The sequence below is a fragment of the Chelon labrosus genome (genome assembly GCF_963514085.1).
Source record: "Chelon labrosus genome assembly, chromosome: 2".
NCBI classification, from domain to species: domain Eukaryota; kingdom Metazoa; phylum Chordata; class Actinopteri; order Mugiliformes; family Mugilidae; genus Chelon; species Chelon labrosus.
Window position 1 is genome coordinate 516,656 of NC_140338.1, and position 143,063 is coordinate 659,718.

Sequence of the window (143,063 nt, forward strand, 5' to 3'; positions counted from 1 at the left end):
CCTACACTGGGGGAAATAAAGATTTGAGACCATGCTGATTTTGTAGTTTGCTCCACTTACAAAGAAATGAACGGTCTATAAGTTTACGGTGGGTTTATTTTAACTGAGAGAGACAGAATATTAATAACGTTAAAGGTTATAAATGGATTTGCATTTGATCGAGTGATATAAGAATTTGATCCCCAAAGAAAACATGACGTAGAACCTGGTGGAGAACCCTCGTTGACGAGTACAGAGGTCCCTTAGAAGGAATCCTAAAGCATGATGTTGTTACCTCCATGCCTGACAGTGAGGAGGGTGTTCCTGGGCGAGTCGAGTTGATGCCAAAGAGCTCACCGTTAATCTGTTAGTCAGTGGGCAGCATGGGGTCAAATAATGATCAAATAATATGGGTCATATTTAGAAATAAACATGGATGAAAAAACAAAAATCAGTTCCATTAGTTTAAGGTCACTTAACTCGGTCTCTGTTAGATTAACAACCCAAGCCTCACTGAAAGCCATGGCTCCTAACCTCAGACCAAAAAGACATGAAAGCTTGTGGTTTGTTGATAAGTCAAGTGATCATGATGATGTGTGTAGTTAAAGCTACTGGATTTACCTTCATCACAGGAGGTTGGTCCGTCTCTCAGCTGTTCACATGGACTCAAAGCAGCAGTCTGTCAGCCTGAGGGATCAGTCCATTGAAGTTCTGTGAAATGTTTTTCTTCTCTGCAGGATCACCTGAGGTTGTGTCAGTATGAGCAGCAGCAATGCACCAACCCAGGCTGTACCACGGTGCTACAGAGGAAGGACCTGCAGGAACACCTGACCAATACCTGTCCTCACCGCCAGGAGCCCTGTCCACACTGCAGCCAGCTGCTCCAGCTCAGCCTCTTCCAGGTACAGTCCACCCAGACCAGTCTGTTGAAGACATGCTAAGTTCTACCGCCTGATGTTGCAGTCTGAGGAGAGCCTTCCTTCTCCAGATGAACTCTAATATAACAAACTTGTGTATTTAGGTTTTTACGTCATTTACCTATAATCTGTCTTTTCTTTTGGTCCGGCTTTTTGAGGACAGGCTTCTTCAGATTTCAGTCTCTTGTCAATAACTTACAGTTAATCTGCAGTGATCCTGTCCTTTAACGTTTCAACCTGGTGATGATGTGTTTGTGGTGACTCCATCATTAGGATCACATGCAGAGCTTGTGTCTGGAAGTGGAGGTGGACTGTCCTGATGGCTGCTCCCTGAACGTCCCCAGACACAAGGTGAGCCCATCCTCATCCTCATCCTCATCCTCATCAGCTGACTGTGGCTGTGCTCAGGACAGCTATGAGTGATCGGACCCAAACACACAGGAGGAGACCAGCTGCCATGATAAGCTGAACAACCTGTGAAGTGGGCGGGTACCAGGTGGAACTAATATCAACTTTGAGGCAACAACCAATCAAAACAGCCGATGTGTTTGATTGACACATGACACAAAACGTTCACCGTCCATGACTTTGGTTCCTACCACCAAGTTCAGACGGAGCAGCAGCGTAGTTGACAGCAGCTCGCTCTGCTCTTACACCACCAATATTATTATATCGGGCTTCTCTGAAACATTTGGGGTGGGAACCATACAAGAGGGTTACCATGGCAACAGAACCTGGACCCAGCAGGTCAAAACCCAGGCCTCAGTCTGCCCTGAACAGCAGGAGTCGCTGTTAGTCCTGCTGCTGGCTTTGTGCACAAACCTGAGAAGTGGAACGTTTGAGTAAGAAACTAGAAAAATAATTAGTTTCACTTGTTTTTGTTTCCAAAGCCTTGGAGCAGAGAGTCAGCCTCCAGAAACTAACCAATCAGAACAGAGTGCTGGCCTTAAAGAGACAGGAGCAGACATCAACCAGTAGAGCCAGAGGATAAAAACAGAAAACTCATGAAACTGTGGCAGTGGAGACGTTGGAAGTTATTACAGGGACACAAGTGTTAGGAATCAAAAGACAGTTAGCTTGTAGGCCTTTAATTTTATGTCAACATGTTGCTGGAAACAAACAAAGTTTGCGTGTCCTCCACGGTTATCAAACACCGTGTCTGCAGTAAATTCACGTTTACTTTCTACCAGTCGTTTTATTCGCTGCCTTTGTCGTTGCATGATTTAGTTTGTTTGGACGCCACTGCCACCTACAGGTCAGTGAAAGGATCTGAACCGTAGGCTGTATAAAAAAGTAGACACAATGACAGCTACTCTAAAGAGAAGCCAAAGCAAGTAGAGCTCCCCCTGGTGTCTGGCTGCAGCATAGGTCATAAGCTCCACCCCCTCCATGTTAGTGGGCGGGGCTTGGGCCAAACTAAAACACACATCACGTTAATGATCTCTGTGGTTTTAGGTAGTTAATATAATGATGATGAATGTTCAAGAGTTAATTTATCTGAGTTATTTGATGCTATTGAAACAGGATGTGACATCATTATGATTGACAGTTGCCCCTGACAACCACTCAGTGAAGCAGTCCCACAGGAACATGAGAGTAGGAAAAATAACAGGTGGAGGTACTAACCAATCAGCAGTGAGTCTAGAGGAAGAGTGGGCGGGGCATTGATAACTGATCAGACGTGTCGTCCTTATTTATAAACAGTCTCTGGTTTTAAATTTAATCTGAGCAGATTAGAGTTTAACAGCTACTGTGACCATCCATGATTCTCATACAGGTTTTAGAAAGTCAGGCCCAGCTGCCTCGTCTGTAGCGTGATTCAGTAAAACGTTTGTTGTCTTCCAGCTGGCCGAGCACAGAGAGTCGTGTCCTGAGGTTCATACTGACTGCTCCTATAAGAGGTTTGGCTGCTCGGTACAGGTGAGTGTAGTACGACACCTGACGCAGACATTTATGATCAGCTGGGTTCTGTGTTGATCACCTGACACCAAGTGTCCCGCAGGGTAAAAGAGGGAAAGTGAAGCTGCACGAGGACACCGCTGTCAATCATCACATGCTGCTGGTGCTGAGGAGCAACACACACCTGGAACAACAGGTACGTCTGAAAACAGCTGAGGGCGTTAATGAAGAAGTGTCTGAAATCTAATCTGAATAGATGCAGCTGTACAGGATATACTAGAGCTAGAGTCACCAGGATTACATGTCTATTTATTGTTCTCATGTCATAGTAAAAGCTCTAGTGCAGTACCATGACATGAAACACTCTGCTCAGTTTCTCCTTAGAATAAGAAATAATTCTTAGGATTTCTGTCTAATCTAATATTCCAGTTTAACAAAGAGCCTTGAGTTTACTGGAGAAAGAAACATGAAGCAAACTAAAGTAAATATTCTGTTAGTTGTGTTACTGGAAGGACGAACTGAACACACAACATCAGTCAAGATGTGAAGACACACAGAGACACTTCAGTCTTTGAGTTAGTTAGTCATTAGTTAGATGGTTTAGTTATTAGTCTGTCAACTTCACACCAATGACTCACTAATGACACCATGATAAGACACAGGAGACCATTATGTCCTCTCATGGTTAGGTGGTAATCCTGCAGCATCCTTATTTTCTGTTGCTCAGTAGATCAGGCTCAGTTTCTTTACTCCCAGGTGAATGCAGCACTCTTCTGTTCCATCACAGAAGTAAAGTCTTAGCAGATACTTGTGAGGATGCACCACGTTAGCTGTGCTGTCTCCTCTGTCAGGTGGAGGTTCTCCAGGAGGAGGTGCTGCTGAGGCAGAGGGAGGTCCAGACAGGGAGTCTACTCCTTCCTGGTCTGGAGAAACAAATCCGCCCGCTGCTGCAGCAGAGCGGCAACAATGAACACGTCGTGTCCACGGCTCAGGTTAATGCACTTTAAATGTCTTTGTCTTGAATCACCTCGTCTCCACGTCTCCGTCTCCCTGGATCACAGAGACACCTCGGAGCATCAGGGTCAGGGTTACATGTAGGTCAGTCCTGTGTCTTACCTCCACGTCTCTCTCTGTCTGACTGTGTGTGATCAGAGGTCTCTGAGCAGGCAAGAGGACGTCCTGTCCTCCGTCCAGCTGGACGTCCGGCAGGTGTCTCGGGGACTGGGTCCTACTCTGGAGGAGCTGGATCAGCTGAGACAGTCTCTGGATGCTGTGATGCAGGAAGTGTCAACAGCCGAGGCCCTCAGAGAACATCTGGGTAACAAGCGTTCATCACTAATGAACATCCTGGTCTGTCCTCTAGGGGGCGCTCTGTCCGTCAGAGGCATGGGACACAACTAAACAGCTGATCATATTTATATCTGATTGTGTTACTGGCCCCATGAGATCATAGATTTAGGGGCGGCTGTGGCTCCGTAGGTAGAGCGGGTTGTCCACGAACCAGAGGGTTAGCGGTTCGATCCCCAGAATGTGCCACATGCCGAAGTGTCCTTGAGCAAGACACTGAACCCCCAGTTGCTCCCAGTGCGTGGCACTGGTGTGTGAATGTGTGTGTGCTTGTGTGAACGAATGGGTAGATGCGTCCATGACTGTAAAGCGCTTTGAGAACCAATAGGTAGAAAAGCGCTATATAAAAGCAAGGCCATAAAAGCAAGGCCATTTACCATTTACCCCCCCCCCCCCCACCACCACCACCCCCAGCTCTGAGCTCTCAGCAGGTTTTCGGTTTTATCGTAGGTGCAGTTGAATCAAATTAATTTTCCGCTGCTTTATTTCTGCTCAGACGTCCTTCCTGTTACGGAAGAGATGACTCAGATCTAAACAGGAAACCATGCGTATGTTTTATTAACCTGCTAAGAGTCAGTCACCCTGGAGCAGCTCCTTCAACTTCAAACATCAATGCTGCAGCAGCAGTGTTTCATTATGACAGGTCCTCCATTAGTTATCATAGCTTGTACCACTCTCATCTTCATAAATATAAAACATATCAATGATTTATTCCATTTCCTGATGTCCAGGCATGTCCTGTGATGACCCGCAGTGAAAAGACCAAGACTCTGAGGTTACATTTAAACTGTTCAGATGTTCATGTTGTTCACAAAGATTTAAATGATTATAATTAATGATTCTCAGACTTTAGAGGTGGTGTCTAGGAGGCTGTATAGTAGGTCACTGTAGACTGTAGAGTGTTTTCCTCCAGATTAGATTAGATTAGATTCAACTTTATTGTCATTACACATGTACATGTTCCGAGCAACGTAACACAGTTTAGCATCTAAGCAGAAGTAAGTACATGTAGAATAAATAGTATGATACAATATGATGTATAAGTAGTCAGGTACAGGTTGTTTTTATGGTATATGGACAATATTTACAGATACCATATACACAGGTGAGACCATATACACAGGTGAGTGAGCAGCATACACACAGATTGATTGAGGATATTATACAGATGTGACATGTGAGTAGACTATAAACAGGAACTACAACATAATTTACAATAAAGGAGAAGGGCAGATGATAAATTAGACGCTACAAATACAGATGACGTGAGCATTAATAATTAGCAGTAGCTTCCTGATGTGGTACAGATTGTTTAAAGTGTGTGTGCAGAGCGGTCCAGTAGTGGTGATGGTGTAACAGAAATAACTAGAACAACACTTCTGTTGATGCTGTTTTCGTTGAGAGGTATTTTCTTCCTCCAGGATCCTTGGAGGAGAATCTGAAGCGCCACTCGGGTCTCCTGGACCTCCACGCCGCTCAGCTCAGTCTCAACAAGCAGCACCTGCAGGAGCTGGAGGCCACGTCCTACGACGGCAGACTCATCTGGAAAATCGATGACTTCAAGAAGAAGAGGGAAGCCGAGGTCAAAGGTCAGCCGCCGTGCCTGAGCAGCGTGCCGTTCCACATCGGACGCTGCGGCTACAAGATGGCCATGAAGGCCTATCTGAACGGAGACGGGGAGGGGAGGGGCTCTCACCTGTCGCTGTACGTGGTCCTGATGCCGGGAGACTTTGACGCTCTGCTCCAGTGGCCGTTCAGACAGACCGTGTCCCTGTCTGTCCTGGACCAGAGCGGCGCCTGTAACCACCGCAGCCTGAGCTTCAGACCCGACCCGACGACCAAATGCTTCCAACAACCAGCCGCCGAGTCTGCAAGCAACGTGGCCGTGGGCTTCCCGTGTTTCATTCCCCTCAACGCGCTGGAAAACACCCAGAACGCTGCGTACGTCAAAGACGACACGCTGTTCGTCAAGGCCAAGGTGGACATGACGGGTTTAGAGCAGCTCTGAGGGTCCTGGTCTGGTAGGATCCTGGTCTGGTGGTCGGCTCAGGGAAGACACCGGGGTTTAAAGGATCATCTCAGGGATTGTTTGAAACTAAAGACTACATGTGTCAAAGAACTGAGTTAATTATTAGGTTTTATAATCTTGGTTATTTGAAGGTTAGGGTTAGAGTCCCATACTCTCCGGGCCGTAGCAGGTTTATTGATCACACTCTCTGCCTCAAAGAATATTCCTTACTTCTGCTCATCTGGAGGCCGTTATCACGTTGCTTTTAATTTATTTATTTATAGTTTTATGAATTCATGCTCATTGTGTTGGGAGGCTGCTCTGCTGATCCCAGGTCTGCTGACCCTGCTGCAGCCCTTCAGGACTCAAGGCTGAAGAAAAGCTGGAGCTGGGAGACTCTGAAAACAGCGCTAGCAGCTGTTAGCAACAAACCACAGCGCTAGCGAGGTTTGCAAGTTGAGAACTGAAAAAAAAAAAAAAAAAAAAAAAAAAAAAAAAAGTATTTGATGTTTTAATTTACAGTAACCTACAGTAACTAACCAGCCGTGGATCAACTCATCATCAACTGGTGTCCTGAAAACTAAAATCACTGCTTTTCTTAATGGAGTCTGGTGGAACGTGGAACATGTCAACCACTATCTGCTGTAGTTAATATACTAGAGGCTGAATGAGTTCAGATTCATTAAAGTGGATGCTGACTAGTCTCTGACGAGGTCACAGTAGAAAGTAATAAATCTCTATTGTTGACCTGAATCATCTGCTGAGAACAGACAGCTCATGTGCTACATACTGTGAACTGCAGATATGTATAGCCTGTATAAAAACAGGCAGCACCTCAGCACCATCAGTAGCATTTAATAGTCCTCCACAGCGTGTTGTTAGATGGGATAGTGTAGCAGCTAATTCTGGGCTCCTCACCTGTCTTCTAGGAGGCGTCCATGTTGTTATGGTCACATGATCAGAGACTGGTCCACTAGTCTGTGCGACCCCCTACTACTGACTGTATGTGGGACCTCATACAACCCCACCCCAAAGAAATCAACCTGCACCTTTAACTCTGGGATCAGGATTTAATGATCATGTCTTATACAGATGTTACAGCAGTGAACTGAGAGAGTCCAGCTTCTCAGAATCCTTTTCATCGTCATGTCTAATGAGGAGGGATAAAAACAGAAGGCCTAACATACATACTACATACTGATACCAGGTTAATGCAAGATCTCAAGATAATTATTGGGTCTTTATAGAAAGGAAATGGAGCCACAATACAGTCTAGTGACTCTACAGGAGTCGTTCACAGCCACAATAAATCAGGGCAACCAGGGTCAAAAATAATGAATAAGTGGTCCATGAAGGTGAGTTACAGGAAATCCTACTTTCTGATTGGCTGCCAGGTCCAATCCTTCATGTTGTCAGCTACACATCCAGAGTTCAGGTCAGTTCAGAATAAGTTCCCAGATGTCCCTGTTGTGGGACCAGGCAGTAGAAGAATCAAACCATGAGGCTGTAGCTGCTGAATGTGTCGACATTCAACTTATAAATCATCTAGAAACACTGAGTTTACAACTTTTAGTGTTGGTCAGAGATCCTTGTGACAACTGTCTAAACTGTAATAAAATTATTACTGAGGAAAAAACCTGTTGAGTTCTGGAGGTTTTATTTCTGACTAGGGTTCGGGTTACATGAGTACATCTATCGATCTGTCAACTAAACATAAATGAATACCTGTGTCGGCCAGTTCAGAGTCTCTCACCAGTCTGAGGCGTGATCACTCCGACACCGTCAGTTTCAGATTGTGAAGTTCTTTCTTCTGTAAATCAGACAGGAGCTCCAGACCTGATTCACCTGCGCTACTCTTGCTCAGGTGCAGCTCTCTCAGGTGTGAAGGGTTGGACCTTAGAGCTGAGGCCAGAGACTCACAGCTTCTCTCTGTGCACCAGGACAGTCTGAGGACGAAACGCATTTTAACATGTAACTCTGGCCACGTTCACACCTCACAGTCACACCTGTCCTGGGGAATCTGATCTCTAGTGACCAGCATACAGGTGTGAACACTGATCTGGGCTCTAGAGTCCAGGTGTGAACACTGATCTGGTCTCTAGTCCAGGTGTGAACACTGATCTGGTCTCTAGAGTCCAGGTTAAACAGGTCCAGGTGTGAACACTGATCTGGTCTCTAGAGTCCAGGTGTGAACACTGATCTGGTCTCTAGAGTCCAGGTTAAACAGGTCCAGGTGTGAACACTGATCTGGTCTCTAGAGTCCAGGTGTGAACACTGATCTGGTCTCTAGAGTCCAGGTTAAACAGGTCCAGGTGTGAACACTGATCTGGTGTCAGTCCACATGTGGAGGTGGTCTGGGACACATGTGACCTCCTTCCTTTGGTAGTGTGAACACACAATGAGTCCTGGGTCACATTAAAGACCACCTACTCAACAGGGCTGATCTGAGGAAGAGGAGTTTAACTCCTTCATTCAACCACTAGTAGAAATGATCACATGAATAAGTGATGTCTGTTTTAGTTTGGCCCAAGCCCCGCCCACTAACATGGAGGGGGTGGAGTTTATGACATATACTGCAGCCAGCCACCAGGGGGAGCTCTACGTTCTTTGGCTTCACTGTAGAGGAGCTGTCACGGCGTCCATCTTTATTTTACAGTGCAGTTTAGGAGCTTCTGAATTTTCTTGATTAAATATAAGTTTATAAAGTATAATATTGCCGTTTCCTTTTGTGATTGGGTCCTCTTTGTGTTGTACTTCCAGGGTTATTTTCGAGTCATTTTTACGCAGAAATGGGCTCAAAAACATTTAAGTAGCTCTGAACACACACGGATAAAACAACTGGTCCATAAATTTAAGATCATTAGACAGACAATGTCATGCTACAGTCATCTAGGTCGTCATCAGAACTTTCAAAACATTTATTATCTTCATTTATGAAAGACTTTTTTCATGACCATCAAGGACCACTAAGTGAATGATGTTGGCAATAATCACAGATCTATAATTCAGATCCATTTGTCCAACAGAAAGTATTTAACTTCTAACCCTGTTTACAAAAAAACGTCTCACCTCAGTATCTCCAGTTTACATTGAGGTTTTCTTAGCCAATCACAGAGCAGCTCTATCCCCTGGTCCATCAGCTGGTTGAAGCTCAGGTCGAGCTCTTTGAGAGCAGAGGAGCAGCTAAGAGCCAAGGTCAAAGGTCGGCAGCAGGCTTGTGTTAATGTGCAACACTTCAGGCTGTGAGGGGACATGTAGTTATCAGATGGGACCAACTGTTGTGTTGAGGTGTATCTGAATGATGTTGTGTTGGTGACTCAGGTAATGACAGATGTCTATATATAAAAAAAATCTGTTCAGAGTATAGCAACTACTGTCCAGGTGTCTGTTAAATGTACAAAATAGTGATTCACCCAGAGAACAAACCATTTATCTGATTAATAATTATTCACTATAATAATTAATAGACACACGTGTACACATACATGTACTATATTGACTTTCAGTGATCAGTTTTAGTTTCAAAGTGGCCTCAGATACCTGAAAACTATCTGACCTGACAACGTGGCAGATGATGGCTGTGATACTCACTTCAGTGTCTCCAGTTTGCAAAGTGGCTCTGTTAAGAAAACCTCAGAAAGTTTTTCAACTCCTTGGTCTTGGAGGTGATTTCTGGACACATCCAGGATTCTGAGGTAGGAGGGGTTAGACTTCAGACTGGAGGCCAGTGCAACACAGCCCGTCTTTGTAAACCGACAGCCAGATAATCTGTTAGGAAAAACCTTCTTAATGAAAAGGTGACACACAATAGAAACTCCACACCCTGACCTCTGACCTCTGACCTTTCAAACATATGTGTCAGAGATGGAAGCATTCAGGTTTCTGATGTAGTGTTCTACATTCAAACCTTCAGAATGTTTTGAGGCATAAAGATTACTCAGCTGCCCTGAAAGTAGACAAAGAGAACCCAGTCAAACCAATGCAACAGAAATATTACACTTCAGCTCTTATTAATTCAAGATAGTGAGCCAATATTACATATCATGTCCTCCTTGTTTCCAGTATCTGCTGTGACCTCCTTGTAACTAAATGTTTCTGGTAACTGCTGATCAGTGGTCTACAGCAGCTTGGAGGAATTTTAGCCCATTCCTCAGAACAGAACCACTTCAGTTCTGAGATGTTGGTGGGTTTCCTCACATCAACTGCTGGCTTCAGGTCCTTCCACAACATTTCTATTGGATTAAGGTCAGGACTTTGACTTGGCCGTTCCTAAACATTCATCTTGTTCTTCTTGGAGAGCAGTGTCTTTGTCCATCACACCATGGTTGTTCAGTGGATTCATCAACATTAACATTAGCCAATGAGAGAGAGACCTTTAGCTGCTTAGAAGTTCCTAACCCTAACCCTAAACCAGGAACTGAACCACACCTGAGTCTCATTACATTGATGGAAACACTTCTGAACACATGGACTCTGATTGGATCCTAGAGGAGCTCCTCTCTGATATGTAATATTGGTTCATTTTAGTCTAATATTTCTGTTTTTATTTGTTTGACTGGGTTCTCTTTGTCTACTTTCAGGATATAAAATTGTGAATCTGGAGGCCAGGTCAACACCTTGTGCTGTTCTTCATGTGTTTTTTTTTTAGTTGTTCCTAAAGTGTTTTTGTGTGTGTGTCTGTGTCAGGCTGCATCCTGCTGGGGATGGCTGCTGCCATCAAGGAGTGTCATTGCTATGGGGTGGGGGTGCCTGGTCTGGTCTAGGTGGGTGCTACATGTCTAAGTAACATCCACACCAATGAATGCCAGGTCCAGAAGTTTCCCAGCAGAACACTGAACTGTCACAAGATGGTTGATGTCAGTGGTCATAATGTTGTGGCTGATCGGTGTATGAGAAAGTTGTAGCAAAGGTACTCAAAATGTCATCGTCCATGTTGTCCATTAAATCACCGTGCTTGAATGTACACCCTAAAAGTCTGAACTGGTAGAATCAGCTGCAGTGTTTTTTTCTGGACTTCTCCAAATATTAAAAATAATTCTAAAACAAAATTTCATGACTCAGATTCAAAAACTGTGTAAGGTTTTAGTCTTGTCAGTGTCTCACCTCAGTGTCTCCATCCTGCAGCTCGGATGCTTCAGCAGAGCAGCAACTTCCATCACTCCAGCATCACCAAGGTCATTAGCTCCCAGATCCAGTTCCTTCAGATGGGAAGGGTTGGAAACCAACGCTGAGACCAGAACTTTAGCACTTTCACTTTGGATGCCTGTCTTAAAAAGCCTTTACAGAAAAGTAGACATGTTTTATTTTAAATCCCTGTGGTGTCTCATTCTAAAAGCAAACAGTTGAAAATGATTCTTTCATACTCGGTCAGTCTGAAGGCTGGTGGGAGTCTTACCATAATCTCTGCAGCTGGCAGTCAGGACTCTTCAGGAGGTCAGAGAGACGAGCAACTGCCTTGCCTCCCAAATGGTTCCTACTTAGATCCAGGTTTTTTAGATGGGCTGGATTTGAGCAAAAACCAGAGACCAGCAGACTGCATCCAAACTCGTTGATGCCACAGTCAGATAATCTGCAGGCAGTACAAGGAACTGGGTTTAAAGCAGTTTGCTCCTTCCTGACAATGAATCCTTCGTATCTGAATCGTCACTAGACTCTTTCACTACAAGTCAAACTTTAAATTTTAGCGTACAAATAAATGTCAGTGCTTACCTCAGTGTTTCCAAGCAGCATTTTACGGCAATGACCGGAAATAGCTCCAGTCCACTGAATTTATTTTCGCTGAGATCCATCTCTCTCAGGTGGGAAGGGTTCTCAGCTAGAGCCTTGGCTAAATGTTCGCATCCAGTTTCGGTAACGCTGCACCGTCTCAAGCTACACCACAGGAAACAAACAAAAGAGTCAAAAGAGGTATAGCTCACACTGCAAATACAAAGTGTATCAGCTAAAAACTCAGTCAGGCCTGAACCTTCTTCAGTCTGCAGAACAGTATTTGATGGTCAAACGGTAAAGCACCCTGAACCTCTGGGAGGTGCTACAGACTTTTATTATGAAAACCTTACGCTTCCCTCCCACCCACTTTTCCAGCTACACCAAAGCCCAAACATGATTCCATGGGATGTATTACACATAGAAATGCTGCTGTGGAATAGACGAGTCTGATCCTCGTCACACATCATCAAGAATATATAAACTACTGGACACAACCTGAGGCGCTCGGAGGATTTTACCTGAGTCTCTGAAGTTTGCAGTTGGGAGTTTTCAGGCCATCACCGAGCTGCTCCATTCCAGGGTCCTGCAGTCTATTTCCACTCAGGTCTAACTCCTCCAGACCAGAAGATTTGAAGCTGAGAACTGAAGAAATAGCCCTAGAGCATCTGACAGTGAGGTTACAGTCACTTAACCTGAAGTGAAAAAGAAAATGAGTGTTAACGTCTCACGTCTAACACTGAATTTAAACTGAAGCACAGAGCATCAGAGGTGTTTCCTGAAGCCAAATACTTACGAAGCAGTCTTTGAGACTTTGAGCACTGGCAGCAGCCTCTCCAGAACTTCATCTGAGCCATAGTACTTCTTCAGATCAAAGACAGACAGGTCTTCTTTGGAAACAAGCAGCACAAAGGCCAGCGCTGACCAATGTGGAGGCGAGATTTTGTTAACATCTCCTGAGCTCTGGTACTTCTGGACTTGCTCTACTAGAGACCGGTCACCCAACTCATTCAGACACTGGAATAGATTGATGCTCTTGTCAGTATAAGACAGTTTCTTGATCTTCTCATGAATGTAGGCGATGGTCTCCTGGTGGCTCTGTGGACTCCCTTCTTTAAGTCCCAGTTCCCTCTGAAGAAGTCTCTGATTTCCTTCCTGTGAGAGACCAAGCAGGAAGCGCAGGAACAAGTCCCATTCTCCACAGTCACTCTTCAGTGCCTTATCCACTGCGCTCTTGTGGAGGAAGATGATGGGGATTTCTCCTTTCTCTGACATCACCATCACTCTGCGGCTGAGGAGATCTTTTCCCCCTATGAAGGTCTGTAGAACATACAGAGCTGCAAGAAACTCCTGAACACTTAAATGTATAAAGGAGTAAAACTCTTGTTTGTGAAGACCACATTCTTTTCTGATGATCTGGGTACAAATTCCTGAATACACGGCAGCTTGTTTCAGATCAATTTCACAAACTTTCAGATCTTCTTCTTTGAAGATCATGTTGCCTTCTTGTAACTGTTCGAATGCCAACTTTCCCAACTTCATGATCAGATGTTTGTCTGTTTCACCTTCCTGGTAATCCTTCTTCTGTTTGCTTTTTGTCTGGATGATCAGGAAGTGTGTATACATCTCCGTCACAGTCTTGGGCAGCTCGGTATGGTGCTGATCAGTGAGGAGACTCTGGAGAGCTGTGGCTGAGATCCAGCAGAACATCGGGATGTGACACATTATGTACAGACTTCTTAGCGGCTTTGACTGAAGATGACTGTAGATTTTCTGAGCAATAACCTTGTCACTGATTTTCTTCTGAAAGTACTCATGCTTTTGCTCGTCAGTGAAGCCTCGTACCTCGGTCACTCTGTTGATGAACTCGAGAGGAATCTTACTGGCTGCAGCCGGTCTGCTCGTTATCCAGATGGAGGCTTTGTGCAGCAGTCTCCCTTTGATTAAGTTGGTCAGTAGGACGTCCACTGTTGTAGGCGTTGTCACACTGCGGCACATTTGATTTTTACTGAAGTCCAGAGGAAACTTGCTTTCGTCCAGGCCGTCAAAAATGAACAAAACGCTACAATTCCTGTAGTCTGATGTTTCCAAATCATTAACTTCTTCAAAATATTGGCACATTAAATCCTTGAGACTCAAACGCTCGTCTTTTATTAAGTTCAGCTCTCTGAACGTGAAGGGAAATATGAACTGGATCCTTTGGTTGGCTGTTCCTGTTGCCCAGTCATGAGTGAACTTCTGCACAGCGACAGTTTTTCCAATGCCAGCAATGCCCTTTGTCAAAACCTTCCGAGGAGGAACGTCTTCACTTGACAAAGGTTCAAAAAGGTTGTTGAGATCTATTTTCCTCTCCTCACTCGTACTCCTTGAGCTCTCTAATTCAGTTATTTCGTGTTCTCCATTAACCTCCCCACTCTCTCCCTCTGTGATGTAGAGCTCTGTGTAGATCTTGTCTAATAGACTTGACGACGCATCTTCCTTTAATCCTTCACAGATTTTCTCTGTTTCATCTTTGAGGAATGATTTCAGGTCATCTTGGCACCTTTTGACGTTTCCTGAAAGACCCACATATTGTTAAATAAGTGTCAAGTAATCTCTCGTTGTTCCAAGTTAACAAAAGGTTTTCAGGTTTCCAGACCATTAGGCTTCAAGATGTCCACATGCTGGTAGACTAACAAGGTTCAGGTTAGTATTTACTCAGAAAGCAGAGCATCATGTTCATCAAGACAAACAGGTGACGTCACTAACTTTACTGGATGGGATCGTTTTTAGCTTCTGTTATTCATTCCCACTAGATATGTTTAAAGTGAGTATGTGAGTAAAAGCTCAGTACCTTTGGGTTGGGAAGGAACAGCATTAGTCTCATCAGCCCTGGTGGAAGATTCAACTGAAACAGAAATAAATGATTCTAGCACATTTACAGTTAAACATAAATAAAGTATTTATTTGGTTATTTTTGATTGATTGATTGATTGATTGATTGATTGAGGGGATTCATTTACCATACGTGAAGATATTCACATCACCACATGTAACGTTGGTGAGATGAGGCTGGTTGACAACACTTCTGTCGTTGGCATTGATTCCTCCTACTTCCCTCTGGCTGCTAGCTAAACGAGAACAGACAAGTGTTAGTTCATTAGATCATATTTATGTATTCATTTGAGATTTCACTTCAACCAGCTTGACTTCATTCTGAAAAACACACTATTATTATGAGTATGAGTAAAGAGTGTCAAGGCTTTCCAACTTTGTCTTATGATTAAAATATGATTTAATGAAGATGTAATGTCCCTTAATGCTGTTAAACCTCAAAGTGAATCTCCACTTAGTAAGAAGAGTGCGTTAAAGAGGATTCAGTCTGTGCAGACTTTAAGATTGAAATATATACTAACTGTACTAAAATGATTATTTGATTCAGTCCCTTATATAGTCCAATAGGCCCACTGAGGCTGTTCATTAGCAAAGCTCATAACAGTCACCTGAGATCCAGTTCCTGTTTATAGTCTGAATCAGTGTTTACTTTCTGCTTCACACACCCGCTTGTGTCTTTTATACAGAAACGAAAATGAAAGAAAAACCTCACTATGGCAGTTTCTTTAGGTATTTTGAGAGCCCTTAGAAATAAATCACTATCTTACCAAACTGTGACTGTGATGCTGCTGCTGGAACCACAGGTTTACTGTTTTCCATTCTTCCACCGCCTGACTTCAGAAGAACAAACAAAAATGGTTGATTAAATTAAAAAATAGTTTTCTATCCACAAGTCTCTTCCTGTACTCCCATACATTCTTCCAGTAGGAAGTCGGGTTGATGTTACCGTCAGGACATCGTTGGGTAGTTCAGCAGAAATGAAAGTCAGTGCAGTAGTTTTCCTTTAGTCTTTTCCGTCTGTGATCACGTGATACAACAGGAAACACACCCATCTACCTATATGACTCATCAGGCTTCACGTCTGCATCTCTTTACCCATCTGAAAAGAAAATAAACAAAACAACACCATATATGGAATGTTCTCCACGGTCCTGTCTATGACCTGTGAGGTCTGAGCCTTGAACACCGGTCCAGGATGAACACATGATCAGCAGATGATCATTTCCTCTTTACTGTTTGTCTGGAGACATTTGCAACTCAAATTTCACTGGACCTGGTTTTAATGTGCTGGATGAATAAATCAGAATAATAGCACACACCAAGGGTTACCAACAATAATGAAGTAAACAGAACAACAAACTGAACCAGCACCCAGTACATCACAACTAAACCCTAAACAACAATAAGACCCATCAAACCATTAGAAGCCTCCACAGAAACCACAGCTAGCGTTCCACAGCTTGTTTAGCTTCAGCTGAGGGACAGAACACGAGACACCAGGAGTCATAATGAACCCACAGCTCTGCTCTTTACAAGGGAACAGCTGTTAGTGCTGGAGAAGACGGTACAAACCACGTCTGCCCTCTGTTGTCATGGGAAATGTCTTGTCCTAACAAGTTAAGAGGAGCTAACAGTGCTAGCCAGGCTACACAGAGAGTCCCAGGACTGTGGCATTATGTTCTTCACTGCCACCTACAGACTGGACGGCAGGAGTCGTGCAAGGATTCATGGGTGAAGTTGAAGTTGTGTCTGGGATCTTAGTCAGCTGAAAACTGATTATGCTCTGGGTCACTCACAGGGAACCTGGTCCAGCGGCGAAGGGGGCGAGTCCTCCTCTTGGAGGGGCGGGTCCAGGCTTGTCTGGTGCCGTGGGTGAACCAGTGCTGAGCCTGAGAGAGCTCCTGTGTGTCGCTGGATGAGTTTCTGACTGAAAGATAACATCTTCTTCCTCCATTTATTCATTCACTGCAATATGTCAGATTCATGTTAATGTGGATTTAAAGGCCATTACATTTGTGGAGGAACAAAATATGAAAAAATGACCAAAACGACCCCCTGCAGTACCCCTGTGGAGCCCCTGTTGAAGACCTCTGCTCTAAAACATATTTAAAGTGATGTATAAGTGCATCCATACGCTACGTGTATCGTTTGTCCATCAAAATAAATAAATGAACATTGCAGGACTACAAAGTGTTCCCAGTAACGTGATGAACAAAGTCAGAAGTCATCTGTTTGAAGACAAAAGCATGATGTCATACATTCACAGCAGTGGTGGTTATAAAAAGGACCGGCGCTGGTTGGACTGTAACTGGACTCCAGCAGGCTGCAGGCTGCAGGATGAGCTGCTCACGACCAACGCCACTATTCTTAGAGCCTTTGTTGTGCTGACGGGCGTCTGACACCAAGCTGACGACATGTGGAAGGTCAAACGTGAGTGTGCCATCGTTTTCACTGCATGCCTCTGCTTTTCATCGTAGACGGTTACCTGTGACAGATTAGAGGTTCCTCAGACTCACTGAGACATTAACATGGACATGTGTCCATGTTAATATCTCCTTTGTTTCCAGACGTTGAACTAAAGAACAACTCGGGTTGAGGTGAATTTAATATAGACAGCTAAAATAAATGTGTCATACATGTTTATGTGATGTGAACAGAAAACACTGTAGACTGAATAATGTTAAAGCTTTTCTCCCTTCTAGATATATTTATAGTTTTTTAGATATAACTCTCTGATATATCCAGCTTGTAATCATGTTCTTTATGTAAAACACAGAGGTGAAAAGCAAAGTTGAGGGTTTAAATATGACCCCAGTGGGTGTTGCTCATCAGAAGCTCACATGACTCGTGTCTGTCGACCAGATACTGAGCTGTAACTGGAGGTTTAGTTCCTGTTGTCCTTCCTCAATCAGTGCTACTAATGATTCATCCAGTTTGTGATGAGCAACACCTACAGATGTGCCACTCTGTAAAGAACTGTAAGGTAGAAAGGTGCAATATATAAATTTACGATTTACAAGACCAAAAGAAGCACTACATCCTTATTTTCAGACTTTTAAATCTTTCCTATTAAAATGTTTTCACTGACTGTTCTTATGTTTTCATGTAGCTCCAGTCGTGTTTCCTATGGAGACAAGGTACCGGCCGATTTTGGAGGTAATTGTTCTGATCCTACAGTTTTATTCAGTAATAATGTTTTTATTTTTCATTTATAACTAGAACCACCCTGAGCTAGAGTTAATCAGGTGTGATATAAATACTGTGGTGACCAGTGGGTGGAAACTCACTTAGAACAATTCATCAAGTCTCCTCTCACTCACTGCAGCCACCAGCGCCACATACGTCAAATCCAGCAGAAGCATCAATGTCGACCCAATAAAATGACAGAAATATACATAACAGATGTAAATATAATTCATTTTATCACCAGAACTTTAGAAACTATTTAGAGTTCTCCTCAGAGCCTGTCAACCAAGGGTAGCGCTCATAGTTGCTGACCTGGGTCAGGCTAGCTAGCTCCAGGGTTGGGCGGCCTTTCCTCACAATATCCAGCTTTTCCTTCAAAGTCCGCCGTGAAAATGTCTTTCTAAGAAGATCTGCAACCAGATGGATAGCCTCTCCTCTTTCCTCCATGGTGGCTTCAACAAACAGCTATCAGAACGTTAATGTTGTGCAGCTAGCAACAGATGAACATCAACAGCGTCATTACAGTGTGTTTCAGGTTTAATTGTGAAGGCCCAGCAACATGATGATGAAATATGATTGGATAAAAGCTCTGATGCTAAGCTACACTGACAGAAGCACCACAGCTGAGAGACAGACAAGACAGAACATGAAAAGAATAAACTACTGGAATAATTTAATAGATTAATGGAAAATATTAAAATGGAAGTCAATGATTTTATAAAGGCCAGCAGAGAAGGCTTTGCTGGTCCTGATGACCCACCACTGGTGGTAATGTTAAAATACTTTTTACATTATTAAGAATGTTTTGAATGAGAGCAGAGCTCAGTGGTTCTGGTTTGTGTCACACACTGATTATAATGAACAGCACATGCTAGCATGATGCTATATGTGGTAGATTATTAGCTGGACATATGCAGCAGTAAAATAATAATAATAATAATAAATTTTATTTAGAAAAGCGCCTTTCAAGGTACCCAAGGACACTGTACAAATTAGGTATAGGCAAGGAAGGACATAACATAAGGTGGACATGGATACAAGGATACACGGTACATAGAATGGAAAACCATCTCCTCTGTGACACCGTCCCGTGTACACCAGAGTTTGGTTCCCCCTGACCCCATGGCCCAGTTCCACCTGAGGAGAGGTTCCCCTGAGGAGGAGTTCCCTGACCTGTGCAGGAACTTTACCTTGATGGGACGGATCCTGACTCCGGCCATGTACCGCCGACAGTTCAACCGCTGCACACACAGTGGGGTCATCTTTGATGATATCATCCGTCCGGGTCTTGAGGAACCAGGTGATGTACCTGTTACACCGATCAGCCACAACATTATGACCACTGACAGGAGAAGTGAATAACATTTAAACCATCCTGTGACAGTTCAATGTTCTGCTGGGAAACTTCTGGACCTGGCATTCATTGGTGTGGATGTTCCTCAGACATGTAGCACCCACCTAGACCAGACCAGGCACCCCCACCCCATAGCAATGACACTCCTTGATGGCAGCAGCCATCCCCAGCAGGATGCAGCCTGACACAGACACACACACAAAAACACTTTAGGAACAACTAAAAAAAAAACATGAAGAACAGCACAAGGTGTTGACCTGGCCTCCAAATTCACTAGATCCCAAACTGATCAAGTATCTGTGGGATGATCCACAGAGGCCCCTCCTCTCAAAGGCCCCCCCACTAACAGGACACCCTCAGAAGGCCCATGTCAATTCTCTGATGAGTCCTACACAATATGAGGAAGGTGGTCATAATGTTATGGCTGATTGCTGTGTGAGGATCAGTAAAGTCATCCTGTTCAGTAACATTGGCTGAATGTTTGTTGATAAAGGTGAGTGGTCGGGTCCCGTGTCCGTCGGATGTGTCGCGGGTGACGCTGAGTCCTACATCCTGTTCTGTGACTTCTTGGACCGAGTCATTGAAGCGTATCACGGACACAAGGTCACCAAACAAACCCCAGAGAGCGACTTCAACTACGCCAACTTGAAGGTAGCTTTGCATTAATGTTTAAATGATAATAAACCAGAGAAACGTTTCCTGCAGCAACAAGTCTCAATAATCAACCAGGTTTAACTTATGTCTTCATTTCAACACGGCTATAACAGTTAACAATCAGAAACAGGGTAAAACATTATCAGCTCATATTTCTGTTATGAATCCAGCTGCTTTTCAACAAGGCCATGAGATATTTGCCATGTTCCACCATCCATGTGCAGCCTCCTCACTACTCAACTGTCCCTGAAGGAAACTCCATGCTCCAGCATCCTGCCGGGGCATCAGTCATTAATCAGATATTTATGAATATTTATGAGGAGACTGGTTTTAATGTCATTCTAACAAACCAGGACGTGTGTGCAGGGGGGTGACGACCTGGACGGGTCGTACGCTGTACACTGTGAGGTCAGCGTCGTTCGAGGCGTTGAAGACTTCTGCTTTCCAACTCACTGCAGCCGAGGAGAGCGCAGACAGCTCCTCTCACTGGCCAGAAGAGGTACTGCATGTCTGTATCTGAAGAGTGCTGTTGCAGAGTTACGTTGAAATGGGCGGAGCTAGGCTGCAGATTCACAGAGGAACATTTGGGACCTAGAGTAGTGTTAACCCTAGAACACTAACGTTATAACTAGTAACACCATCACTGATGTCAGGTATATTTCACCTGATTAAATATACTCAATAAGAAATACTCTTTCTTGGAAACAATCCTACCTTCAATGATGTCAGGGAGCAGCCTGAAGGAACCCAAGGACCCAGGCAGCTCAGACAGCAGCAACTCAGACAGCAACTCAGACAACAGCAACTCAACCAAAATCACCCTACGTTAGTGTTCTAGGGTTAAGAGGCGGCTGTATTCAGTCAGAGCTGCTTGGCTCTAGAAAGTCAGATACCAAGCAATGTCTGATGTCCCCTGGGTTACCACTAATGATCCTCAGTGGGAAAATGTTTTGTGAGCATCTCGTAGAGTTTCTTGAAGACATTTCTGTTATGGTGGTGAGGTAGGACACAAAAACCACTTTAATAAAGACCTAAATGGGGGGGCAGGTGAAATCCAGAAAAGTAAATCAAGACTAAAACTCAGAAACCAGGAATCACTAGTAGAACAGAAACAAGAGTGAAAGTGACTATATACACACCTGGGCACACACAGGTGGAACTAATGAGGGAGAAACCAATCAAACAATCTGTTGGGTGGGGGGCAGGAAATAAAGCAGGACAAGAAACACCAAGGATGAACTTTACAAAATGAAAACAGGAAACACAAAGAAAGCAAAGAGGTCCACTCCTAAATATGAACATGTGTGGGTGTTACTCATCAGAAACCTGATACCAACAGAGACTGTTCCCCAGTCAATGGTAATGATGTTAAAACTCCCCCAAAATGTCTTCAACAAACTCTCCAAGTCCAGCTCCTTTTCTTTCAGCTTGTCTTTTGGGTATAACATGACCACGTGTTCCTCCTGAATCAGACACTTAGAACCTTTTAGCTGAACAGTGTTCTGTCAGTACAGACCCGGGTTCTAAACCAGCATCTCCTCCTCAGCTCTGCAGCGGCTGGAGGAGGAGCTGCCGGGTCGACTCCTCTCACTGAAGGAGCTGAACCAGGAGCAGCAGAAGGAGCTGACCCTCAAGCCTCCGTCTTCCTCTCAGCTCCGCATCGGTGTGGCCCGGGACTGGCCCGACGCCAGGGCGGTCTGGTCAGTCTGGGTTCATATATGGACAGAGGAGGGCTCAGATAGAGAAGCAGGTCTGCTGTCGGTTATAAGATCAGACCTGGAATCACATTCATCTGAACTGTAGACGAGGCACAAACAACACAAGCATCTCAAGACCATAATAACATCACCATGACTACAGAGACTCAAACTCTTCCTCAACATGTCTAATATTTCATGCAGGCTGAGTAAAGACGGCAGCCTGGTGGTCTGGGTCAACATGGAGGACCACCTCAGGCTGGTGTCCACACGAGACGACGCCAACGTGGCCGAAGCTTTCAGATGGATCTGCATCAACCTGCAGAAGGTCAGGGATGGGTCGGATTCTTACAGACGCCACTTTCATTAATGCTAATTAATTGTTGCTAATGCTAATGAGTTGTTGATAATTAAAGTTAAAGACTGACTGGTAGTTACAGATGGTCATAAACAGTATAAACATGGACGCCATGACTGCTCCTCTAAAGTGAAGCCAAATCAAGTAGAGCTCCCCCTGGTGGCTGGCTGCAGTATAGGTCATGAGCTCCACCCCCTCCATGTCAGTGGGCGGGGCTTGGGCCAAACTAAAACACTAAAGTACACTTCAGTGATTGTTTTCCAAAGATGGTTTCTGTCATTTTATGTAGTTCATATAATGTTGATGAATGTTCAAGAGTCAATTTGTTGGATAAGTTTTGTTTTAGTTATTTGACGCTATAGAAACAGGATGTGACATCATGGCGACCACCAGTTGCCATGCCAACCACTCTGTAAAGCGGTCCCGTTGGAGAGGCGTAACACTGCCTGTTGCTTGTGTCCAGCTGGAGGAGTACTACAGGGAGCTCAAACACCCGTTCATCTGGAAGCAGCAGCTGGGATGGGTGACGAGCTCGCCGGCCGACGTGGGAACGGGTCTGAGGGTCAACGTCCACCTCAAACTGCAACACCTCCCCAAACACAGACGGCTCCAGGACATCCTGAAGAGACTGAGGATCCGCATGGACAGGACAGGTACCAAGAGAATAACCGTTACTAATATTTAAATATATCTGTCCGTTGGTACATGTGTTCATTCATAGAGACTAAGGGCAGAGAGGTTCTCCTCAGTCCCAGCATCACTTACCCCTCCTACTGTCTACCTGTCCACCATGCAACCTTTGTCGTGACCCGGTCTCTTTCACCATTTATAAAATTAAAATGCATGACCTAAGTCTGTGTTACACATGTTTAGCCAACTTCCTCTGAGCTAATTCATTTATATGTGACATAGAAACCTGGAGGAGGATAGGAAGGTCCATCTTAAATACAGATTAACTTTTCATCTGTAATTAATTCATGGCGGCTCTTTCTGTGAACTGTCTGAGGAATCAACAAATCCTAATCCTTGAAAAAGAAAGAACTGAAATATTTAGACTTTTTTTCTAAAAGAAAAACAGGATATTAGAGCCCTGGCTTCTCATTTCCCAGAATCCCCGGCGCTGCACTGTGTGAGCAACGCGGCGACCTTCAGCCAGAGCGAGGTGGCGCTGACCCAGCTGGTGGTGGACGGGGTCAAGCTGCTCGTCGCCATGGAGAAGAGGCTGGAGCGCAACCAAGACATCGATGAGCTCATTCCCACGCAGAAATAGATCTGAATGGTGACTGACGGACGGACGGACCAATCACAAGCAAGCGTGTCTCGTGGTCCATCACATCAGAGACAATATGTTCAATTAGGACCTAAACCTTCTGGTTGGTGTCCACCATCTGTATTTGTTCTCCAGGAGAAGGACTGGAAATAAAACTAGGATTATATTCTGACTGTAGGATCACATCATGTCATTTCACATAATCAACTCAAAAAAGTCACTAGATCCCAAACTGATCAAGTATCTGTGAGATGATCCACAGAGGCCCCTCCACTCTAACCCTCTTTACCAGGATCTACTCTGAGAAAACATCATGATTCTAAGAATGTTCTTAGAGTTTGTCCACTAGGAGCAACTCTTTGAGATAAGAGTCTTTAGGAATATGGCCCCTGGTTTCTCCCAGTAGTACTGGAGGCCAAGGTGATAACATCTAGAGAATCCAAATACAATGACTTGTGTTTAGTCTGAGTTTAAGATCAAGAAGTTCCAGGTGAAGGCAGGAAGCTGGAAACAGCAGGACAGGAGAACGTGGAGAGGTTCTGATCTGTGCTGAAGGTCCATCAATAGAGAGACAGGACATCTGATAAAAATAAAATGTAAAGACTTACAGGATCAGCAAGTTTCCACGATGAACTGACCAGGACGGGTGGTGGATGAGAGACCAGAGCAGAGGTAGAACAGATGTAGAGCAGATGTAGAGCAGATGTAGAGCAGAGCTTGATAGCCATCAGGTATGCAGACTGATTGGAGACAAGGAGCTGATTGGATCAAAGAGACATGAGGGAGGGAACAGGAGAGAGAACTCACCTGTAAACTCATGTAGCTTAGACTGACTCCTCCTCTCACGGCTACAAGACAAAGTTAATCCCAGGAAACCGTCTGATTACTACAGATAGATTAGGTCTATTAATAATAAATCTCAGGCAGCATGGGCTCATCTTTTACTCTCATTCATAGTGAGGTAGCTTCAGTAGATCACTAACTCACAGCCCCTCAGCCCTCCAAGGAAAAATGTCAAGAATGTTTCAGTGTTAATTACTTGACAATAAATAAATTCATTAACGTGTTGCAGGTAGATTTTGAGACAGGGTTCCTTCTCTAGACCTGGTCCTCTAGACTGAAGCAGACGGACTCATCATTGTGTGATCCATCAAATGATGTAAAGACAGTAAAGTAATAATGTCATTAACAGTCTGTTACTGAGTTTCATTTAGAAAGGTCTCCTCCTTCCTCTCCATAACATGAAGCTGATATTATCTGGACCTGAGGAAAGCTGTTGTCCAGAGTTTCAGAGGTCCCCCCCAGAGACCTGGTCTGGATTGGTCTGGTTGTGTTGGACTGATTCAAAAAGACCCCGTTGTCATGTTTAACAGCAGTAATCACAAAATGACTGGTGCTGGCTGTAAATGTTTTTTATTTGAAATGAGTCCATCACGGCTACACCGGACCTCCACCACCCTCCTGAGACCTGGACCTGGTCGCCAGTCTCAGTCCAGAAGCAGAGGTGAAGGCTATTTTCAAGTAAGAGGCTCAGATTTACAGTCTTTCCCACGTGACATGAAGGCAGCATCATATTCAGACTGCCCCCCACCCCCCCACCCCTCCTCTAATCCTTGTCAGACAAGGAGGTAACATCAGTTTGTTTCTAAGTGCTGTCAAGTTTCAGTAGAGATGGAGAACCATTGCACATTGAACCCGCAGGAAGAGCCAGAGATTAACAGGACATGATAAAGAATATATGAAAAGAAAGAAAGAATCACAAAACATCCAGAAGGCAGAACCTGCTCTGAACTCCAAGCAAACATCAGAAACCTCAACTAAGCCCAAGAAAAGACCCAAACCTGCCGCCCTCAGCATCCTCCATCCAAGATCTTCAAGATCCAGATCCAGTTTTTACAAACGACTTATTAAATCTCACTGATGTCAGTAAACACCTGCAGAATGAAACCTGTTCAGGATGACAGGACGTCTCCTAAAATAAATGAAAACCATCCCAGGCTAGGTATCAGCCGCTGGACAACACAAGCCTTCAACTGAATTAATGACAAGGAGATAGAGAGTGAATAGAACGTTTCTGGAGACTCTTTATCCACCAGGACAACCGTTAGCACCGTGAACTAACTAACATGAGCTTTTAAGGATCAAACCACCTCCAGACTCTCTGCTGTCTCCATGTTCATTAGTGTTGACACTAGACTGAAACCCAGAAACCATCCCGACAGCGTCACAGCTACATTAATCTGAATCTGTTTATTATGGGGTGTTTTTATGGAACTCAGAAAGTAGTAAAAGAATTAACGAATAGAAGAGTTTGGATCTTCCCTTGGGATTTGATGATGATGATGATGATGATGATGACATTATAGAATAACACCAGCCTCTCAGGGGACGTGTGAATATAAAACACAATGGACAAGATTAAATTCAAGTGCAGTAAATGTTTCAGTGGTGTGGATGTAGGCAGCATAAAGACGTACACCCCATGGAAGCAGTTGATCAACCTGTGTCTGTGGATTAGATTAGACTGAGGAGCTTCAGATTAGCTGACGTATGATGAACAGCTTCTAACATCTGACATCAGGAGTCTGGTAACAGGTTTAAACCAGAAGCTACTTGGATGAGTGGACAAACGTCCTCAAGAAACGTCTTTGGATACAGCATGACCTGAATGACTGAGAACCTTCACACATACTGGAAATAAATCCTTCAACCTTAAGGAAAAGGTGTAAAGTAATAGAACTGACAAATGGAGTGAAGTCAGTCTCTGAGGCGAGAAGCCAAGGTTCACGTCAGGATGAATGTGTTTGAGCTGCATGGATGGAGCGTGTTGAGGCTCCAAACAACAACAGCCTCCAGTCATTGACTCAGTCAGGAATACTGCATCCTGTCAGAAAGTAAACCCACCAAGAGACTGCTGAGAAGTAAGAGGAAATGGAACCAAAGGTCAAGATATATTTAACAAGTCAGAGACTGGTGGACAGAAGCCTCTCCAAGTGGGTTATGTTTAAAACATAGTCTGTATATAAACATGGACACCACGTCTCCTCTTCCTCTCATTGGTCAAACTGACTCTATGTTCCCGGGGATACGGGCGGCGCCATCTTGTGAGTTTGGATCCAGAGTGTGATCAGTAGAGGTCTGAGGGCGGAGCCACGTGGAGCCGTGATATTGATGCCCCGCCCACACTTCCTCCAGACTCACTCATGTTTTAGTTTCATTAATACTACGCTCTGCTCTACCTCCACCTGTTACAAGGAGACGTCTACTTTAGTGTTTTAGTTTGTCCCAAGTCCCGCCCACTAACATTGAAGGGGTGGAGCTTATGACCTATACTGCAGCTAGTCACCAGGGGGAGCTCTACTTGACTTTGGTGCAGTCATGGCGTCCACCTTTATAAACAGTCTATAGTTTAAACAGACAGCTGAGGCTTCTGAGACCAGGTCAACTATTTCCATGGAGTGTACTTATTTGTTAACAGGACTATATAATAAAAATAAAACCATTAAAGTGTGGACCAATAGAAACAGACAACACACCGTCACTGAGACACATTCTGTTCTGTCAGCTGTACAGTTAGAGTTTAAACCAGCTGATCACTGGTCACCAGCAGCTGGGATTTTATTGCGATAGGATTCCTGTCAGCCAGCGGCAGGGTCAAAGGGCAGAGGTCACAGGCTCTGCATTTCCTCTGTGATTCAGCCATCAGTGTGAACTACCTCTGCTGCAGACTGTGCAACTCACAAAGCCAGAGAGTCAACAGGCCACTGAGGTGATATGATCCAGCGTCTAGTTCACAGTTACACCAACATGTTCATAGATGTAGAGTTAGTGGACAGAGATGTTAGGATGGTTTCAGATCACTAGACTTAAACTCATTCTCTGGTTCTTTCTGGTTTATGTTTTAGTCCCTCTTCTTTCTTTTTTGAATGTATCTTTACACCGATCAGCCACAACATTATGACCAGTGACAGGAGAAGTGAATAACATCGACCAACTTCTGGACCTGGCATTCACTGGTGTGGATGTTACTTAGACATGTAGCACCCACCTAGACCAGACCAGGCACCCCCACCCCATAGCAATGACACTCCTTGATGGCAGCAGCCAGTGTTGTGCCTGAACGCGTTCATTGAACGATAGTTCATGAACTCGTTCATATTTTGGGCGAACATGAACTGAACGTACTGTATTACTGCCTGATGAACGTTACTGTGAACTCGTTCATTCTGGTGTCTGTGAACGGCACGCTCTCTCAGTTATAGGGTGCCAGATTTCTATAGAGCCTTCCAGGCGAAACCCCGGCTAAAACACACCGTAAACAGGCCTTAATATATAGCGGAATAAACACCCAATCTGGCAACACCAGCCACCAGTGTCGTAGCCTAGCGCCGCATGCGTCATCAAAACAAAATGCAGCGTGGAAGCCACAGCAGCATGGAGGCGACAAAGTATGATCACTTAAGTCAGTTTTATGACAAGGTGGTCGGTTAGGATGATGGGAGCAATCTTACATTTATGTGCAAACTGTGCCCGCCGGCTTTCAGAAAGAAAATCCGCACGTCAGTAACATCCACTGCAAATCTAAAACGGCATATTGAACTAAAGCACACAGCTAGCCTCTCAAGGTATGTGCAAGCAACTAAAAAAACAGTCAGGACAAATCCTCATCCTCGACCCAAATTCCAGTAACAGCGTACAGTAGTGGGTCCATTGTCATCTCCCAGCCGCAGCTGGACAACCTGCCAGATTCCAGTATTCCTTTTTACTGTACTGAGTAAAGGATTCCAGTATTCCTTTTTACTGTAGGCTACTGAAATGGAATTTGAAATGGAAATTTATTAAAATAAAAAAAAAACATTTGTCTGTGGTTCTATATGGGCTATGGCAATAATTGAGCAATATATGGAAAAAAAGAACTGAACTAGTTCATTTTTTGGAACTGTGAACTTAGTTCAAAATTTTGAATTATGAACTATAAAATGAACTAGTTCATTTTAAAATTTGTGAACTGAGGTTTGAACTAGTTCACGTAGAAAGTGAACTTTCCCAACACTGGCAGCAGCCATCCCCAGCAGGATGCAGCCTGACACAGACACACACACAAAAACACTTTAGGAACAACTAAAAAAAAAACATGAAGAACAGCACAAGGTGTTGACCTGGCCTCCAGATTCACTAGATCCCAAACTGATCAAGTATCTGTGGGATGATCCACAGAGGCCCCTCCCCTCAAAGCCCCACCCCCCATTAACAACAGGACACCCTCAGAAGGTCCATGTACATTCTCTGATGAGTCACAACAAGGGAGACCTGCACAATATTAGGTCATAATGATGTGGCAGATTGATGTATATGTATATATTTGAGTCCATAACATGTTAGGGTGCAGGTTCTGTCAATCACAATCAGTCTAAACTCATCTTTAGTTAGCCAGCGTTAGCTACTGCAGCCACAGCGACCGGTGCATAAACTGATGGATATTATAAATAGTAAGAACTGCACACGCATCCACTTTATTGCAAATGCCAGAAAGTTGCAGAGGCAGAGCAGCAGTGATCTTTCAGTGACTGTTTACCTGCACTCTAGAAACCTGATGATGACTGTTTGCAGTCAGGTTAAGCCAAGAAATTGACATGCACTGAAATAAGAATCCAGATCACATGCAGTTTGGTCAGCTACGTTCCTGTCCAGGCTGTCTGACATGCAAAGCTCTAACAAACGTCTGGGCTCATCAGGTTCCTCCAACAGAAATCTGGCAGCAGCTGTAACACTCCTGATCTCCTCGGAGCAGCAGGTCTCCACCTACATGATGTTTCAGAGCTCAGTTTTTAAGGTTTTTAGACAAAGTAAAGATTTCTTAAGTGCATGTAAACAGTGATTGACCCACAGAAAGGCTTGCTCCTCTAGGTAGTTAACAGATTTCCATGCTTGCAGATGAACTGAGTTACAGCTCTTGGTTGTCATCTCATCAGTTTGCAGGAGTTGAAGCACTGAGGGATAAACCACAACCTCCTAAACATCTGTACCATCAGCTGTTTTAATATTTGGTTTGACTTGCATCAACATCTAGTGGCAACATTAAATAGTAAATGTGTTAGGTATAATAAGGTGTAGTATCTCTGAGTCATACAGCAGTTAGCCACGGATAGTGCTGTACACAAGATGGCCGCCATCACTTGGTGGGGGGGCATCCTGTAACGAGGATTTGATAAGAACTGGGGATCCTTCAGAGCCGCAGCTCGTTGGCCACTTTTGAGGCGATGTTTTTGAAGGCTATGGACGTTCCCGAGATCCTTTTAAAGCGTACGCCGTTGAGCGAGAGGCGGGGCAGTTTGCACACCTCCATCTCCCACTGGACCAGACTGTCGTGGCGGGCGTCGCCGTGGACGCAGAACAGCAAATAGCGCTCACGCTGCTCGTAGTCACAGTTGTTGGCGTCCAGAACCCTCCGGATCTCCTTCATCATGTCCCCCGGCTCCATGGAGGACGTGGTCTTCATGCTCCAGGTGAAGCGCAGGGAACGAGGCTTGGACTCCCGGCCCTCCTCTTTGGGCTCGCCGGACAAACTCCTGGAGGAGGAAAGAGCATGATGAGGTCATTAATGAGAACCCAGTAGAAAGTAATAAATCTCTATTGTTGACCTGAATCATCTGCTGAGAACAGACAGCTCATGTGCTACATACTGTGAGCTGCAGATATGTATAGCCTGTATAAAAACAGGCAGCACCTCAGCACCATCAGTAGCATTTAATAGTCCTCCACAGCGTGTTGTTAGATGGGATAGTGTAGCAGCTAAAGGTCTAATAACTTTATCAGATAGTTGATGTGCAGCCTCCTTCTCTCTGTTACCACAGGACGTTTGGTCAAGTTGTTAACTGACTGCTGTCCAGAGGATTTGGACCGTTCCTCTGCTAGCGTTAGCCTTAGCATGTCTTTTCAGATGAGTGTACATTCCAGTAGGACTTGATGGTTAAAGCATCAACTAGTCTGTTCAACCTCTAACATTCACCAGAGACACAGAGCTGCACTAAGTTTTGAGGCCACATGTTCCACAGCTGTTCCTGACCTGCGTACAAACTTGGAGGTGATCTTGCCGATGAGGGAGGTGGAGGTGCCGCGATGGGGCGTGGCCTGCGGCGTCAGGTTGGGCGAGGCTGGCGGGCCGTTGTAAGTGGCGGGACGTCGATCTCGAAGCTGAGGTCCGTGGAAGGTGGAGCGGCTGGAGGTTCCCCGGGGGAAGCGGGTCCGGTCTGGCGTGGCGGTGCTGCTGCTGCTGGTGACGCTGAAGGCTGAGGGTGACGACGGGGGCTGGTGGGGTGAGCTGAGAGTGGGGGGGGGGGGGGGGGGGGGGGTGAGCACAGTGACGTAAAACGGGACAGTTGAAATGACAGAAAAGTGTTCACCTTTGATACTCTGCGTTGTCATCGATGGGGGGCAGGCAGGACTTCATGGGATGTCCTGACGCGGACATGGACTTGACGTGACGGGGGCGTGTGGAGGAGACGGTCACCCCCAGCGATGGGGAGGGGGAGGCGGCAGGTACCTCAGGAAGACTGGAACACACACTCATCAGATATTGGTTTGGAGTGTTACAGCAAGACATCAACTCCCAGAATGCATCTCACCTGCAGTCCTTCCCATTTGGGACAGCAACCGAGTGGCGTTCAGTGCTGGTCCTCTCATAAACACACGTGTTCCTCCGAGTCATGCTCTGTAACACACGCACGCACGCACGCACGCACACGCACACACACACACACACAGGCACAATAAGAGGGAGTGGGGACACGTTGTCCATATTTATATACAGTCTATACATCCAACACACAGTATGATCCAAACAGAGAGACAGTATCATTTAAACCTTTTCTCTTCAGCGTGACAGTAAATCTGAGTAGTCCTACTCTTGAGTTGGTTCTGTTAACTTTAGCATAAAATTACAGTGTGATGATCCAGCGTCGATCTCCTCTGAGCAGAATTAAATCCACTGGAATCAGTTTTATGACGGCGTTACTGAAATATTTCAGCAGCAGGTGGCGACTCACCAGCTCACACACCTGGTGAACGATGCAGCTCCACCGTCTGTTGTGAAGCGTTGGGGTGACATGGAAGTATAGATTTGAAGATTTGAAACCAACTCACCCCTGAGGCGGTGGCTGACTTCCTGCGGTCTGGAGCTCCCATGGGTGACACCGGCTCCTCCTTCCTGCCGCTCTCTACGCTGTTGGCATGAGAGCGCTTGGTGTAGGAGACGGGTGGAGGGATAGAGGGCGCCACTGAGACACAAAACACAGATAACATAAAGACTAAAGACCTAAAGGTTCACGTTCAGTTCAGTTCAGTCTTATTTCTATAGCGCCTGGGCCTACAGCAGCAGAGGACAGGTGCTGAGCAGCCTGGGCCTGTAGCAGCTGAGCAGCCTGGGCCTGTAGCAGCATCACTTGTCTGAAGACACCAACAACCAGAGATAATCTAGATATTTGTCCCAGAGGGATTGAATAGAGCGGTCTTCAGTAAACTCACCGTGGTCGCTGAAGCGGCGCTGCTTCTGCGTGGCCGTCACGCTGCGTGAGTGGGCGGGGGACTGGCTGGAGCCGTTGAGGTCACTGATGGGTCGAGACCTGTGGACCAGGATCCCACTGGAGAACGACTCGGTGGAAGCGTCACACTGGGGGAGGATGTTTGGTAGAGAGTGTTTACAGACATGGTGGTCCAGGTTTCAGTAGTTCATGTAGAGGATGAAACTAACCTCAGCAGTTTTCCTCCCCAGCAGAAGATACGTCGCCGTCACCTCGTTGTATTTCTGACCGTCCAGCGCCTTCCTGACTTCATCCTGAGGGAAGCCCATCGTTCCCATCAGCTCTGATTGGTCGGAAAACACACAGGACACTCATCTTATAATCCTTAAAATAAGATAATCCTTAAATTTATCCCACATTTATATTTCCATCCTGTTCCTCCTCCTCTCCTCTAACCCGGCCGGCCTCAGACCCATATGATCTGGGTTCTCAAGGTTTCCTCTTGTTCAATGGGAGTTATTCTCACCACCATCACAACCTGAGCAGAGGGGGGTGGGGGGGTCAACCTATTTTATGTCAGGGGCCACATGCAGCCCCAGACTGATCTAATAATATAATAACCAATAAACAACAACAGCTCCAGATGTTTCCTTTTGTTTTAGAGCAATGAAGAACATTATGATTTGAGAACTTTAAATAAGTTCAGGTTCATTCATTGCTGCATCTGCTGTTTAGTTCTGGTCTCAGTGTCATGACTCTGACTAAAACAGAGCGACCCCTAGAGGACAGGTTGGGTATAGAAGCTAATTTCACTGACAAATTGCAGGTCTTCTAAGTAACTAACTAACTAACTAACTAACCAACCTGTGGGCCACAACCAGCGTGTGTTGGACCCCTCAGCCTTAGAGCTCTATCTGGTGGTCATTAGACATTCAGGCTAAACCAAGAATATCTGGAGCAGGAGACACTTTGCTGTTCAGATGAATCCAGCATGTAGCTCAGGTACAACATTAATTGATTATAAAGCCTTGACATTATCATTCCTTGATGAATTATGGGATGTCTTACCGATGCGTTTGAGATCATTGAGGTCTTGTTCTGGTTCAGGGAACGGTTTCAGCTCCTCTTCCTCGTAACCGATGTTCATCCACCGATCCTTCATGATTTGCTGAGGAACAACAGGAGCAGCTTCAACCAGTGAGAATATTATCAGCACAGACACTGATCTGGTGTCGTCTACATCTACAGCTTCAGGCAGAGTTTGTCACAGCTCGGGGTCAACGTTCAGCGGCTGCAGAGTTGTGCTTTTACCTGCAGGCTGCCTCGTTTCCCCGGGTTCAGGACCAGCAGCTTCTTCAGCAGGTTCTCACAGTCCGTTGACATGTAGAAGGGAATCCGATACTTTCCTCTGAGAACCCGCTCCCTCAGCTCCTGCACACAAACAAACGAACATGCTGTTGTGTAAAACAAGCCACTAAAGAGCTTCTCCTGGTTCTGGGACTGGAAAATAAAGTTGAATACTGTTGCATAGGTTCATCTTCTCAGTGCTTGAACCCTTGAAACCCTCTACAGTCAGCTGTTTGCTGTTGAGTTTTAATTTTCTATATTCTATATTTCTATGTTCAGTCTTATCTATGTAGCGTCAAGAACAGTTCAGACTGGTTTACAGATGCTTAACAGAACCCAGAGACTGAAACTCCTGGACCAAGAACTAACTCCTTTTAACAGGAAGAAACCAGAACCAGAACCAGTTCATCTGCTTGAGGCCGCAGCCTCCTGGCCAATGTATAATTTAGATCATATCACATACATTTATTTTATTACTATTTTAAAATTGTTTTTATTACCTATACTACCTCTGCAATAACATATAAATATATAATCCCTGTAGTTCCTGTTTACATTTGCTCTTTATTGACTTTTCTCTTCCAGTCATGTTCACATCCTCCATGGACAGTTTGTGATTTATAGATTATTTTTGCATATACTTTGTATTGTTCTATCTTTTGTTGTCTTGTTCTTACACGTCATGCTGTTCACTCTCCCCCAGGGATAAATAAAGTTTTCTGAATCTGAATCTGAATCTACCAGGCTGTCACATAGTTTATATGAAACTGAAATATTTAAAGTTGACCAACAACAAACCAAAGATAAATGACCGTAACATTTAATACAGTGGAATATTTCTGAGGAAACAAGCAGCTCGTGTACATTACCCAGGGGGTCAGGGTTAACCCTAACCCTAACCCTCATTTTAGTTTGTGATCTCCTACCAAGCTTAGGTTTTGTTTATCAGTGTTTATTTCTTGGTGTTTCTATCAGTTTATCTGCTCTGGTCCAACCTTGAGGTTCTGTCCATCGAAGGGCAGCGAACCGCTGACCAGCGTGTAGAGAATCACTCCCAGACTCCAGACGTCCACCTCTGGCCCATCGTACTTCTTCCCCTACAACGACACAGAACTACATCAACCTGCTGCTGCAGCTTCACTCTGGAAATAAAATCCTTCCTAAACACGTCTCTATATTATTTATGTTCGTCCCTTCTTTCCTAAAATACTGGACATGTTGCTGAGCGACAGGACCTGACCAGAGACATGTGGACATGTTTGTATTCACCTGGAAGAGTTCAGGAGCAGCGTAAGGAGGAGAACCACAGAACGTGTCCAGCTTACTGCCGACCGTGAACTCGTTACTGAAACCAAAGTCGGCTATTTTAATGTTCATGTCGGCGTCCAGCAGCAGGTTCTCTGCCTGAGACACAGAAAACATTCAATGACCCAGTGAATCATTAATTCATTAACTGTTAACTGCAACACACAGCTCAGTAATTTAGAGCATTTCTGATTAAAATGAAGGAAAAGAAGAAAAAAGGTCAAACAGTGTCTGTAACAAATGTCCTGAATAAAGACTGAGCTCAGCATTAACATGTAATATGAAATACTCCAGCATCTGCTTTACACTTTATACAGTGAGCTGTAAACTGAGCCATTTTTATTCTTTATTTTTAGCCAGTATCACTCTACATGTTGGAAAATGCACCAGATCATCTGCAGTCCAATCAGAGGACTCCGTGGTTCAGACACGACCTTCCCGCTCCATTAGTCTATTGTACATTAGATTTATAATTAGATGAGAAGATTTAAACGTCTGTATGTTTAAACAGGAAGGAGACGTCTGGCAAGTCAGGACTGGATAATGAATAACACCTGGTCTCTTAGAGGGAGATAATAATAATAATAATAATGTTGTTATTCAGCTCTAACATCCTCCATCAATACTCCACAACAACAACAGTTAATGCAATGACAGATGGCTAATCATGCTAATGCTACACAAATCTGCTGGATCAGAGACAGACAGAGACAGAGACAGAGAGAGACAGAGACAGAGACAGAGATAGAGACAGACAGAGACAGAGAGAGAGACAGAGAGAGACGGAGACAGAGACGGACAGAGTCAGAGACAGAGACAGAGACAGACAGAGACAGAGACAGACAGAGACAGAGAGATGATTAACTGAGATGCTGATGTTTCTTCTTCTCTACCTTCAGGTCTCGGTGAACGATCCTCTTCTGGTGACAGTACTCCACAGCTGACACTATCTGTCAGAGACACAGAGGAATATCATGTCTTTTAAAGTTGTCATACATATAATGCATGCTTAGAGACATTTAAAGTTTGTCCTCAGGGTGGCGCTATTCAGCACGAGAGACATCCGGCCTATGATCTGAACTCTGACGGGTCTCATGACTGAACTAGGAAGCTGATGTTTTTATTTTAAGGAGCAGGAGAAGATCTGACCTGGAGCCGTCATCATGTTCTACATGTCCATCATGTTCATCATGTTCATCATAGTCATCATGTTCATCATGTTCATCATGTTCATCATAGTCATAATAGTCATCATGTTCATCATGTTCATCATGTTCATCATAGTCATAATAGTCATCATAGTCATAATAGTCATCATGTTCATAATAGTCATCATGTTCATCATGTTCATCATGTTCATAATAGTCATCATGTTCATCATGTTCATCATAGTCATCATGTTCATCATGTTCATAATAGTCATCATGTTCATCATGTTCATCATGTTCATAATAGTCATCATGTTCATCATGTTCATCATAGTCATCATGTTCATCATAGTCATCATGTTCATAATAGTCATCATGTTCATCATTGTCATCATAGTCATAATAGTCCATCATGTTCATCATAGTCATAATAGTCATCATGTTCATCATAGTCATCATGTTCATCATAGTCATCATAGTCATCATGTTCATCATAGTCATCATGTTCATAATAGTCATCATGTTCATAATAGTCATCATGTTCATCACAGTCATCATAGTCGTCATAGCCATAATAGTCATAATAGTCATCATGTTCATAATAGTCATCATGTTCATCACAGTCATCATAGTCATCATGTTCATCATGTTCATCATAGTCATCATAGTCATCACGTTCATCACGTTCATCATAGTCATAATAGTCATCATGTTCATCATAGTCATCATGTTCATCATGTTCATCATAGTCATCATAGTCATCATGTTCATTATAGTCATCATAGTCATCATGTTCATCATAGTCATCATAGTCATCATGTTCATCATGATCATCATAGTCATCATAGTCATCACGTTCATCGCGTTCATCATAGTCATCATGTTCATCATAGTCATAATAGTCATCATGTTCATCATAGTCATCATGTTCATCATAGTCATCATAGTCATCATAGTCATAATAGTCATCATGTTCCTCATAGTCATCATAGTCATAATAGTCATAATAGTCATCATGTTCATCATAGTCATAATAGTCATCATGTTCATCATAGTCATCATGTTCATCATAGTCATCATGTTCATCATAGTCATAATAGTCATAATAGTCATCATGTTCATCATTGTCATCATGTTCATCATAGTCGTCATAGTCGTCATAGTCATCATGTTCATCATAGTCATAATAGTCATCATGTTCATCATAGTTATAATAGTCATCATGTTCATCATAGTCATCATGTTCATCATGTTCATCATAGTCATAATAGTCATCATGTTCATCATTGTCATCATGTTCATCATAGTCGTCATAGTCATCATGTTCATCATACAGAGTCTGGATGCTGCTGACACTACACCCTGTCACTGTTTCACCCTGTCACCGTGTCACTGTTTCACCCTGTCAACGTTTCACTGCGTCACTGTGACATCACCATAGAAACATGAAGCTCTGTATCTGAAGTATCAGACTGGTCCAGTTAGAGGTTTATGTTGAGACTCCTCAGAGATCTATGTTCACTATGTTCACTATGTTCAGAGAAGTTTAATGTGGAGCAGGTTCCACCATCACAGACATCAGACCTGGACCTGTCATTATTAACCAGTCATTTTAATAATTAGTAACGTTAACATGGTTAGCTGGGTGATGCTTAAGTCAAAGACGTGTTCAGTTTATTGGTGTAAATGTAGACGAGGGACGTTCATGATGAGGAAATGAATGAATGAATGAATGAATGAGAGAAGCCTGGAGAGTTTAGAAGATAACTCATCTATGAAAGGAGACTAGAGAACAGGATTATTTCCACCAGGATTCTTCTTCTTTTATTTAAATAAGTCATTAAGTATTGTTATTCTTCCCTTGTTCTCCTCCACACTGATTTTCTTTTTACCTTCATCATATTATGACGCCATGGTTAATGTTTATTTTCATCAAAACTTAACAGAAGAATAAATGCATTAAAAGTAAACTGATGAGTTAGCCTTGGCTGGAGCTAACTAAAAACTTCTGGTATTTTTTAAAATCTATTTTGACAGAGACACAGCGGCTGATTGTAACCCTGAGATAAAATAGTGGTGCTAAACGCTGGCAGCTAAATGCTAGCAGCTAAACGCTAGCAGCTAAACACTGGCAGCATTAACGGCCACCTCCAGCTCTGTGTGAGGTTATAAGATTTTATTCAAATAAAATGTTGTATGTAAATATATTTACATCATGAACACATGACTGATCACGTGATACTGATCAGACCTGATCCTGATCTCACCTGGCGGAACTTGGCCCGGGCCTCCTTCTCCTTCATCCGTCCATGAGCCACCAGGTAGTCAAAGACCTCACCTGAGACACAGACAGCCAGGTGAACACATGAACACATGAGACACAGACAGCCAGATGAACACATGAACAGACGAGCCACAGACAGTCAGGTGAACCCGGTCTCACCTCCACTGGCGTACTCCATCACCAGGTACAGAGTCTTCTCCGTCTGTATGACCTCGAACAGCTTCACTGGAACAAAACACAGCAGAGACATTAACATGCTGCCAAATACTGAGCCCTGCTGCTGCCATATACTGAGCAAACATGCTGCAGAATACTGAGCCCTGCTGCTGCCATATACTGAGCACACATGCTGCAGAATACTGAGCCCTGCTTCTGCCATATACTGAGCACATGCTGCAGAATACTGAGCTCTGCTGCTGCCACATACTGAGCACACATGCTGCAGAATACTGAGTACCACTGCTGTTAAATACTTAATGCTACTGCTCTAATACTTCATACTCTGGCCTCCAATTACTGAACTCTAGTCGATGCTGTAAAACTCTACTGCTGCTGCTAAAAGTGAAGTACCACTCCTGCCAAATACTGCACCGTGGCTCTACCGTTCTACGAAGCACTTTGGTAAAATGACGACTTTATTGACAGAAGACAAGAGAGAGCAGGAACAGTAAGATGCAACCTCGACTGGAGGGAGGAGGAGGAGGAGGAAGAGGAGGAGGAGGAGGAGGAAGAGGAAGAGGAGGGAGGAGGAAGAGGAAGAGGAGGGAGGAGGAGGAAGAGGAGGAGGAGGCTCACCGATGTTTGGATGGTTGAGGATCTTCATCACGCTAACTTCTCTGAAGAGCTGAGGAGACAATCTGAATCAGATCAGGAGAACATTTAACACAGTTCTCGTCTACTTCTATTCTCTGTGCTAAGCTAGACAAGACAACAAGCTAGGCTAAACACTGAGCTAGGCTAAACACTAGGCTAGGTTAAACACTAAGCTAGGCTAGACTAGACACTAAGCTAGGCTAGACACTAGGCTATACTAAACACTAGGCTAGGCTAGACACTAAGCTAGGTTAAACACTAGGCTAGGCTAGACACTACGCTAGGCTAAACATTAAGCTAGGCTAAACACTTAGCTAGTTTAAACACTAGGCTAGGCTAAACACTAAGCTAGGCTAGACACTAGGCTTGGCTAGACACTAAGCTAGGTTAAACACTAGGCTAGGCTAGACACTAAGCTAGGCTAAACACTAAGCTAGGCTAGACACTAGGCTTGGCTAGACACTAAGCTAGGTTAAACACTAGGCTAGGCTAGACACTAAGCTAGGCTAAACACTAAGCTAGGCTAGACACTAGGCTAGGCTAAACACTAAGGTAGGCTAGACACTAGGCTAGACTAAACACTAAGCTAGGTTAAACACTAGGCTAGGCTAGACACTAGGCTAGGCTAAACACTAAGCTAGGCTAAACACTAAGATAGGTTAGACACTAGGCTAGGCTAGACACTAAGCTAGGCTAAACACTTAGCTAGTTTAAACACTAGGCTAGGCTAGACACTAGGCTAAGCTAAACACTAAGCTAGGTTAAACACTAAGCTAGGCTAGACACTAAGCTAGGCTAAACACTAAGCTAGGCTAGACACTAAGCTAGGCTAGACACACTAGTAAACTAATTATTTGTCTAAAACATCGGATAGAGAAGTCAGAGGAGGGAGAACGTACCTTCTGCAGGCTGGTGGGATTCAGCTGAGTTTTGTCGATGATCTTGATGGCGACCTGCACAGAGGAGGAGGAGGAATCAGTCTGTAGCTCAACAACAACAACTGACAACAGTCATTGACTCCTTAGAAAACAAACTCCATCTCAATAATAACTGTCATCAATCTATGGAGAGACGGACTCACTGTGATAATCACATGTTTTATTACTATAACGTCTCTCTGTCCGTCTGTTGATTAGATTTATATTTAGTTTTAGGTTGCTATCTTTGCATTGCTGTTACTGTCGTCTCCAGTTATAATCTGTCTTTGACTGATTAGAGTAATAAAGGATTTTTGCTAAATGCAGAGAGGAGGACGTTACACTGATGATAACTGACTGTAGAGAGGTTTTACAGGAACATGGAGTCAGGAGGAGTCTGGAGGAGGAGGCGTCAGGAAGAGTCAGGAGGAGTCAGGAGGCGTCAGGACGAGGAGGCGTCAGGAGGAGGAGGAGTCAGGAGGCGTCAGGAGCTCAGAGCTGAATCCAAAAACCACTTTAAAGATGATCAATGAGAATCAAAGTGTCTGAGACTGAAGCAGAGGAAACCTCCTCAGGAGGACATTCTGTTATTTGTTCTCCTCCTCCTCCTCCTCCTCCTCTTCTCAGACCATCCATAGCCTGATGTCTCTAGAGAGATGGAGCATCTCATTGGACGCGTCTGACGTCTCATCTTAAAATAAAGCTCTCTCTCCGTTTGATCTCCAGAACCAATGGGCTCTGAGCTGCTGACGTCTGCAGCATCAATAATTCATCTCCAAACCGTCACCGCCGCCTACAGCTGATGGTGTCACAGTTTCAATGTTCAATCCTCTCTGTGAATCTGAGCGAGGACATGAAAGTCCAGTGAAGGGACGGTTACACTGCCTGGTCCCAAACAAAGGTCCCCCTCTAATATCTGGTTGGACCTCCTTTATCTCTGATTCCAGCTCATTCTCTGTATCATTGTTTCTATAATCTTCTCCAATGTCTCCAGATTTATTTCCATCCAGTGTTGCATTCATTTTTCACCAAGATCTTGTATTGATGATGGAGAGTCTGACCACTGCACAAAGCCTTCTCCAGCACATCCCAAAGATTCTCAATGGGGTTCAGGTCTGGACTCTGTGGTGGCCAATCCATGTGTGAACATGATGTCTCATGCTCCCTGAACCACTCTTTCACAATCTGAGCCCCGTGAATCCTGGCATTGTCATCTTGGAATATGATCCATTGATGGAATAACCTGGTCATTCAGTATATTCAGGTAGTCAGCTGACCTCATAATGTTGCTGAACCTAGACCTGAGCAACTGCAGCAACCCCAGATCATAGCACTGCCCCCACAGGCTTGTACAGTAGACACTAGGCATGATGGGTGCATCACTTCATCTGCCTCTCTTCTTACCCTGATGCTTCTCCACTATCCTTCCAGTTTTTAATAATGCCTTGGACAGTTCTTAACCCAGTTTTAGTAGTTTCTACAATCTCCTTAGATGTTTTCTCTGCTTGATGCATGCCAATGATTTGACCCTTCTCAAACAGACGACCACAGGATGTGTCTTTAGACATGGTTGTTGAAGAAATGAGAAGCTACTCATTGCATCAGTTGGGCTTAAATAACTTGTTGTCAGCTGAAAGATAATCACCCATGCAGTAATTATCCAATAGGAGGCTCCTACCTGTTTGATTAGTTAGATCCAGGTGGAGACTTTTATTTTGGTCAGGCTGTGTATAAGAACCTCTCGATGAGGAAGAGTTTATTCTGGATTATATTCACTTATATTATTTAGTAGTTTACAGTCAGAAGGAGAACGGACACAGCTGTTCTCAGCGTAAACACTAGCTCCTCTGAAGGTACGTGGAATCAGCTGCTACTGTCGACAGCAGTGAAGATAATCATGGGAGGACTTGGAGGAAGGAAACTTTAAAATCTGATCCTTCTGAGCTTCTGCAGGATCAGACTTCCCAGTTCTGTAGAAATCCTTGATTAATCATAAGTCAGTACAAAAACTTTTAATTAAGGAACCAGATCATTTTAAATGTGACGTTGGAGACGTCCTCCAGAGTTGGTGAACCACTGAACCCTCAGACATCTTTACAATAAGCAGATCTTCTCAGTGGTCTCAGGGGGTCTGTCCCATGTGGAGGAGGACCAGCTGAGCCCCGTGTCGTGTTCTCACCTCTCGTCCCGTCAGCGTGTGTCGGGCCAGTTTGACTTTGGCGAAGTTTCCCTTTCCGATGGTCTTGAGCAGCCGGTAGTGGCCGACGTGCGGCTGATCGTCTGCGGCGGCCGAGCTGCGACATGGAGGCAGACTGTGGTGGCCGGACGGTTTGGGGGGCGGGGCCGGGGGCTCGGGGAGGCCGTCTGAAGACTTTACCTGAAGGAGGCAGAGACGTAAGAAGATCATTTATTATTATATGAGAACGAGTCAAAGCAGCAGCATCTGATTATCCTGAAACCAGATCTGAACCATCTCCACACAGAGGAGGAGGAAACCTCTCAACCACAGACCCAGAAAAACCTCTGCAGCCCCAATCAAGACCAGACCAGAGCTGAAAGCATCAGTTCATCAACATACACCGATCAGCCACAACATTATGACCACTGACAGGAGAAGTGAATAACACTGACCATCTTCTGGGTGTGGATGTTACTTAGACATGTAGCACCCACCTAGACCAGACCAGGCACCCCCACCCCATAGCAATGACACTCCTTGATGGCAGCAGCCATCCCCAGCAGGATGCAGCCTGACACAGACACACACACTATCACAGCGTGGTACACCAGCTCACACAGAACCACAGGTAATCATCAGGAGAACACAGAGGAACACTGACCGCCCTCCACCTTCACCCCACCACATCAGAGACAACCGCTTCCTCTCAGAGAACAAAGACCATCATGAAGGACTCCTCTCACCCCGCCTGCCTCCACCCTGTCTGACCCCCCCAGCCTCCACCCTGTCTGACCCCCCTGTCCTCTGGGAGATGATACTGGTCCATAGAAACTCACACCACCTCACTAGAGGACAGTCTCTTCCCCAGAGACGTCCAGTCCCTCAGTAAACAGTAAAACCTTCTTGAGAACATATTTCATATTTATGCTGGTCTGACTCTGTAGATGGTGTGAGACTGAATGTAGAGTGTTTGTTTTAAATCCGTCTGTATTTGATTGTCTCTGTCGTTCTGACATTAGTGGTGAAAGGATCATGAATGAATCATGACCCAGCAACAACATGTTTGTGTCTATGAGGGACAGAAATACTCACATATATTGTGTTTCTAAATGAGATGTCTGGGAGACAACCCCCCCCCCCCCCCCCTCCTCCTCCCCCAGGCAGAGAAAGTCCCTCCATAAACTTGAGCTAGACTCAGTCCAGGACAACAATCCAGTGTTATGTGCTGCTGTCAGAGGAACTGGAGCTGATAGAAACCAGTCTGACAACATGTGAACACGCTGGAGGAGACAAACACTGGAGGACTGAAGGACTGGAGGACTGGAGGACAGAAAGACTGAGGACTGGAGGACTGGAGGACAGAAAGACTGAGGACTGGAGGACTGGAGGACTGGAGGACAGAAAGACTGAGGACTGAAAGACGGAGGACTGGAGGACTGGAGGACTGAAAGACGGAGGACTGGAGGACTGAGGACTGGAGGACTGGAGGACAGTCAGTCAGAGACAAACAGCTGAGACTGAACAGATTCAGATGGAAACAGATGGATCAGGTGTTAGAGGTCCTGGTGACTTTAGCTACTGAACTGAAAGGAGAAGAAGAAGAAGAAAAAAAAGAAGAAGAAGAAGAAGAAGACATCTGTCTGTTATTGCTGTGACAGTGCCTCCTAGTAGCCATGGTAACTGAGACAGAAACAGAGTTCTTCAGGTACGTGTTGAGGTGAGTGTGGTTCTATAATGATCCACCTTACATACATTAAATACATTAAATACTCTCACTACACATCCAGAGGTTGTTTGTGTCTAAATGTGACGACTTCCTCCAGGAGAAGAAGAAGAAGAAGGAGAAGAAGAAGAAGAAGAGGAACCTGATTTATTTATGGCTGTTTACAGATCACAGGTCTGGAGAGTCTGCCTCTGGTTTACTGGAGAGAGGAAGCAGAGATAAAAACATGAGGAACACCAGACAGACTGAAATAAAACAACAACGTGTTCCTGAACTGAACCAGAACAAACTGGTTCTGCAGCAGATGTTCCATCATCTAGAAGAACCTGCAAGAATGTTACACAACAGACCCTGAGACATTCACAGAGTCAGGTATCAGACAGGGGAGTGTGGGGGGGGGGGGCTTAGATTTCACCTTTCACATAAGAAAAGATGAAATAAGATCATCCTGTACAGTAGACAGTTTAAAGACACACACTCAGCCACAACATTATGACCACTGACATCGACCATCTTGTGACAGTTCAATGTTCTGCTGGGAAACTTCTGGACCTGGCATTCATTGGTGTGGATGTTCCTTAGACATGTAGCACCCACCTAGACCAGACCAGGCCCCCCCACCTAGACCAGACCAGGCACCCCCACCTAGACAAGACCACTGCTAGTTTTATGCAACATGGCTGAATATTTGTCCGATTCTGAGGTTGTGGATGAACCATAGCAGCAGTGAATAACAGGTAAACAAGCACTCAGAGATGACATCATCCAGGTCAGAGGACATCATCCAGGGTCTGTAGGTCAATCTACAGACCCTGGATGATGATAACAGGCAACTCTGGACTCAACAGCGAGCAGCACCAGAGCATCATAACTAAATATCGGTGAAATGAAAGAGTTTCACGGCAGATAATGTTATTTAGAGGCTGAGTCTCTGTGCCCCGTCACTCCCACTACATGGATATACGCTGATGTAATTATCTCCTGAACAAGTGCAAATGACACCAAAGTTATATGGGTGAGTAAACAGCCATATTTTATGCCAATAAGGTCCAGGTTGTAAAAAACAGTAGTTCCCCTTTAAGTGACGCTCTCATCTGATCCCAACACTTGTCTTTGTGTCCTGTCTCCTCTGTGTCAAAGGTCAACAGACTGAGGTCAGTCTGAGGTCAGGGTCTGGACAAAGAGGACGGCCAAGAATAAAACTCCTCTGTTAGTGCACTAATGTAATCTAAACTTTCAGTGGCAAATAGATTTAAAGTGTTATTGCTCTCGGCTGTAGAGGCACGCTTATCAGTAGGGACGTCCTGATTTAGTAGTTATTTATTGTAGGTCTGACATAAACCACAACCATGTCCCTGTAGAGTCAGAACTACTTCTGTTTAAATGGTGGTTGGTTAGTGGCAAAGCTGCCAAAAATCAGAGAAGAAGAAGAACCAGAACCCAGGTTCTACCATGAAGGTCGTCCTCTGTTAGTCAGTAACTAGTGTACTGTGGATGTGTGGTGAGGTGGTAGTAGTTGATCATCTAAACAGAATCCATGGAGTCCACTCAGTCAAAGGCTGCACCCAAACAACAACAACAAACACTGAACGTTTAAAAGAAGAGAAAAGTTTCCTGGAGACAGCGTCAAGGAGAAACATCTTCCAGAGAGGGTTAGGGAGTTTATGGCAGCGTTGGATGACCAGAACATTTCTGGAGTAGAGAACACAAGGTACCAGCTACCCTCTCCACACTACATTAACTTTGACTGAAAGATTTATTGGACTGAATCCAGTCCACTCTAGGAGAAGACAAGGAAGACAAGGACAGACTTTAGGACGCTACAGGAGACCAACTCTAGGAGAAGACAAGGAGGACAAGGACAGACTTTAGGAAGCTACAGGAGACCAACTCTAGGAGAAGACAAGGAAGACAAGGACAGACTTTAGGAAGCTACAGGAGACCAACTCTAGGAGAAGACAAGGAAGACAAGGACAGACTTTAGGAAGACACAGGAGACCAACTCTAGGAGAAGACAAGGAAGACAAGGACAGACTTTAGGAAGCTACAGGAGACCAACTCTAGGAGAAGACAAGGAAGACAAGGACAGACTTCAGGAAGCTACAGGAGACCAACTCTAGGAGAAGACAAGGAAGACAAGGACAGACTTTAGGAAGCTACAGGAGACCAACTCTAGGAGAAGACAAGGACAGACTTTAGGAAGCTACAGGAGACCAACTCTAGGAGAAGACAAGGAAGACAAGGACAGACTTTAGGAAGACACAGGAGACCAACTCTAGGAGAAGACAAGGAAGACAAGGACAGACTTTAGGAAGACACAGGAGACCAACTCTAGGAGAAGACAAGGAAGACAAGGACAGACTTTAGGAAGCTACAGGAGACCAACTCTAGGAGAAGACAAGGAAGACAAGGACAGACTTTAGGAAGACACAGGAGACCAACTCTAGGAGAAGACAAGGAAGACAAGGACAGACTTTAGGAAGCTACAGGAGACCAACTCTAGGACATTTAGGACCAGATCAACTGAATCCACTCTCTGTATGATTCATAGACTGATAACCAGGTGGACTGTTACCCCCACCCCCAACCATAGGGAGGTCAGAGGTCAGGGTTCAGGGTCCTGCTTCAGTTCCTACTGGAGTGGGTGGAGGAGCTGGATGGACCCACTCCCACTGGGTGAATCCCATAGTAGACCTATATGTTGCCATGGTGACAGAGAAAGCCTCCAGCTGCTGATTTCACAGTTCAACAAAAAAAAAAAAACTTCAAGTGATTCATCACTGAGGAGAAAGAGTGTCTGCTTTACAGGGGGCGGAGCTTCATCCTCTGAGACGCACATGGGACAGAGATGGGGGACAGAGATGGGGGACAGTGAGAGACAACAGACCTCTGGGACCAGGAGACATAAAACAGGCACAGAGGTTAGATCTTTAGTGTCTCGTCTGTGTTCAGACCAACCAGGAGAATGAAGCCTGACAGAAGAGTTCTACACCGCTGCAGCAGAAAGAGACAAGACGACCTGATTACAATGTCTTTGGTCAAACGTCCCCTTAGCTCTGATGGTCTCACTCATGGAGGGAAGGTTCTAGTTCAGCTCATCATTCATCCTTTCATTGGTTTATCAGCTCGTCCACGTCCACTGAGCTTAAAGCCTTTCACCAGCTGCTGGTGTCCTTCAGCGTCCTGCAGACGTCTTGAGGTCATCCAGTCGTCGTCCTGCAGACGTCTTGAGGACATCCAGTCGTCGTCCTGCAGACGTCTTGAGGTCATCCAGTCGTCGTCCTGCAGCGTCTGCTCAGCATCTCTGGTGAGTCTCTGCAGCGCTTCAGGGTTCCTTCTCTTTGGACATGTTTGATCAAGTATCACAGTCCAGTCTGTGGTCGTCTTCACTAATCCATCTGGTCCCTCAACAGACTGGTTCAACATATTTAATATTTATTATTAATTATGTTCTGACTCTGTGAGTTTTATTCTTCTTGAAGCAGCTGTGATGAGAACCTTATCATGGCTGCTCCATGTCAACACTGATCCATCCTGCAGAGTGTTTCTGGAGGAATCAATAGTAAAGAGGCTGTAGGAGCCGGAGGACGCTGCTGTAGGAGCCAGAGGATGCCGCTGTAGGACGCTGCTGTAGGACGCTGCTGTAGGAGCCAGAGGATGCCGCTGTAGGACGCTGCTGTAGGACGCTGCTGTAGGAGCCAGAGGATGCCGCTGTAGGACGCTGCTGTAGGACGCTGCTGTAGGAGCCAGAGGACGCTGCTGTAGGAGCCAGAGGACGCCACTGTAGGAGCCGGAGGACGCTGCTGTAGGACGCTGCTGTAGGAGTCAGAGGACGCTGCTGTAGGACGCTGCTGTAGGAGCCAGAGGACGCTGCTGTAGGAGCCAGAGGACGCTGCTGTAGGACGCTGCTGTAGGAGCCAGAGGACGCTGCTGTAGGAGCCGGAGGACGCCGCTGTAGGAGCCGGAGGACGCCGCTGTAGGAGCCAGAGGACGCTGCTGTAGGACGCTGCTGTAGGACGCTGCTGTAGGAGCCAGAGGACGCCGCTGTAGGAGCCAGAGGACGCCGCTGTAGGACGCTGCTGTAGGAGCCAGAGGACGCCGCTGTAGGAGCCAGAGGACGCCGCTGTAGGACGCTGCTGTAGGAGCCAGAGGACGCCGCTGTAGGAGCCAGAGGACGCCGCTGTAGGACGCCGCTGTAGGAGCCGGAGGACGCCGCTGTAGGAGCCAGAGGACGCTGCTGTGTCTCTGAGGTTATCAAACGTCTCAGAGACAGGGACACGACCCAGCGCCTGGACTCATCAATCAGCTGCAGCTCTGCCTCAGAGCGCTGACGTCTCCTGGAGGCTGAGCTGAGAGCAGAGCCTGAGAACAGCCAGCGTGCTGCTAGCATTCCTGCATTAGCATTCCTGCATTAGCATTCCTGCATTAGCATTCCTGCATTAGCATTCCTGCATTAGCATGACAACAGAGAGGCTGCCTATTACCCAGCATTCCTCTGAAAGCTCCAGCAGCCTTCATCATCTTCATCTTCATCACGTCTAAAGACCCAGAGACAGAGACAGAGACAGAGACAGACCCTCCAGTCCACAGGAGCTTTCCTGGGTTTGAATTAAACTTCTTCTTCTTCTAACTCTGAGCTTTGGTCTGATGGATCCACAGCAGCAGATGTTACGACACTGAGCCTCACCCATCCTCACCCAGCCTCACCCATCCTCACCCAGCCTCACCCAGCCTCACCTCACCCAGCCTCACCCATCCTCACCCAGCCTCACCCCAGCCTCACCCCATCCTCACCCAGCCTCACCCAGCCTCACCCAGTCTCACCCAGCCTCACCTCACCCATCCTCACCCAGCCTCACCCAGTCTCACCCAGCCTCACCTCACCCATCCTCACCCAGCCTCACCCAGCCTCACCTCACCCATCCTCACCCATCCTCACCCAGCCTCACCCCAGCCTCACCTCACCCAGCCTCACCCCAGCCTCACCCATCCTCACCCAGCCTCACCTCACCCAGCCTCACCTCACCCAGCCTCACCCAGCCTCACCCAGCCTCACCTCACCCATCCTCACCCAGCCTCACCTCACCCAGCCTCACCCAGCCTCACCCCATCCTCACCCAGCCTCACCCAGCCTCACCTCACCCAGCCTCACCTCACCCAGCCTCACCCATCCTCACCTCACCCATCCTCACCCATCCTCACCCAGCCTCACCCATCCTCACCTCACCCATCCTCACCTCACCCATCCTCACCTCACCCAGCCCCATCCTCACCCAGCCTCACCCAGCCCCAGCCTCACCCATCCTCACCCATCCTCACCCAGCCTCACCTCACCCATCCTCACCCAGCCTCACCTCACCCATCCTCACCCATCCTCACCCATCCTCACCCAGCCTCACCTCACCCATCCTCACCCAGCCTCACCTCACCCATCCTCACCCATCCTCACCTCATCCTCACCCAGCCTCACCCAGCCTCACCCAGCCTCACCCATCCTCACCCAGCCTCACCTCACCCATCCTCACCCAGCCTCACCTCACCCATCCTCACCCATCCTCACCCCATCCTCACCCAGCCTCACCCCACCCAGCCCCAGCCTCACCTCACCCAGCCTCACCCATCCTCACCCATCCTCACCCAGCCTCACCCAGCCTCACCCATCCTCACCCATCCTCACCCAGCCTCACCCAGCCTCACCCATCCTCACCCAGCCTCACCTCACCCATCCTCACCCAGCCTCACCTCACCCATCCTCACCCATCCTCACCCCATCCTCACCCAGCCTCACCCCACCCAGCCCCAGCCTCACCTCACCCAGCCTCACCCATCCTCACCCATCCTCACCCAGCCTCACCTCACCCATCCTCACCCAGCCTCACCCATCCTCACCTCACCCATCCTCACCCAGCCTCACCCAGCCCCAGCCTCACCCAGCCTCACCCAGCCTCACCCAGCCCCAGCCTCACCCATCCTCACCCAGCCTCACCTCACCCAGCCTCACCTCACCCATCCTCACCCAGCCTCACCCATCCTCACCCATCCTCACCTCACCCATCCTCACCCAGCCTCACCTCACCCATCCTCACCTCACCCATCCTCACCCAGCCTCACCCAGCCCCAGCCTCACCCAGCCTCACCCATCCTCACCCATCCTCACCATCTACCATCAGAGCAGCTGTTAACTCTGGTGAGGAGGTTATGTCCAGCGTCCGTGTCCATCTCCTCCGTCCTCATGTCTCAGGTCAGACTCAGGTAACCCTAACAACCTTTAGCCCGTGTGTAGTTCAGGGGCCCTGGGAGATCACAGGACTCCAGTCAGAAGTGCACCGTCACCAGGTTAAATCATGTGTAGAGGCCTCTGGTTCCTCACATCCACCTTTACATCTGGTTCCTCCACGTGAACCTTCATCAGATTATAATCTGGAATAGAATCTACCCTCCAGAATAAAAGGACCCTAACGACCCTCAACAACAAGACTAAATAAATAACAAGTAAAGAAGGTTGAAACTACGAGGACAGTGAAGTGAACAGTGAAGGTTCAGCCTGTTTAAAGTAAATTAAACCAATAAAAGTGAACTAACAGTAAAACAAACCCATAAACAGAAGGAACCGGAACCGGAGGACGGACCGGGGCGGACTCACCTGCTCGGACTCGCTGACCGGGGTCAGGGGCTTGGTCCCGGACATGTTCCTGCGGCTCTCCGCTCTCCTCACACCGCAAGCATCCTCTCACCGGCGGCGGCGGCGGCGGCTCTACAGCATCTCTCCCCGGGAAGCAGGCACCTCACCGCGGCCGGGCGCAGCTGGGACGGCCCGCCGGCTGGAGGGAGAGGGAGGCCGGGGCGGCGGCTACGGAGAGGCCCGGGGTTTGTGTCGGTGCGGGAGGGAGGGAGAGAAAGAGAGGGAGAGGAGGAGGAGGAGGAGGAAGAGCGAGAAGAGGAAGAAGAGAGGAGAAGTATTTAAGTTTAAATCCTCGCTGCAGCTGCAGGGTTCCTGGTTCCCTGGTTCTCCGGTTCTCTGGTTCTCAAACAGCACTACTGCGGAGCTCGGCCATGACGTCAGAGCTCCTCCTCCTCGTCATCCTCATCTTCATCTTCATCGTCACCGTCATCCTAAAAATATCCCAGCATCCTCAGCTCACTCCCACGAAACCGGTCTGCACACACGGAAGGCTTTTATTTTGAAAGGTCTTTAATGTTTCCGGGTGTTCGTGGCGTCTCTGAACCAGACTCTGGTCTCTACTGGTCCTGGTCTGACAGTAAAGACAATAGAGTAGATCAAATAGAAAACAGTGATGAACAGATACACTGATGACGTCATCAATAAATAAACGTCATCATTTATTTGGTTTGTCCACGTCACAGGTTCTGATGACAGTCAGCGTGAGGTTTTAATATTATTTCACATTATTTTAATAAGTTGAGGGTCACACGTTGTGTTCTGCTGCCATCTTGTGGTTCCACTGTTCCACTGCCTCGTGCTGAGCTGCTGTCTGGACGGGTTCCTCTGAAGGACTCATGTGGAGAACAGACTCGTCCTGAGGCTCTAGTCCCATCAGGTCCAGTTCTGTCTGAAGGGACACCGTTCATGAAACATAGACCCTAAGACACGAGGGACAGTTATGAATGATGTGAATCCATTAATGACTCTTCTCAGTCTGGTTCTGGTTCTGATCGTCCTAGATGTTTGAGACCAGGGTGAGACGAGTCCTTCAGTCCATTTGTCCTGAGGCATGGTGAGCTGGACAGGTCTAGAGACAGGACCCCCCCCCCAGCAGGACCTCCTTCACCAGCTCCACAGAGTCCCCCCCCCCCCCCCAGGTCAATAAGAGCTGAATGTCCTCCTCCTGTCGTCCACAGCCATCTCCTCAGTCTTTGGGTTGTTGTCTCTGCTCCACCCCGTCCCTCTAGGAGGACTCGTCCCCTCCAGTGGGGGGTGCTGTACTCTTGTAATTTATTTTTATTTGTGGTTCTGTTGTGTTTTATGTTCTACTGAGCTACTGTGAACACGTCAGGTGGTCATAATGTTATGTCTGATCAGTGTAGTAGTTCATTGATCCAGTGGATTATTACCTTAACTCATTCATGGCCTTCTGTAGACCTGGTCCTGTGTAGACCACGGGTCCAGACTGACTGAAAGAAGAGAGCAGGACGATGCCGTGTGTTGTAGGAGTTTGGTTTAATATTATATTGAAAAATAAATTAACGAAAATAACTTTAAATGCAACAGAAAGACAAAAAGAAAAGATCCAGATTAGAAACATTCTTGGCCAGCGAGGGGGGGGGGGGGGGGGTCACGGTGCTCATGGAAGATTAAATTTACAAATATAGATATAAAAAAAGGAATTTATTAGACATATCCACAAATCACAAAAGCATTCCTACATCCAGTGAGCTGAACACGGCCTGCCACCCTGACGCTGAACCTCAGCTACAAAAAAGGTCTAGAAAAGTTCTATTTATATATGTATAGAGTTCATACACATGCCCTGTGAGAGGAGAACTACACGACTGTACAACAGCAAAGAGCACTGAGTGGTGACGCTGTGGATGGAATGATGATGGGGTGACCTTTGACCTCCAGGACAACGTGAGGAATGAACCGTTCGTCCAAGTCAGACAGAGACATGGAGACAGGACTCGTCTCTTTAGTGTTTGACTCAACAGCTTCTGGTGCTTTAAAGAGGAAGAGGAGGAGGAGGAGGAAGAGGAGGAGGAATAACACTGGAGTTAAAACAGAATTAAGATGATGTACTGGTCTCAGCTGATCTGGGCTGGAGGAGACGGTGGCAGTAAAGATTAAACATTGATCAACATTTTATTCCTTCAGCCTTTAAAAGTTAAATCTAAAATCACTAAACTAAAAGGAAACACTGAACGTCCTGATCCGTTCTAAACCGACGACCTTAAATTAACCATGATGTGATCTGAAGACAGACCCGGTCATCTGAGTCGGTCCAGACTGGATTCAGATTCTGCTGCTTCCTGGAGTCAGACTCCTGGAAGCTCAGTGTTCAGACATGGTCACGACTACACAGCATCAGATTTATATTTAAAACATCTAAACCTAATCTATGTCCATGAGGAGGACACAGGAGGACACAGGAGGACACAGGAGGACTGTTAGAGTCTGCAGACCCTGATTTAAACGATGCTTTAGTCTGGTTCTGGTTCTGGTTCTGGTTGTGGGTCAGTAGGAGGTGAGGTCCTGCCAGTCCGCTCAGTCTGAGCCTCTACGAGTAAAGCTGTAAACTTTGGTTGAACGAGGCCGCCCAGCGACACAAACCTGACGAAGATGAGGAGGAGGAGGAGGAGGAGGAGGAGCAGCAGCTGTGGTCATGCTCTTCATCCATACATTCACATAAACGGGAATCACTAAGGTGGAGTGGTTACTCCTGTGATGACGGGATAATGGCCCCTCCCACCAATAAATACTGTAACCCCGCCCACTTACAAAGAATTAAATACATCAAAGCGCTTCGTCCAGATCCAGGTCTACAGCGAGTCCTGCGGCCTACAGCCGCAACTACAACCGTCCTTCCAGACGCCACCGCAGAGACGCCAGAGCAGAGACGCCAGAGCAGAGACGCCAGAGCAGAGACGCCAGAGCAGAGACGCCACCGCAGAGACGCCAGAGCGGCGGCCGCTAGTTCTTCTTCTTGACGTTGTTGTTGGACGCCAGTCTGGGACGCGGCACCGGGATCAGGCCCCCCAGCGGGACTCGACTCCGAGCCACCTCGAAGAGTTTGGATAAAATCTGGAGGAAGAGGAAGAGGAAGAGGAGCAGTGGGTCAGTTACTGACACATGACTCTGATCCATTCCTTTATGTAGACCAGAACCCAGACGGGTCGTCACGACCTGGGGTCACGACCTGGGGTCAGCTGTTACCACATCATAATACTAATAATACTAAGTCCTCTTCTAGTAAACCAACACATGTACTACTCCACCAGTACTTTAAGGTGCTCACCTTTCGTGGAGTCCTCTGGAAGCAGTGAGGGACACAATACACAGGGTTTAGTAGTAGTAGTAGTAGTAGCAGTAGTAGCAGTAGTTGAAGCAGAAGAAGTAGTAGCAGTAGTAGTAGTAGTAGCAGTAGCAGTAGTAGTAGCAGTAGCAGTAGTTGAAGCAGAAGAAGTAGTAGCAGTAGTAGTAGTAGTAGTAGTAGCAGCAGTAGAAGCAGTAGTAGCAGTAGTAGCAGTAGTTGAAGCAGAAGAAGTAGTAGCAGTAGTAGTAGCAGTAGTAGTAGTAGTAGCAGTAGCAGTAGTAGTAGTTGAAGCAGAAGAAGTAGTAGCAGTAATAGTAGCAGTAGCAGTTGAAGCAGAAGAAGTAGTAGTAGTAGTAGTAGTAGTAGTAGAAGAAGTAGTACTAGTAGTAGTGGTAGTAGCAGAAGAAGTAGTACTAGTAGTAGTAGTGGTAGTAGCAGAAGAAGTAGTAGTAGTAGTAGTAGTAGTTGTTGAAGCAGAAGTAGTAGTAGTAGTAGTAGTAGTAGTAGTAGTAGTAGAAGTAGTTGAAGCAGAAGTAGTAGTAGTAGTAGTGGTAGTAGCAGAAGAAGTAGCAGTAGTAGTAGTAGTAGAAGAAGTAGAAAAGGAAGTAGTAGTAGTAGAAATAGTAGTAAAGTAGTAGAAGCAGTACTAGTAGCAGAAGAAGTAGTAGTAGTAGTTGTTGAAGCAGAAGTAGTAGTAGTAGTAGCAGTAGCAGAAGAAGTAGTAGTAGAAGTAGTAGTAGTAGTAGTAGTAGTAATGGTAGTAGCAGAAGAAGTAGTAGTAGTAGAAGTAGAACAGGAAGTAGTAGTAGCAGAAGAAGTAGTAGTAGTAGCAGTAGTAGAAGTAGAAAAGGAAGTAGTAGTAGTAGAAATAGTAGTAAAGTAGTAGAAGCAGTAGTAGCAGAAGAAGTAGTAGTAGAAGTAGTTGAAGCAGAAGTAGTTGTAGTAGTAGTAGTAGTAGTAGTAGTTGAAGCAGAAGTAGTAGTAGTTGAAGCAGAAGTAGTAGTAGTAGTAGCAGTAGTAGCAGTTTTAAAATGAACGATGTGACATTAAAGTGAATTTAACATATTATCTGTCGTCAGAGGATCAGACGCCAGATTTAATCAAAGCTCCAGCTGTTAACAGATCATTAACAGACTGTTGTACATTTATCTATCTATAAATCAAGAAGCGTCTGTGTGTGTGTGTGTGTGTGTGTGTGTGTGTGTGTGTGTGTGTGTCTGTGGCACGCATATCTAGCGAACCGTTGGCCCGATTGATTTGAAACTGGGCAGGTGTCTCGCTACGGGCACGAAGATGTGCACTGCTAAGTTTGACGTTGTTTGGATAAGAAATGTAAAATATATCGGTAAAATAGGTTTTCTCCGCTCTAATATTTCCACTACTCCTCATACACAGCACCTGTAGGCTCCCACTATAGGAATACATACTTCCCACGGGCACTGCACTAGTAAGAATAAATTAATTAAATAAAGATGCTGTTTGAACTGATTCTCTAATAATAATAATAATAATAATGCTAATGATTTCCCTCTCACCTGTTCCCACAGGGTTTCAGCCACCTTATCGATGGCTCCTCCCACTTCACGAAACTCTCCAGAGTATTTGACGTAGGCCCAGATGCAGAGCGCCGTCAGAGCCACGCCCATCACCAGGTTACACAGCGTGGCCACCGAGCTGATGCCCACGAAGCCGGTGACCAGCGACGCCACGTACATGACGAACATGACGACGAAGAGCGTGGCGGGCGTCCGCGCGGCGTAGAAGATGTTCTTGCCGTCGTTGTGCTTGCTGAAGTTGGCGTAGGCCTCGTCCAGCTCCACCTCCAGCTGCTCCTGGTAGCGCCGGCAGAAATCCTCGCCGCCCATCTTCTTGACGGAGCGGAAGTGTCGCACGGACGCCTGACGGAGCTCCAGGTGGCGGCGCTCCAGCTCGGCGGGGGAGATGTAGGGTTTGTCTCCGCCGCAGACCTGAGACCAGGACACGGGTTCAGATTAATAAACCGTCCTGTCCTCTGACGTCAGACCAGGTCATCCAGACCGTCACCGCCGCGTCTTACCTGCTCCATGCTCTTGTTGTACACGTCTTTGGCTCCAGCTACAGCCGCAAGGTTATTAGCTTCAGCTGTTGCCTAGGTAACGGAGGACAAGACATTCAGTGAGGCAGTCTGTAGAGGTCTGCTGCTGACAGGAGGACTACATGATGTATTAACTCAGGTTAACACGAAGAATCTGAAGCAGCGAAGAAGAAGAAGATGATGAAGGTGATGATGAACACATTAATGAGCTGAGGAGCTCCTCTATGAGCTGAACTCACCTGCAGCATTGACTTGGGGTGAGGAAGCTCCTCCCCCTGGTAGATCTTCATGTAGGCCTGTAAACACAACGTGTTCAGTCTAGAATCATTTCACATCATTTTCCTCAGACGTCAACGTTTTTAACTCCTCTCACTTTGAAGTAGTGCAGCAGGTCTCTGCAGGTGATTTTAACTCCTCCGATCTCTTTCTCCACCAGGTTTTCTGGAGCCAGCAGCACAGGGACCAGGTTCACCAGCTCCTTCTTAAAGTCATCGTCGATATCTGAGACAAACACAGACACACAGCTCCTCTAAATGAATGAAGCAGGTCTGCAGACGTAGATGGAGACCATCAGCTTAAAGCTCGTTGCTTCAGTGGATCCGTTCTTGTTGACCGGCTGACCACCTGCAGGTCCTGTGTTCACGTCTCACCTCTGAGCCGACCATCAAAGTGAGGGTTGGTGGCCACCTTGAGGCCGGGGTGGGGCAGCAGGAAGCAGCCGATGTTGGAGAAGCAGGAGTGGATGTGTTTCCTGACGTTCTGCAGCTCCTCGTGTTGGTTCTGCTTCACCTGAACACAGAACAAATAAAACAGGTCAACTCCATGCAGCTTTGACTCAGAGCTATGCTAGCAGTCCAAGCTGCTGCACAGCTCATGATCTCTGCTCTGAGGTGTGACGTTTAATCAGAGAGAGATGAAACTCACCTGCAGTCGTTTCTCCAAGAAGCTCAGTCCTCCCTCCAGACCATAAGGATGTTCGTAGGGGTAACTCCAGTCTCGGATCAGGAACATCAGCGTCTAAAAAGAAGGACACATTTAAAGTCAACAGTGAGGAAACTCATCAAGCAGAGCGGTTAATACTTTAGCCCAGTAGGGGGCAGCAGATGATGTGGTTGCTCATAAAACTGAACCTGGTCTGACTGGAGCTGAGCCGCTGAATATCTGGATCATTACAGTGACGTTAGTCTGGTTGTTGTGTCAGAAAAGAAAGAAACTCTGGAGCAGATGCTAACCACAATGCTAATCACTAGCATGTCAGCGCTGGTTTCCAGTGCATCACTAGCAGATTGTTTCTGCACATACAGACCTAAAGGAGGTCAGCATCACAGCATGGAGGGCGTGGGTTCTAACCAGCTGAAGGTTGTTAGCTTAATGTGTGAACGGTGACAGAACAGGCAAAGACGAGGTTTATTGAGATAGTTCAGTTAGAAGCCTCGTTTATCCTCCTACGACCGACTCTCACCTCACAAGTCAAACGTTTTCTATGAAAATCAAAGAGAATAAAAGAATAAACATGAACCTGGAAGGGCTTCTCATAGACCTCCTCCAGGGCGAGTCGTCCATACTCAGTGAAGAGCTGCAGAGAGGGAGAACACAAACATTCAGTTAACGCTGCTTAGAGAAACAAGCTGATGTTCACTGTTACATGTCATCTACATCAAGAATCACAGAGAAGTCCAGCGGCACTGTGTGGGCATTAAACGCCTCATTCAGACCGGACCATATAAAACCTAATCAGCTGATGTGCAGTTAGGACCAAAGATGGAAGAGATCTGTCTGATATCAGTCTGAGCTGCTTCCTGCTGGGTTCAGTCCAGGAGTTAATCCTCAGCTCTGAAGCTGCTGTAAATATGTTGGGTTCAAATGTAAACCTGAAGCTACTGGGCCAAGAGGGACAGTGAGACCAGGTAGGTCTGACTGAGGACTGACCTGGAGGTGCTGGAGGTCGTCCTCCTGGACGTTCTGAGACAGATTGTACACCTGAAACACAAACCAAGACCTGTGAGTGTTTATCACAGGAGCTTCATCGTTCACCTCAACAAACATCTACGTTTTACTTCATCTACATAAAGAGACGTTCAGTGGACATTCACACGAGTCCTGAAAGTAGAGAACCCAACCAAACACAGGAAACATTTAACTCTTTGTTATGCATGAATATTAATCATCTGTGTTAAAGTCAGTGAAGCCTCGTTTCCAGTATCTGCTGATCTGTCGTCCTCCCACAAACATGTGAAGATCAGACTGAGACAAATCCCTGATTGACTGGAACTGAACCAGGAACTGAACCAGGAACTAAACCAGGAACTGAAGCAGGAACTGAAGCAGGAACTGAAGCAGGAACTGAACCAGGAACTAAACCTGGAACTGAACCAGGAACTGAACCAGGAACTGAACCAGGAACTGAACCACACCCGAGTCTCATTACGTTGATGGAAACACTTCTGAACACATGGACTCTGATTGGATCCTAGAGGAGCTCCTCTCTGATATGTAATATTGGCTCATTTTACAGATGGAGATAAACAAACACATAAGTATAAAGTTTGTGTTTCTTTGGGTTCTCTTCTTCTTCTTCCTTCATGACTGTGTTGAATCATTTTTATGTAGAGAAGATGTGAATACATTGAAGCAGCTCTGACTGAATGAGCTCTTCATGTTACAGGCTGATTAATAAAAGCCGTCAGTTATTCCTGGGGACCTGAGCACACATCAGACCTGGACAGAGCTGGTCATGGTGCTGAGGGCAAACAGTGTGGCGCAGTCTTTGATGGTCGACTGGCTGTCAAACGCCCCCTGTGTGTCGATGAGTAGAACTGCAACCTGCAATAACAAACACAATCCTTTCAGTCCAGGAGCTCCTGATGCCGTTAGATTATTACGTCTGGGGGACGACGTGAGCGCAGCCTCACTGTCCTATGAGCTGACCTGGCTGCCATCTGGTTTCTCCACCACAAACACCTCGCTCCAGGCCAGGATGCCCGTGGTCTCCCTCTCACAGCCGCCCCGCCAGGTGAAGCCGGTCAGAGGTTCTTCCTCGCCACCGATCCACGAACGGGACGACTGAAAATAACAAGAGGAAAGATTACTTCACCATCTACACCGTCTCTGTTCAATATCGTCTAGAGTCAAAGCCAGAATGAAAGGACCGGGAGGTTCTACAGGACCGGGAGGTTCTACAGGCCTGGGAGGTTCTACAGGACCGGGAGGTTCTACAGGCCTCAGGTCAGCTCCATGGATTCTCTCTGCTACGACTTTACAATGAGTTAAAGGAACTGAACCCCAGTACTGACAGGAGAACAGCACAGGTAGGAAGTTTCAGATGGATCCAGTATGTCCATAAATCAATCCTGACTGATAAACGTGATGACAGAGCTTCAGCGTGGTCCATGAAAACTAAAAGATGTAATTCTCTAAACCTGTTCAGACCAGAGTAGGAGCTGTGTGGACAGGAACCCCAGCATGACCTGACCTGGGGCTTACGCTATGTATAAAGATGCCTTTATGTGGAATAAGCAGCAGAGGCCCAGCCACAGAGCTGGCATTGTGTTGGCTTAAAATCCTCTTTACAGCACCATGAAACCCTCCAGAACGTTCCTCTGTGCTCGCTGTAGATTAACACACACACAGGTCGATTCAGAGAACACACACGCACACACACGCACTCACGCACAGGTAACAATCACCTACACCTGAGCTCATCAGCTGACGGTCACCTGATGGACAGAGACAAAGAAAAACAAGGACAAAAGAGCATCGCAACAGAAACAAAGTACAGCACGAGGGCCGAACCAACAGTGATGACTGACTCCATAGCACCATGCTCTGTCAGGTTACATCTACAGGAGCCTTCAGGTGAGAACACACCTGCTTGTACATGTAGCGCAGCATGAAGTCCAGCAGGAAGGACTTGCCCTTGCGGAACGCTCCGGCGACGGAGACGACGACCACGTGGAGGTCCTGCACGTCTTCCTGCAGCAGCAGCCGCTCCAGCGCCGCCTCCTGCAGAGAAAACGAGTGCTCCTCTTCATCCGCCACCACGATTTGCACCGGGCGGGCCACACCCACCTCCTCCTCCTCTTCCTCCTCCAGCAGGTTGTCCTCCTCCTCTTTACGACTCATTTGAGAGGTGTCAGATTTAATCCTGTGGCCACCTGACGGAAAAGAAATGAGGTTAAATCAGTGTTTTGATACCAGACCTTCTCTGATGCTGATGTACATGTATCAGTCAGGGAGGTCCTGGTCGGTGTCAGGGCGGATCCAGACTGGATCAGGCTTCAGCGACGTCAAATCTTCTATAGTTCATTATTATCATCGTTATTTGCCATAAACCAAACTCTGTCTCTGCAGCAGAACATGATGGAGTCCAGTCAACAAACTGCTGCACTCGGCTCCATGGCAGTGAGACGTACAAGACCCAGCAGTGAATGATGAAGGCTCTCTAGATCATAGAAGTAAACTCTCATTACAACCATTCAGTCTCTATATAAAGACGTCTATCACCACTGTGTTATAACTAGACTGATCAACACATGACGACATGCACATTAAAACATTCAATCCTCTCTAGAGATGACACCGTGTCGTCTGACCTCGTCCAGTTACTGGAGCTTCACAGGAGTTCAGCCGAGAGGAAAGATAAGGGGACCCGTTGCTATTATGGGATGGCAGTCCTGGCTGGCTGGAGGTTTACAGTAAATAGACCGAGCCATCGGTCAGTGTGGACTTGTGTCTGTCAGCTCTCCTTGTACGGCAGCAGCTACACTGATGTGTCAGGAGGACCAACGGGTGCTTTCATCCAACGGCTAACAGATGGTCGAGCTACTTATTAAATGGATCTATAAACTGACATGACTATGTTTGATGAAATGATTCTTTAAAATGGGCTGAATCTTCCCAACGAGAAACAGAAGTAGTAACGGATGCAGAGGAGAACTACTGGTTTAAAAAGAAAACATCAGTGAACAGGATCCAGATCAGAGCTACATGAAAGAAGTTCAACTAAACTTTGGCCATGACAAAGACAAACTGACCCGTTTGTTTCTAGGTCTCATAATAAGCTCATTAACACGTGTTGGTTAAAACGAGTCTTTATGTTAAAACGATTGAATTAGCAGAAGGAACCAACAAAGGCCTCTGTGACCAACACCATCAACAATCTGATCTAGTTCAAAGCTTTAAAGGTGTTGAACGTTAGAGAATCCATCACTTTATTATTTATGGTTTATCATGTGGTTCAGTTAGAGATATTAAACACAAGCACATTTTTAAAAAGCCAACACATGAATCTTGTGTTAATAATTAAATTATAGTGAAGTTATTTAATATTAAATATTGATCTATTCTACATGTTAGCAGGACTTCATCTATCTGTTCCTCCTAACGGTCCCTAGTCAGACGCAGTAATACGAGTTACTGTTTGAGAATGAGAGCGTGGGTCCGGTTCAGGGATTTAACCTTTGACCTGGAGGTAACGAGCCAGTGTTCACTCAGAGGCCGCTGCCATGTGACTCCACAGCCAACCCATTGAGCCAACCAAGCAGGAAGCCTGAGGCCTCATGGGAGGAAACACAACGTCTTCATTCAGGTCAGTGATCAGTGTGGTCGGGCCATGTGAGCTCTCTGCAGACAGCAACACAAACTGATTCACATTCAGCGCATCAACGAGGCTCAGACGTACAGTTACATCCAGACAGAGTCATTAAAGGTGTGTGCTGAAACACGTTGATCATCTCTTCATCAGTAAAGCAGGTAGTTGATGCCTTTAATGTGGAACCAGTTTGTATGAGCCAGCGTCGTGTGGAGGAGTGAAGCAGGACATCCCTGGGCTGTAGATCAAGTCTCGTACCACGGGAACCTCAGAGGAGGCAGAACATACATGATGTACTGAAGCTGTGGACAGATTAAACTACTGAGTAACCGCTGACACTTTAAATGACTCAGGATCTGATCAGTTTCACGCTTCAGTTTTATTTAGGAAGCAGCTGCTGAGGCTAATGGATGGACCACCGCTGTATCGGAACCACAGACAGGACTGGTTGTTGTTTGTCACCACGTGAAGACTTGGGCTGATGACACGTCCTGGACCAAGCTGGGACATGTCACTGAAAACACACACTAAGACCCTGTCTATACGTTAACCACATGTTGGTGTGTTTTTATGATGAACAGTCCGTGTAGTCATCCTGAATAACTTCCTCTGTTAATTCTTACTTAGACATTATTATTCAGCTGAATTAAGCTACAAGGACAAACGCTAATACGTCCTGCTGAGTAGGCGGCTCTTACTATGGACCAGGATGCATTGTGTGTTCATCTCCCACAGGGTCGGCCTAGGATCAACCTGTACCAGAACCACGGGATGTAAAGAGGATGGAGAACAGCTGCTCACAGTAGAAGGAATGTGTTGGCATGGCCATGACTATGGCTATCAACCCCACGGAGCATGTATTTAACTGGCTGGAGACAAAACTGGAGTCAAACCCACAAACACAGCTGCAATGAAGGACGGGCAAAGAATCACAAAGCCTGGTGTTGGCTAGCATCATAGCTGATAAAACGTAGAACCAGAACCCTGGTTCTACCATGAAGGTCATCCTCTGTTAGTCAGTAACTAGTGTAATGTGGATGTGTGGTGAGGTGGTAGTAGTTGATCATCTAAACAGAATCCATGGAGTCCACTCAGTCAAAGGCTGCACCCAAACAACAACAACAAACACTGAACGTTTAAAAGAAGAGAAAAGTTTCCTGGAGACAGCGTCAAGGAGAAACATCTTCCAGAGAGGGTTAGGGAGTTTATGGCAGCGTTGGATGACCAGAACATTTCTGGAGTAGAGAACACAAGGTACCAGCTACCCTCTCCACACTACATTAACTTTGACTGAAAGATTTATTGGACTGAATCCAGTCCACTCTAGGAGAAGACAAGGAAGACAAGGACAGACTTTAGGACGCTACAGCGATCTTCAGATAACACCCGAAGATTGTTTAATCTAATTAGTGTTTATAGGAGTAGCCTCACCAAATCTAATTTGCCATTTATCATAGCCACCCTCGACGCTGAAAAAGCGTTCGACAGAGTAGAATGGACCTTCCTTTTTGCAACATTACAAAAATTTGGTTTCCCCTATTATTTTATCAATTGGATAGAAATTCTCTATAACTCACCACAGGCCTCAGTAATAACCAATGGAGTAATCTCCCAACCATTTCAGTTACAAAGGGGTACCCGACAAGGATGCCCCCTATCCCCAATTTTATTTGCTTTATTTATGGAACCCCTAGCAGCTGCCATTAGACAATGTGGAGGGATATCAGGAATAAGATCTGAGTCTTATCACCACAAAATAAGTCTTTATGCAGATGATATCTTATTATATATTACTAACCCCTCATCATCACTCCCACTGATTCACAAGTTGATAAAAGACTATGGCAATGTGTCAGGATATTCTATTAATTGGTCAAAATCCGAAATATTGTCGATATCAGACACAGCAGACTGGGTTTGGAAGGCTGAGGAGTGGAATCTCCCTTTTAAAGAACCTTCCAAAATAATCAAGTACCTCGGTATTCAAGTACCTACTAACCTAAATGATCTATTTAAGATCAACTATAATCCCCTTCTGCAGGATATTAAAGATAGCCTTGAAAGGTGGATTAAGTTGCCATTATCCCTACTCGGACGAGTTTCCATCATCAAAATGAATATCCTTCCGAGAGTAAATTATCTTTTTTCCATGATCCCTGTTACCCCTCCCCCTAAATGGTTCTCCTCCCTTAATAGCGCCATTACCAGATTTTACTGGAAAGGGGGTAAAGCACGAATCAGTTTAAGCTCACTTCAGAGGCCAAAACACAGTGGAGGACTTGGAGCCCCAAACTTTCATTATTATTTTTTATCACATCAGATCTTACAGGTATGCCATTGGATTAAGATTGACAATCCTCCTTGGATAGATATTGAAAATACATTAACTCAAGGGTTGAGATTGCAGAACCTTTTATTTATGGATAAAACCATTAAAAAATCTATAGGTTATGGTAGTTGCACAATCAACACATCATTACGAGCATGGTGGAAGACAAATGAAATCCTTAAGTCTAATTTCTCAGTTTCCACACACACTCCACTGTGGAACAACCACATGTTTCTTGTGAATAATAAACCCCTTCTAATGCCAATATGGAAGAGGGAAGGGGTAACAGAATTGGGGCATTTATTTAATAATGGATTCTTTATGTCCTTTAAGCAGATCCAAGAGAAATTTAACATCCCGAACCAGTGCTTCTTTGGATATATACAGTTACGGGAAGTGTTTAAGAAATATTTAAACATTAAGAGTTTCAACAATCTCAATTCCCCTTTATATGACAAACTGCGCAACCTAAAGCCAAAGAAAAAACTTTCACAAATTTACAAATTGTTAATATCTAACGAAGAAGCCCTGTCAATCCCCATACACAAATGGTCCAAGGACATAAAGAATCTGCCCAGAGACTTGAACTGGCAAAAAATATGTAACAACACATTCTCTATGTCGTGTAATTCTAAAGTTCAGTTGATCCAATATAAAGTCCTACATAGAGCTCATATAACTACAAAGCAACTCTATCAGATGGGCTTTAGTCCAGATAGTAAATGTCCACACTGTCCAGATTCTATTGATGATTATTTTCATGCTCTCTGGGACTGTATATGTATCAACTCCTTTTGGACAGAAGTGATAAAAATTTTATCTGAAATACTGAACTTTGACATCCCCTTATGTCCCATTATTGTACTCCTCGGCGATTTGTCTAATTTAGATGTCAATAAGACAGTTAAGCCTTTTATTTTGATTGCTTTTACCATTGCAAAAAAAACAATTTTATTAAACTGGAAAAACAGAGCTAAAATTTCTATAAATCAATGGCTCAATCTTTTAACCAATCACTCAAATCTAGAAAAGCTTACTGCATCTTTGAAAAACAATATGACAGCTTACGAAGGCTCATGGTCCCCCTTTTTGCAATATTTGCAACGCTGATTCCTCAGCTGATGAATGTTGAAACTACTATGTCTGCTTGTAATAATTGTGTACATGTTGCTGCTCAATACAGCTTGTTAAGCATAAGTAGTTCTGTGAACAGGTGAACTTTGTCTTGTCTATGTGTATGTTAATTGTTGTCACTGTATACCTGTGTGTCATTTAAATAAAAAAAAAAAAAAAAAAAAAAAAAAAAAAAAAAAAAAAAAAAAGGACGCTACAGGAGACCAACTCTAGGAGAAGACAAGGAAGACAAGGACAGACTTTAGGAAGCTACAGGAGACCAACTCTAGGAGAAGACAAGGAAGACAAGGACAGACTTTAGGAAGCTACAGGAGACCAACTCTAGGAGAAGACAAGGAAGACAAGGACAGACTTTAGGAAGCTACAGGAGACCAACTCTAGGAGAAGACAAGGAAGACAAGGACAGACTTTAGGAAGCTACAGGAGACCAACTCTAGGAGAAGACAAGGAAGACAAGGACAGACTTTAGGAAGCTACAGGAGACCAACTCTAGGAGAAGACAAGGAAGACAAGGACAGACTTTAGGACGCTACAGGAGACCAACTCTAGGAGAAGACAAGGAAGACAAGGACAGACTTTAGGACGCTACAGGAGACCAACTCTAGGAGAAGACAAGGTACCAGCTACCCTCTCCACACTACATTAACTTTGACTGAAAGATTTATTGGACTGAATCCCGACTATGAAAAGCTTGATCTCAGATCAGCTGATGTAAATGGACTGTTTAAGTTCTGTTGCCAGTAACACATTAATAACAGAGACCCAGTAGACTGGTCCCCTCTGTAGGACAGACCTGTACCTCCACAGAGAGGATCTGTCAGCCTTCTGACCTTAAAACAACGAACGGGACATGCCAGTGTTTGGACAGTTAAAGTGACTTGGGAGCTGGGAGTCTCTGTCGGGACCTCGTCTGCTGTTCACCAACAAGAACTCAACAAAACCTTTGAATGCCTTCGGGATCATGATCTGTGCTTTAACCAGTGATCCGGTTAATTCAATGTCCCAGTGTTCCCCAGTGTTCCCCAGTGTTCCCCAGTGTTCCCCAGTGTTCCCCAGTGTTCCCCAGTGTTCTCTGTGCAGCACATGAACAGCCTCCAGCTAAAAGGTTTCTCCTGCAGTTACAGTTCAAACCTCAAACCATTAGTCAACCAACAAGAACATTAAATAACATAACGGACTAAACCAAGTCAATCACAGACAGGACTCATCACCTGACCAGGTAGGAAGAACGAGGATTTAAAAGAGTGGGACTAACAAAAGTCTGTCAGTTGTGAAAGAGTTAAACATAATTAGTGGATATTTATTGTGCATTTAATAAAAACTAGACCTGAACCTGTTTGACTGGTTCTGTGCTTCAAGCTGAATATTCCTCTGAATGTTTATCATGAACATTAGTGGATCATTTGATATTTGTTCTCCTGCCTAGTACAGTGATGCCTTGGTATTGATGTTAGGTCTCTAATACTACAGTACTGGTACTATAACGTGTTCCTGCTGCCCAAGCAGGTTAGACGACAGTAGATCATTACACCTGTAGGCAGATCACATCAACTTGTTCAAATGTTTTAGAGTTGAACAGGATTGTGGGCAGATTACAATCTGGTCTGACTGCATCACAACAGACAGGATTAGTGAGCAGACCTCTGGCCTGAGGACACGTCTGATCGACGTCAGGGAGCCGCCACATGTAGGACGTAAACATTTAATCATAGTTAGTCCAGTAGACAGCTTCTCCTCGTCTGGTGGCAGCAGCCAACACTGTTCACTAGGGAGGCCATGATCAACCCTCACCCTGTACCTCCCAGCTGATCTTACATTAACAGACTTTCATCCCCTGGAGCCTCATAAAGGCTTTTATTATCTTACTTATTCTCCTGGATCACATGTTCACTGTGTGACTGGATTCAGTCCAGTGATTAGCGCAGCCAGAGCTAATGTAGCTCATAACTTAACAGGAAACATTTCTTTGTTGGAGTGTATTTTGTTTTTGGCAGCTGTGACTCTAGCCAACGAAAAAGAAGAAGACGTTCTGACGCTAGCAGGGACGTGATTTGGTTTATCACAGATCTGAAATTAATAACCAATAAAGATCAGCCTTGAAGCCAAAGTCTGGACCGGCACCGATACTGATCGGGACGTCCCTAGCAGTCTGGACCGGCACGGATACTGATCGGGACGTCCCTAGCAGTCTGGACCGGCACCGACACTGATCGGGACGTCCCTAGCAGTCTGGACCGGCACGGATACTGATCGGGACGTCCCTAGCAGTCTGGACCGGCACGGATACTGATCGGGACGTCCCTAGCAGTCTGGACCGGCACCGACACTGATCGGGACGTCCCTAGCAGTCTGGACCGGCACCGACACTGATCGGGACGTCCCTAGTAGTCTGGACCGGCACCGACACTGATCGGGACGTCCCTAGCAGTCTGGACCGGCACCGACACTGATCGGGACGTCCCTAGTAGTCTGGACCGGCACCGACACTGATCGGGACGTCCCTAGTAGTCACAGTTCAAGCCTTAAACTGGACATGTACGGTTGTAGTGACTCAGGAAGGAACCAGCAGGTCTCTGAGCACCAGTGAAGCAGCAGAGCAGTCAGAAGGAGAAGACGATCAGTTTACCAGTACTATTACATACAAGTCACATGACTACTGGTGTCTCAGCTTTTATAGTCTGCTCTATAATGTGTAGGCGGAGCTTCAGCAGCTGCAACAATAAAAACAGCAGCCAGACGCTCAGGTTAACTATTCACCCCGGAGGAACTTCATTACCTCCCGTCAGTTCTGGGGCAGACGTCAAACAACAACTGACAAAGAACTGATAAGACGGGAGGTTTCATCATCATCAGCTATGTTCACAGTGAATGACCCGACCCTGACCAGTCTGTGTCTGAACAAAACTAAGTCATACTGTGAGAGATAAATATACAGCTGCATCTGAATCAAGTGTGTAAACAGACACCAGAGTGTCGTAATGTTTGTGTTGATCCTAAATTATAGACCCAACACCAGCCTCAGTATTTGAGCTCTGGTCCCTGGTTGGTGGAGAGCGGATGGTTTCATAGCAGCGCTGCTTTCCCTCACATACCACAGACGACGGGTGGATGATACAGCTGCATGTCTCAACTAGAGTCAGAACAAACCACTGAAGTTAAAACATTCTCAACAACGTCTCTGAGTTAAGGACAGAACACATGAGGGACGTCCTGAACGGGATCAGAACCGATCAAAGGGTAAAACAACTTGACCAGGACATCCCTAAAATATAATGAACACGTTTCTGACTTAGGTCAACACTCAGTAAATAAGAACCTTTGTTGAACAAAGGAAAATATGTCATAAATCATGTTTAATTAAACGTTGATATATTAATAGAAAGAAATGGTTTAATTGCAGCTCTAGAATAATAAGTTAAACGTTAATAAGCTTCACCTCCCTGACACAGTACCTGACGCAGTACCTGACGCAGTACCTGACGCAGTACCTGACGCAGTACCTGACGCAGTACCTGACGCAGTACCAGCCTGGTATACTCGTGTATGAGGAAATACTACAGCCACTAAAAGGTTCATATTTAATCAGATAACGTCCACAGCTCTACCAGATTCCTTAGAAACAGTTTTTCTACTTCACAGAGCAGCTCAGTATGAACCACTACATATAACCAGTGGACCAGGAACCACAGCAGACGACCTTTTTCTTTTTACTTCTCTACCATCAAAGCTTTGATTTAAAACACAGCCACAGAGACTAAGGAGCCTTTAAAGCTATCAACTCACTTTAGCTCAAATAAAATGTGACAATGATGCAGAAGATGAATCAGGATTAAGTTCTAACAGAGGAACCTTTACCTGGAGAACCGTCTCAGAGAACAGAGGACACATCTGGTGAATAATAATAATTATTATTATAATAATTATTATTATTAGTGTTTAAAGGTTTGACAGGTATAAATGCACACTCATGGCTGATGCAGGATTTATTTCTACTGTGTTTTTTCAAATGCTGCTTTTTAAAATTGAATTAATTTTGAATCATTATTAATATATTTTATACTTTATATTGTTCAGCATTCATTGTGGCGAGTAAAGAAGGATTCTATTATACAAGCTAACATGTTTCCTTACAGAGCATATGACAATAAACATTTAAACGTTAAAAGCTGTTACTGTAAATCATCCCGTTACATATTTATTTATATATTTATATATTTATATATATCTGTATTAGTCTAGATGGATGTGTGCAGCATTTAAAGGAGCCTGCTGGTACACAGACCAGTCATTTAACAGCTTTAACCGATGCTACAACACAGTGTTAGCTCAGAGATGCTATTAGCTTCGTTAGCAGCTCGGCTAACAACAAACCCTGAGCGGCAGGTGAGGGCAGTGTGGCGGCTCAACAGACGCTCTGCCCGCCGCTGCTTCGTGACAACAGCCCGCGGGGGTAATACCCAGACCCGTCCACGGACCCCTCTCACACAGGGCCGTGTTTACAGTGGTGTGTTACCGGCCGGAGCCAGCGGGACGCTCGGAGTCGCGGGAGGATGCGAACCAACCGGGGGATGCGATAACTCGACGGAGCTGCGGTGTCACATCACAGCGTTTTATTGTCTATAAAAATAACAGCAACACAATAAACCACAGCGCGGCGGGAACAACAGGACCTTAAACACACCCCGCTGTTAGGTCCAGCCGGTCCCATCCCCCCAGCCCTGTGTCCTCTGTCCTCTGTCCTCTGTCCTCTGTCCTTACCTTCCCTGAAGATGCTGTTCTTGTGATTCCGCTGCTTCACCCTGCTCTCCTCCGCCGCCATCTTTCTTGACCTGCTGATAGCGGTGAGCCGCTCTGACGTCACAGAGCGCAGCGGGCTCCGCGCGGTCCTAAAATACGGGCGAGAAGCCCCGCCCCTGGCCACGCCCCCGCGTCTGCTAGCTGGCTAGTTCCTGGTTCCTGCCTGTGGTTCCTGGGCTTCTGAACAGATCAGCAACACCTGGCTGTTTTACCTTTGACCAGTGTAGCGAGAGCAAAGCCTCATGGGAACTGTAGTTAGTCTAGTAATCAGCCCACAGACTCTCCTCCGCCACACAGCTTTTAAAATAGTTTTTCTTGTCCCCAAGCAGCTTATATTTATTTTATTGTTATTTCAACATGTAAATATATAATCTCTGTAGTTCCTGTTTACGTTTGGACTTTATTGACTTTACTCTTCCAGTCGTGTTCACGTCCTCCATGGACAGTCTGGATGTTAAAACATTTATGGCACAGATTATTTATTATAACACATCTGACAGACAGACAGACAGACATTGTTTATGGGTGTTGACTCTGAGGAGGTTGACTGGACATTGTTTGCTGAGCAAATAACTGGATGACAGTTATCACAGTAGCGTACGTATAACTGTATATTCCATAGACCTAACCCTAACCCTAGTCTTCTATTGCACATTCATATTTATATTGTTATTCATATTTATATTGTTATTCATATTTATATAACAGTCAGTTCAGTTCCGTTCCATTTCGACTCAGATTTAAATAGTTTTTCCTTCCACTCCTGTTTATTTTTCTGTTAATATCTTGCAGAGCTGTAAACAAAATCTTGTTGCACTGTACAGCCTGTGTTCTGCAATGACAATAAAGCATATTCTACTCTACTGATGGAAACCTGCTGCTGCTGCTGCTAGAAATACTGAGAATGAACCAAACAGAAAAACCACAGCTAAGAGCTAAATCAGGCCAAAAGGCTCGAGGGCTGCGGCTCCATCAGCTGACACTGTTCACGTTACATATATAGTCATAGAGGTCCAGTCTTAATGAAAGACCACTGACTACAGCAGCGTCACACAGACCGTCTGTTGAGGCTTCATTGTTCGACATTAGAAAACGTTCAAGTCTTGTTTCTTGTTTGAGAAAATGGATCAAAGATTGTAACACGTTTCTTTTGGGTTTCATTCATTTCTCATCTTTTAAAATCATTCCCAGGAATATAAATGAAATACAATGAAAACCAGATCTAATTCAGCCTGAATGTCAAAACCTGTTTTTCTTAAACTTGTGACTTGTGTGTAAAATGGATTTGATGATCAGCTGATTGCCTCTCAGCGAATGTTACACGTGAATGAATCTATCCTCACTGGGCTCTGAAACACAAGAGGCCTGGAGGAGGAGGAGGAGGAGGAGGAGGAGGAGGAGGAGGAGGAGGAGGAGGAGGAGGCTGAAGGCTCAAGCTTTGACCCCGTTTCCCCCGTGGGTGGCGGGTCACATGGCGCCCCCTACAGCTGGTTAGGTCAGATTAGAATCTGTCCTCACACCTGGATGGTGGCTTCGTTCATCTGAAGCTCGTCTGTGCAAACAGCTGAGAGGAACCACTAAACCATCAACTGTCATTACTGCTATTTCTACTTCTATTCCTGTTCCTGTTCTATTCTGCAGCACAACATGGATGAACATCTTTGTATGAACCATTATGAGTCGGATCCTAAATGTTATTGATGAAAACATTAAACCAGCAGCATCCTCCATCTCTGACAACATTCACCACTTTAGATCTGGTTAACTCTTCAACATGGACGGAGCAGTCTGAGGTCAGAGCAGTCTGAGGTCAGAGCAGTCTGAGGTCAGAGGCCTGACACTTGTCCTGTAGGACAGTAGAGCGTTCAGTAGAGCGTTCAGTAGAGCGTTCAGTAGAGCGTTCAGTAGAGCGTTCAGTAGAGCGTTCAGTGGTGTCAGACATCAAACCACAGATACACCACCTTCACATCCAGACGGTTTATATCCTGAATGCTTCTATGGATTCAACACTATGACAGATGCCTCAGACTACGGCAGAGTTTAGACGGACAGCTACAACCTGTAACGTGATGATCATGAGGACCACTAGATAAATCCAGCATGTGTTTGTACCAAGTGTCACCAAATAAACCAAGAATAAAATGTGACCAATGGAGTCAGGAAACTGTTAACTCTACAAACACACTGAAAACTCATGTATTAATGGAAGAGAAGGGGGGGCAGAGTGGGGGGGTTGTTCACTAGTTTTCATAACCAGAGTCATCTGTACCACAGACCTATCAGCTACCAGAGTTACTGCAGAGCTGAGTTTAAGGTCGTTACTTTAAAAGACTGCAGAGAGCATATTATACATTTCATTTTTTATTTTTAATATCTTGATTTGTTCATTTGGTTTACGGTTCTTGGCTACGGTGGGACTCGTGACACTGATAGATAAACTGTACAGAGCACAGAGAATATAACGACTAGTGGCACCAGCTCCAGATGTTTAATACAAGCTGACTCATCAGAGGTTAAAGGTTAATAATGTTTGTGTCTCTGCTGCACCCAGCCGCCCAGACAGAGCCATTCATGGACACAACAGAAGGTTCAACCCAACGTCTCTACCCTGTTTTTTATTTTTTATTTATTGCTGTTTGACATTTGAAATATAACTACGTCAGAATCAGCTAAAGACCCAAACAGAAAGTATTTATTGCTACTTAAAACATCACAGTTCAAAGTATCACAGGTTTTACTCAAACACGAATTCATCCTGTAAACATGGCTCCAGCAGCGGCCATTTTGTGCTTTTCTATCCAGTCGCATCTGAAACAACAGCTGTAAACCAACGTTTAACCCCTCCAGTAAAGTCCAGTAAAGACTAAAGTAAAGACTGAAGTCTTTACTGATGATTTAAAAATACTAAAAATAAAAGTTAAGATCCACTAATCAAATAAAACCACTAAGCTTTGAGCTTATTTAGAGATACAGCTCACTCTGATTCATCATATTATTATAACTGATATAATAACGACTTATAGAATTTAAAATAAAATCTATAAAAACTGTTCTTAAAAAAGAATAAAAGATATTTTAGAGGAGCTTCTCTCGGTCTGATCCTCCCTGAGCTTTGTTCTTCACATTTAAAGTTACCTTCAGCTTCTTATTCATGTCATTAGTCATGTCTGTCTAAGTTTGATTCATTTGGATAAAAACTGATTTCTGTCCAGTCAGCTGACATCAGTCTGGAGACGGCTCTAAACAATAAAACTATTTAAAACCACTCAGAGGACAGATGTTAAGTCTTTCTGTAGAGGTTCAGTGAAGGAGACTAATGAGGAACGAGGGTCTACGGGACTAAAATCCTCATATGGGAATTTAGTGCCTCTGTAATCTAATGACTAATTATTGATAAATAAATATTATCCAGATGTTCAGACCTGAAGAAGTTCAATACATAAATGAATCAGTTTGAGTTAAATGTAGAGGACGAATCTAAAAATGAATACAAATCTATTTCAACCAAACTAAGTTTAAATATTACACCATATTTAATCTGGAGAACATTTAGTGGGAACAACTTTCTTTTCTTTGACTGAGTCGACTGAGCCTTTGAACTGATACCTGTCACGTTTTAATGATTTAAACAGCTGCAGCTACACAGTGATGATACGGTGGGCTGGAGTATCCTGAATGAAAACAAGGTTCTTATCAAATTTTATTTCACTCTGAAGCTGGTATTTATAAAATATTTAGTATAATTTAGCTCCTCTTTGGTTCCACTCTTGTTCTCCATCAGATTTCTTCTAGAACCAAACAATGAACTTAAGTTTTAAACCATAGGTTGATTATAAAACATCCAGCGACCACTCATTTAGTTTCCTGCACATTCTCATCTTCAACCTGCCTCATCAGGAAACACTACAACCATCCATCCATCCACCTCACTGAAATTAAACTCAATGCTCTTGTTGTAATGAACAAACTCCCTCTCTGGTTTGTCCTGGAGAACCCAGGTCTCTGTGGCGGCGGCGGCGGTGGCAGCGGCGGCGGCCATCTTGTTTGAGGGTCACAGGTGGGAGGAGGTGGAGAAGCAGAGTTTCAGAGTGTAGGGGTTGGAGCTGTCTGCAGATCAGAGGAGACAAGATCACGTTCTTCTCTGAAGGCCTGATCCTTGAGCAGAGCTTTGGTGGTGGTACTTACTGGGTATTCTGATCTGGTAGTGGTTGAGAACCGTCAAAGACTCAACGGCTTCAGTTTTACTGTCAAACTCCAACAGGCCCGACAGAGTCTTTGAGTTGGCTGCAGACAGGAAGAGGAGAAGAGGATGAGGAACGATCTGAGGGGCGTCTGAATCAAACATGTTCTGGATCTGCTGCTCTGACTCAGAATCAACTCACGTTTAGCATCAAACACCTTGAACTTGGTGAAGGCAGGAACGTTGTGTTCAGCACAGAGCTGCAAGGAACGAGAAGAGAGAAAACAGAACATCGTTCTCCAGGTTTCTTTTACTAATATGAACAGAACAGAAGTTATAGCATTCGCTCTGGTTTCAGGAAAGTACACTGTAAAACATTACAGAACTTCTGAACTAAAGTAATTCATTGTCTGTGTGGTCAACGTTCATTTAACTCATGTCTTTAAGTTGTGAGATGAAAAAAGTGATGATGGAGGAGGAGGAGGAGGAGGAAGAGGAGGAGGAGGAAGGGTGATATGATTTGAATACTGGGGAATATAGAGGCTGTCATTATTTTCTTCTTTTTTAATTAAACAGAACTATTACTATAAAATGTTGATACCTCTGAAACAAGTCTGTCCAGAGAGGATTAAACCACAGCACTGACTGGCACCATAACTGTAATAGATGGATGGATTTTAGAAGCTGTTTCTCTACCAGGAATGATTTCATGTTTTGGTGGATTAAATTTAAATTACCTACATAAAATAAATGTTAAATTTCTGTTCTGTTTGAGTTGACGTAGACGGAAGGATAAATAAATACTAAATACACACACTACTATATAAAATATACACACTCTGTAAAACTATAATAAATACACAGTTGGTTATTGCACTAAAATGATTGTGGTGTAGAAAAGAACAGCTCTCTGAGAAACAGAGAAATTAAACTGAGCACAGTAAAATGAAATTTGATGAACTTTTGGTGTTTTTATGGCGTTTACTGGAAGAAAGATGGTGACATGCAGGAAACACCACAGCATCGAGGACTGAAGCCTGAGGTCTGATTGAAGTAAAATATTATTTTAAACTGTGACATTATGTGAAGATGTGTTTCAGAGGGAAAATCTGAATGTTGCACCTGATGCATACAACATTTAAAGATGGTTTTACTAATGGTGTCCCACAGGGCTCCATGCTTGGACCACATCCTCTCTGGTTATACCTCAGTCACCTGCAACCCAACTAAAATATGTCTCCACTAAAACAGATCAACAAAACTACATCTCCTGCAGGTGAGTACCTCACCTTGTGCAGCTGGTGTTGGCTGAGGGTGGGCGGGGCGTTGTAGAAGTGCAGCACGGTGGCAGGTGGCTGGATGATGTTCCTGCCGCTGTGGGAGCTGCTGAAGCGGTTGTTTCTGGTCAGGCTGAAGTCCTGGTAGCTGCTGCTGCCGTCGGCCAGCTCAAACACCTGACTGGGAATCACGGCCTGCTGCTTGGACACGCTGGGGGGGGGGGGGGGGGGGGGGGGGGGGGTTAATTACACTCAGCGTGTGACAATAATCCAGATGAAGCAGCCCAAATGATTTGATGACAGGTGGTAAAGTCCAGGCTTTGATTTTATATAATATACAGCAGCAGATTCATTTTATTGTTCTTTCCAGGAATTTGGCTAAAAGACGTAACCGGACAAACTTTATCTCCTGGAAAAGTTCTTAGATGATGTAACCCCCCCCCCCACTCCGCTGAGTGCTCACCAGACGTTGAGTTTCTTGCCAAACACCTTGATGCTGTTGAGGTGCGTCACGGCTCTGTCCACGGCGTATTCGTCACCCATCTCCACCAGAGCTGTACCAGGAACACTTTTCATAAACTTCACCTGCAACACAACCAATGAAGTCATAAATAAAACAGCCATAAATACTGTGACTCCTGTCTATCCTCATAGAGAGTGACTCCTCGTTACTGCAGTAAAACAAGGCGTCTGGTGTTTGGGGCACGTTCTCCTACATATTTAGAAACAGAGGCTATTTACAGCCTCATCTGTAGATACCAGGAAACACTGGACCTTTAAGATGCTTCCCCAAAAACATTCTGACTGAAAATGCTCTAAGAAATAAGTGGAGCTAAAGAGGCGAGGAGGCCAGGAGGCCAGGAGACCAGGAGGCCAAGAGGCCAGGAGACCAGGAGCATCTCAGTCAGGGATGTCCCACCGAAGGGTCTGATCTAAATTTCCATAGCTTCAATGAAAGTAACTCCATTCCTAATTAGTGAGGTGATTCAGTCAGAGTAGACAGAACACCGAACCCAGAACTAAACAGCTGATGATGACTGATGGTTCATTAACTGTAAACAGTACCATAACCTACGTGTTCTTCTTTGCTCTAAAACAAAGGGACACACCAGGAGTTATCTTTACTTATAGTTTATTGTGCTCTAGTGTTTCTGGTCTGGACCCTTCAGATCATACTGGGCTGAGTGTGGCCCCTGAACTAGGATGAGTTTGACCCCTCCCCCCCATTGGAGGCTATGATGATTATTCAGCAGCAGTGTCCCGGGACCACGCACCTTCTCCACGTTGCCGTAGAGACAGAAGAGGTTGAAGATGCGGCCGCAGTTCATCTTGGTGGGATGGAGGCCGCTCACCATGGCAACAGAGCTGGGGACAGCGTGGCCCAGGAAGGAGGAAGGAGAAGACGTGGAGGAGGAGGAGGAGGTGGAGGTCTTAGGGTGGAGCAGAGGGTAAGCTATCATGTCCTGCACCTCCTCACTGCTCCTCCTGTACCTGCTGTTAGACGGTAGAGACAGCAGAGGGCAGTGTGGGCCTGCACAGATAGACAGAGCGCTGATCAGATAGATAGATAGATAGATAGATAGATAGATGGATAGATAGATAGATAGATAGATAGATAGATGGATAGATAGATAGATAGATAGATAGATAGATGGATAGATAGATGGATAGATAGATAGATAGATAGATAGATAGATAGATGGATAGATAGATGGATAGATAAATAGATAGATAGATAGATAGATAGATAGATAGATAGATAGATGGATAGATAGATAGATAGATAGATAGATAGATAGATGGATAGATGGATAGATAGATAGATAGATAGATAGATAGATAGATGGATAGATGGATAGATAGATAGATAGATAGATAGATAGATAGATAGATAGATGGATAGATAGATAGATAGATAGATAGATAGATAGATAGATAGATAGATGGATAGATAGATAGATAGATAGATAGATAGATGGATAGATGGATAGATAGATAGATAGATAGATAGATAGATAGATAGATAGATGGATAGATAGATAGATAGATAGATAGATAGATGGATAGATAGATAGATAGATAGATAGATAGATGGATAGATGGATAGATAGATAGATAGATAGATAGATAGATAGATAGATAGATAGATAGATAGATAGATGGATAGATGGATAGATGGATAGATAGATAGATAGATAGATAGATAGATGGATGGATAGATAGATAGATAGATAGATAGATGGATAGATGGATAGATAGATAGATGGATAGATGGATAGATGGATAGATAGATAGATAGATAGATAGATAGATAGATAGATAGATAGATGGATAGATGGATAGATAGATAGATAGATAGATAGATAGATAGATAGATGGATAGATGGATAGATAGATAGATAGATAGATAGATAGATAGATAGATAGATAGATAGATAGATGGATAGATGGATAGATAGATAGATAGATAGATAGATAGATAGATAGATGGATAGATGGATAGATAGATAGATAGATAGATAGATAGATAGATAGATAGATGGATAGATGGATAGATAGATAGATAGATAGATAGATAGATGGATAGATGGATAGATAGATAGATAGATAGACAGTCTGTCAGTCAGACAGTCAGTCAGTCAGTCAGTCAGGTCGTACCGTAGCCATTGGATGGATGCTCTCCCAGGATGGCCTGGCGCTGCCTCCCCCTCCCTCTTTCTGTAACACACATTAACAGAGACGTTTTAGTCCAGTAACAGTTGACAGGAGGACTCACAGTTCAGAGGTAAGTCTGTCTCAGCTACATGTTGGACATCAGAATATCACAAAGAGACTTTCTGTGAGAAGAGGAGAATTCTTTCTTAGGTCTTCATTTTTATTCTATCACGGTTAGATGTCCTGTCTGTGCAGTTATACGGTTGACGAGAGTAGACAGGTAGATAAAAAATAATGAATATATCTGGATTTCATTGGTTATGATTTCTGAAGAGACACACTGCTGTTGAGTGTTTCTACTCCATTTATTATGTGTAGTTCCATCACATCTGTGAGAAGGCTGACATCTCTACAGCTAAGGTTCCTTTGCTCACACCAGAACTATCTAAATGGATAAAAAGTACGATAGGTCAAAAACATCTGTCACTTTAACCCTAGCCTTGACCTGATGTAAGCACAGACTGTATATAAATATGGACACCACGTCTCCACTTCCTCTCATTGGTCAAACTGACTCTATTTTCCCAGATATACGGGCAGCGCCATGTTGTGAGTTTGGATCCAGAGTCTATAAGGAGATGTTGGATTATACCCTGGACATATTACTGTTTTATTTTTACAACTCTCATGGTCCCACAGCACCGCTTTATGGAGCAGTTGGCATGGCAACTGGTAGTCACCATTATGTCACATCCTGTTTCTATAGCATCAAATAACTAAAACGAAACTCATCCAAAAAACTGACACTTGAACATCCATCAACATTTTATTAACTACCTAAAATGACAGAAACCATCCTTGAAAAAAATTATTTGACGTGTATTCTAGTGTTTTAGTTTGGCCCAAGTCCCGCCCACTAACATGGAGGGGGTGGAGCTTCTGAACTATACTGCAGCCAGACACCAGGGGGAGCTCTACTTGCTTTGGCTTCACATCTTTATACAGTCTGTGGTTCTAAACTTTAACTAATGCTACGTCTTCACAGTAAATGTAATGTTTGCTCCAACAATGTGAAAGTGTAACGATGCCTCCACCAGATCAGCTACACTCTCTCATCAGTGGAGCGTGGCAGTCTGGTCCAAATAAGGTCAAATCAGCCAGAGATGGAAGTGAGAACACTGACTCTGAAAAGTATTTCTATTTTCAGCTCCAGTCAGAGAATCACTGAGCTCTAAACCAGGAGCCTCCTGGTACCCGGGGTCACATCGCTGTTTTTCCTCCTGAATGGACTAAATATGTCTCTGTCTCTGTAACCTCCCTCCACAACAACAACACATCACAGCATCACAGATGAAACCGTGTGAGAAACTAGAGACAAACAGAAACCAAAATGTTCCGCTACGGCAACATTAACTCAGTCCTTCATGTTAGCATTCAGTGTTTTGTTGACCCAACCAGTGACCCGACCTCCTCCCTTTGTCATTGTTGTCACTTTCAAACTGCGTCACCTTTTTGTCACATTGCTTGAATGAATGCTTTGTGTTTTTCTTATTGTTCTCTTAATGAACAGAGATCTGGGTTCTTAAATGTTGTCTCCACTAGACTCTGACTAATAAGTGGATTTGTCCTGTGTTGTTTACAGGTTTGTTACATATACAGTAGATTAGAGTTCTAGTTTTTATTATATTGATAGAAGATTCATGGTTTTCATGTTTGACCACATCCTGGGCACATAAACTGCTGCAGCCTTTGCACTTCTGTTGCTGTCATGTGCATTTGTGGAGCGTTCTTCACAGGATTCACATAACGATCATTTAGCATTAAATCCGTCTGATCATGAACGATGTTCCTGATGAAGACAGAGACAGATAAACTGGTGCCAAATAAAACATCATCAAAACTCAAAACCATGACTTCAGGGACAGTTTCTCTAACTCATCCAATGAAGTAATTCAGAAACATTTTAAAGTATAGCACATACTTCCCAGAATGCATTGCATTCATTTACCACGGCACTGTGGTTTCCAATAAGAGAACGCATTGCAGCTATGACATGAGTCTGTAACTTGAGACCGAGGCTCATGGGTATAAATCATATCCTATGATGTAACCTCTCTGTTCACATGTATCCCCACCACAGAAGCCTCTAAAGTAGAACAGGAAAGACTACGACATGACGACACCCTGGCCGGTAGAACCACCCTCACCCCACACCAGGTCTGCGTGTTACTACCACCCATTTCCAGTTTAATGGAGGATTCTACAGGCAGAAACACGGCTGTGCAATGGGGTCACCAGTGTCACTGATCGTGGCCAATCTCTACCTGGAGGAGGTCGAGACCAGAGCCCTGAACTCCTTCACAGGAAACACCCCCACCCTCTGGTTCAGGTATGTGGACGACACCTGGGTCAAAATCAAGACACAGGAAGTGGAATCTTTCACACAGCACATCAATGTAGTGGACAGCAACATCAGGTTCAGTCAGGAGGACATCAGTAGAGGTAGTCTGGCCTTCCTGGACTGTCTGGTGCATGTGGAAGAAGACTGAAGCCTCAACACTGGAGCGTATAAGAAACCAACTCACACTGATCAGCACTTATTATTTGACTCCCACCACCCCCTGGAACACAAACTAGGGGTCATCAAAACGCTCCAGCACCGAGCACAGACTGTACCCACAAGACTGGATGGCAAGGAGAAGGAACAGAAACACATCAAACATGTGGATATCCCAACTGGGCCTTTGTCAAAGGCTCAAAAAGGTATCCCAAAAAGGACATAACTATACACACACTGCCTGGCCCCAAAGAAAAAAGTCACCACCAGAAAGGTCCCCCCTCTACTATCTGGTTGGACCTCCTTTATCTCTGATTCCAGCTCATTCTCTGTATCATTGTTTCTATAATCTTCTCCAATGTCTCCAGATTTATTTCCATCCAGTGTTTCATTCATTTTCCACCAAGATCTTGTATTGATGATGGGAGAGTCTGACCACTGCACAAAGCCTTCTCCAGCACATCCCAAAGATTCTCAATGGGGTTCAGGTCTGGACTCTGTGGTGGCCAATCCATGTGTGAACATGATGTCTCATGCTCCCTGAACCACTCTTTCACAATCTGAGCCCCATGAATCCTGGCATTGTCCAACAGGAGGCTCCTATCTATTTAATTAGTTAAATGAAGTGGAGACTTTTTTTTTTTTGGCCAGGCAGTGTAATATATAATATATAATATATAATAGCAGCTCATTGTAAGGTGAGGGAGTGTATCTGTGTGAGAGCAGAGCTTCCAGGGGTGGTCCTACCTCGGTGCAGGAGGAAGGGTTTGGTGTAATCCCAGCTGGTGTTGTCGTTGCGGACGACGTTCAGTCTGTTGGGCTGCAGGGGGCGAGAGAGCACAGCACCTCTGGGTGGGTGTGTGTGCGTGGGGGGGGCATGAGAGTGAGGGTGTGTATGTGTGCGTGCGCCTGAGTGTGTGTTTGTTAAGACCACTGTGTGTATGTGTGTGTATGTGTGTGTCTGTGTGTGTCTGTGTGTGTCTGTGTGTGTGTGTGGGTGTGTGTGTGTGTGTTTACCCGAGCGTATTCGATCTTGAGCGTGCAGCAGCCGGCGTAGATGTCGGCTCCGTTCAGGGACAGTTTGGCTTTCTGAGCATCCTCCACTGACTCAAACGTTAACCAGTTAAAGATGACTCAACAGGAAGAGAAGCAACCGACCAATCAGAGGACACGAACACCACGACCACCTCGGCCCTCGGGGGTCTACTGTCAGCAAGACTGAATCTAAATTTGGTCTGACATCGACAAAATAACTCCACTTAGCTTTAACCTTCCTCTGCTATCATCATCATCATCATCATCATCATCTTGTGTCTACATGAGGACATTAAGCTCTAAACAGTTTATTTAATTAAAGTGAATTTAAACGAGTCTCTTGTTTTCAGTCAGGATATTCCACCATGGCCTGGATGCCGTTGCGTTTGAAGATGACGATTCGGAGGACGTTACCGACGGGGTTACAGACGGTGTACAACACATCCTGGAAGAGAGAGAGAATAAGACAACACGCTGTAAAACCACTACTAACCATGTACTGGTATATGTTATAAGGTTATAAAGAACATTTCTGTATAAAAATCAGCTGATTTTCACTGAGAGTCATAAAAGTTGACAAACAGAACCCAGTCAGACTAATGAAACAGAATTCAGCTCATGGACAGATGTCCTGACATTTTCTTTTAGAGTTCACTGGTAGAATTCAGAATTCATTGGTCCATCAATGATGACAAGCCGTCCTGGTCCAGATGCAGCAGAACAGGCCCAAACCAGAACATTAGCACCCCCATGTTTGATGGAGGGATGAAGTTCTGATGCTGGAATGATGCAGTGTTGGTTCATCTCATTTAAACCAAACTATTCTACTTTGGTCTCATCTGTCCACTAAACATTGTCCCAATAGTCTTCTGTCTTGTCCACATGATGTTTAGAAATGTTCTTCTTGGAGAGCAGTGTCTTTGTCCATCACACCATGGTTGTTCAGTGGATTCATCAACATTAACATTAGCCAATGAGAGAGAGGCCTTTGGCTGCTTAGAAGTTCCCCTGGGTTCCTTTGGGACCTCTCAGACTATTATGGAGTGATCTTTGTTGGTGGACCACTCATGTGGAGGGGAACAGTCGTCTTCAATCTGTCTGACTGTGGATTATTTGTGGGTTCCAAACTCTTTAGAGATGGTTCTGGAACCTTTTCCAGCCTGATGAGCAACAACAACTCTTTCTCTGAGCTCCTCAGAAAGCTCCTTTGTCCACAAACATGTGTTGTGAAGATCAGACTGAGACAAATCCCTGATTTATTGAAACTAAACCAGGAACTGAACCACACCTGAGTCTCATTACATTGATGGAAACACTTCTGAACACATGGACTCTGGTTGGATCCTAGAGGAGCACCTCTCTGATATGTAATATTGGCTCATTTTAGACTCTAATGTTTCTGTTTTTATTTGTTTGGGTTCTCTTTGTCTACTGTCAGGTGTTGTGGAGGAGGTTCTGATGGACTCACGGTGGTGATGGGGTACAGTGGGTTCTGGATGGACAGCAGTAAGACCTTGTTCCCACTGGTGGGGTCGTCTGTGTTGGTGGGTCTGGTGATTCTCTGGCTGGTGGAGAAGTTGAAGAAAGCCTGCTGCTCTGCGATGTAGACGGCCTCACGGGTTCCACAGGACACGCAGCGTTCAGCGCTCTCAACGCTGTCGAACTCCACCAGAGCCTGACGCTTGAACGGCATCATCATCACGTAGCTACCGACGGAACAGACAGGTGTGGAGGTTAGAGGAGGCTGAGCCCAGGTAGTTAGTTAGCCAACGGGATTTAGTGGATTTGGTATTAAGAGTGTGTGAGTGGAGTTTGAAGTATTATTACAACCTAGATGGTCTGATAAGAATCCTGCTGGAGTCATAAATGGATGATCAAACCCAGAAGTGTCAGAAGCAGGACAGAGTGGATAAACGATCCAAAGACCAGAGGGTCACTGCAGCTCATCATTAGACTTTTCTTTAGAACAAATCTATCCATTAACCTTTAATTGTAAAACTAACGGATCAAAAACGTAATCTGGACATCCCTTATCATCCCTCAGCAGCTGTAGGCTGGAGGGTTGAAGGCGTCTGTCCACCAGCATCCAGCTACTTTACACTTCACTTCATCTTTATTTACTAGAGACGAGGCTCAGGACGGTGGAGGCCTGTGTCTAAACCTCTGTGCTGTGTGAAAGTTCATTAACCAGAGAATAACTGAAGAGTTTTTTTTATAAGTCTTCTAATTAATAATTCAAATGTTAGTTGGGTCAGTGTAAAACAAAGAGAACATTAAGGCAGTCCTGTACTGAGCATCTTCTATGTTCATGTAGATGAAAACATGAATGTAAATTTTTATAGATATTTATTGGTGTTTGTCCAAACCTGTAAACCTGTTTAATATAAATAAATTAAACTTTACTCACGACGTTGACCTACGACCTAACAGAAGGTTTTACAGCAACACATCTGAAAACAAAGTAGAGCTACATGGTTGACTGAGAGGTATTGTTAGAGCAGCTGATCATCAGTTATAGACAACGACCACAACAAAGACATGAGATAAGATCCTCTACGTCAGAGAGCTGACTTTAAATAGCGCTCCTGCTTTAATCTACCAGTTATATTTGACTTAGAACACGTACTGATGGAGGGGAAGCACATTAACAGGGTTCAAAGGGTGAAGTTGTACCAGATTTTGCCAAACTTTTCCAGCGCCTCCACCAGGTCGGCCTCCACCACCACATCACACAGTCCTCGGACGTGGACGACTGGGGACGGGGGGATGCGGTGACTGTCCTCCACGCTGTCCTGCAGAGACACAAGAAGAGACTTTAGGAGACTTGGTTGTTTGTTTGTTTTCTCCATGATCTGACCAGTAACGGGCTAAAACCAAGTAGTTCACACCCGACATTTCTACACGTGTCTCCAAATGATTCTGATCACAGTTTAAATAAACACCGACGTGGTTCAGAGCGCTGGTGTGTTCAGTGTTCACACCTGGACCTGTTTAACCTGGACTCTAGAGACCAGATCAGTGTTCACACCTGGACCTGTTTAACCTGGACTCTAGAGGCCAGATCAGTGTTCACACCTGGACCTGTTTAACCTGGACTCTAGAGACCAGATCAGTGTTCACACCTGGACCTGTTGAACCTGGACTCTAGAGACCAGATCAGTGTTCACACCTGGACCTGTTTAACCTGGACACTAGAGACCAGATCAGTGTTCACACCTGGACCTGTTTAACCTGGACACTAGAGACCAGATCAGTGTTCACACCTGGATTAGCCTTGACACTAGAGTTTAAATCACTTAAACCAGGTGTGAACAGGGTCTGACACTATGAGTGAGCTCCATCCGATGCATGTTGAAGACATGTCCACCTTCACACAGACCTCAGAACAACATACACATCTTTCTGAAATGATGAGATGATAAATGGAACGCTGGTAGTTTCAGGGGGGTGGGGCTAAAGCTGCTGCCTCACAGAACAGATTCTGTTTCAGGAGTCTGCATGATCTCCCTGAGTTTCCTCGTGGTCCTCCGTCTTCTTCACATAATCCAGACCTTAAAACTCTTTCTCTACAGAATAGTCTGTCGACATACTCGACTCCACTAGTCAGCAAGGCTAACGGGTGGGGTGGGGGGGGGGGGTATTGATGAGCAAACGTTTCATTATTAAGGCATGTGTCCGTCCTGATGTGGAGCATAAAGGAGGTTCGTACATACGAGCCACCATCAGTGACTTTATTCATCAGAACCCCTCTATGCAGCCTCTGACCCAAAACCTTAACCATCACAACACAGAACACAACTGTGACTTCTAGAATAACATGCCCTGACTGCGCCGGTCTATAGCTCAGACTGGTTCTCATCACACACAACCACACACACCTCCGCTCTGAAACACCAACATGATCAAAGGAGCCAGGACAGGAAGCCAGAGAGTCATCAAGCAGCCATGAGAAAGAAAGACCTCGCTCTGTCTCAGCAGTTATCACCGTCTCATCGCTGTGCAGCAACCGGTCGACAAACACAAAGCAAACCAAGCCACAGCAACAAACACCTGCAACACCTCCCACAGCACAAATCGTGTCCTGGCTCAGGTCTGTGGTGGCAAACACAAGAATCTTTTCTTTCTCAGCTCTGCTGCTGCTCTGCATTATATAATCAGTCAATCAGTGTTATACGCTCAGATTCTAGTCATGTATCAGGATGGTCCAAGGACTGCACCGCCTGGTTCAGTAGCTCTATGAGTTAACAGCAGTTCAACCAAATGCACATTTACCCTCCAGTAACTATTAAGATTTAAAAGAAGACAAAAATACCTGAAAATAAATTATGATTCACTGGAGACACTAAACCTTAATCTGTGTTACCAACCTGAGCCTTTTTATACTGAGATTCAATTCAATTCAATTTTATTTATATAGCGTCAATAACAACACAAATCGTCTCAAGACGCTTTACAAAAACCCGGCCTGAAACCCCCAGAGCAGCCTGAAGGTGACGGTGGCAGGAAAAACTCCCTTTTAACAGGAAGAAACCTTGAGCAGAACCAGAACCAGAACCAGAACCAGAACCCAGCTCATATGGAGGAACCCATCTGCCTAAGGCCAGCCGGGTACAGACAGAAGAAAGAGAGAAGAGAACAGCAAAAAGGGAAGAGAAGAGAACAGCGTAACATAAATGCAGATGTTCCTAAACACTGACTCCTCTCCTATCACCAGTACATGAGTATAGTACATATATCATCACAGCACTCAGCCCAGCAGTCTGCTGATCAGAACCCGACCTGAGGAATAGTTCTGACTGCTGCAGAGACGAAACAGAAAACACAACGAAAACAGATTCTTCTTTCTCACACAAAACAAAAGTCAGAGTCAGAGGTGGTAGGTTTGTTGTCCAATGTGGCACAAGGAGGTTTAAGCTCAAAGGTCAAAGGTCAAAGAGGTTTTTTATTGTCATTTTAACCACATATATACCAGATGCAGTGAGAAGAGAGGACGTTTCCTCCAGGACCATGGAGACACATGAACACATGCATATCATAGGACGATACAAGAGACTGAGCATGAAGCATGAAGGACATGTGTGCAAGATTATGTCTTCATGGTGCAACACCTGGGAGACAATGCACAAAAAGACCCTACACATCAACAGAGAGCAGAGTAACGGAGGGTGAGTTATGGAGATTGTTAAGAATGAGAACGAGAGTTATTTCAGTCTTCAAGTGACCCTGAGAAGAAACTTAAGAAGCAAGGCGTTCTCGATGTTTGCAGTTGCTCTGCCAGTGCAGAGGTGATCAGAGTCAATAGAGTGTGAGAAAAAAAAAAAAAAAAAGGTTTCAGTTGGAAAATCTTCTCACAGCGACAGCGACAATAAAAACTTGTTAACTGTCTTTCTCAGGAAGAGGTTTAGCAAAGCACAGTTTTTGCAGCCTGACCTTTTCTTCCTCTGCAGCAGGTTGCAGGTGCAGCGTCTTTTACAACAGCGCCTGAAGGAAACATGATGCGATCTGATAGACGCTGGCAGGACGATGACCCAGAGAAGATCTGAGTTCTATGCTGGTCTCACAGCACTTGTCTTCATTATTATTATTATTCTAACCTTTATTTAACCAGATACCAGAAACCCATTGAGATCAAGACCTCTTTCACAAGGGGGACCTGGCCAAGAAAGGCAGCAGCACACATCATGGTGATCAAGACAGACAAACAACAACAACAAACAACCAGTAAAAAATAAAACATAAAAAATATGGACAATATTCATGGACATTAGACATTTAGGTGAAGTGTTTAACGCAACATCTGTGATCTGTTACACACGATCAACATGTCAAACAACACTTAGAGTCTGCAGCTGTGAAAACGTGCTGAGTCACAGCAGCGCTTCAGTTCTGACAGAAATCGAGTCTTAAACAGAAGAACTGAACAATTTGGTAATTTTATAAATATCATTTTAATAAGTGGGCTACATGAACGGTCAGAAGATCATCAAAGGTCTGACTGTTCATCTGGAGGAGAACAAGAATCTGAACTCAAGACAACATTCCTTCCTCAATAGGGTCCATCCACTGGGGACCAGGAATGTCTCTGAGAAGCTCTCCTTCATATAGATGATGACAGACGGTCCTGGTACCAGATGAACATACAGGGGCATCTACATAGTCATTCAGATTAATCTTCTGGGAACCATGAGCGTCTCTACCAAGCATGGACCAATCATCTGACAATATCATCCTTAGAGTCACAACGCTGGCATCGCTAAGAACGAAACCCCCAGACAGCAGCGGGGTGGTGGGGAATGGTTAACGACTCTGTGACATGTGGGTTTCATTATCCGATGACAAAAGCGGCTAACGCCCGTAGAGAGACATCAGCAAAACAATCGAGTCAGAACGAAGGTTTCCTGAGATGATGCTGTTTGCATCAGAGAAGGCGGTCAACGCCACCACATCTGGAAACTTAGATTAGTCAATCATTGTCAATCATAGTCACAGTCAGCCAGCGGAGCCTGGTCCTGACGTGAGAGGTTCACTTTAAAACTCAGTTTATATACAGAGGACAGACTTTATGTTCCAGTATGAAGCACATGAGCTGTCTGTTCTCAGCAGATGATTCAGATTTATTAGTTTCTACTGTGACCTCATCAGAGACTAGTCAGTGTTCACTTTAACACTTTATCAGCCTCTGGCGTCTGATGCATGTTTGCTCCAGATTGATTTATCTGTGCCCCAAGGCCCCTCGATGACCCCCCCCCCCCCCACCCCCCATCAGTGAGGGGCTTCAACCTCATCATCATCATTTTATTTTTACACGCTGAGCTCGGTGACTGAGCGCTCACACTTCACCGCACTTAACCTACGCCTCAGTTACCGTAGCAACGGCGAGCAGTGAGACGGCGGTGGCTGAAACACGGATGATCTTTGTGAGGTTTAGTTTGTGCTGGTAAGTGATGGAATGTGGTTACCGTGGTTACCTCCCAGGGATAGTTCTGACACCAACTACCTCTGTCTCTAGTCCTTCCAGTGTGGGATGGCACACACACACACACACACACACACAGTCCGGTTACCATGGTGACTGAGCATCAGCTTTTTTTGGGCGGTGTGTGTGTGTGTGTGTGTGTGTGTGTGTGTGTGTGTGTGTGTGCCCTTGGCTGAACATTCAGTGACATGTTGCTTCCTTCCTGACAGGCTGCTGTATCATTACAGCTCAGTCTGACTCTGTGGCGTCAGCTCATGCTCCTCCTCTCGCTGCATTATTCCTGCTGCCTTTTATGTCTTTTATTTCCTCAACTCTTCTTCTTCTTCTTCTTCTTCTTCTTCTTCTTCCTGGCTGACGCTGCGCTGGAAGCATCAGCTGAGTCAGCCGATGGGCTCGCGAGTTTTTAACGAGGCTAATGAGGCAGGGTTATACGTGTCCACTAGACTGCATGAGGAGGAACCACTGTTTACTTCTGTGGGCAGTGCTGCAGTCAGTCTGTTTAGATGCTGCAGTCAGTCTGTTTAGATGCTGCAGTCAGTCTGTTTAGATGCAGTCAGTCTGTCAGTCTGTTTAGATGCTGCAGTCTGTTTAGACGCTGCAGTCAGTCTGTCTGTTTAGATGCTGCAGTCTGTTTAGACGCTGCAGTCAGTCTGTTTAGATGCTGCAGTCAGTCTGTTTAGACGCTGCAGTCAGTCTGTTTAGATGCTTCAGTCAGTCTGTTTAGATGCTGCAGTCAGTCTGTTTAGACGCTGCAGTCAGTCTGTTTAGATGCTGCAGTCAGTCTGTTTAGATGCTGCAGTCAGTCAGTCTGTTTAGATGCTGCAGTCAGTCTGTTTAGATGCTGCAGTCAGTCTGTTTAGATGCTGCAGTCAGTCAGTCTGTTTAGATGCTGCAGTCAGTCTGTTTAGATGCTGCAGTCAGTCTGTTTAGATGCTGCAGTCAGTCTGTTTAGACGCTGCAGTCAGTCTGTTTAGACGCTGCGGTCTGTCTGTTTAGACGCTGCAGTCAGTCAGTCTGTTTAGCTGATGCAGTCAGTCTGTTTAGATGCTGCAGTCAGTCAGTCTGTTTAGATGCTGCAGTCAGTCTGTTTAGATGCTGCAGTCAGTCTGTTTAGATGCTGCAGTCAGTCTGTTTAGATGCTGCAGTCAGTCAGTCTGTTTAGATGCTGCAGTCAGTCAGTCTGTTTAGGCGCTGCAGTCAGTCAGTCTGTTTAGATGCTGCAGTCAGTCTGTTTAGATGCTGCAGTCAGTCTGTTTAGATGCTGCAGTCAGTCTGTTAAGATGCTGCATTCAGTCTGTTTAGATGCTGCAGTCAGTCAGTCTGTTTAGATGCTGCAGTCTGTCAGTCTGTTTAGATGCTGCAGTCTGTCTGTTTAGATGCTGCAGTCAGTCTGTTTAGACGCTGCAGTCAGTCAGTCTGTTTAGACGCTGCAGTCAGTCAGTCTGTTTAGACGCTGCAGTCAGTCTGTTTAGATGCTGCAGTCAGTCAGTCTGTTTAGGCGCTGCAGTCAGTCAGTCTGTTTAGACGCTGCAGTCAGTCTGTTTAGATGCTGCAGTCAGTCAGTCTGTTTAGACGCTGCAGTCAGTCAGTCTGTTTAGATGCTGCAGTCAGTCAGTCTGTTTAGACGCTGCAGTCAGTCTGTTTAGATGCTGCAGTCAGTCAGTCTGTTTAGGCGCTGCAGTCAGTCAGTCTGTTTAGACGCTGCAGTCAGTCTGTTTAGATGCTGCAGTCAGTCAGTCTGTTTAGACGCTGCAGTCAGTCTGTTTAGATGCTGCAGTCAGTCAGTCTGTTTAGGCGCTGCAGTCAGTCTGTTTAGATGCTGCAGTCTGTCTGTTTAGATGCTTCAGTCAGTCTGTTTAGATGCTTCAGTCAGTCTGTTTAGATGCTGCAGTCTGTCAGTCTGTTTAGATGCTGCAGTCTGTCTGTTTAGATGCTGCAGTCAGTCTGTTTAGATGCTGCAGTCAGTCAGTCTGTTTAGGCGCTGCAGTCAGTCTGTTTAGATGCTGCAGTCTGTCTGTTTAGACGCTGCAGTCAGTCTGTTTAGATGCTGCAGTCAGTCTGTTTAGATGCTTCAGTCAGTCTGTTTAGATGCTTCAGTCTGTCTGTTTAGACGCTGCAGTCAGTCTGTTTAGATGCTGCAGTCAGTCAGTCTGTTTAGGCGCTGCAGTCAGTCTGTTTAGATGCTGCAGTCTGTCTGTTTAGACGCTGCAGTCAGTCTGTTTAGATGCTGCAGTCAGTCAGTCTGTTTAGGCGCTGCAGTCAGTCTGTTTAGATGCTGCAGTCTGTCTGTTTAGACGCTGCAGTCAGTCTGTTTAGATGCTGCAGTCAGTCTGTTTAGATGCTTCAGTCAGTCTGTTTAGATGCTTCAGTCTGTCTGTTTAGACGCTGCAGTCAGTCTGTTTAGATGCTGCAGTCTGTCTGTTTAGATGCTTCAGTCAGTCTGTTTAGATGCTTCAGTCAGTCTGTTTAGATGCTTCAGTCAGTCTGTTTAGATGCTGCAGTCTGTCAGTCTGTTTAGATGCTGCAGTCTGTCTGTTTAGATGCTGCAGTCAGTCAGTCTGTTTAGATGCTGCTGCAGTCAGTCTGTTTAGACGCTGCAGGGACCTGATGTCCTTCAAATCTCCATAAAGGAATTCATGAATTTTATTTAAGACCTGGTTCAGACATAGGGGTGGTGGTGATGGCTACGGGACGTGATGATGTGACAGTTTGTCCCCGTAGAGCTGTGTGATGCAGAGCAGTGGTTCCCAACCTTTTCACAGCCCCGTACCCCTTCAGACATTTGACCTCCAGCCATGTACCCCCCACTCTCACGCACTTGTAGCAGCTAGAAAAAGAAACGTCTGTGAACCTGACTGGTGTTAGCAGTTGAGGTCTCTGGAAGAGCAATCTATTCGTTTTAGCCATTTATCCATTTTTGGCGGTTAGCCGGGCGACCAAGTTTACCTCAGACTGATGACTTGACAGCTCAAATGACAGAAAGTTATCAGAATTGTTGACGACATAATTTAAAGACCCAATCAAGAACAAGATTTGCTTGTTTCTGGGGGGGTATAGCTATATCATCAGGAGATTTGCACCTGCCCACCAATCACAGACATTTCAGGGAATCGGTGTCTTTCTTATTTAGGTGACCTAGCGCTAGCTACATTAGCAGCAAACTGATACATAGCTTCAAAGCCAGTTGTCCTACAATCTAGCTATTGACATACTTGACTCACATGAAAAACAGTCTTTTGATTTTTCATTTAGGTGGAGAATCAGAAAATGAGAAAATAGGGTAAAAATCATAATCACGATTATTAAAGATGATTATTCATTGATTTGAGAACAAGCATTTATTGAACTTTTAACTCTGGGATTTCTTTTAATAAGAACTGAAACAATACAAATAAATAAGAGAAAAATATATTAATAAAGTTAATTAAATAATATGTAAAAATAAAAAATAAACACTATCCCAGACTTTGGCAGGGCCAGCGTGGAGAATTTTTTTTCCAACAAATTAATTATTAATACAAGATTCGCAAGCAACAGTACCTCGACCAATGAGGTGAGCGGGATTTCCGCTGTCAGCTTATTGGTCACAGAGCAGGAGACGGCCTGGGAATAAATTTACCGTACATGTTCATATAAATCGCCTGGTTATTCCTTAAATCCATTGTCTTTTTACACAGTATTTTTTATTTTCACAGTAATACGGGACAAAGTGCGTCCCGTGACAGCTCAATACGGGACACGTACTTTTGTTTGTAAATACTGGACGATTCCGTTTTTCAAGGGACGGTTGGCAGCCTTAGTAGCGTGACATATCTTGCACAATATCTTCGTTTGTTCCGAGTTAGACTCTTTGAAACCGAAGTGTTTCCACGCCACAAAATTGGCTTTACCTTTCTTCCCGACCAAAGGCTGCCTGTCTGCCATCTTCTATGATTCATCTTCTTCTACACTTTTTTTTTTCCCGACGGGGGCGGAGCGGAGCGAACAGGTGGAGATGGAAGGGTTCGCTGTATTTACCAAGACACAGCATGCGGCAGAAAGATCGTTTTATTACGAATATCAAATTTTCATGATCGAGGGAAGCCAAAATCGAAATCAAAATCGAAGTTCAATTAATCGCCCAGCCCTATGAGAAAACAACCCGTTATCCTTTTTTGTCAGTTTCAAAATGTAATCAGGCTGAGTTCAGAATCAACTCTTTCGCGTAGGCTACCCCCTACGTCACTCTGCGTACCCCTGGGGGTACGCGTACCACAGGTTGGGAACCACTGATGTAGAGCATGAACAGACTTAAATAACAAGTCGCTCAGCTCAGACTGAACAAACTAAAAGTTGTGTTCTGACATGAGGCAGAACAGTTCCTGTTCAGACTGGATACACGTGTTTTAATTGCTGAACATCTCACCCTTTCATCTGTGAGGTGCATGGGTTCAGAATTCAGAAGTTGAGGATGAACAGTAGTCACTACTCACTGAACTTATTCTCTCCATCTCCACAAACACGCGCTATGAGATTATCTTCTTCTCTGGTTAATTCTGGCGCACACGGATCTAACTCGTCACCGCATTTCCAACCCGTGAACATTCTTCAGAGAGGACTGCAGAACTTGCAGAACATTCATCTGCAAAATGCAAATGAATGTTTTTGTGAGACAGGAAGCTGGCATCATCTGATAAACATGCTCCTGCTACGTTAACTAAGTCGAAGCCAACCTGTGAACACATTATGATCAGAAACCTGGATGAGAAGATGCTGCCGTGTCACAGATGTCTGATTTCTATCTGAATAGGAGTCAGGTTTCTCTAAACTAGGATTATTATTCTCTGAAAGCAGGATGCTGGACATGGTACATACACAGTATAAACACACGGATGGTCGGACTGATGTCTGGCTGGTATAGATTAATTTAAGGAGGGACTGATGAATGGTTAGTATGACTGATGGTACACGGATGGAAAAACTCAGGACATTTACATTTTAAATTGTAAACAGAAGAATACATGGATGCACAGATGGATAAATGTAAGGATGAATGGATGATGGATTTACAGATGAAGGTATTGGATGAGTAGATGGATGAATGAACCAATGAATGGATGCATAGTTAGTGATAGATGCAATCATTCACACGTTTTCAGTCAGACTCAGTTTTAATGATAAAAGGTTTAAATGTGAAGTCTAGAGAGCTTGACCTTAACTCACTGGTGAGTCGCTGCTTAAAGAACATGCAGCTCACCTGGAGGAAGTGTTGGCTGTATTATAACACTGAATCAGATGAGTGGTGAAAGGTGAATCTCAGACTGACTGTCCTGTTTCAAAGAGGAGACTAATTCAAGAAGCAACAGCAGCTGCAGGATGGTGGAAACGTGGACTAGAGCTCTGCTGTGTCTGTTGGCAGGAAGTGGTCTGTTCACCCTGACGTCTGCCTCTACCTGCCAGTCAGACCAACAATAGCTCTGTTGTTTCACAATCTGCTTGTCCAAATAACTGCACAGACACCAGGTCGACTCCTCTACATGTACTATACGACACATGCAGTATATATTCTGGATACGTCTGTTCCACTGATGTGAACTAAAGACGCTCCTCATTTTAACTGGAGAAAACAAACAGCAGCAGGATTTACACAAGAAGTCGCCTCCATGGTTTAAACCAGGGATGTCCAGATCAGTACGAGGAGGTCAGGCTCCAGCCAAGACTGATCTTTAGTACGTATTTATTTTAGGTCTGACATGAACCACAACCACGTCTCTGTAGCATCAAAACGTCTTCTTCTTCTGTATTAATGGTGGTTGGATAGCGTCAAAGCTGCCAAAAACCAAAGAAGAAGAACCAGAACCAGTGTGTAACCATGAAGGAAGTCCTCTATCAGTCAGTAACTAGTGTAATGTGGATGTGTGGTGAGGTGGTAGTAGTTGATCATCTAAACAGAATCCATGGAGTCCACTCAGTCAAAGGCTGCACCCAAACAACAACAACAAACACTGAACGTTTAAAAGAAGAGAAAAGTTTCCTGGAGACAGCGTCAAGGAGAAACATCTTCCAGAGAGGGTTAGGGAGTTTATGGCAGCGTTGGATGACCAGAACATTTCTGGAGTAGAGAACACAAGGTACCAGCTACCCTCTCCACACTACATTAACTTTGACTGAAAGATTTATTGGACTGAATCCAGTCCACTCTAGGAGAAGACAAGGAAGACAAGGACAGACTTTAGGAAGCTACAGGAGACCAACTCTAGGAGAAGACAAGGAGGACAAGGACAGACTTTAGGAAGCTACAGGAGACCAACTCTAGGAGAAGACAAGGAAGACAAGGACAGACTTTAGGAAGCTACAGGAGACCAACTCTAGGAGAAGACAAGGACAGACTTTAGGAAGCTACAGGAGACCAACTCTAGGAGAAGACAAGGAAGACAAGGACAGACTTTAGGAAGCTACAGGAGACCAACTCTAGGAGAAGACAAGGAAGACAAGGACAGACTTTAGGAAGCTACAGGAGACCAACTCTAGGAGAAGACAAGGACAGACTTTAGGAAGCTACAGGAGACCAACTCTAGGAGAAGACAAGGAAGACAAGGACAGACTTTAGGAAGCTACAGGAGACCAACTCTAGGAGAAGACAAGGAAGACAAGGACAGACTTTAGGAAGACACAGGAGACCAACTCTAGGAGAAGACAAGGAAGACAAGGACAGACTTTAGGAAGCTACAGGAGACCAACTCTAGGAGAAGACAAGGAAGACAAGGACAGACTTTAGGAAGCTACAGGAGACCAACTCTAGGAGAAGACAAGGACAGACTTTAGGAAGCTACAGGAGACCAACTCTAGGAGAAGACAAGGAAGACAAGGACAGACTTTAGGAAGCTACAGGAGACCAACTCTAGGAGAAGACAAGGAAGACAAGGAAAGACTTTAGGAAGCTACAGGAGACCAACTCTAGGAGAAGACAAGGAAGACAAGGAAAGACTTTAGGAAGCTACAGGAGACCAACTCTAGGAGAAGACAAGGAAGACAAGGACAGACTTTAGGAAGCTACAGGAGACCAACTCTAGGAGAAGACAAGGAAGACAAGGACAGACTTTAGGAAGCTACAGGAGACCAACTCTAGGAGAAGACAAGGAAGACAAGGAAAGACTTTAGGAAGCTACAGGAGACCAACTCTAGGAGAAGACAAGGAAGACAAGGACAGACTTTAGGAAGACACAGGAGACCAACTCTAGGAGAAGACAAGGAAGACAAGGACAGACCCTAGGAAGACACAGGAGACCAACTCTAGGACATTTAGGATCAGATCAGGATTCAACCCTGATCAGGACGTCCCTTTAGAAAACATCCAGAGTATCAGAGCTGCCAGATCAGGAGGTTTCTCACCTAATTTGGCGGCTGAACAGAATGAACCTGGTTTGGGATTTAGCAGCTGGACGTCAGTAGTTGTGGTGGTTTTCTGCTGCAGCTGGTAGCTGGATGGTTTCTCTGCTTCAACTGCTAATATTTGAGCAGCTTTAGGGCTGGGCTGAGTTTAGGGTTCAGCTCTTTTTATTCTTTGTTTCTCTGCCTCCATGCTCGATGATGACCCTCCATCCCCTCTGATCAGACACAGATTTCAGTCTGATCTAACACCGACACTAACTGGCGACAGGCTGATGGAGTTCCTGTCCAATCATCAAGGTAAACAGATGGCTTCACTTCCTGCTGAGTGCAGGCACTTCCTGTCACTGCCTCAACCTGCTGCCTTACACCGAGCAGAGACAGAGAGGCATGAACAGACGTCACAAAGCACAGACATGAAAGATGAAGATGATGATGATAATCAGAAAAGCTCAGAAAAGAACAAATAAGAATCTAAGCGTGTGCATTCACAGTGATTTCACAATACAGCTTTTTTCAAGAGGCGCCTCTGAATGTATTGAGTAACTTTTCACACTAGACCACAGTGACATTTAAAACTAGAATACAGGAGATGTTGAACGAGTTCCGATTTATTAAAGTGAACACGGACTAGTCTCTGATGAGGTCACAGTAGAAAGTAATAAATCTCTATTGTTGACCTGAATCATCTGCTGAGAACAGACAGCTCATGTGCTACATACTGTGAGCTGCAGATATGTATAGCCTGTATAAAAACAGGCAGCAACTCAGCACCATCAGTAGCATTTAATAGTCCTCCACAGCGTGTTGCTAGATGGGATAGTGTAGCAGCTAAAGGTCTAACAACTTTATCAAATAGTTGATGTGCAGCCTCCTTCTCTCTGTTACCACAGGACGTTTGGTCAAGTTGTTAACTGACTGCTGTCCAGAGGATTTGGACCGTTCCTCTGCTAGCGTTAGCCTTAGCATGTCTTGTTTGCAGTAGTACTTTAGTTGTATTTCAGGACTGACATGTCACGGTAGTATGGGCTTCATCTTTAGTGAAGTATTTCTACACATTTGATGAACCAATGACCCACTGGGCTCCTCACCTGTCTTCTAGGAGGCGTCCATGTTGTTATGGTCATGTGATCAGTGACTAGTCCACTAGTCTGTACAACCTCTAACATTTTTCTTCATTAATTTCTCAACATGTTAAATAAAACACTTTCTATTTCTACTTAAAGTGTTTTACAGTCACAGCAACACATCCACCCACTCGTTCACACCAGTATCAGGCCCTAGAAGCTAATCTGGGTTCATTGTCTTGCTCAAGGTTCACTCCAACATGTGTCTCATACACCAGGAATCAAACCGCTAACTCTCCTATTCATGGACAACACACTCTACCCACTGATCCACAGCTGCACATCTTGTTTGTGATGACAGGTATTTAAAACTATGAACACTAACAGACAGGAAGTGCATCGCTATCCTTCCTCCACAGAACACAACTTTTAGGAATACAGAGGGTTAGCATGCAAATGCTAACGAGCGCTACGCCCTGAGTGACCCAAGATGAACCGAGCTAACAGATCTGACCATAAAAAGATTATCACTCCCATCACAATGTGTCACAGAGATCTCAGTGAAGTGAAGCTTGACACTCTACTGCTCTCTGGATGGGACCACCAGACGGGCCTTCAGTTATTGGTTTCATCAGTTTGTTCCTCTGGTTCCTCTGGTTCCTCTACCTCTCTTTGACCAGAGTGTTGTCTCAGGCAGACTACGCCAGGATTTTATGAGTCTATAGAAACCTGATGACACTCAGTGACAATCATCAAACTGGTATAAGGACGCATGGCTACGCTGGGAGAAGCACATGTAGTCCCTCACCCGTCATAAAATAAATGAATCATAGCAGCACACATCAAATACTACACAAACACCAGATTAAATCATTTGTTTAACCAGAACTCAGTCATTCACACGCGTAGGCCCCTGAACCTCCTAAACGAAGGACGGTTTCATTTCCTTGTTGACTGAAATGTCATGAATACGCTGATGTGCGTCACCAGGAGGAACGCTGGACTCACTCCTTCAGATAAACTAAAGGATTTAACTCTTAAAGAAGACGTCAAGGTCTCTAAGTGGACTTAAGAACAAACTAAAAGCTGCAGCAGCAGAGCAGGAGGACACTGACCTCCTCATGAGCTCTGAAAACCTTCATGTGTTCATCCAGAGAGTCTTTGTGCTGCAGATCTGTCAGAGCAGAACTGGTGCATGAAGTTAATGATGCTGATAGGTTTCTGTGTGTAACCTCAGCTCTGCTCCACAGCTGATAATAAACAGACTGAGAGGAACTGAGAACACATCAACTTCATCCATCATCACTTTATTCTCCGTGTTCAGGCCCTAGAGGCCCCTTAATTAACCTCTACTGCATCATTTCAATCAGACCCATCAGACCCCCACCCGTCCTCCGTCACCTCCCCTCCTCCTCCTCCTCACCTTCTCTGCGCTCCTCCGGCTCCTGCTGTCGCTACCTCCGTTCCCCGCTGCCTCCTCACCGCCGGAGTCCTCCTCTTCCTCGCCGTCCTCCAGCTCCTTCACGCCGGTCTCCTCTTCTGTTCGGAGCCGCTTAGCCGCCCGGTGGTATCCTCCTCCTCCTCCTCCTCCTCCATCTCTGTCTTCTCTCTCCTCCATCACAGGAGACTCGGTGAATTCACAGATGTTTGATAAAAATGAGGAAGAGACTGAGACACCTGCCAGATCTCTCTCTCTCTCTCTCTCTCTCTCTCTCTCTCTCTCTCTCTGCAGGCTGTCTGCTCCAAAGATAGGGACAAAGACAGACGTCTCACTCTGCCTCGGTTTCAGTCTTGAGTCAGGTTGATGTGAGAGGTGAGAGCAGAGACAGGAAACCAAAGGGACTGACAGGTGTCTCCTCTAGGTTAACTGGGACAGAGCCGTGGCCTCTTCAGCTGTCACTCTAGATGGAGGTCAGGTTACCACGGAAACAGCACACATCTGAACAGCATCTGAAGAGGTGCACCAAATCTAGAGCACCGACACAGAGGTAGACCTCATTCAGTTAGACCTTTAACTGAATCTGTCCTGAAGCTTCATTCATTCATTCATCCTTCTATCATCTATGCATTATTATTGTTGTTCATGTAAATAGATCTTTACCTGCTTCACCAGTCAGGATGTGTTTTGTAGTTGTCATGGTAACACAGCTGGAGCCGTATTCTGTACCAAGTGCAGCATCCTGTTAATAAACTATCTTTGGTTCAGTCTGCTCGTCGTTGATCGTGTCAGACTGTCGGCTCTGATGGAGACACGTTCAGATGAAATGACTCTTTAAGATGAATTCATTAAGAATAGAACAACAATAAATCTATAGTAAATGTCATTAAATGTCAGTAGTTGTTTCAACTTTTTGGAAATTGATTTAAGAGGAACCATGAAGACTCCAGCTCCATCTAGTGGTGGCTCACTGAGCTTCAATGAGTTTTTATTTATTGTTAATTAGATTTTACTTTAGTTGGTCTCTGTCCAGAGAACAGAGGCTGTGTGTGAACTGGGAACTTTTCTTTTTCTGTTTCTGTTTTTTTGTAAAGATGTCCTGACAGTCTATCCCAGCTGTCATTGGTCCGGGGGGGGGGGGGGGGGGGGGGGGGGGGGGTCCACCCTGGACAGGTCCCCAGTCTATCCCAGCTGTCATTGGTCTAGAGGGGGGTCCACCCTGGACAGGTCTCCAGTCTATCACAGGGCTAACACAGAGAGACACTCACACCTACGGCCAATTTAGAATCACCAATGAACCTAACCAGCATGTCTTTGGACGGTGGGAACCCACGCAGACACAGGGAGAACATGCAGACTACACACAGAAAGGAACCAGTCGGCCTGGATTAGAACCCAGAACCTTCTGGCTGGGAGGCATCAGTGTCACCCCAACTCACAACTTGTTTGTCCTTTTAAGCTCAGGACATGACACACCAGGTTAGAGAGGAACAAAAAGAAAAGAAAAACAGTATACAGAGAATAAAGACAAGATAAGATTAATTAAGATAAAAGTCCACTATTACTGGTAAACTGTGCAGATACTGTGGAAGGAACGTCTACATACAAACATGTGGAACCTTTCTACAGCGTGAAAAGACCCAGAAGAAGAAAACAGTGTTTATATGTGAAGGGGGTTATATGGGGTTACATGGGGTTAGTCTGATGAGGCCACTAATCACACTGTTCACACTCAGATGGGTCTGACAGCACAGTTTAAAATCAATCATTCATATATTTAGTCATACAAATCAAACTACTTGATAACAGAGAGAGAGAAAGAGAGAGAGAGAGAGAGAGAGAGAGAGTTTATTTGCTGGAGAATGTACTACTTGCCCCCCCCCCCAGAGGTTTAGCAGTTCAGTAACAAGACTGAAGTATGCATCATGGTGAGGTCAGCTGACTCCTTCTTCCTCCAGTCATGTGGTTCTAAAGATAATCCTCATCCAGATCCACAGCATCACAAAGAGAAGGTTACAGGATGTTCATAGTCAGAGTCAAGTGGTCTGATCGTGGTCTCATGTGGTCCTTAGGGTTTACTCTAACATTTAGAAGACTGTGGACAGAGCTGGATTAAAGTTCATGTTGAATGTTGAATATTTGGGATCTAGTGAATTTGGAGGCCAGGTCAACACCTTGTGCTGTTCTTCATGTTTTTTTTTTAGTTGTTCCTAAAGTGTTTTTGTGTGTGTGTGTCTGTGTCAGGCTGCATCCTGCTGGGGATGGCTGCTGCCATCAAGGAGTGTCATTGCTATGGGGTGGGGGTGCCTGGTCTGGTCTAGGTGGGGGTGCCTGGTCTGGTCTAGGTGGGTGCTACATGTCTAAGTAACATCCACACCAATGAATGCCAGGTCCAGAAGTTTCCCAGCAGAACATTGAACTGTCACAAGATGGTTGATGTCAGTGGTCATAATGTTGTGGCTTAACCTGGACAGCGTGTTCATCTCTAACTTGTCCTTTCGTCTGTAAACGAGGTTCATGACTTGGATCCAGTTTAGTTTCCATCTCACTGTCTCAGGCCAGGAGAAACGGATTGTTCACAGTCAGTCTGAGCGCTATCACTCCATCAGTCGTAGGAAGCTCCCGTGACGCTGACTGTTTGTCAGCTGACTCCAACATCCTGTGTCCTGGTTTCTTCTTCTTCATCTTCTCTGAACTAAACCTCTTCCTGTTCCTCCTCAAACGGAGCAGCTAACAATCACTGTGAATGAAGGAACATTAAAGAAAGACTCAACATGTAAACTTAAATCAGTGATTAGTAGTTATTGTCATTGTTTAGTGTCACTGTTCTAATGATTCCAACTATTTTATTAAATCTCTCTCTTTATATATAATTGAATATCTTTTATCAGCATTATTCTTTATTTTAAATGTTTGTCTTGCTTGTTTAAACAATGAGATGAAAGCTGATCTTGAACGTTTGTTGGCTCCTTTAAGGTGAAGAGTCTGAGCGCTCGTCATCAGAGGAGATGACTGGATCTGCCTCAAGGCTTTTATTGTGAAAGGTTTTGTCTTTTATGAGCAGAATGTAAAGATGATAAGAGTGTACAGAAATAAACCACTGATCACATGAAATAATAATATAATGAAAGTCTTAAGTCTTGATGAATGATTGTGTGGCTCTGGTCCTGGTCCTGGTGATAAGAGCTGTTTTTAGGGTGTAATTTCCTGATCCACCAGAACTGTGTCCAAATGAACCAAAGAGGAAAAACAGATGCAGAGTGATGAATGATGTCCTCATGACCGACGTAATCTCACCGTCATCGTCATCTCTGACCTTCATCGTAGTGACCTCGGTCCAACACAGCACATGACTTCTACGAACTTGTTCCTCTTTGATATTATCACCTCTCTTTAGTTCTGTAGCTCGTGTCTGGGTGAAGAGACCGAGGCTGTGACCATAATCACAAGCACCAACAGTCACGGTGCATTTTAGTTTTGACATTTAATTATCTCTTCTCTTTTCAAACATGAGCATCACTGGAAGATTCAAGTTTCTTTATTGTCAAACCTTCTGTAGTGATGAAATGAACTCCTCTGTACATGGAGGCCACAGAACTACAATCAAATAAAGTACAGAGTCAGTCTGACTCTCTGTGACTCGCGTGATTCTGTTTCTAACATACGTTCTGTTTTAGAAGACGTGCAGACACTGGATATAAAAACTAAAGCTGCAGGATTATCACACTCCTTCTTCTCTCTGGTGAATTCTATGTAAAGATGGTGGAGAACCAGGTTAAAACCAGGTGTTTGAACAAATACAGGTTCCATCCAGGATCTGAGGAGGAACCGTGGAGGATCTGAGGAGGAACCGTGGAGGATCTGAGGAGGAACCGTGGAGGATCTAAGGAGGATCTGAGGAGGATCTGAGGAGGACCTGAGGAGAATATGAGGAGGACCTGAGGAGGACCTGAGGAGGATTTGAGGAGGATCTGAGGAGGAGCCGTGGAGGATCTGAGGAGGATCTGAGGAGGACCTGAGGAGAATATGAGGAGGACCTGAGGAGGACCTGAGGAGGATTTGAGGAGGATCTGAGGAGGAGCCGTGGAGGATCTGAGGAGGATCTGAGGAAGATCTGAGGAGGACCTGAGGAGAATATGAGGAGGACCTGAGGAGGACCTGAGGAGGATCTGAGGAGGAGCCGTGGAGGATCTGAGGAGGATCTGAGGAGGAGCTGTGGAGGATCTGAGGAGAATCTGAGGAAGATCTGAGGATGACCTGAGGAGGAGCCGTGGAGGATCTGAGGAGGTTTCTAACCCAGTATATTTGTTGTGGTACCTGGGGTAAGACCTGTGTGGGGGTTGGTCCATGTTATTTCCTTCACCTGTTTGTGGTTTTAATGTTGTGGCTGATCTGTGTATGTCTGTGTGTTACATGCAGGACCACCTGGTTCTCCACAGGTAACAGAACTAGGCTCATCTCTGTCAATGAGCTGACCAGTCACTATCCAGGGACCCTCTCCCTCTCTCTGTCAGGACGTCCAGAACAGCGTCTTGTTTTACCGTCCGCCTGCTGCTGGGTTTTGTGGGTTTCAGTTTTATTTCTAGAAGATAACTGAGTGGTTAAGGCACTGAACCTAAGATCCACTGAACACATGTTGTGGGTTCAACGCTGTTTAACATTAGATCATTTATCTTGTGAATCCCTTTGAGGAGCCACTGCCTCCAGTCAGTACGTACGGCCTGGGTCGTGAAGGTTAAGAGACACATGTTCATCTTCAATGGGACACATCCCATCACATCACACCTCCTGTGTCTTTGTCTTCATGCTGCTTTAGGATGAACCAGCTCTGAGTTCACAGGGTCACCATGTTCATCAGTCTGTGCACCATGTGATCAAACGTCTATGGGTTTGACTAGTTCCTGATCAGTTCCTGCTTGTCTCCGTTCTCCTAGAGTTCCTGTGGTCACGGTGGAGTAGCTGTGATAACCTCGTAGTCCTAAATTGTGTCTCTTGGATCTCAGAGGAGTCTCTACTGACTATTTGTTTTTCTGGAAGCCAAAGAAATTCAGCTCCACCCTGCATCATGTCAGCGTCTGAGGGGAATGACTTTGTACTTTAGTCCCTGTTGTCTTATAAGTGTCTTTTTAATAAATAAATAAATATTTATTAGTGATGTCAGTGACCATGTGACGCTATAACACGTCTCCATGAACCCAGAGTTTCATCCCAGAAGTTGAAGTTACGTCTGCAGCTGTTAAACTGAACAAATGTCCTGGATGTGAGAAGGAGCAGGAGAAGAAGAACCTGTCCAATAAAACACAGGCACGAGAGAGCCTTCGTTAATTAATCCTAATAAATCACACGCTGATTACACATGAAGAACAGGAATGTAAACTCTTAGACCCGTGGATGGTTTTCTGTTGCTGCAGGTCAGATGAGAACAATGACCCAGAGGACACACCAGTCACCAGCATGACTGAATGAATCCACAGAGAAATCATTTCATGTCTTCATTTAACTCATTCATCCATCATTTAGTCCTTATTATCACAGTATGTAGTAAACACACAGAGAGACTAAACTATGAATAAAGCTGTGATCTCTGAACCTTAGACTAAACTCTGATGCTAAGCTGATCTTTCCATGAACTTTCATTTAATGATTTACACGACAGGGACTAGTTTAACGTTGCACAACAGTTTTATGATCAGCAGCAGGAGTGATAGTTAAAGTACTTTCTCTCTCTCTCTCTCTCTCTCTCTCCTCTCTGTCTAAGAACCTCCCTCTGTGTTTTCTCCGGTTTAAGGAGCTGATTGTTGTGAGCTGCAGACAGACTGAAGGAGGACGACCAGAACTCTAGACCAGCTCCTCCACCTTCTCACTAGCATGAGGTTCGAGGAGATCCTGGACGATGTCGGCGGCTTCTCCAAGTTCCAGTTCCTGCTGCTGTTCATCCTGTGCATCCCCAGGGCCATCCTTCCTCTCCACTTCCTCCTGCACAACTTTATATCTGCCACTCCTCTACACCACTGCTCCCTCGGGAGTCTGGAGGAGAGTGATGGAGGAGGCTGGGGCTCTGACCCCGAGGCGCTGGCCCTCAGGATCCCACGCCGGGACAACGGCTCCTTCAGCTCCTGCAGGGTCTACGACCCCCCGCTGACCTTCAACCTCAGCCAAGGAAACGGGACTGCACCTTGTCCAGATGGATGGACCTACGACCAGTCACAGTTTAGCTCCACAACCGCCAGCGAGGTAAGAAGAGATCATCCTGACCAGCACTTAGTCACATTCCACTACTGAGCTTTACAAGTATTTTAAAAAGTGTTTTCTAATTCACTTTGATAAACACGTGTGTTGGACTTGAAACTATGACAGAGAAAAGGTCAATTAAAAGTTGAATTTTACATCATCACAATTCAAGACACAAAATTATAACAAACACTCAGTTAGATATGATCATTGGTTCATTGGTTCATTGGTTCATGCCTCCCATCGTACTGTTTCACACACAGACTGTTTATAATGATGGATGCCAGGAAAACTCCTCAAATCAAGTAGAGCTCCCCCTGGTGTCTGGCTTCAGTGTAGGTCATAAGCTCCACCCCCTCCATGTTAGTGGGCGGGGCTTGGGACAAACTAAACACTTCAGGTAGTTAATATAATGCTGATGTATGTTTGAGTCAGTTTATCTGAGAAATTTAGTTTGAGTTATTTGACGCTATAGAAACAGGATGTGACATCAGGATGATTGGCAGTTGTCATGACAACTACTATGTGAAGTAGGAAAAAACTAAATGAATGAGTTCAGTGTGTAATTCAACATCTCTTAGTAACTGGAGGAGGTAGGGCAGAGCGCAGTATTAACCAATCACCAGTGAGTCTAGAGGACATGTGGGCGGGGCCTCTGGATGCCACCTGTATCCCTGGGATACTAGAGTCAGTTTGACCAACGGGAGGAAGAGGAGGCATGTCGTCCATATTTCATTCTCTGGTTTCATTCTGTTCATTTAAACTCAGTGAAGTGATTTAAAGAGAAATGAAATCACCAGACGACGCCCCGCAGATTCAGACGCTCAAACCTCAGTGGGATGCATCTCTTTGAGATGTGGAGTCACTGCTGTTCCTTCATCTGCTGTAGTTAGCCTACTGTTAATGTACACACTGAACGCGTCATCTTAGCCTTCATAGCAACGCTGGCAGCATGGACGATCCAGAGAAGGAGAGAATAAGAAAGTTCCAGGATTAATATTCTCATCTCAATCGTCCTCTAGATGTTATGTCTCTATGTCATCCAGTGTTTTAGTTTCCTCTCTGTGCTGAGCTCCAGACAGAAGAACAGGTAGTTGAGTTAATGTTGACATGAAGTGAGCAGGAATAATGGACAGAGACAGAGATCAGAGTCTGGAAATGTTTTATTTACCACATTACTCACTGTTGCACAGCAAAGTCACATGTCTGTAACCATGGTGACCACATGCAACAAAGATGGAAACCCTTAGAAAAATCATGCTCATTAAAAAACAACAGATTACAAAAATAAAAAAACAGGCACAATTTAGGAACTTTTCCAGCAATTATAAATCCTTGAATATCTCCATCCAGACAGTTGAATATGATGATGACATTTATTTAACACAATGACACAGACCTAAATGTCACTGTCATATCAGATCCGTGACTGTATTTGACCATTTCTGGATGGTGATACCATTGACCACAGTAGGGTTTAGTCTTTATTTATTTTTCATATCTCAGTTCAAGAAATGCTTATTTTCTTTTTACTGCTCCTGGTGGAATTTTGTCCTAAATGTTTGTCTTCTTTACTTCTTCTGTCTGAAAACCCAGAGTACCTTCTAAGCAGCTAAAGGCCTCTCTCTCATTGGCTGATGTTAATGTTGATGAATCCACTGAACAACCATGGTGTGATGGACAAAGACACTGCTCTCCAAGAAGAACATTTCTAAACATCATGTGGACAAGACAGAAGACTATTGGGACAATGTTTAGTGGACAGATGAGACCAAAGTAGAATAGTTTGGTTTAAATGAGATGAACCAACACTGCATCGTTCCAGCATCAGAACCTCATCCCTCCATCAAACATGGGGGTGCTAATGTCCTGGTTTGGGCCTGTTCTGCTGCATCTGGACCAGGACGGCTTGTCATCATTGATGGACCAATGAATTCTGAATTCTACCAGTGAACTCTAAAAGAAAATGTCAGGACATCTGTCCATGAGCTGAATGTGAAGAGAAACTGGGTCATGCAGCAAGACAACGAGAACCAAGAACACAAGTGGTTCTACAAAAGAACGGTTAAAGAAGAACAAGATGAATGTTTAGGAACGGCCAAGTCAAAGTCCTGACCTTAATCCAATAGAAATGTTGTGGAAGGACCTGAAGCAAGCAGTTGATGTGAGGAAACCCACCAACATCTCAGAACTGAAGTGGTTCTGTTCTGAGGAATGGGCTAAAATTCCTCCAAGCTGCTGTAGACCACTGATCAGCTGTTACCAGAAACATTTAGTGACAAGGAGGTCACAGCAGATACTGGAGACAAGGAGGACATGATATGTAATATTGGCTTGTTATCTTGAATCAACAAATACACAATAATATTAATTCTTCCTTTAGTTTGTTTGGGTTCAGTTTGCTTTCAGGACATGTGTGAATGTCATGCAGCTATGTAGGATAGAGGAACTCAAACCCCTTCAAGCTGCACTCTCTATATGTGTACTGTATAAACATATATATAAATGCCGGGGAACGCCACAGGAGCTCATTCCTGCCTGTGGACATCAAACTTTATAACTCCTCCCGCTGAGGGTTGGTCAGTCTTTAACACTTAGACGCTGTTAGTTTATTTGCAAACTCTACCTCTGTATATTGTGAATACTTGTGCAATATTGTTCCTTTACTTTAAATGCATCTTACTCACTCTCACTTATTTTTTATATATTTTTGTATTATCTTTATTCAACTAGCAACTGTCACTTTATGGGAGCAACAGCAACAAAACAATTTCCTTGAAGGATTAATAAAGTATTCTGATTCTGATTCTGATTAAATAACCTTATGTTAAGGTTTCGAGATCATCTCAGTTTTAGTTTCTGAGAACTCCTAGACAGCTCAGACATGTGTTCTGTTCAGAGAAGGTTTTAACTCGACGGTTTCTCTCTCTGCAGTGGGACCTGGTGTGTGATGACAAACACCTGAACCAAGCTCTAGCTACCTACTTCTTCCTCGGGGTCACGTTTGGATCCATTCTGTTTGGACAGCTTTCTGACAAGTGAGTTCTTCAGGGTTCATTCACGTTTTAAAGCCTGAACTATGATGTTAACATGTAAGCACCAGTTTATTAACAGCGTTGTTAAAGGTGGAGCTCATTTTAAGTTCTTAGTATCATGCTCATGTTCTGATTTTCTTTGCAAAACCGTCTTCATCTTGCTAAGTAGTTATCCTCTTAGCTATAACATGCTAAAGGTGTATTTTGTTGTGTTAGATTATTTCAGACTTTTTGGAAAGTCTGTTTTAACAACCAATAAGAATGAGCATAATGTTCAGGATATCCATGAAGCAGAAATGATTCAACCTTCATCCCACTAGCTTAAGAAAATTTGGCTTTTAGGACTCACTGACAGGAGAAGAAAACTGTGCAGTAAGTAAATGCATAAAGCATAAATTTTGCATTTACTACAATCATGTGTTCTCTTTTTGGAGCAAATGATTCATATTATTCATCCAGAGCAGCTAACGCATGTTTGAGTCTAATAACTTATGGTAGTTAATACCTCATATGTCCTGTGGCTGGTAACAACAGAAGCATTAACTGATCTCGACACCACTGGTTTGAACATGGACAGCATTTATAGGTTTAGTTGTTTATTATTCATGACTTTGATGACAAACTATGTTTTAAACTAAATTCCCTCAAATCTTCTCCCGGTCACGGTTCATTAAAACAGATGTTAGGTCTCACATGAGCTCAGCATAGCACCACCACGCTGTTCTCCTGTGATTAATACTATTTATAGCAACTGTTGTTCAAAGTCAGCTGCTGCTCTGCTGATGAAAACAAGTGTGTGTGTGTGTGTGTGTGTGTGTGTGTTATAATGTGTGTGTGGTTTGTGTTCAGTGGTTGGGGCCGTGGGTGGCGGGACGCCTCCTTTTTGATGAACCCCATCATTTTGTTGAGGGTTAAAACCTGTAGGAGTACGAGTGTGTGTGCATGTTTTCATACTGCTGTCTTTCTGAGGACCAGAACCATCAGCATGAAGACAATCTGTAGAGTAGAATAGAATAGAATAGACTTTACTGTCATTCGCACAGGTACAAGGAAGTACAAATACGTTGGAATGCTTCTACGAGGTTCCCCGAGTCAGCGTTTTTATAAAAACACAGAAATAAGGTATTTATTTTAAATAGCAAAACTATTGTTACTACAATATAATCACTTTGTAAAAGTATAAAGAAATGTGAATATAAAAGTACACAGTGAGGTACTCGCACATAGGGTTATTAAACTTGTTGTGAATCAAAATAAACAGAGAAAGTCTGTGAAGAGACTGATGAGAAGCAGTCGGTGGTCTCTTCTCTCCAAGGCTTGGTTTTACAGTTACAGGTTGGGGTTAGGGTTAGGGTTAGGTGTAAGGGTTGGGGTTAGGGTTAATGCATTATGTCAATGAATGTCCTCTCAAGGATAGCTGTATAAACATATGTGTGTGTCTGTTATCTAACACAGTTGTTGAGGTTTGAACCACTTGTTGCTCAGTCTGACCTTTGGAAGGTTCCCACACATGGGTCGGAGTTATTTGATCATTCAGTTTATCAAATATTAACAACCTGTGGCCGGATCATTTAAAGAACTGACTAGAACAAGTCTCATTAAAATAAACATAACCTGTGTCAGTCTCAGATCCATTCTGGTGCTTTTGATGATAACACACAACGTTCACCTGCAGATAGAAAGTTGCAGTGCTTAATATTTTTCCCTGAGCTTTACGTCTGTCCAGTTAGAATCAGCACATCATTTAGAGTCCAGTCTCTGCTGCTGAAACCAGGTGTGTGTTGCAGGTTTGGTCGTAAGTCGATGTATCTGGTGGCTTTGATTGCCTCCACCCTGCTGGGAGCCACCTCAGCCTTCTCCACCTCCTACACCATGTTTGCTGTCTCCAGAGCGCTCTGTGGTGCAGCCCTCAGTGGCCTGTCAATCATCATCGGGGTCCTTGGTAAGAAACCAGTAGAACCCAATGGCAGAACATACATATACTTATTAGAGATGTCCTGATCAGGTTGTTCTACCTCCTGATAGATCCCTGTCTTTTAACATTCAGTATCATCTGATCTGATCCTAAATGTCCTAGAGTTGGTCTCCTGTAGCATCCTAAAGTCTGTCCTTGTCTTCCTTGTCTTCTCCTAGAGTTGGTCTCCTGTAGCTTCCTAAAGTCTGTCCTTGTCTTCCTTGTCTTCTCCTAGAGTTGGTCTCCTGTAGCTTCCTAAAGTCTGTCCTTGTCTTCCTTGTCTTCTCCTAGAGTTGGTCTCCTGTGTCTTCCTAAAGTCTGTCCTTGTCTTCCTTGTCTTCTCCTAGAGTTGGTCTCCTGTGTCTTCCTAAAGTCTGTCCTTGTCTTCCTTGTCTTCTCCTAGAGTTTGTCTCCTGTGTCTTCCTAAAGTCTGTCCTTGTCTTCCTTGTCTTCTCCTAGAGTTGGTCTCCTGTGTCTTCCTAAAGTCTGTCCTTGTCTTCCTTGTCTTCTCCTAGAGTTGGTCTCCTGTAGCGTCCTAAAGTCTTTCCTTGTCTTCCTTGTCTTCTCCTAGAGTTGGTCTCCTGTAGCATCCTAAAGTCTGTCCTTGTCTTCCTTGTCTTCTCCTAGAGTTGGTCTCCTGTGTTTTCCTAAAGTCTGTCCTTGTCTTCCTTGTCTTCTCCTAGAGTTGGTCTCCTGTAGCGTCCTAAAGTATTTCCTTGTCTTCCTTGTCTTCTCCTAGAGTTGGTCTCCTGTGTCTTCCTAAAGTCTGTCCTTGTCTTCCTTGTCTTCTCCTAGAGTTGGTCTCCTGTAGCTTCCTAAAGTCTGTCCTTGTCTTCCTTGTCTTCTCCTAGAGTTGGTCTCCTGTGTCTTCCTAAAGTCTGTCCTTTTCTTCTCCTAGAGTTGGTCTCCTGTGTCTTCCTAAACTCTGTCCTTGTCTTCCTTTTCTTCTCCTAGAGTTGGTCTCCTGTGTCTTCCTAAACTCTGTCCTTGTCTTCCTTGTCTTCTCCTAGAGTTGGTCTCCTGTAGCTTCCTAAAGTCTGTCCTTGTCTTCCTTGTCTTCTCCTAGAGTTGGTCTCCTGTGTCTTCCTAAACTCTGTCCTTGTCTTCCTTGTCTTCTCCTAGAGTTGGTCTCCTGTGTCTTCCTAAACTCTGTCCTTGTCTTCCTTGTCTTCTCCTAGAGTTGGTCTCCTGTAGCTTCCTAAAGTCTGTCCTTGTCTTCCTTGTCTTCTCCTAGAGTTGGTCTCCTGTGTCTTCCTAAAGTCTGTCCTTTTCTTCTCCTAGAGTTGGTCTCCTGTGTCTTCCTAAAGTCTGTCCTTGTCTTCCTTGTCTTCTCCTAGAGTTGGTCTCCTGTAGCTTCCTAAAGTCTGTCCTTGTCTTCCTTGTCTTCTCCTAGAGTTGGTCTCCTGTAGCTTCCTAAAGTCTGTCCTTGTCTTCCTTGTCTTCTCCTAGAGTTGGTCTCCTGTAGCGTCCTAAAGTCTGTCCTTGTCTTCTCCTAGAGTGGACTGGATTCAGTCCAATAAATCTTTCAGTCAAAGTTAATGTAGTGTGGAGAGGGTAGCTGGTACTTTGTGTTCTCTACTCCAGAAATGTTCTGTTCATCCAACGCTGCCATAAACTCCCTAACCCTCTCTGGAAGATGTTTCTCCTTGACGCTGTCTCCAGGAAACTTTTCTCTTCTTTTAAACGTTCAGTGTTTGTTGTTGTTGTTCTTAATGGAATTAATAATTCCAGGTTAATTAATTGTTTTTATAATCCAGTTTTCTGTGAAGGTAGATTTTTTATCTTTTATATTATTTAAACTCAAACTGGTTCTCTCTCTGAGTATTTGAGTGAAACCTCTTTCCTGTTGTTTCCAGGTATTGAGTGGACAGATGTAAAGCACCGGACGTTCACCGGTACCATCATGGGTTTGACATGGAGCTTGGGGAACATGCTTCTGGCCCTCCTGGCCTACTTCATACGAGACTGGAGGCACTTGCTGCTGGCGGCGACGGCGCCCTGCATCGCTGCCATCATCTCCTGGTGGTAATGGATGCTGGGTGGTGGTCCTGTTCTCTAGTTCAGTGTCTCTGTGTGATTAAAAGCCAGTTTCCTCTGTCTGTCTTCAGGTGGCTGCCGGAGTCGGCACGCTGGTTGCTGGCCAACGGCAGAAGGGAGGACGCCAGGAAGTATCTGGTTCAGTGTGCTAAGATGAACGGGAAGCATGAATACGCATCAAGACTGGACTCTGAGGTAAAACCAGCTGACCCCCCATGACTCTGGAGGTCAGGTCAGTTCAGTTGAGAAGAGGGTGTGAGTGTTTATGGGTTTTGTTACGTCCCTAGGAGGGTCTAAAGGAATTTAGAGACGAACACAGAACAACCAATGAAGTAGAGTCTGGATGTAAAGAAAACTTATCAGAATTGATTTAGATACCAAGACAACTGAGCATCTACATGAATCAGAAACTAGACCTGGCTAACAAACTTCTCCACATTAAAAACAACAAACAAAAGGCCTAATTATCTTCTCTACTAAAAGGTGTAATCCGAAATACACAGGTGGCACCAACCAATAGCCCTAGTGTGTATAAACGAAGGGTTACCTACATGGTGAGGTGTATAGGGTACCAGTCTCTCCTATAGTCTGTACCTTCCACCATAGTTAACATTAATGTACCCAGAGGTCCACATGTCTCTGAGATAAACAAGGGAGGAAACAAATCAAAACAACAATAGAGCAGCAGCAGAGAGTAGAGACTGAAGGAAGCAGACCATCCAGACGCTAGCAGCAGAGACACCTGTAGCTGGATCCTTTAATGTAGGCCATGGGTCATAATTGGATGATCTGGGGCCAAACCAACCAATCAGCAGGCCCTGTCAGACCTCCCAGGTGGAATCAGTTGTAGAATCAACTGTGAAGAAGGGAGGGGGAGAGAGAGATAGAAACCAAGCTAAGACACTGACCTGCCTGGCACATAACAGGTTTAGATGTATGTGACTGGTGCAGGGAGGCAGGACTACTGGAGGAGTTTTAAAGGAGTCAATAAGATTGTTGTCTAAGCTTCATTCAAACCAACTCTAGGGATTGTTTACCAACCATTTCTTTCTCTGAGGAATCCAGCTGTTGCTGGTGACAAATATCTCTCCTTTTACTTTTAAATACGTCCTCGGTTTCCCTTTCTAACACAAAGTTGTCCCTAAAACTGAATTTACTGATAGAAAAATACTACTGATCGTATAACTGATTGTGTTCTATGCTCAACTTTAGACTAGTGACACATAGACAGACTTGTATAACAACGACAACCAAATGTATAACCTATGGATAATCCTTTATGTAACATCTTTATGGTTGGACTTACAACGTTTTCCCACCTGTTCTTCTGCCTTGACACGGTCGTTGCTCTGAGGATCTTGCGAGCAACAAGTGATAAGGGACTGATAGCACTCACATCACCATGGAAACCACATACCACGATTATCTGTATAAAAGCTGTGTGTGTAGGGAGAATCGTCACTCTGACACTTCCACGACCAAATCAAATTTAAAGTCATGTCCTATCCATTCACACTAGAGAACGTTTGTATTCTGATAAATAAATGACTCCTGAAGCTCTGATAATTCTCCATTGTGTCAGTTTTTTTATGCTTTTTTTTGTCTTTGTCTTTTACTCAAAGCAAACACTCACTTTTTGGGAGTAAAACACCGTCTTTACTTTTAAGATTAGGCTTCAGACTTTTCTTTTTTATGAATCCTATTGTTGACACACACATGGGACGCTACTTACCTGGATGTAGTGAAACAGAAGAAGAAAGAAGACATGAACCATAAACACCTCTTTCATGTTAGATATGGGACCATGTGACATATTACTGACTGCAGCTCATCATCCAACAGACACCAGAGTCATTAGTGGCCAGTCAGCAGCCATCTTGGTATCACCCCTGTGCAGTTTTATTTTTGCCTGTTATAAATCAAACACATGACTATTTCTAGCTCTACTACTGAATCTGCTCTCATCGTTCGGTTGTTTCAGTTTCTTAGGAAGGTGAAATTGCCTGAGGTTTCAGAGAAGAACCACTCCTACCTGGATCTGGTCAGAACACCTCAGCTGAGGAAGATGACCCTCTGCTGTGGGTTATTCTGGTACTGAACCATCCGTTACTGCTGTCCATCCAGACCTCCCAGCTTTTGTACGTCTTTATTTTGTGTTTCTGTGCTTCCAGGTTTGCCGTTGCCTTCCTGTACTACGGTATCAGTTTCAGAATCTCAGGCTTCGGTGTCAGTATCTACCTCACGCAGTTTATCTACGGCGCCATCGAGACTCCCGCCAAAATAGCCACGTACTTCATCCTGGACTCAGTCGGTCGTCGGAACGGCCAGGCGGGGTTTCTGATCACAACAGGAGCTCTGATTGGAATAAACACAGCCATACCTTTAGGTTCCATCACTTCCTGTCTCTACATAGACATTAGGGACGTCCTGAGCTTTGGTGTTGAATCAAGTTGGTAGTATTGAATGATGATCTACCACCTCACCAAACATCCACATTCATCTGTTTACTAACTGCTGTCTGTCTGTCTGACTGAGTTCATTTTCCAGACTAAAGTTCTTTCATGCAGCAGACATGTTAAGTCACATGATTTTGGTTCCTCTTCTTTTTGTTTTTCTTTAGCTAGCTTTGACACAGATTTGATGGTACAGGGACATGGTTTTGGTTCATGTCAGACCTTAAATAAATATCTACAACAAATCAGGTTTGGCTGAAGCCTGATACTGATTTGATTCGATCATTTTATAAATCCCTGGATCGGGACGTCCCTAATACACATCCATACAGTAGGGATGATGATTCAGTTTATTTGCTCAGATCCTCTTCAATGTTTCTAAACTCTTGGTCTTATGGGATTTGTCTCTTTTCAGAGTACTCTGTGCTTCGTACATGCGTTGCCGTGGTAGCGAAGGGTTTCTCTGAGGCAGCGTTTACCACAGCGTACCTCTACACGGCTGAACTCTTCCCAACTGTAATCAGGTAAAACCTGAAGCACCTTGTAATGTTTAACCTCAAAGACTAGACAGAGCAGAACAAGTAAAGGGATGAGATGCTTCAGAGTCCCAGACTGGTCTGATCTGGACCCAGCGTTCTCCAGTGACATGAGAACGTGAAGCCTGGGTACATGTACTGTGACAGGATTAAACCTGTGTCTCTTGGTTGTGTTGGCGGACAGGCAGTGTGGTTTAGGCTACGCCAACTGCATCGGTCGGATCGGGAGTTCCTTGGCTCCGTTAATCATGATGCTGGAGGACGCCTGGCTTCTCCTGCCCCCTCTCATCTTTGCGGGGACGGGGATTGTCAGCGGCAGTGTTGTCTTCCTGCTCCCAGAGACGCTCAACGTCCGCCTGCCTGAAAACGTGGCCGACGTCGAGGAGGGAAGGTACAGGACCGACAGACTTGAGTATATCACACTATTTCAGTAAATGTATTTGATATTAGTAATGGAATGTAATTAATGTAATCAAATATTCTACTATGGTTAAGTACAGTTTGTGACTTTCTTCCATTGTCTCCATTACACACTACACACCCACCATTCTCTACTGATACTAAGCATGTGGGTTTTATTTTCACATATAGTACTTCACACTAGTTTCCTTTCTCAACTCTCCTTCATCAACCTCCTACAGCTGGTTGATCTCCAGATTAACACAACTAAAAAGCATGTTGGATTATTATTATTATTCTCCAGCTGCTGGTGGTGGTGGTGGTTACATACAGCTCTGGAAAAAATGAGTAGTTTCTCAAAGAACTTTCTGGTGCTGGTCAGTAACTTATTTCTCTGATACTATCCACATAGAAGCCATTTAGTGCTATGACGCACAGAAACTCTCTTAACTCATGACATCCAAATACTTCCCAGAGTATACTATTCAATCAGTGTGGAAAAGTAAAGTACTGTGGATTTCACTAGTTCTTAAACTATGCCTGGCTGATAAGAGGAAGTAATGTGTCAAACACGTCTCAGCTGCTTAATCAACATCATCCTGCATCAGGAACTATCACACTAACAATTATTATTGTGTTTATTATTAAATTTCATCTGCAACAAGAGAATAACAAACTCCACTTCTTTTTCTTTCTAATTCTTCTGAAGACACAGGCAGAGTGATGCAAATGAAGAAGAAGTAAAGATTGAGCTGCAGAAAATAAACAGCCAAGACTCAGCAGACGCCTGATCAACGGTGGAGAGAAGAGACGAGTTAAAGACTGAACATGGAGTCTAGGAGGAGTCTGGGAGGAGTCTGTGAGGAGTCTGGGAGGAGTCTGGGAGGAGTCTGCAGACTGCAGCAGATCAATCGGTGCTTTTTGATTTTCATGTAGATCTTCAGTTCTTTCATTTAGACCTCAAAAGGATTCTATCAGGTGTTCAGAACAAATTCATTCTGTAGTAAAGACTACTTTAAAGACCTTCGTCTAGCTGCTGCTGATACATGACTACATTACAACTAGTTGATTTCTATTGTCTGGGTTATTTTGTACAATATCTACTCACACTGAATTTAATCATATGTTACTGTCAGTCCACATATTTTCCATTAAGCAGCATACAGGTTATAACTGTTGATCAAATACCTCTCATAAATAACTGAACTTCTTCTTATAACTACGCCTTTTAGAGTTATAAGACATTGGTTCAACGCTGGAGAATGAAAATAAAGGGTAGCTGCTGAATGCAAATAAAGAGAAAGTTTTGGTTTTGTATTTTTCTGCCTTTTTTCAGTCTTACACATCCTCCCTTTAACACTGAATGCGACATGAACACACAGTGCTGCTTTAAAGCATCTGCATTAATTACAAATCTTCACATTCCTGCAGAAAAATGACTCAAAACATCAGCGAGTCTTAGAGAACCCAGTCAAACACATGAAACACAAACATTAGGCTTTTTATTTATTCAAGAAAATGAATATCTTCTACATATCACTGAGGTGTTACAGTCAGAGCCTCCTTGTCTCCAGTATCTGCTGTGACCTCCTTGTAACTAAATGTTTCTGGTAACTGCTGATCAGTGGTCTACAGCAGCTTGGAGGAATGTTAGCCCATTCTTTAGTGAATATATTTGATAATAAATAATGTTTATGGCACTGGAGGAAAAATCTGATGAAAAGTCATCAAGGTTATTTCAATTAGTTTTGAAGGAGCATGATGGTAGGAAGTTAATATAAGTGACTGACAGACTCGTACAGTCAGAGTACTCGTGGACATTATGAAGACTTTCCTGGTGGTGTCAAAGCCTCCTCTCCCTCCATCTCTTCACAGCGTGGAGCCTCTTTTAATGCTGAAGGCAGTGCATCAGGAACTGATGGCCTCTGGTCACTCTCCAATCAGTTCCTGATGCAGTATCATCAACACCAGAAAGCTCTGGACTCTGTCTGGACTCTGTCTGGACTCTGTCTGGACTCTGGCGGCTGCAGAGGTGTACGACGTCACGTCTAAACACGGCAGCCATTACTGTAACCTGAACCCAAACACACAGCCCTGTGGACTAAAGAAGGAATGTGTTAAGCTAACATAAACTTAAAATATGTAAATGAACTCTGCAGTGCAATGGAAAAAACATGACACCTCCCAAACATGTTGAAATATTTCAATTTAAACTTCAACAAACTCTTAAACGTTCTGACTCTTTATGAACCAGCGAGTTGATATAAATGATCTCCAGGATGAAACTGATGAAGCTGAAACACGTCGCTCTAATAAACTGCTGGAGTCTTGACCTTCAGACTGTTTTATTTTCTTCTCCGTGCTCCGTGGTAGCGCCAGAAATTCATCTTTGTTCTATGAATGATCTTCAGGATGGAGGTCCTCAGAGTGAACTGACGGCGCTGAATTCAGACGAACCTCAGCCGACGCCGTGAGACTCTTGAAACTCACAGTTGCCAGCTGAGATTTATCTGGATCACAGCTGTTTGCTGTTTACTGCGCCGTGAATTCACACGTTCATTTAGTTCTAGTCTTTTATTTTTAAATTTACAGATCACCAGAGCGACTGGATCATCTCTGCAGGTGATTGTGAGAAAAGGTTTGTGACGTCACAGTTGCCTGCAGAGATTAACAAGTCGACCTGAGGAGCTGAGTTGATTCATTTCCATTGATCCAAACCTTCATCTGACGTTTCTCAACCTAATCTTAAACTGATTTATGTCCCTGCTACGTTATTCATGGACATGTGTTACCATGGAGACTGAGATGAGTCCAGTCCTCAAAGCCACGTAGTCCCTGACAGTCTCCAGGGGGTGCTGTGCTCTGTTGACCAGAAGGAAATCTGATTTACTTCAATACCAATAGTAATCTGTACTCGCTGGCCATCACTTTCCTTTTCAGAGTGTAATACTTCTCCTCAGTGACTCAAGTTTCTTCTTCTCAAGTTCATTCTCATTGGTCCTGAGGTCAAAGGCTCTAAGCTTCAGTACTAACTTGTTATTAGCTGGAGCTGATCAGCTTCATCAGCATCGTATTAACTGTTTAAGGTTGAATTTAACGGATGTTCATCACTCAGATCTGATTCTATAACAGTCTGTACGTCAAACATCATCCTGCCTGGTTTAACCTGTTAGTGTGGTTCTGTGCACCAAGATGAAAACTGTAAAATAAACCAGTGAAGATGAAAACCAGCAGATCTGACTCAGTGGTTCTACGGGGGGGTCCTGACCGAACAGAGCGTCTTTGTGTCCACGCTGCTGGACACGCTCTCGTCTCTTTGCTGATGTCTCACTGTACCACACAATAACACAATACAGGGACGTCCATGTCAATTAGTTAAACAACCTCTGCACCTCCTCCTCCTCCTCCTCATCCTCAGAGCTGGTGAACTCCAGCAGAACCAGCAGGGGACGGGACGGGACGGGGGGGCTGATAGAAGAGCCCTAGCTGAGATATTTAAAAAGCAACGAGACGTTGGTTCATTCTAAGGATAATAAATGACCACGTTAACATCACTGACTGTTATCTGATGAACATCATAAACCTGGAGGAGGTCTGGACTCTGGGCTCCACTGAGACGGATCCAGGACAACTTGTTCTATCAGTGACTGTGGATCTGATTTAGTGTCGACCTGAAATGATTTTACAGTGATTATCTATTAATACTGTGCCGACTACAAACAGAGGACAGAAAAGATTTAATTTAAGGTGAGGTTGTATATAATTTGTGTTTCAGACAACTTTGAGGACATTCTTCTAGTCCATAGAACCCTGGCTAATGTTCTAAATGTGGAGGCCGTCAGTCATCCAGGTCATGATCTATTCAGAAACATTAAAGGAAGACAACTGGACCTGTAGAGTTCCTCCAAGCAGCTCACTGGACCAGAGTCTGATTAAAGTATTGAGTCGTGATCAGACGCTACTTCCTGTTTGAAGCTCCAGATCTTAGACCTGTGCAGTAAACCTACAAGTTCTTGGTTCTGGTTCCTCTCTTGATGTTTGTGGTTCCTGTTAGTTCTTCCTTGGTGTTTGTTTCTTGTCCTGTTTTACTTCCTGTGTTTTTTTCTCCTTTGATCGTTTGATTGGTTTCTCCTTGTGGCTCCGCCCCCATTAGTTTCACCTGTGTCTCCTCCATAGATTTTCTTCAGTGCTGACTACTAATCATGATAGAAAACCCTTTAACAAATGAAGATAATAAAGCTTCTTATTTCCAAGTCTGAAGAAGAAACTTTAATAAGTTTGATCAACTCAAGTAAAAATCGTTCTGAGCTGAATTATAACTACACAGCATTATTTAAATGTCTCCTGTGACTGATCTCTGGTTATTGAATCTTTAATATCTGCTGGTAGCTATAGTGGATCTCTGGTCCACAGTCAGGCCTAATAACAGCTGTTTCTTTTTGGCTTCACATGAAGAACGAGGTAGTAGAATTCAGTAACAAGAAGCTTTTATTTTGAAAAATGCAGTATGCGCCTATGAACTGTGTAGATTATAAATCTAAATAAATCTAAACATCCCTGACAGCTGGCTTCACTTCTACCATCTATGAACGCTGGGAGACCTTGGGAAAATGGCAGCTGGAGACACGTGGACATGGACAAGGCCTCAACACACACACACAAACTGTAACACACACACACTGTGATACACACACACACACTGTGACACACACAGACCTGAGTGCAGATGACATGTTGGATTTGTCCCGGGCTGGGGGGGTCCCAGTGCTCCCAGGGCTCTAACGAGACAAGACATGTGGGACAAAGCGTCAATTAGAGCTGTGGGGTGTCGGGGGGGTGGACGGTAGACACCCAACACGGACCCCCTCTGCTCCACTATTGTCCCACTGTGGAAAACAGAAAAATAAAGACAATGGGATTAGATTCTGCTGAGGTGAACACCAAGAGAATCTGGAAGAGTGCTGACTGTTTTCATCAAAGTGTCGTCGACTGAGTCGTCTGCAGCCGGCAGATGTGTCCCTGAATGTCCACCCCCCTCCCCCCCCCCGCTGGGCTCCAGACACACTTTATACCATTAATAATGTTTCATCCCTAAACCCTCAATGTCTGAGGAACAGAAGCTGATGGAGAATAATCCACCAGGAACGTAGCAGCATTCATGTTTCTACATTAAATACCGTTTAGTTCTGGACCTCCAGGTAAACTCTGAAAACACAGAAATGTTCAGAGCAGCTTCACCTTCTGAGAAGACTGAGCTGTCTTGGTGTCAGTCCACTGTGTCCTAACATTTCATCTCTCTGCTTGGTTGGGTCATTTAAGATGGAAGAACAAATTAAACAGGACTGTGACAATGGTGAGTAATATTGTGAGAAAACCCCAAAAGTCTCACATTTATACTGAAAGGACGGAGAGGAAAGCTGAGAGAACCCTGGCAGACAGCTCCGTCCTCTTTTTAATCAGTCTGAACTTATGAAGTCTGGAGGCGCTATAGATCCCTCTGACCAAGGAGCTTTTTAAAAAGTCTTTTATCTCATTGACATTCTTAACTCAGTACCAGTCCACATATAGTGACTTCAACTGTTATTCCACTCCTTATTCTATTCATTACTGTGTCCATGCTGTGTGCCTGGACATATGTCAACTATATATTAGCACTGTTTGTCTTCTGTGTTGGTGAGCTGTATACCTGGTGTTTAATAATGTGTTTTATGTTTAAAGTCAGACCTGGTCACAGCTCCAACTAGTCCTGAACTCTGAGGTCGTTCTGCAGCAGGAGCAGACGTCAAAGATGATGACAGTATGTCCTCCAGAGCAGACGCTGTGTTTACCACATGTCAACATTTAAAGAGAAATGTGAAAACTGTTCAGATAATCATTTTAGTTGTGATTACAAATAAATAATAAACCTGTTCATGTCTAAATGTGTTTGAGAGTCAAAGCTCCCTCATGGAGACGCTGTACTCGTGTTAAATTAGTTTAACATATGTTTAAAACATTTCAGTCAAAGCAGAAACCGATAGAGAGTCAGTGAACACATCACGCTGCGTTCACAGTCAAACTCTGGCTACATGAAGTTATTATCTAGATCATTAACACAGTGTCTCTTACCTCAGAGATGGATGAAGGAGATCAGGCTGAACAGAGCTGAGAGATTAACACTGAGCCCAGCTCTCTACCTCTAACTCTCTCTCTCTCTCTCTCTCTCTCTCTCTCTCTCTCTCTCTACCTCTTCCCCCGTCCCCCCGTCCCCCCCTTGTCCCAGCAACCACCATCACCCACCAACACACTGTGTTCCTGGATGTTGTTGCTCTTATTTTCATCTTAAAATAAGCTTGAATATGTGAAGGAGCTGCTGAGGGATGAGGTGTAATTCATTTTAAATGTACCTGCTATTAGGATTCAACATTCAACATTCAACATATCTTTATTGTCAGTTTCCCTGTTCATGATTCATGATATACGGAAATATCTAAAAACCTGACAGCCTGGTGGAAGCTGGTCCACCACTGCGCCCAGAGGCTCCGGTACCTTTTCCCCGATGGCAGGAGACTGAAGAGGGGATGTAGGGGGTGGGGAGGGTCACTGGTGATGAGGTGGGTGATGCGGGTGTGGAAAATGTGCCTGAGGGAGGGCAGAGGGGCACCCATGATCTTACTGTCTGTGTTCACTATGCGCTGCAGTATCTCCGTACATCGTCCCATAAAACAAAACGAGCCCAGCCCTGCTTAGTGTTCACCCTTCTACTCGTGGATGTCCATCAACCTTTGATTCAACCTGATCCTGGCCTCAGACGTAGATTAAATGCATTCAACATAATTCACTTTTCACACTTGCTCTGGACGTCCCACGTCCCAGCTCCTTCTTGTATATTCACATACCAGCTTCAGATAACTACCATTAAACATAACATAGAAGCATTGTCTTTAGTTTTACATCCATCTGAATCAACTAGAAGGTTAAAGACATCAGACATCCTATCAAGGACGAGGTGTTTCTGGTCTTTTGTTTCGTTCCATCTAACTTCTGTTGAGATGAATGTTTACCAAAGGTTCCCTCTTCTCTTCTTCCATCCTCTTGGATCAGTTCTCTGTAAACATGGCGTTGTGTTCCATCTTTAAGCTGATGACAGTCACATTTATGAGCCTCAAACAATCAGATGATTTCTCTCAAACAGACTGTTAGAGGATCAAGCTGTGGCTGCACATAAAATCAGACTAGTGATGCTGATCTGGTTCCTTTAAACCAACATTTGACACAGACAGAAACAAACCTCATCTGAGACTGGACACAGACCTCAGATCTGATGCACAGGTTGAATCAGTGGCCAAAGTGAAACCAGTTCTTTGTCTGCATCACTCGGAGGTTTGACTCCATGCTTCCGTCCCATTCAGACTCCAGCAGAGCTCTTTATGGCTCCTGCTTGGTTTCTGGATAGTTTTTAAATGTGTATCTGTCCCAGCTGCTCCAGCCAGACGCTCCCTCACCCTCTCTCAGGTCAGTGATGGTCCCCCAGACCCCCAGACCCCCAGACCTCCAGACCCCCAGACCCCCAGACCTCCAGACCCCCAGACCTCCACACCTCCAGACCCCCAGACCCCCAGACCTCCAGACCCCCAGACCTCCAGACTTCTTCTTTATAAATCCTCTTAAAACACATTTTAACTCAGTGTGAGACGTTGCTTCTTATTGTTATATGACTGATGTGTAAAAAGCTTTATAAATAAGGACTGATTGACATACGGAGCATCCAGGACTCCCAGTCATGTTGGCTCCACCACAGGTTTCAGTTCCTGGATGTAACTTCATAAAAACCTTTTACTGTCAACGTCCTTCACTACGGTTCACTTCAGAGACGTTTGGAGCAGTTCAGTTATAGATTAACTGGTTTCATGTGAAAGCCTTGGTGTTGGTGTGTTTTTCTTATCAGGCAGCCGCCACCGTTCCCACCTTCAGATGTTCCCAGATTCAGCAGCTGACGCCTTCCCATCGACACTCATCACACATTAACGTAACGGTCAATCACTGAGGATGAAAGTTGTTGTCTCCTGCTAGACTGATTATTATGTTCATATAAACATTGAAACCAGAAGGGAACTCACGTCTCTGAGTGACGCTGTAGAAGACACTATGACCTGAATGACTGACAGCGTAGTGTGTTCATCTAGTCCTGAAATCCACATAATGCGGGGGGGTCAAACATATGGCCCGTAGCCCAAAACCGGCCCAGCAGAGGGTCCGATCAGGCCCGGGGCATGAATTTGTAAAGAATAGAACTAACTGCTGTTCCTGATGTGTACACTAGGTGTCCACTGTTTTAGTCAGAGTGGTGGACATGATGGACACTGAGACCCAGAACTAAACAGGTGACGATGTTTGCTCTAAATCACAGGGAAACTCAGGAGTTCTGGTTATTCATAGGTTGTTATGTTGTTATGTGGCCCCTTGAGATCAGACTGGGCTGAATGTGGCCCCTGAACTACAATGAACTACTTCTCCTGTTGCTTTGCAGCCTTCCTTGACTCACACACAAGTGTCAGTAGAATTTAAAAAACACGAGTCAACGGTCAACGGTCAATGGGTCAGCGGTCAGCGGTCAGCGGACAGTGGTCAACAGTCAGCGGACAGTGGTCAACAGTCAACAGTCAACAGTCAACGGTCAACAGTCAACAGTCAACGGTCAGCGGTCAGCGGTCAACAGTCAACAGTCAACGGTCAACAGTCAATGGTCAACAGTCAACAGTCAACAGTCAACGGTCAACAGTCAACGGTCAGCGGTCAACAGTCAACAGTCAACGGTCAACGGTCAATGGCCAACAGTCAACAGTCAACGGTCAGTGGTCAGTGGTCAATAGTCAACAGTCAACGGTCAACGGTCAACAGTCAACAGTCAATGGTCAGCAGTCAACAGTCAACGGTCAACGGTCAGAGGTCAACAGTCAACAGTCAACGGTCAGAGGTCAACAGTCAGAGGTCAACAGTCAACGGTCAGTGGTCAGTGGTCAATAGTCAACAGTCAACGGTCAACGGTCAACAGTCAACAGTCAATGGTCAGCGGTCAACAGTCAACAGTCAACAGTCAACGGTCAACAGTCAACAGTCAACGGTCAGAGGTCAACAGTCAACAGTCAACGGTCAGAGGTCAGTGGTCAATAGTCAACAGTCAACGGTCAACGGTCAACAGTCAACAGTCAACAGTCAACGGTCAACAGTCAACGGTCAGTGGTCAGTGGTCAATAGTCAACAGTCAATAGTCAACAGTCAACGGTCAGCGGTCAGTGGTCAATAGTCAACAGTCAACGGTCACGGTCAACAGTCAACAGTCAATGGTCAGCGGTCAACAGTCAACAGTCAACGGTCAACGGTCAACAGTCAACAGTCAACGGTCAGAGGTCAACAGTCTACAGTTAACGGTCAGAGGTCAACGGTAAACGGTCAGAGGTCAACAGTCAACAGTCAACGGTCAACGGTCAGAGGTCAACAGTCAACAGTCAATGGTCAACGGTCTTAAAATGAATTAATGATTTTTGTTAGATTTTTATTTTTATATTTTTTTTACATCAGAAAAATAAATGACAGTGCTGTTCAAGCTTCATGCTCCTGTAGCTTCATGTGTTTAGTGAATGTTTTAATTCCTAACTCACAGCAGGTTCATAGAAAAAATGTAAATCAACTTAAACAAAGATGTTTATTTTTTATTTATTAATGGTTACAGAGGTGAACTGAGGTATTGATTCCAGATGATATTATATTATTGTAGTATTATAGTATTATGTATTATTGTATATATAATAGCACATTAATTACTGTAGGAGTATGTCTGTCCACTAAATTCCTCGGGGTCCACATCTCTGCAGACCTCTCCTGGTCAGTCAACACCTCAGCTCTGGTCAAAAAGGCCCAGCAACGACTACACTTCCTGAGGGTGCTCAGGAAGCAGCAACTACATACAAGCCTGCTGGTGACCTTCTATCGTGCCACCATCGAGAGCCTGCTGACCTACGCTGTGTCAGTGTGGCACTCCAGCTGCACAGAGGCTGACAGGAAGAGGCTGCAGAGGGTGACAAACACAGCACAAAAAATCATCGGCTGCCCTTTGCCTTTCATAACCTCCATCTACAACTCCCGCTGTCTCAGCAGGGCTAGGAACATTCTAAAGGACAATACTCACCCCGGTTTCCATCTCTTCAACCTGTTGCCTTCTGGCAGGCGTTACAGGTCCATATCTGCCAGAACAAATAGACTCAGGGACAGTTTCTTCCCCAAAGCTGTCACCATTCTGAACTTGCACTGAAATCCGACATAATTATTTGCACTGAAATTATACTACCTCTGTTTTATTTGTCTGTCTGGGTACTGTAGTAGTGTTTGTTAGTTATAGTTTCTTTTTTATATTTACGTATTTATATTGCGCTGGGTGCACTTTTAAGGAGCTGCTTAAATCTCATTGTACTGTGTATAATGACAATAAAGGCTTTCTATTCTATTCTATTTCTGTTCTATGTATTACAGTTTTTCTCAGTCGCTTTGGTGCTTTTCTCAGATCAGAATGAAAATTCTCATAACTATTAGTTCAACCTCCACAACATTTAGTCATTTGTGCACATCATAGTAGCAATTTCTCCTTCCTCTGAACAAATTGCCAATGCTTTTGGACATGTATCAGTTGCTTTCATACAATTCTCTGCTGTTTTATAACATTATCATTTGCTTTTGTCATGTCAGTCAAAATGAACTACACTTATGAATGCTGAATAGTCGTTCCCAATAAAACTAATAGTCTTCATTTCATTGCTTGAGTCATTACATACAAAATTGTTGAACTAGTTATCAAATTCTGTCAAGCAAATTTTATACCTTTCTTTATAATTTTTTCCTGGAAATGTCTCCTAAATTGAACAATTGCTCTCAGGTGAACTTCAGCTTTCACTCACGAGGAGGTGTGTGAAGTATTAGTTGTGACCAATGACAAGCCACTTGTTCACAGTCACTCAGGGATGAATCCAATGAACCCTCACTTGGCAAGCATATATGAACCGAGCAGGACATAGTATGTACCATTTCTACAATTCTGTGACACAGAAATGGAACGTCAGCGTCGTCGAGGAGGGGTGAGGATGCGGGGAGGAAGGGGAAGGGGAAGGGGACAAAACAGGGGAAGAGGGAGAAGAGGCCAAATACATAGGCAGATTCCTGATGAAATTAGGGCTACACTTGTGGACCATGTTGTCAACCACGGCCTCACAATGGCTGAGGCTGGTCGGAGGGTGCAACCAAATGTTGGAAGAACCACTGTGAGTTCAATCATTCAAACATTTCGTAGGGAGAACAGGTATGTATAGTATTGGACAGTAATTCAACATCTCATAATATCTCATGTTTACTGTACATCACTGTAATTTTACTCTGCACCACATAGGATTGAAAGACAACCTCGCAGAGGTGGAAGAGGGCCCCTTTTTATCCTGCAGCAAGAGGAAGCCATTTGTGCAATGGTGATTGCAAACAATGCAATAACGTTGAAAGATATTCAAAGCACTGTCATAGAGGATAACAATGTATTTGGCAATATTGAATCTGTGTCAATTGCAACAATTGACAGAGTGCTCAAGAGAAATGAAATGCGCATGAAACAATTGTACAAAGTGCCATTTGAACGGGACAGTGAAAGAGTGAAGGAGAGCCGTCACCAGTATGTACAGGTAAAACATGTCTTCTATTTTTACTCTAATGTTCAGCACTGTAAACTGTTTTACTTTGTGTAGTTTCATGCAGTACACTAGCAATTCTGTATATGTATTCACAGAACATACTGTACAATATGTTTTCCAAAATGCCCCCTCTCTCTAAAGCGTGTACTGGAGCTGGAAGCCAGGGAACCACTGCACACATTCATATACGTTGATGAGGCGGGTTTCAATCTGGCCAAAGGTAGAAGGCGTGGAAGAAATCGCACTGGACAGAGAGCAACCACTGATGTCCCAGGCCAACGCGGAGGGAATATTACAATGTGTGCAGCCATCTCAGACAATGGCGTCCTCACCCATATCCCCCTTCTTGGTCCATATAATACACAACATCTGCTGACTTTTTTAGACACTCTTTACAGGGACATAGTCCCTGAGAATGAGAGGGGTGGAGGCCAACTCAACAAGTATGTTGTTGTGTGGGATAATGTCTGTTTTCACCACTCACATCTGGTCAGACAGTGGTTTGCAGCACATGACAGGATGCTGGTCGAATATCTCCCTCCCTACTCTCCATTCCTTAATCCGATAGAGGAGTTTTTCTCTGTCTGGAGGTGGAAGGTTTATGACCGGCGTCCACATGCGCAAATGGCCCTGCTAGCAGCCATGGATGCAGCATGTGATGACATCACAGCAGAGTCATGCAGAGGGTGGATTCCTCGCTGCATTGCAAGAGATGATATCCGTTGTGATGTCGATGAAAATGTGTGGCCAGACAGACAGGAACATCTGGATGTGCCAGAATGATTTACCTATGTTCAGTTACAATATGTTCTGTTATATTGTTCATTTGTGCACAGCTCTACCAAAAGGGTGTTTCTTATGTTTGTTCTAAATAAGTGACTGTAGTGTATTTTTCTTTTGCACAATGCTGTAGAATTGCATATATACAGTAAAAATGTGAAACATACGTATTCAGTGTCTTGTACTCACTTACTCCCCTAACTACAGCAATGTGTAACTTTACTGTAGTTTTCAAATGGCTGTACAAGTAGTGTATAGTGCTGTCTTGAGCATTTTCAGGTAGTGTCACCGAGTTCTGACCTTTTTTTTTACATTGGAAAACACTGAGAGAATAAACTGTCATAATGAAAACATGACAAAGCAATTTGACTATCATGTTCATAAACAATGGTGTCAGGACTTCTGATTTTGATGACACTGGCAGTTTCATTGACATGAATACTTGCTTTTGAGGAATGGACTATCCATTTTGAGCAAGTGACGCGCTTTTGCAGGTCATCCACTAGGTTTTGCAGTTTGCACTAATTGTTTTGAGAAATGCACTAACTGCTGTGCAAATGTTAATACTGATGTGAGAAAAGCACCAAAGCGACTGAGAAAAACTGTAAAGCAGTTATTGATGTTATGTCAGAACCTAGAGACATGTTCTTCATCAGCATGGAGATGGTTCCACCTGGTGGACTGGTAGAGAATCAGTGGTTTCTTCTCTCCTTATTTCTTTTTATAGTAAATAGTAGAAATGTTGCCCTCACCCTCAGTAAAATGTTTAGTTCAGTTTTAACGCTGGCTTTAAACAGTATACTGGTTGCAGGTTTAGACACCATGGTTTAAGTTTAAACCACAGTTAAACAGATATAGTACTGGAGTGATGTTTATAGACTGAGGACTGATGGGTGTCTACATCCGTAGAGAATAACGTCTTTCCTGCTTCAGTTCAGTCCAGTCAGCTGGTTAGGCAGGTTTTACATTTCTACATGCTACACTTGTTTTAATATCTTCTGCAGACTCAGTGTGATTTTAAAACCACTCTACATAAACATTATGGTGAAGGAACCAAAGGAATGTGCTCCTCCTCGTTTAGGTTCAAGTCAATGAACGTCCCAGTCAGAGCTTGACATGTTGATGGATAAAATAATGGTGAGGAATATTACTCATCTTAACAAGAAGGTTTAAACTTCCATTTTACTTTTCTTCACTACCACAGAAAACGTTTTGCTAAATTGGGATTGTCACACAAAAATGAGTGTCATACTCAAAAGATGCTGCCTTTATTATTTCAGTCATCTGCCTTTTATATATTTATTTATCAGGTTCATCTTCTTTCAGTGTTTGTCACATGCTTTCATTCTGAAGGTATGAGGATGTGAAGTTGATCAGTTGAGCATAAACAGGCAGCGTTGTGTGTGTCTGCAGACGGTGTTAGAAAGTACCGGTCACCTCGTCTGAGCCGTGGGAGAACACTGACAGGTACCACTGGAGACTGTTGATCTGACCATTGATCATTAATTCACCAACCGTTCCAGGATTTGACTGTTACTTATTGTTTAACATTTGTGTCTTCATTTGAATTCTTGGCAACTTAACTTTTCATTGCAGTCTGGGTCGCTGCTGAGATGTGGGTGTGAACGTGTCAGAACTGGTCTAACAACACAGTGTTTATGCAGAAAATGTTTTACTACCTTTACCTGGACAAAGACGTTTCTGTACTTGGCTTGTTGCTTTGACATTTTTAATTAATTTTTTTGGAGAAGATCCGGTGATTATCCACCACTGTTGTCCAGAACCCTTTATGTTGCTGATCTCTTCATCTTTTTCCTGTTTTCTCAGAATATACTGTACCTGTGGCCAAAGATTAGTTCTGCTCGAGGATGGTCTGTTATACAGGTAGGGAGATCTTTGAATGCTGCTGCTGAGGCTTCACATTTTGAAGCCATTTAACATAGAATAGAATAGAATAGAATAGAATAGAATAGAATAGACTGCACTGAATTTTGCATAGGTACAAGAAAGTACAGGTACATTGGAATGCTTGTGAAAGGTTTCCTGAGTGTGCCTTTGTATAAAAAACAAGAAAATAAACATTTTAAATCATAGCCTATTCTGTTATTTACAGTATGTATGAAGAGATGTTGCACATTTCTTGTGCTGGTCAGTATTCTGATTGCTCCCCTGCACGCAGCATTCATTTGAAACTGTGGCTGACTTGTTTAAGCTCTGAAACAAATTCAACAGGTCAGTTAGTGGCAGAGGGAGAGAGAGAGAGAGGGAGAGAGAGAGAGAGAGAGAGTTTGAAGGCAGGCCTGGTTTACAGTATATCCTCCTCTCAGACCCAGCCTCCTCAGTTCTACCACCAGTGTAAATGCAGACAGCCAAGAGCTATTTTATCTCACACAGGCATGGACCATGAGTGCTAAATAGACGCTGTAACCTACGTACGTAGCCTACGGTGGAGTGAGTCATTTCTACTTGTACCTCATCAGTCTGACTCGCTCTGTAACATCTCCACCCAAACACTAGTTGGTGCTGTGTCTGTTTTGTCAATCAGGTTCATTTTTGTTTCTACTTCCTGCTTCACTTTCAACAATGGAGAGTCTTACAAATGTCTGTATCTCCAAACCTCCTCAGTTAACTTTACCCATTCTTTATTGATCCAAAACAATCTGTTCTAAAAATCATGGAGATGGAGAAGCAGCTGGAAACACTAACGAGGAAACACGCTGCTACCAGAGGACCAATCACAGCTCTTGTGGTCTGTGTCATTACATTTCTGGTCTAATTGACCATTGTCTGCAGTATTTACAGTCTTGAATGCAAATATCTGGTGATGTGCCATCACAGTTTGATCCTCATCACTCAAATACTTTCACTTTCCCATCTTCCCTGCTTTGGTTCAGTTGTCACTTATCTGGTAAGGCAGGTTTTACACTTGTTGATGCTACACTTTCAGTTTCTTTACTGTTGTTTTTTCCAGAGAATTTACAGTATCCTCTGTGAACCTGACCACCACAAGAGACCAGTCCATGAATCATAAATCAGTGTGACCTGCTGAGCTATTATTTAGGTACTGTCCTGTAGCTGACTGGTACGTGACTGAAACCGCTGGAATGGATCACCTACTGCTGAAAGGTTTGTTATTCAGCAATTCACCCAAAAAGAGCACAACACAGCACTGCTTTTATTTTATTTATTTAAGGATTCACTTCAAAGTAAAAAGAAACTTTTCTAATGTCAACTCAAGTTGAATTCTCAACTCAATTTGTGCCCATCTCTTTCCACTGCTTTTCTTATTCTCAGTTGTGGTGGAAGCTTTATCACCATAATAGCCTTGTAGTCCAGATTTCATAGAAGAGTTTCTTGAAGAGGTTTTACCATTCATCCAAGTAGCTTCCTCTTTACAAAGTCTGTCCATCATTGTAAGAAAACTAAATTGAGTTATTCATTCATTGTTTCATCTTCTATACCCACTTAGTCCTGTTAAGGGTCGCGGGGGTCTGCTGGAGCCTATCTCAGCTGTCAGTGGGCGAGAGGCAGGGGTACACCCTGGACAGGTCGCCAGTCCATCGCAGGACTGTCTCTAACACAAAGAGACAGACAACCATTCACACACACACTCACACCTACGGCCAGTTTAGAATCACCAATGAACCTAACCAGCATGTCTTTGGACGGTGGGAGGAAGCTGGAGAACCTGGAGAGAACCTACGCAGACACAGGGAGAACATGCAGACTACACACAGAAAGGAACCAGTCGGCCCATGGATTCAAACCGGTGACCTTCTTGCTGTGAGGCATCAGTGCTAACCACCTCGCCACTGTGCCGCCCTAAATTGAGTTATATGTTGTGATTTTTATCTGGCAGTAAATCTAAAACACATCAATTAATTTTCCTGTCAGTTCACCTTTGGTCTGTGTTTTACAACCAGTCATACCTATGAATCATGTCTTAGAGCATGCAGAATTGAGTCACAATCACAGGACAGAGATACCAGGAGCAGCTGTGTATGGAGCCATTATCATCTCCTTCATGCACTCCAAGAGCACCAGATCTGTCATTTACTCTATGAGTGCAGACCATAGACTGTATATAAATATGGACACCACGTCTCCTCTTCCTCTCATTGGTCAAACTGGCTCTATGTTCCTGGGGATACGGGCGGCGCCATCTTGTGAGTTTGGATCCAGAGTCTGATCAGTACGGTCTGAGGGCGGAGCCACGTGGAGCCGTGATATTGATGCCCCGCCCACACTTCCTCCAGACTCACTCATGTCTTAGTTTAATTAATACTACGCTCTGCTCTACCTCCACCTGGTACAAGGAGGTGATGGATTATACACTGGACTTATTATTTAATTAGTTTTTATTACAATTCTCACAGTCCCATGGAAATGCTTTAGCAGTTGGCATGGCAACTTGCAGTCGCCATTAGGTCACATCGTGTTTCTTTAAATCATCATTATATTAACTACCTAAAATGACAGAAACCATCCTTGAAAAAGTTGCTCGGCGTGTATTTTCGTGTTTTAGTTTGGCCCAAGTCCCGCCCACTAACATGGAGGGGGTGGAGCTTATGACCTATACTGCAGCCAGACACCAGGGGGAGCTCTACTTGCTTTGGCTTCACTTTAGAGGAGCTGTTCCACCTTCGATCTTTATACTGTCTATGGATCAGACAAAAGAATAGCCTCTCTCTCAAACTCCAAGGTGGCAACACCAGTTACTTGTCAAGATGATAAATGAGCGACTCTTCCAGAAGATTAGAATTTATTATCTATATTATCTTATTATCTATCTTTATGTCTATACTGTAGGTGGTGTTATTGATACCATAAATTTCCCCTATGCTTTTATTTAGGTCATGGACCCATGTCATATCCAAGCAACCTGGAATCCATATTTGAGGTGGGTAAATACACAACATCTACCACTGACTACAGATGAAAAATAATTAAACCAATGTCGTATTTTTTCTTATTTCTTCTGCAGCATCTTGAGGAGAGCATTGTTGTTTATGTGAAGCATATGCTGAAGAGGTTCCAGAGAGTTCTCAGCCCAGATTACCTGAAGTGCTTAGGGGAGTTATATGAGGAGAAGAAAGTGGTGGGCAGTGAGGAGGAGGAGCAGGATAAGAGCCTCAGAGATGTCATTCTACAGATTACACTCAACTTTCTGAAAACAATAAAGAAAGAGAACCTGGCCAACAGATTACAGAGCAGTAAGAGGCTTTTCAACAATACTGGAACATGTTCGCCAACATCCTTACTTACAAGTTTTATTATTCTGTTTTCACTCAGGAATTGTTGCTGCTGTTTGCCAGAATAAACTGAAATCTAATTTGAAAAAGTCTGTACATGAGAGAAATGCTGAAGCGGGAAAACCAGCTCTTCTGAATGAGATCTACACAGAGCTCTACATCACAGAGGGAGGGACTGCAGAGGTCAATGATGAATATAAAGTCATTCTCGAAACAGCATCCAGGAAAACAGAAACAACCATCAGATGCGAAGACATCTTTAAAGCCTCACCTGGAAGACATGGACCAATCAAAACAGTGATGACAAAGGGAGTGGCTGGCATTGGGAAAACAGCCTTAACACAGAAGTTCACTCTGGACTGGGCTGAAGACAAAGCCAACCAGGACATCCCGTTCATTCTTCCATTACCTTTCAAACAGCTGAATGTGTTGAAAGAGAGAAAGTTCAGCTTGGTGGAACTTGTTCATCACTTCTTTACTGAAACCAAAGAAGCAGGAATCTGCAGCTTTGAAGAGTTCCAGGTTGTGTTCATCTTTGACGGTCTGGATGAGTGTCGACTTCCTCTGGACTTCCACAACACTGAGATCCTGACTGATGTTACAGAGTCCACCTCAGTGGATGTGCTGCTGACAAACCTCATCAGGGGGAAACTGCTTCCCTCTGCTCGCCTCTGGATAACCACACGACCTGCAGCAGCCAATCAGATCCCTCCTGAGTGTGTTGACATGGTGACAGAGGTCAGAGGGTTCACTGACCCCCAGAAGGAGGAGTACTTCAGGAAGAGATTCAGAGATGAGGAGCAGGCCAGCAGGATCATCTCCCACATCAAGACATCACGAAGCCTCCACATCATGTGTCACATCCCAGTCTTCTGCTGGATCACTGCTACAGTTCTGGAGGATGTGTTGAAAACCAGAGAGGGAGGAGAGCTGCCCAAGACCCTGACTGAGATGTACATCCACTTCCTGGTGGTTCAGACCAAAGTGAAGAAGGTCAAGTATGATGGAGGAGCTGAGACAGATCCACACTGGAGTCCAGAGACCAGGAAGATGATTAAGTCTCTGGGAAAACTGGCTTTTGATCAGCTGCTGAAAGGAAACCTGATCTTCTATGAATCAGACCTGACAGAGTGTGGCATCGATATCAGAGCAGCCTCAGTGTACTCAGGAGTGTTCACACAGATCTTTAAAGAGGAGAGAGGACTGTACCAGGACAAGGTGTTCTGCTTCGTCCATCTGAGCGTTCAGGAGTTTCTGGCTGCTCTTCATGTCCACCTGACCTTCACCAAATATGGTGTCAACCTGATGGAAGAACAACAAACTACATCTCTGTTGTCTAAACTCTTTAGAAACAAACCTGAACTAACACGTCTCCATCAGAGTGCTGTGGACAAGGCCTTACAGAGTCCAAATGGACACCTGGACTTGGTCCTCCGCTTCCTCCTGGGTCTTTCACTGCAGACCAATCAGACTCTCCTACAAGGCCTGCTGACACAGACAGGAAGTAGCTCACAGACCAATCAGAAAACTGTCCAGTACATCAAGGAGAAGATCAGTGAGAATCTGTCTGCAGAGAGAAGCATCAATCTGTATCATTGTCTGAATGAACTGAATGATGGTTCTCTAGGGGAGGAGATCCAACAGTCCCTGAGATCAGGAAGTCTCTCCACAGATAAAGTGTCTCCTGCTCAGTGGTCAGTACTGGTCTTTGTCTTACTGTCGTCAAAAGAAGATCTGGACGTGTTTGATCTGAAGAAATACTCTGCTTCAGATGAGGCTCTTCTGAGACTGCTGCCAGTGGTCAAAGCCTCCAACAAAGCTCTGTAAGTACACATTTCATACAGTTGGCCCAGAAATATTTGGACAGTGCCACAATCTTCAGGATTTGGGCTCTGCATGCCACCACATTGGATGTGAAATGAAAAGACTGAGATGCAATGGTAGTAGTGACTTCAATTTTAACAAAAATATCCTTTGAAACATTTTGGAATAGCAACCATGTTTATACAAATCTCCTCATTTCAGGGGTTCAAAAGTAATTGGACAAACTAACTTTACACCATAAATAATATGTTACTTTTTAATACTTTGTTGAGAATCTTTTGCAGACAGTGATGGACCCATGGACGTCACCAGACACTGTGTTTCCTCCTTGGTGATGCTTTGTTAGGCCTTTACTGCAGCTGTTTTTAGTTGTTGCTTGTTTGTGGATCTTTTTGTCTTTAGGAAGTGAAATGCAGCTCGATCAGGTTGAGATCTGGTGATTGTCTGTTCCACTTCCTTGGCTTAAAAAACTCCTAGTTTACTTTTGCAGTATGTTTTGGGTCATTGTCTATCTGTAACTGTGAAGCGCTGTCCAATCAACTTTACTGCATTTGGCTAAATCTGAGCAGAAACTGTATGCTTATACACTTCAGAATTCATCCGGTTGCTTCGGTCTTCTGTCACATCATCAATAAACACTAATGATCCATTGCCATTGGAAGCCCTGCCTGATTGATGGTTTGCCCCTTGTAGTGAAGCCTCTGTATTTACTCTTATGAAGTCTTCTCTTTATGGTAGACTTAGACACAACTTCTTCCTGGAGAGTATTCTCCACTTGGGTGGATGTTGTGAAGGGGGTTCACCGCTTCACTGTGGAAAGGATCCAGTGATCATCCAGCACTGTTGTCCTCTGTGGACATCCAGGTCTTTTTGAGTTCCTGAGATCACCAGTGTGCTCTCACAATGTACCAAACGGATGATTTGGCCATTCCTAACAATTGTGCTATCTCTCTGATGGCTTTCTTCTTTTTTTTCAGCTTAAGGATGACCGTAGGTGTGAGTGTGAATGGTTGTCTGTCTCTGTCTAATTTTTTTGTGATCTGTCCTAATGTTCCCTCAAACACAATCATAATTCTTTGAGTACAAATGATACCAGCGTCTATCTTTATCATCAGGTTAAATGACTGTAATCTGTCAGAGAGAAGTTGTGAAGCTCTGTCCTCAGTTCTCAGCTCCCAGTCCTGTTGTCTGACTGAGCTGGACCTGAGTAACAACGACCTGCAGGATTCAGGAGTGAGGAAGCTCTCTGTGGGACTGAAGAGTCCAAACTGTTCCGTGGAAACTCTCAGGTCAGATCATAGTGTCATGTGTTTGAATCTCCACCACTGAATAGATCAAAGTCATGGATTCTTTGGAAAATAAGGCCTCACCACATGAGTATGTGGGGTTTTCAGAGTCTGGATCTGTAAAACATCTTGAAACCATTTTGATTGGTAGTAGTACTATATAAATATATTTCAGTAAAATGTTTGTGGATTAAAGTACCTCTAAAGAAAGTAACAAAAGTCGTAATCCAGGGGTGCCCACACTTTTTTGGCTTGTGAGCTACTTTTACAATTAACAAGTCAAAGTGATCTACCTGTATATATATATCTATATATATATAGATATATATATATATATGTGTGTGTGTCGCTTTAAGAAAGACGGTAGTCTGGAGTTGTTGTTGAAGTTGTGCATGGCTGTGGATGTGTGCCGCTGAACTGAGGGCATGTTGCAAATATAAAGTAAAAAAAATAAATAAATAATGAAAGATTAAAGCTGCAAGCAGCATTGTAAGGGCCCTCACACCCCGTTCCTGTTTGGGGACCAGCAACAGCGGCATTACTGGAGGTCTTAGGGGATACACTGGAGTAACAATGCACCGTGGCACAATGCATAGTCTGTGCAGTTGAATATTTTTCAGAGCACATCATCTGTGACAGCAGTAAATCTTGGCTGTTTTGAATGTATTCTCTCTGTGGCATCAAAGTTTGTTAAAACAGCTTCACACAGACACACACACACACTCACAGACAGACAATCCACCAGAGACAAATGCTATGGCTCCATCTGCTGGACAAAGTAGCACACTACTTGAAATGATGCCAGAATTAAGGAGACTGTCAATCATTTCACTTTCACAACCAGAACAGGCCGGAATTTCAACAAAAACTCATAAGTTTCGCAGTAAGTCATCATGACAAGTGTAAGTCTGTCCTGACAACATTTGGAGTGAATCCAGTTACCCTGACAGTAACAGCAGGTCACACTACAAACACACTACAAAATAAGATGTTTCCTGTTCAAAATTAATGCAACTTCCTGTTGCATGGCGAGTCATGGAACTTTGAGGGGAGAGAACCCCTTCAAGTCAAAAATGTATGTCATTTTCCTTCACCTATCTTTCAATAACTTAATTCCAACTTTTGAAGTCAATCTGATAAAGCATCAAGCCTGGAGGTTTAAATACCAAAACACCAAATACCAAAAAAATATGTCCAATTTTCACAGTTTCAATCAAATAACAGACTTCCTGTTGGGTTTAGAATATGGCTCCTATTGACTTTTTTGTGTGTCCTGGGATGTTACATATGTGTGCAAATTTTCAAATGATTGCGATCGACATAATGGGCACCCCTGTTATAGTCCCTTTAGAGCCAACAGTCAGGAAAAGACGCAGGCCTTGCCTAAAAGTCCTGGTATCACACTGTATTGTGTTCTGTGTTATGGCTTTATTTTATATGAATGTTTTACAGATTTACTCATTAAAAAAAAAATGTCCTAAAGCACAACAATGTGTAATATGTCTTGATTTTCACCAGGCTGAGTCAAACCAAGAGCACAGTGGGATGCTGTGAAAAACTTGCATCAGTTCTCAGCTCCCAGTCGTGTAGTCTGAAAGAGCTGGACCTTAGTAACAACAACCTGGAAGATTCTGGTTTGGAGAAGCTCTCTGTTGGACTGGGGAGTGTACAGTGTACACTGCAGGTTCTCAGGTTAGTATTTTGTGATAGAGTGGTACTTACATGATTATTTGAAAAAACAGAAAAACCCACAAAACTGCTTTTTTTCAGAATTTGTTTTGTCATTTTTTTCTTTGTCTAACTCTTTTCAGACTGAGAGGCTGTAATCTTTCAGAGAACAGCTGTAAGATTCTTTCATCAGTCCTCTGCTCTGAGTCCTCTAGACTCAGAGAGCTGGACCTGAGCAACAACAACCTGAAGGATTCAGGAATGAAGAGGCTCTCTGCTGGACTGAAGAGTCCATTCTGTTCACTAGTAACACTTAGGTAAGGTTAGATAGATAGATAGATAGATAGATAGATAGATAGATAGATAGATAGATACTTTATTAATCCCGAGGGAAATTCAAGCATCCAGTAGCAGTAACATACATTGAACATACAATATAAAAACTATATAAAAAATAGAAAGTAAATAGAAATAAAATGTTTTATACAGCTCTAAACTATGTTAAAAATATAAAGTTTCTTCTGTGGAATGGCTTTTATTATTCAATGCTGTGTGAGCTGTGTTTACAGAGTATTTACTTCGTTTGCCATGATTTGAAAAATCTACCAATAAGAATGAGAATTGTTTTTATTGTCATTGCAGAACACAAGTTGTTTCAGTTCTGTAACATGTAAACTTTATGTTATGTATTAGGTTATGGAACATTCTTTTAGGACATTGCAGGATTAAGTTTATTATACAGTTATCTCTTTATCAGCTCCTGCACTTTATTTACATGTTTATCATTTCAGTACTTGGCTCCCTTCATCACAGAGAGAGTCATTTTAGTTCCTACCTGTCTTTGTGTATGGTGGGACAGTGAGGGGTGTGACAGTTGTCCTGTGTGTGTGAAACGGATAAAAGTTGGTATTTATTGTCTTTGATTGGTGAAGACTCAAAACTGTAACTCGCGTAACAGCCAGAACCCAGAGAGTCTGGAGAACCCTACAAGTTCAAGAAGTCAGGGTTACAAAAACACTTAAGCTGTGAGGGAGGTCTTGGATTTGTTAATGTTGACCTTTTTTTTAGGTTACATCAAAATGGACTCACAGAAAAGAGCTGGCAGGAGTTATCAGCGATTCTCAACACAAGCTCCTATAGTCTGAGAGTGCTGGACATGGGTGTCGACGACACACAGAACCCAGGAGGACTTCTTGCTGAACTGGAGCAGCCACCGGAGGCTCCAGGGTCAGCATTCAGATTTTGGATTATTTAAATTATTAAATATTTGACTTGCTTGGTTAGATTCAGAGGACAAACACTGTCAGTGTTTTCTTTCTTTTCTGTCACTTCTTCAGGCTGAGAGGCAGCGAAGGTTTGGCTGCAGCCCTCATCTCTGAGCCAGCTAACCTGACAGAACCAGATCCAAGTAATGACAGTTTGCAGGACTCAGAACAACAGGTTTCTGCTGAGAGTCCACAGCCTTCACAAGAAACTCTCAGGTCAGTTCACACCGAGATGCATTGATGGTTGATGTTGTGTTTAGGGCACCATGTATTCACAATGTGCAGTCGCAATTTACTTCATCAATACAATTTAATATTTTTCTGTCGTTGTGGCAGGTCTATAAAATGAACTCATTTGTCCTTGTTTCCAGGCCAGAAAGTGATGGAGATCAAAGGCAGAGAAGTGATTTCAGAGAGTGTGAGTGTCTATTGTGTTTGTTTAAAGATGCTCTCTGTTTACATCTATCTATCTATCTATCCATCTATCTATCTAACTATCTATCCCATGTTCTTGTCTGCAACAGTGTTCAGGTAGTGGTACACATTAATGTAACAATGCCAGGACCCACATTTCACTGAAAACATGACATCTTAATGACAACAAAGTGAGATGTTGTGGGTGATTGGTGTACATGCCGATCAGCCTCTCCTCTCTTCCACTCTGGATCCCCAGCTGCTCGGCTGCAGCTGTCTGCCTCCAGTAGACTGCTAATCAGAGCAGCTACTCCAGGCCTTTCCTCACAGCAACGACATGAGGGCCTGCTGTGGAGTCTGCACCAGCTCTATTAGCCACCAAACAGAAGGTTTACAGGCTAACCCTTCAAACAACAGGAGCCACACGGCTAATTAGCACAGAGCTGTTAACAAGATACTTCAAAGAACTTAAAAGGAGAGGCCAGTTTCTCTCCAACGTCTGCCATCATGACCACACAGCAAAGACTGCCTCTCAGCACTGGAACACCAGCTTGGCCCTTCAACCAGGAGTAATACACCATAGAGCGACTTGTCCCCCAAAACTGGTAATATGACCTGGGCCTAGTCAAGCTAAGCTAACTCTAAACTCTGATTTCATGTGATATTTGTTTGTATTGAGTTGTTGGTCGTTCGGTCATAAGGTTATAGTATAGTAATTTGATGTTAGGTTATGCAACACATAGACTCAGGATCTCTTGCATGCTAAGCTAACCATCCTCCCTCTAACCTGGCACCTCATAAAACACTCTCATCACATTCCACACATACATTCAGCCAGCACATGGTCTGAGTGTCCCTACTTGGTTAGCCAACTTCTGTGTTCAAGGCCTCAAGGCCTCGGCAGTCATTTTGACACACCCACACACACGCACACACACCACTGTATAACGTACACTGCAGATAGATTGTATGCTTTTACTTCTATTCTTTGTTAATAAATACAGTTGAAACCAGATGTTTACATACGCCACGTTAAAAGACACATAAACATTTTTTTCCTCACGGTCTGAAGTTAAATCAGACTAAACCTCTCCTGTTCTAGGTCAGTTAGGATTACCAAAATTATTTCTATTTGCTAAATACCACAATAATGAGAGAGATAATTTCTTAGAGAATTTTTTATTACTTTCTTCAAAGTCAGAGGTTTACATACACAAAGATTACTATGTCCTTAAACAATGAAGGAAAGCCCTGATGATGATTTCATGGCTTTGGAAGCTTCTGACAGGTTAACAGACATAACATTTGAGTTAATTGGACGCACACCTGTGGACACTGCTTCCTTGTTTGACATCATGGGAAAATCGAAAGATATCAGCCAAGGAAAAGAATTGTGGAGCTCCACGAGACAGTTTTCATTCTTGGGTACAATATCCAGATGCTTGAAGGTGCCACGTTCATCTGTTCAAACAATTATGCGCAAGTATAGACGCCATGGGAATGTCCAGCCATCATACCGCTCAGGAAGGAGACAGGTTCTATGTCCCAGAGATGAACGTGTTTTGGTCCGAAATGTGTGAATCAACCCCAGAACAAAAGCTAAAGACCTTGTCAAGATGCTGGCTGAAGCTGGTCAGAGAGTGTCATTCTCCACAGTGAAACGAGTCCTGTACCGACATGGACTGAAAGGCCACTCAGAGAGGAAGAAGCCATTACTCCAAAAGTAACATTAAAAAGCCAGATTACAGTTTGTAAATACACACAGGGACAAAGACCTTAATTTTTGGAGACATGTCCTGTGATCATAATGACCATCGTTACATTTGGAGGAAAAAGGGGGAAGCTTGTAAGCCTGAGAACACCATCCCAACTGTGAAGTATGGGGGTGGTAGCATCATGTTGTGGGGCTGTTTTGCCGCAGGAGGAACTGGTGCACGTCATAAAATAGACGGCGTCATGAGGAAAGAACATTATGTGGAAATATTGAAGCAACATCTCAAGACATCAGCCAGGAAGTTAAAGCTTGGACACAAATGGGTCTTCAACTGGACAATGACCCTAAGCATACTGCCATGGTAGTTACAAAGTGGCTTAAGGACAACAAAATCAATGTTTTGGAGTGGCCATCACAAAGCCCTGATCTCAGTCACATAGAAAATTTGTGGTCATATCTGAAAAGGCGTGTGAGAGCGAGGCGGCCTACAGCCCTGACTCAGTTACACAAGTTCTGTCAGGAGGAATGGACCAGAACTCCAGCAGACTATTGAGAGAAGCTTGTGGAAGGATACCCAAAACGTTTGACCCAAGTCATACAGTTTAAAGGCAATGCTACCAAATACTAAGGAAATGTAGGTAAACTTCTGACTTTGAAGAAAGTAAGAAAAAATTCTCTCTCTCATTATTGTGTCATTTAGCAAATAGAAATAATTTAGTAATCCTAACTAGAGATGCACCGGATCCAGGTTCCGGATCCGGATCCGGCCGGATAATGGCGTTTTTATGGGATCCGGTTACTGCCGGATACCTAGCGTGGCAACCGGATCCGGACCCGGAAGAACGTGATTACGCGGTTAATGTTTAGAGAAGCCATCCACTACATTGTGTTAGCAGTCCTCGTCGGAAATGGAAGCAGGGAGCCGAAAAAGTGCTGTGTGGCAGTACTTTAAACTGGTAGAGGGAGATTCAAGTCATGCGATATGCACGCTTTGCTGTCAAAGTTTGTCTCGAGGTAAAAACGTTAAAGTGTACTCAACATCTCCGCTGTTTTACTGCATTATAATGTACAAGCTGATGATCGGAGTAGGATCCGGATCCGGTTCCGGATCCGGCAGGATCTTAAGCAGTGGATCCGGTATCCGGCAGGATCCTAAAAATCAGGATCCGGTGCATCTCTAATCCTAACTGACCCAAAACAGGAGAGGGTTTAGTCTGATTTAACTTCAGTGAGGAAAAAATATGTATGTGTCTTTTAACACAGTGGATGTAAACATCTGGATTCAACTGTATCTTTTTAAACATACATGCTGCCTGTTCAGTATTGCACAAGAATGTATTTTGCCAGCGTCTACACTGTCAAGAACTTAACCTTAACTAGCTGCTAATGTGGTAATTGTGGTTATAGCTATTAAGTTAATTATTAATCAGAGTGCCAAATTTAGTAAATATTATGAGACTGATTTGATGAATTGACTATCTTCTCCCTTCTCAGAAGGATGGCACCCCAAGGTGATCTAGTGTATTCAGATCCAATTATTTAATAATAAATATATATATTTTATAATTATTAATTATTTATGATAGTCAAACACCAATATTTAGCGGCCTGAGGCAGAGTACTGCTGGCAGTTATTCATAATTGTGCAATATTAATTTCAGCATAATTTTGACAGAAGCCAACAATATTTATAACTTTTAGACTTGCCAAAAGTCTTCACATTCAACTACACTAGTCTACCACAGGAGTAGATGTCCAGTTGTACTAACAAAAAGGTGCAAGGTAATAATTATTAAGGTATTCATAAACTGAAAATCTATTAATAATTTGTTATTAATAACTAGTGTTTTAAGTCCCATAGTGTTACACTAAGAGTTGCTTTTGCTGCTAGCTGATTCAAGTTGAACCTACTCTTCTTAACTGTAAGAATTTCTGTTCAGCATTTGAATACTGACTTGACTGACTTGAGCCGTGGCACTGTAAGAGATGGCAGCTACTCCAGTCGCTCTGCAGCACTGTTCCTGTTTTTCAATTATTTTTTTCAAGTTTTTCTCTCGTTTTCTTTCTTTTTCTTTATCTTTTTCTCTTCGGATTTATTACTATGTATCCTATGGATATGGCAGTTTCTCACATTAGAGCCAGCTCTCTCGTTTATTCTAGAGAGGAGTTGCTGGCTCTCAGGAAGAGGACAAACGGAAAAAGGCACAACATCCCAGCAGAGCTGCGAAGGAGGTACCGGGACCTGTGGAAAAATATACAGCGTCACAGCAGGGCTGCAGATGCAACATTCTGATGTCTTCATAATAATTTCTGGAGACTTTAATCATGTCACCCTGGACTCCACCCTGCCTGCCTTTCACCAGGTTGTAAACTGCCTCACCAGGAAGAACAGGACAACAGACCTACTGTATACCAACGTGAAGGAGGGATACAGAGTCACCGCCCTGCCCCCACTGGGCAAGTCAGATCACAACCTGGTGTACATACAGCCCCAATACACCCCCCTGGTCCAAAGGCAAGCTGTCTCCACTCGTTCCATCAGAAGATGGACTCCTGA

At 44.3% G+C, this 143,063-nt stretch overlaps 8 protein-coding genes across 11 annotated transcripts in view; 4 read left to right on the top strand and 4 right to left on the bottom strand.

Moving 5' to 3' along the window:
- Nucleotides 1–6,175, top strand: part of traf5 (Tnf receptor-associated factor 5) — a 7,391-nt gene extending 1,216 nt beyond the window's left edge. The window contains exons 4-10 of the mRNA XM_084557379.1: nt 717–881; nt 1,170–1,247; nt 2,742–2,816; nt 2,899–2,991; nt 3,647–3,787; nt 3,948–4,113; nt 5,564–6,175. Coding sequence (XP_084413505.1) covers nt 717–881; nt 1,170–1,247; nt 2,742–2,816; nt 2,899–2,991; nt 3,647–3,787; nt 3,948–4,113; nt 5,564–6,150 — 1,305 coding nt within the window. The 3' untranslated portion in view covers nt 6,151–6,175. The remainder of the gene's footprint in view (nt 1–716; nt 882–1,169; nt 1,248–2,741; nt 2,817–2,898; nt 2,992–3,646; nt 3,788–3,947; nt 4,114–5,563) is intronic.
- A 1,742-nt stretch (nt 6,176–7,917) lies between these two features.
- On the bottom strand, nt 7,918–16,671 carry LOC311505347 (NACHT, LRR and PYD domains-containing protein 12-like; the record flags this gene model as incomplete). Its single annotated transcript, XM_084568861.1, has 11 exons — nt 7,918–8,096; nt 9,220–9,390; nt 9,742–9,918; nt 11,254–11,427; nt 11,546–11,719; nt 11,860–12,021; nt 12,378–12,551; nt 12,653–14,411; nt 14,690–14,743; nt 14,859–14,966; nt 16,527–16,671. 11 exons carry the CDS (start codon nt 16,669–16,671, stop codon nt 7,919–7,921), a joined length of 3,276 nt encoding a protein of 1,091 aa, XP_084424987.1. The 3' UTR covers nt 7,918.
- A 473-nt stretch (nt 16,672–17,144) lies between these two features.
- Nucleotides 17,145–23,249, top strand: LOC311506657 (creatine kinase M-type; the record flags this gene model as incomplete). The annotated part of the gene is made up of 9 exons (XM_084570704.1): nt 17,145–17,160; nt 17,840–17,886; nt 19,018–19,221; nt 19,769–19,921; nt 20,291–20,423; nt 21,471–21,624; nt 21,826–21,949; nt 22,443–22,632; nt 23,089–23,249. 9 exons carry the CDS (start codon nt 17,145–17,147, stop codon nt 23,247–23,249), a joined length of 1,182 nt encoding a protein of 393 aa, XP_084426830.1.
- Nucleotides 23,250–28,517: 5,268 nt separating this feature from the next.
- mark1 (MAP/microtubule affinity-regulating kinase 1) lies at nt 28,518–50,519 on the bottom strand. Of its 2 annotated transcripts, XM_084560427.1 has the most exons (18): nt 50,128–50,519; nt 41,762–41,959; nt 39,565–39,618; nt 38,648–38,696; nt 38,012–38,077; nt 37,836–37,906; nt 35,314–35,370; nt 34,385–34,519; nt 34,111–34,212; nt 33,080–33,199; nt 32,837–32,936; nt 31,999–32,111; nt 31,773–31,917; nt 31,392–31,525; nt 30,875–30,960; nt 30,653–30,802; nt 30,316–30,570; nt 28,518–29,818 (listed from the first exon to the last, which is right to left on the bottom strand). In XM_084560427.1, exons 1-18 carry the CDS (start codon nt 50,170–50,172, stop codon nt 29,476–29,478), a joined length of 2,223 nt encoding a protein of 740 aa, XP_084416553.1. In that variant the 5' UTR covers nt 50,173–50,519; the 3' UTR covers nt 28,518–29,475. The 2 variants fall into 2 exon arrangements, with proteins under 2 accessions (XP_084416553.1, XP_084416554.1); XM_084560428.1 differs by lacking the exons at nt 41,762–41,959; nt 50,128–50,519 and having other exon boundaries at nt 38,648–38,709.
- Nucleotides 50,520–51,662: 1,143 nt separating this feature from the next.
- Nucleotides 51,663–69,517, bottom strand: LOC311504427 (atlastin-2). 2 transcript variants are annotated; one of them, XM_084567501.1, is made up of 13 exons: nt 69,359–69,517; nt 59,415–59,701; nt 58,476–58,610; nt 58,266–58,370; nt 57,477–57,527; nt 57,067–57,123; nt 56,472–56,564; nt 56,198–56,336; nt 55,921–56,048; nt 55,787–55,843; nt 55,530–55,601; nt 55,009–55,440; nt 51,663–53,241 (listed from the first exon to the last, which is right to left on the bottom strand). In XM_084567501.1, exons 1-13 carry the CDS (start codon nt 69,417–69,419, stop codon nt 53,131–53,133), a joined length of 1,728 nt encoding a protein of 575 aa, XP_084423627.1. In that variant the 5' UTR covers nt 69,420–69,517; the 3' UTR covers nt 51,663–53,130. The 2 variants fall into 2 exon arrangements, with proteins under 2 accessions (XP_084423627.1, XP_084423628.1); XM_084567502.1 differs by lacking the exon at nt 69,359–69,517 and adding an exon at nt 60,964–62,347.
- A 2,193-nt stretch (nt 69,518–71,710) lies between these two features.
- LOC311503270 (heterogeneous nuclear ribonucleoprotein L-like) lies at nt 71,711–98,150 on the bottom strand. Its single transcript, XM_084565909.1, has 13 exons — nt 97,936–98,150; nt 83,775–83,893; nt 82,570–82,807; nt 81,461–81,546; nt 81,084–81,180; nt 80,814–80,886; nt 77,513–77,572; nt 76,129–76,385; nt 75,318–75,439; nt 74,867–75,065; nt 73,780–73,837; nt 73,583–73,681; nt 71,711–73,504 (listed from the first exon to the last, which is right to left on the bottom strand). Exons 1-13 carry the CDS (start codon nt 98,128–98,130, stop codon nt 73,449–73,451), a joined length of 1,659 nt encoding a protein of 552 aa, XP_084422035.1. The 5' UTR covers nt 98,131–98,150; the 3' UTR covers nt 71,711–73,448.
- A 5,631-nt stretch (nt 98,151–103,781) lies between these two features.
- slc22a7a (solute carrier family 22 member 7a) lies at nt 103,782–116,510 on the top strand. The gene is made up of 10 exons (XM_084569802.1): nt 103,782–104,184; nt 107,116–107,219; nt 109,004–109,158; nt 111,027–111,195; nt 111,279–111,402; nt 113,189–113,298; nt 113,379–113,593; nt 114,076–114,184; nt 114,381–114,587; nt 115,305–116,510. The coding sequence occupies exons 1-10, from the start codon at nt 103,819–103,821 to the stop codon at nt 115,384–115,386; spliced, it is 1,641 nt and encodes a 546-aa protein (XP_084425928.1). The 5' UTR covers nt 103,782–103,818; the 3' UTR covers nt 115,387–116,510.
- A 12,397-nt stretch (nt 116,511–128,907) lies between these two features.
- The window catches only part of LOC311499343 (uncharacterized protein), an 18,696-nt gene continuing 4,540 nt past the window's right edge, over nt 128,908–143,063 (top strand). The window contains exons 1-11 of one of the 2 annotated variants that reach the window (XM_084560298.1): nt 128,908–128,967; nt 130,055–130,209; nt 131,937–131,983; nt 132,068–132,296; nt 132,376–134,158; nt 135,275–135,448; nt 136,964–137,137; nt 137,257–137,430; nt 138,182–138,340; nt 138,451–138,594; nt 138,750–138,796. In XM_084560298.1, the coding sequence (XP_084416424.1) occupies nt 130,188–130,209; nt 131,937–131,983; nt 132,068–132,296; nt 132,376–134,158; nt 135,275–135,448; nt 136,964–137,137; nt 137,257–137,430; nt 138,182–138,340; nt 138,451–138,594; nt 138,750–138,796 (2,953 nt within the window). In that variant the 5' untranslated portion in view covers nt 128,908–128,967; nt 130,055–130,187. Of the gene's footprint in view, nt 128,968–129,169; nt 130,210–131,936; nt 131,984–132,067; nt 132,297–132,375; nt 134,159–135,274; nt 135,449–136,963; nt 137,138–137,256; nt 137,431–138,181; nt 138,341–138,450; nt 138,595–138,749; nt 138,797–143,063 lie in introns of those variants that run through there. The other variant, XM_084560299.1, reaches the window with a different exon arrangement.

What these genes read in the sequence shown, in the direction of transcription:
- mark1 (XM_084560427.1), bottom strand. Translation starts at nt 50,172, where the DNA reads ATGTCCGGGACCAAGCCCCTGACCCCGGTCAGCGAGTCCGAGCAG. An exon ending in CGGTCAGCGAGTCCGAGCAG is followed by an intron (nt 41,960 to 50,127) that starts GTGAGTCCGCCC and finishes TGCCTCCTTCAG; the next exon opens with GTAAAGTCTTCAGACGGCCT. An exon ending in ACCTCCAAGTTTGTACGCAG is followed by an intron (nt 29,819 to 30,315) that starts GTCAGGAACAGC and finishes TTCCTCCTCCAG; the next exon opens with GAGTTTGTCCGGCGAGCCCA.
- LOC311503270 (XM_084565909.1), bottom strand. Translation starts at nt 98,130, where the DNA reads ATGGAGGAGAGAGAAGACAGAGATGGAGGAGGAGGAGGAGGAGGAGGA. An exon ending in CACTGTACCCCATCACCACC is followed by an intron (nt 81,547 to 82,569) that starts GTGAGTCCATCA and finishes TCTCTCTTCCAG; the next exon opens with GATGTGTTGTACACCGTCTG. An exon ending in GCCAACACCAGCTGCACAAG is followed by an intron (nt 73,838 to 74,866) that starts GTGAGGTACTCA and finishes CGTTCCTTGCAG; the next exon opens with CTCTGTGCTGAACACAACGT.
- LOC311504427 (XM_084567501.1), bottom strand. Translation starts at nt 69,419, where the DNA reads ATGGCGGCGGAGGAGAGCAGGGTGAAGCAGCGGAATCACAAGAACAGC. An exon ending in ACCCCAAGTCAATGCTGCAG is followed by an intron (nt 55,602 to 55,786) that starts GTGAGTTCAGCT and finishes TCCGTTACCTAG; the next exon opens with GCAACAGCTGAAGCTAATAA. An exon ending in CTGAAACCCTGTGGGAACAG is followed by an intron (nt 53,242 to 55,008) that starts GTGAGAGGGAAA and finishes CTCTTCCTCCAG; the next exon opens with ATTTTATCCAAACTCTTCGA.
- slc22a7a (XM_084569802.1), top strand. Translation starts at nt 103,819, where the DNA reads ATGAGGTTCGAGGAGATCCTGGACGATGTCGGCGGCTTCTCCAAGTTC. An exon ending in GCTGCCATCATCTCCTGGTG is followed by an intron (nt 111,196 to 111,278) that starts GTAATGGATGCT and finishes GTCTGTCTTCAG; the next exon opens with GTGGCTGCCGGAGTCGGCAC. An exon ending in CTCTGCTGTGGGTTATTCTG is followed by an intron (nt 113,299 to 113,378) that starts GTACTGAACCAT and finishes CTGTGCTTCCAG; the next exon opens with GTTTGCCGTTGCCTTCCTGT.